The sequence below is a fragment of the Heptranchias perlo genome, chromosome 2 (genome assembly GCF_035084215.1).
Source record: "Heptranchias perlo isolate sHepPer1 chromosome 2, sHepPer1.hap1, whole genome shotgun sequence".
NCBI classification, from domain to species: Eukaryota; Metazoa; Chordata; class Chondrichthyes; order Hexanchiformes; family Hexanchidae; genus Heptranchias; species Heptranchias perlo.
In genome coordinates this window covers 45437078-45581256 of record NC_090326.1, presented here as the reverse complement: position 1 = coordinate 45581256, position 144179 = coordinate 45437078, and the positions used below count along the sequence as shown (strand labels likewise).

The 144179-nt window shown below is 43.8% G+C and overlaps 2 protein-coding genes and 1 long non-coding RNA gene across 3 annotated transcripts in view; 2 read left to right on the top strand and 1 right to left on the bottom strand.

Annotated features, from left to right (window-relative positions):
* Positions 1 to 34773: 34773 nt before the first annotated feature.
* On the top strand, positions 34774 to 115033 carry LOC137333507 (CUB domain-containing protein 1-like). Its single transcript, XM_067997691.1, has 9 exons — positions 34774 to 35055; positions 73966 to 74178; positions 75458 to 75802; positions 77234 to 77566; positions 90658 to 90876; positions 92523 to 92897; positions 106127 to 106486; positions 109115 to 109205; positions 112813 to 115033. The coding sequence occupies exons 1-9, from the start codon at positions 34977 to 34979 to the stop codon at positions 113213 to 113215; spliced, it is 2418 nt and encodes an 805-aa protein (XP_067853792.1). The 5' UTR covers positions 34774 to 34976; the 3' UTR covers positions 113216 to 115033.
* Positions 115034 to 134669: 19636 nt separating this feature from the next.
* LOC137338592 (tetranectin-like) overlaps positions 134670 to 144179 on the bottom strand; it is a 10590-nt gene continuing 1080 nt past the window's right edge. The window contains exons 2-3 of the mRNA XM_068001830.1: positions 139459 to 139557; positions 134670 to 135787 (exon numbers count right to left, since the gene is read on the bottom strand). Coding sequence (XP_067857931.1) covers positions 135387 to 135787; positions 139459 to 139557 — 500 coding nt within the window. The 3' untranslated portion in view covers positions 134670 to 135386. The remainder of the gene's footprint in view (positions 135788 to 139458; positions 139558 to 144179) is intronic.
* LOC137338608 (uncharacterized) overlaps positions 141857 to 144179 on the top strand; it is a 72479-nt gene continuing 70156 nt past the window's right edge. Inside the window, exon 1 of the long non-coding RNA XR_010966617.1 lies at positions 141857 to 142033. This is a non-coding gene — a long non-coding RNA (uncharacterized lncRNA). The remainder of the gene's footprint in view (positions 142034 to 144179) is intronic.

The following is a 144179-nucleotide window of genomic DNA, read 5'->3' as shown; positions in this document are numbered from 1 at the left end:
TTGAGTCGAATGGGCCTATACTCTCTGGAGTTTAGAAGAATGAGAGGTGATCTCATTGAAACATATAAGATTCTGAGGAGGCTTGACAGGGTAGAGGCTGAGAGAGGTTGTTTCCCCTGGCTGGAGAGTCTAGAACTAGGGGGTATAGTTGCAGGATAAGTGTTCGGCCATTTAAGGCTGGGATCAGGAGGAATTTCTTCACTCAGAGGGTTGTGAATCTTTGGAATTCTCTACCCCAGAGGGCTGTGGATGCTGAGTCATTGAGTATATTCAAGGCTGAGATAGATACATCTTTGGACTCTAGGGGAATCAAGGGATATGGGGATCGGGCAGGAAAGGGGAGTTGAGATTGAAGATCAGCCATGATCTGATTGAATGGCGGAGCAGGCTCGCGGGGCCGTATGGCCTACTCCTGCTTCTATTTCTTATGTTATTATGCTCTTGCAGATCCACTACAGCAACGGGTGGCACAGGAGGAGGAAGATGACGATGGTGATGATGATGGTGAAGAGGATGACGACGTCCAAGCCACCCAGGAGTCACAGCTGCTTGATACTGCCGTCTGGCGGGACTGCAGCACATGTCAGGTCTCCAGCTGTCCCCCTTATAACACCAAACCAGTGGAACATGGGAAGCAACACCAAGCTGCTTAAACTCGCACATGAAGAAGTCACTTGCCCAAGATACTGAAGCTTTGTCCCACTTCCCAGCATGAATCAATATCATCATCAGAAGAAGAAGCGGGGTTTGGGGGGGGGGGGGTGGGTACGGAGATGAAAAGGTACAAAAATAAGATGCATGGTAATCCTGGTAGGAGTTTATAATCTAAAAATACACGAGCATATTATTTTCATGACACTATATAAGTTAGTGACAAATATGTACATTAATATCACCTCAGCCCATGATACGGTATTTCCCATGATCCACAGTTACCTATAAAACACAAACATCCTCAAACATGCAGAAATTAAGAAGTGTCAGCGTGCATTGATGTTGTGACAAATAACGTTCTGGACATTTTAGTTATTTCCTGATCTTAAAACCCAAGGGTTCCAAAAACATAAACGGACCTCAGGCTGCACAATCTGTTTCCTTGTGAAAAGGAAAAATGCCATTGTTAAAAAAAAAATTGCTTCCTAGAATCACCTTGCGTTGCGAGTAATACCGCCAAACATCCTCTTACCAGAAAACAAAATGAGTCGTGTGAAATAAAAGGACTGTTTTAGATTGTTTTTTCTTTTTAGGAAACGGTGCCCACTCATGTGACTGGATCACCAAGTGCCTGATGACTGTGGTTCGAATTGATCACAGTTGCAGACTATTTAGACTACATAATGACCAGGCATTTGCTGAAAACTTGCGCCATAACAATGGTGTATCTACACTGCAAACCTGTTTTCCGACGCAAAAGTCAGAGAAAAATATGGCTGAGACATTAAACTGGTGTTAAACTAGTTTTCACGTTACTCCATAATTTCCATGGAATTTTGCAGTGCTTCGGCAAGACTTCAGGCGAAACCATCCAATGCTTATTAACATAGCCCCACCCCATTCAGAACAGCTGCAAGCATGAATTTCCTGGATTTACGCTAGTTTTCTTGTGGCGTCCAGTTAAGTTGAGAAATCTAGGGGCAGGTGGGCCTGAGGTCACCTGCTAGCAGTGCAATTTGTGGCTCTCACTTGATTCTCAGTTCGAGAGGACTATTCAAGCTTTGTAGTTTGGAACTGATTTATTCTGGATAATCTGTTTTTTTATAAGTGACAGTGAGAGATAAATATTGGCCAGGGCACCAGGGAGCACTCCCCTGCTCTTCTTCAAAATAGTACCACAGGGTCTTTTACGTCCACCTGAGAAGGCGGATGGGGCCTCGGTTTAACGTCTCATCCAAAAGACAGTACCTCCAACAGTGCAGCATTCCCTCATTGCTACACTGGAGTGTCAACTTAGACTTTGTACTTAAGTCTGTAGAGTGAGACTTGAACCCACAACCTTCTGACAAGAGTGCAACCAATTGAGCCACAGCTGACACTTGGACACTCACTACAGCGACAGCGAGGGGCAAGGCCATGATGGGATTTAAACTTGAGGATGAGAATTTTTAAATTGGAGGCATTGGGAATGGGAAGAGAAGCCCTTTCTGGAAATGCTCTGGCTACTATTCGATAGTTAAGAGTGGAACCGAGCGAGGGCAATCCCACTAAGCTGGACAACAGAGGAAAGACTTTGGAGGAGGATGGTGTGGTCGACCGTGTCAAAGGCTGCAGAGAGATAAAATACTCCCTGGAACTCAATGGTTTCTGTGTTGCTGGCACCATGAAAATATCTTCTTCAAAAAGGAGCATGTTTGAATAATGGAGGTGTAGGTGTAGATATTGTGGCGTTTTCTTGCCACCTTTGGGCATGGGGAGAAACTTTGTAAAACCTTTTTCACATAAGGTTAAATCAGTGAGGTAGTGTCCTTGCCTGTCAGTTGAAAATTGTCTCAAATTCCAATTTTTTTAAAAGTTATTTTTACTGCCAAACAATGAAATAAATTTAAAGAAGCATTCCAGGTATCAATATTTGGATAAAACTATTATTACAAAATGTAGATACTAAATTAAACCTTTTTAAAATAAAAAAATATATACTTGCATCTGAGTTCAGTCCAGTACACGTTTGAATGCAATCAGTTGCTAAAGCTATCATTACTTAAATAAGCTGGGAAAAATCGTGGTTTCCAGGGAACTCTGCTTTTATTTTATAGTGTTTTATAAAATAATCACAAAGAGCACTAACCAACACAATGATAACATTTCAAACAGTATGTGTAAGGGGTGATTGTGCGACCTGACACTGCAAGTGGGGTGCGGCGCTTGCAGGGAGCGAATCTCGGGAAATTGCTGGGATCGCAGATCGCAGAATAATCCTGACATGTAAGAGCTGATTTCCCCAATGTTGCCCTCAGGGAGTGGTTACTTGCAGGCAGCACAGAGTCAGGCTGGTAGGCCCAAGCAGCGGCAGCGCCACACACCCAATTCAGTGGTACTGCAAGTTATTTGGGTTTCTTTTAGGCTGCAATACTAGTAACGACAGACCGCATTATATCCTCAAAATATATGTACATTGTTGGTAATTGTTCCCATGACTTGGACTTGGGTATACAGGGCATAATTTCAAAGTTTGCAGATGACACAAAACTCGGAAATGTAGTAAACAATGAGGATAGTAACAGACTTCAGGAGGACATAGACTGGTGAAATGGGCAGACACATGGGGCTCGATTTTCGGATGTCCGAGCGGGTGTGTTCGTGGCCCACTTCCGGGTTCCCCAATAACATAGGAACAGGAGTAGGCCATTCAGCCCCTCGTGCCTGCTCCGCCATTTAATAAGATCATGGCTGATCTGTGATCTAACTCCATATACCTGCCTTTGGCCCATATCCCTTAATACCCTTTATTGCCAAAAAGCTATCTATCTCACATTTAAATTCAGCAATTGATCGAGTATCAATTCCCGTTTGCGTAAGAGAGTTCCAAACGTGTACCACCCTTTGTGTGTAGAAATGAGGACGGGGTGTGTGTATTTGCGCTGGTGGATGGCTGGCTCAGATGTGACGATGCATCCTCAGAGGCCGGCAGGTCCCCTGAGGAAGCGCCCTCTGCCATCACAGCACTCGCAGATGGCCCTGTAAGAGAACAGAAAGCAATATTAAGCATGTGGACAGATGTTGAGCTGCTGCAGATACCAAGTGATGCTAAGATCAATCGCTATCAGCTTGTGCACTCCCAGTCTCGGCGTCCGCCACGGATAGGCACTCCAGCATCCGGCTTATTTCCAATGCCTGCTGCTCCGCGTCTGTTAAGACCACCTGGTGTGGCGGGCCCCCTCCGGTCCTTGCCCTCTCCCGGGCATTCTGGCATCTCTTCTATCAAGGCAAAACACAGAGGTGTGATTGAGTGATGGTTGCATGGTGACCCGCTGCATGCATTGGTGTGGCTGGGGATGAGCGTGAGGGAGATGCATGGGAGGGTGTGTGTGAGACATTGCCATGAGATTGTCTGAGGATTGGGTTGCGTGGTAGTGTTCGAATGGGAACTGGGGCGGTTAGTAAGTGCAGGCAAGGTGAGGATGATGGTTGAGTGGATGTGAGGAGTGATGCGAGAGCGTTGTGGTGGCAGTGCAGAAGGAGTTGTGTGGTGGTGGAGGTGATGTGGAAGACGGAGTGTGGGAGAATGCGTAAGTATACTCACTTTGGCTGACCTGGTTAGGTCATTAAATCGCTTCCTGCACTGGACCCAGGTTCTGCACACATTGCCGCTGCTGCTGATCTCCTCGGCCACTTCCAACCAGGCCTTCTTGGTGGCGGAGGGAGGCCACCTCCTCCCATCCAATGGAAAAAAACCTTCCCTCCTCCTCCTCACCCCATCGAGCAGTACCTGGAGTGAGGAGTCAGAGAACCCTGGAGCAGCCTTGCCTCTGGCCTGCTCCATGATCCAAAATTGGTTCTTTGCTGCAGGAGGAGCATTGGAGGACTGCCCCTTTAAATAGGGCTCCTCCTGCTGACAACCTGTGATGCGGTTGCGCAGTGCGCCCACTGCGCAGGTCTGGAACAGGAAACCCGGAAGCACGCGTAAGTACCTTCAATTAGGCTGCGATTGCGTGCAGAGCACCCCGAATTCACTGGAGGCTTAGGTACAGAAATCTTTGAAGGTGGCAGGTCAAGTTGACAAGGCTGTTAAAAAGGCAAATGGGATCCTTGGCATAGCGTAAGGAAGTTATGCTAAACCTTTATAAATCACTGGTTAGGCCTCAGCTGGAATATTGTGTCCAATTCTGGGCATCACACTTTAGGAAGGATGTCAAGGCCTTGGTGAGGTTGCAAAGGAGATTTACTAGAATGGTATCAGGGATGAGGGACCTCAGTTATGTGAAGAGATTGGAGAAGCTGGGGTTGATCTCCTTAGCACAGGGAAGGTGAAGGGGAGATTTAATACAGGCATTCAAAATCATGAAGGGGTTTGGTAGAGTAAATGAGGAGAAACTGTTTCCAGTGGCTCAAGGGTCAGTAACCAGAGGACACAGATTTAAGGTAATTGGCAAAAGAGCCAAAGGTGAGATGAGGAGAACATTTTTTAGGCAGCAAGTTAATATGATCTGGAATGCACTGCCTGAAAGGGCGGTGGAAGCAGACTCAATGATAACTTTCAAAAGGGAATTGGATAAATACTTGAAGGGGAGAAAACTGCAGGGGAGTGGGACTAATTAGACAGCTCTTTCAAAAAGCCAGCACAGGCACGATGGGCCAAATCGCCTCCTTCTGTGCTGAAAGATTCTATGATTCTATAAAGAATTCTCCCTGTTTTCTCACTCCAGATATCCGTGCATGCTGCTCGCCCATTTAAAACAGAAACTTGATGACTTCAATGCTGTTTTTTGGAGAATGTCCATTTTTAAAGGTGGGACTGGCTGGTTCTTTGGAAGTTTTTTTTTGCTTGTCACATTGCTTATTTTGTCTTATTGTCTTTGTAATGGGTTTTTGCTGCTATTTTTTTCCAACAAATTTTTGCAATGCACAGATCTCCAGCCACAACATTGCTGCTAACACCAGCCACAAATCTCAACTTCAATCAAATTGCTCAGCAAGGGCATTCAATTGGGCCTGCCAAAAGCTGACATAGATGTGAAGGTGGAAGAGGAGTTCATGCAGAAGGCAGAAAATCAGGTTCACTTGCACCCCGAGCATCTGGCGCCCACCCATAATCAGCCCAGGGACAAAATTTTCTGAAATAAAAACAGAAAATTCTGGAAAACAGGTCAGGCAGCATCTGTGAAGAGAGAAACAGAATTAACATTTCAGGTTGATGATCTTTCATCAAAACAAAGTTTTCTGACCCTGGTACACCTAATTGGCCAGTCTGAGGAGAGTTGCCTTTGCTAACTCTGTTATCTCTGGGAGGCTGTGACAGGCTTATGCCATCTACTCGATCTACCGTAGGGATAGCTCTGGTGGTTCTGTGAAAGTCCTGTATGCTTGAGAGCAAGGGCTGCAGGGAGGATGGACAAACTGACCACGGCACTGTGGTACAGGAGGCCATTCAAGTGGGGGGGAGTAAAAAGAAATGTGGTAGTGGTAGGGGACAGTATATTCAGGGGGATGGACACTGTTCCCTGCAGCCGTGACCGAGAGTCCCAAAGACTGTGTTGCCTGCCTGGTGCCAGGGTTAAGGACATCTCCTTGCGGAAAAGAACTTGGAGCATGAGGGGAAGGATCCAGTTGTTGTGGTCCACATAGGAACCAACAAAGTAGATAGAATTAAGAATGAGGTTCTGCTGAGGGAGTTTGAGGAGCTAGGGTCTAATTTAATAAGCAGAACCTCAAAGGTAATAATCTCTGGATTAATACCTGAGCCACGCGCAAATCGGCATAGGGACACACAGATCAGAGAGTTAAATGTGTGGCTCAAAGAGTGGTGTGGGAGAGAGGGGTTTCTATTCATGGGGCACTGGCACCAGTACTGGGAAAGAGGGAACTGTTTCGTTGGGACGGGCTCTACTTAAACCGGGCTGGAACCAGTGTATTGGCGAATCGAATAATTAGGGCTGTAGATAGGGCTTTAAACTAAAAAGGTGGGGGAGGAGTCAGATGAGGGTAAATTTAGGAATCTAAAGAGAAAAGTCAAGGCAACAGAGCAGTGAAGCGAATTGGGTGAAGATAAGCAGAGTGGGACAGAGAGTTTAACGGTAATAGTGCATCAGCGAATAAGGTCAAAGCAGGGAAAAATGGTAAAAAGTTAAAATTAAAGGCTCTTTATCTGAATGCACAAAGCATTCATAACAAGATAGATGAATTATTTGCACAAATAGAGATAAATGGGTTTGATCTAATAGTCATTACAGAGACATGGTTGACCAAGGTTGGGAACTAAATATTCCAGGTTATTTGATGTTTCAAAAAGACAGGCAGAATGGAACAAGGCGGGGTGGGGGGGGGGGGGGGTCGGCATTGGTGAGTAGCCCTGATAATAAAGGATGACATAAGGTCAGTAGTGAGAAAGGATCTTGGCTCGGAAGATCAGGAAATAGAATCAGTATAGGTGGATAAGAAATAACAAGGGGCAGAAAACACTTGTGGGAGTAATTTATAGGCCCCCTAACAGTAGCTATACCATTAGACAGAGTATTAATCAAGAAATAATAGGAGCTTGTAACAAAAGTAATGCAATAATTGTGGGGGACTTTAATATTCATATAGAATGGACAAATCAAATTGGCAAAGGTAGTCTGGAGGACAAGTTCATGGAATGCATTTGAGACAGTTTCCTAGAACAATATGTCTTGGATCCAACCAGGGAACAGGTTATTTTCGATCTTGGATTGTGTAATGAGACAGGGTTAATTAGTAATCTCATAGTAAAGGATCCTCTGGGGAAGAGTGATCATAATATGACTGAATTTCACATTGAGTTTGAGAGTGATATACATAAGTCTGAAACTAGAGTCTTACACTTAAATAAAGCCAATTACATAGGTATGAGGGGTGAGTTGGCTAAGGTAGATTGGGAAATTAGATTAAAAGGTATGACGGTAGATAAGTAATGGCAAACATTTAAAGAAATATTTCAAAATTCTCAATGAATATACATTCCATTGAGAATTAAAAACTCCATGGGAAAAGTGATCCATCCGTAGCTAACTAAAGAAGTTAAGGATAGTACTGGATTAAAAGAAGAGGCTTATAATGTGGCGAAGAAGAGTAGTAAGCCTGAGGTGTGGGAGAGTTTTAGAAACCAGCAAAGGATGACCAAAAAATTGATAAAAAGGGAGAAAATAGAATATGAGAGTAAACTAGCAAGAAATATAAAAACAGATTGTAAGAGCTTCTACAAGTATGTAAAAAGGAAGAGATTAGCAAAAGTAAACGTTGGTCACCTAAAGGCTGAGGGAGGAGAAATTATGATCGGAAATAAGGAAACGGCAGAAACGTTAAACAAATATTTTTTATCTGTCTTCACAGTAGAAACCACAAAAACATACCAGAAATAGCACAGCAGAAAGGGTCTAATGAGAGTGAAGAATTTAAAGTAATTAATATCAGTATAGAAAAAGTAATAGAGAAACTAATGGGACTAAAAGTCAACAAATCGCCTGGACCTGATGGCCTACATCCTAGGTTGCAGAGATAGTGGATGCATTGGTTGTGATCTTCCAAAATTCCTTAGATTCTAGAAAGGTCCCAGCGGACTGGAAGGTAGCAAATATAACCCCGCTATTCAAGAAAGGATGGAGAGAGAAAACAGGGAACTACAGGCCAGTTAGCCTGACCTCAGTCATCGGAAAAATGCTGGAATCCATTATTAAGGAAGTGGTAACAAGGCACATAAAAAAATCATATGATTAGGCAGAGTCAACATAATTTTATGAAAGGGAAATCATGTTTGACAAGTTTATTAGAGATTTTTGAGGATGTAACCAGCAGGGTAGATAAAGGGGAACCAGTGGATGTAGTATATTTGGATTTTCAAAAGGCATTCGATAAGGTGCCACATAAAAGGTTGTTACGAAAGATAAGGGCACATGGGGTTGGGGGTAATATATTAGCATGGATAGAGGATTGGTTAAAGGACAGAAAACAGAGAGTAGGGATAAACGGGGCAATTTCAGGTTGGCAGGCTGTAACAAGTGGGGTGCTGCAAGGATCGGTGCTTGGGCCTCAGCTATTTACAATCTATATTAATGACTTAGATGAAGGGACCGATTGTTATGTATCCAAGTTTGCTGACGATACAAAGCTAGGTGGGAAAGTAAGCTGTGAGGAGGACACAAAGAATCTGCAAAGGGATTTAGACAGGTTAAGTGAATGGGCAAGAAGGTGGCAGATGCAATATAATGTGGGGAAATATGAGGTTATTCACTTTGGTAGAAAGAATAGAAAAGCAGTATATTTTTTAAATGGTGAGAAACTATTAAATGTTGGTGTTCAGAGGAATTTGGGTATCTTTGTACAAGAAACACAGAAAGTTAACATGCAGGTACAGCAAGCAATTAGGAAGGCAAATGGCATGTTGGCTTTTATTGCAAGGGGGTTCGAGTACAAGAGTAAGGAAGTCTTGCTGCAATTGTACAGGGCTTTGGTGAGGCCACAGCTGGAGTACTGTGTACAGTTTTAGTCTCCTTATCTAAGGAAGGATATATTTGCCTTAGAGGCAGTGCAACGAAGGTTCACTAGATTGATTCCTGGGATGAGAGGGTTGTCCTATGAGGAGAGATTGAGTAGAATGGGCCGATACTCTCTGGAGTTTAGAAGAATGAGAAGTGATCGCATTGAAACATATAAGATTCTGAGGGGGCTTGACAGGGTAGATGCTGAGAGGTTGTTTCTACTGGCTGGAGAGTCTAGAACTCGGAGGCATAGTCTCAGGATAAGGGGTCGGCCATTTAAAACTGAGATGAGAAGGATTTTCTTCACTCAGAAGGTTGTGAATCTTTGGAATTCTCTACCCCAGAGGGCTGTGGATGCTGAGTCATTGAGTATATTCAAGACTGAGATCGATAGATTTTTGATCTCTAGACGAATCAAGGGATATGGGGATTGGGCGGGAAAGTGGAGTTGAGGTCGAAGATTAGCCATGATCTGATTGAATGGCGGAGCAGGCTCGAGGGGCTGTATGGCCTACTCCTGCTCCTATTTCTTATGTTCTTCTGTTATAGCACTGAACTTTACCATCCACCAGATACTTTCAAGCCACCACCGGTGATATTTGCTACATTAGTCAGACTTTAGTCAATGATACAACAAATAGGTAATTGAAAGCCTTGTTTGCCAGGGACAACACTTCTGCCATGGAAAGGAGGCAACAGCTTGAGAGGTTGCAGTACTTGTGACAGATGGCAGGCTTCCCTAAAATGCAAGGCCTCGTTGATGCCACACATTAATCATCAATAACCCCTTGGCATAGAGGAATAGGAAAGGCTTTCATTCCATCAACATACAGGTGGTGTCAGAACCCAGGAATAGAATGCACGTGACTGCACGATACCCGGGCTTTGCCCCCCCCACCCACAATGCCTGCAGTTTGCACCAAGCCAAGGTGCCAGCACTATTTTAGAGCAGAGTGGATGAATGGTTGATAGAGAACCAGTGCTATAGACTGGAGCCCTGGCAAGTAACATCAGTGAGGAAACACCAAACAGAAGCTGATAGAAAGGAGGAGGAGGTTCATGCCCCCACCTGAATTCAGGTGAAACATACCACTGGCATATTGAAACTGAGGGATCGATATTTAACCCCCCACCCCCCCACGACGGGTGGGAGAGTATTGGGAGTTAAAAATTTATAATCGCGAAATGCAACCCCAACCTGCCACGTACGCGCCAGCTGCAGAAAGTAAGTGCTTTTTACAGCACGGTCTGTGAGCCAGGAGGAGCAGAAGTGCTCTCACCAGCCCCTCAAGTAAACCTTCTGCCAATCGCTGTCTCTTCTCACTGCTGCGATCGGCCGACCGCCCTCTTCCCCCCCCCCCCACAAGTCAAACCCGCGATCCCGAGCCTTCTGCCCTTCGATTGGCTGATCCCCCTCTTCTGTCCCGACTCCCCCCACCTTCCGCCCCGCGATCGGCCGACTCCCCCCACCTTCCGCCCCGCGATCGGCCGACTCCCCCCACCTTCCGCCCCGCGATCGGCCGACTCCCCCCAACTTCCGCCCCGCGATCGGCCGACTCCCCCTACCTTCTGCCCCGCGATCAGCCGACTCCCCCCACCTTCTGTGCCGCGATCGGCCGACTCCCCCCACCTTCCGCCTCGCGATCGGCCGACTCCCCCCACCTTCCGCCCCGCGATCGGCCGACTCCCCCCACCTTCCGCCCCGCGATTGGCCGACTCCCACCACCTTCCGCCCCGCGATCGGCCGACTCCCCCTATCTTCTGCCCCGCGATCGGCCGACTCCCCCCACCTTCTGTCCCGCGATCGGCCGACTCCCCCTATCTTCTGCCCCGCGATCGGCCGACTCCCCCCACCTTCTGTCCCGCGATCGGCCGACTCCCCCTATCTTCTGCCCCGCGATCGGCCGACTCCCCCCACCTTCTGCTCGCAATCGTTCCTTCCCTCCCAATTGCCGGTCTGACCCCTCCCTTCTGCCCTGCGATCTTTCCTAATTGCCGGGGACCGGCGACCTTCTACCGCAGGTTTTCCCATCCGCCTGTCAATCTGGCCGGCTGCCGGGCGGTAAATGGAACAAAAAAATGATAAACGACGTCCTGCTATTAAATTCAGCAAGGTCTCCGCCTTCCTGGGATTTCCAGGTTTCTCCCACAATCACGCTCCCATGCTCCCTCCCTGCCTCCTGTAAATATCAGGGCCACGGATTCTGAAGTCCGGGTAAATCAGGTGGAGCTCTGCTCTACTCTATAGTCTTGAGGAAGTCTCAAAAACTATCTGCATCTGTTGTGTCCTGAATAATTTCTAATTCAGAGAGGGAAACACATTCAGCCAGAGGTCCAGAAAGTGGGGCCTGTAGCCTTGGCAGAGGGTAAAGAGGAGGAAAAGAAAGAGGAAATGGAAGGAGGTGAAATGGTCGAGGCTGACACAGTCTGGAAGACTAGTGCATCAATCGTTGACTTTCACGTTAAAGCTACAATTGTAGCCCTGCATTAACCGTCCTATTGTTCTTTCCATACTACAACAGTCCCATTAAGAACATGGTGGGCTTAATTCCCAATCGCCACTGCTTTTATAACATCCCAACCTGTTTTCCCTCCACTTGCAACATTCATATGTTGCTTCAGACAATGAATCCACACACTACATTCCAAAGGAAGTGCAACAAGCTTATTACCCTAGTCAACTTCCGTCCCTGTTTCAATGTTTGTTACCCCAGTGCTTGCCTTTGATGAGAGTACAGAGTGTGTATCATCCAGTGGTTAGTCTCAAGCTTCTTCTAAGTGTTACTTCAATGAGAGCAGCAGTATGGTGGTATGCTGCAGCTCCTCAATAGAGACCTCATAACTCCCCTTTTTCTGCTGAGTCCAGTAAAACTGACAGCACCTTGGCCCCTGCTCAGTGCTTGGTGCACACATGGTATAAGGACTCCTTTCCTTTGTGTGCGCCCTTTACACCACCCTACCTTGGCACTCTTACTCAGTCCAGAGAACGTCATTCCCATTAGCTCCCACAGCTTGTTGATGTGGGGGACTGCATTCCGATGGCCATTTCTCAGCCCCGAAAGAGCCACCACCTTCTTCTGCTACGCGTCCTCCAGCAGCAGAACTGGACTCACTTCATTGAAGAGGCTTCTTCTATCACATGCTTCAGACATCTTCTTTACAACATTGTGGCAGAGTCGTCAGGCTCCATGACAATTGAACAAGAGCTCCTTAACAGCAGCAGCCCTTTAAGTGAGGCTGTATTCCTCATTTCCCATTAAACTGCTGCCGTACTGCTCCCTGTGCACAAGGAAAATCCACTGGGAGCATATTTAAATTAGGTGACCTCACCAAATCCAGCAAGATCTTCAGGCCACTGTCAGCACAGAGCGCTGTAATTGTGACCACACTTCCCTCACAATCAGAGAATCAGCCATATAATTCGATTATGGAGGGAGGGACGTTTGATTATGTGAAAGGCACTAAATAAATGTAAGTCTTTTTGTAGAGATTAAAAGGAAAGAGGTCAGTTTAGGGAGCCTTGCTTTAGGTAGGATATCAAGGCCATGGAGAAGGTACAGAAAAGATTCACTAAAATGATACTTTGGGATGAGAGGCTTTAGTTACGAGGGGAGATTTTGATTAGATAAATTGGGGAAAAACTATTTCCACTGGTTGGTGAGTGAGTAACCAGAGGGCATAATTTATTATAATCACCAAGATAACAAAAGGAAGCATTAAGAGAATGTTTTTGATGGAGAGGGTTGTTAGGACAAAGGATGCCTCACCAGAGACAGCAGTGGAAGCAGAATGCGCAATCTACACATTATTATGTTAACCTATGTCACATTCTTAACAGCATTTCCCCATTAGTGTGAAAGTCTGTGACAACTTTAAGGGCGGCTTTCAGTCTACACACGTTGCAGGCTCTGGTCCCTGGGTGGTGCTGTGCAAATTTCTAGAAACTGTTTTTACAAATTTTGAGACTCTGCCCGCCATGTTACTTTCTGTTCATGTAAGTCTTACGGTTTAAATGTTATCTTTTTTATATATATATAGTTTTTCACACTTCAGTGTTTTTTTTCCATTTTAGGCTCTTGCTGCCTCTTAGCCTCCTACAATCCCTCTAAAATTTAGAATAAGCTCGGGTTCCTGCCTGGTGCCACTAGCTTTCTTTCCACACACTACTGGGCCTCCAAAGTGGCTGCATTTTAATTTTTTATGTTCTTTTTTGTTTTTAATAAATATCCACTGTTTTTCTTTAATTCTCAATAAAATTTTGGAACATGGCTCAGTTCCTCCAATTTCTCATCAGCAATGCGACAAAAGAGCCAATAATAGCTTTTTCAAAGGAAGTGGATAAATACTTGAAAAAGAAAAATGTTAACGCATATGGGATTAAGTGGATAGCTCTTTCAGAGAATCAGCACAGGTGCGATGGGCTGAATGGCCTCCTATTATGTTGTAAAGTTTCATGATTCTATGTAAATAGTGAAGGCGAGTCAAAAATGGATCATGGGGCATTACAAATACATAACAAATGAGTCAATTCTATGGGAAAAAAACACTAAAAACCAACCCATAAAATAGGTGATTTAATGCAAGCAAGAACTCGCCCATCCCCATATAGACCTGAAGTTTGAGTTTGAAATATCATTTGGGCCTGAGTTCTAGGGTTTTCCAGCTGCTGTAGACAAACTCTGATGTATCAGGGCTCAATGGAAATTGCACCACACAGACCCAGGGAAATCCCAAGTTCAGTTTCTGCTGGTTTCTTCTGACCTCTAATTGCCCTCAGGATCTACTCAAGAGCAATTAGCCTCTAATTGACTTCAGGAAGGCACAGCAATGACACCTTGTAGTCTTAAAGGATACACCAGTTTCACACACACTTTATCAGCAGAATATATTATGGGTGGCATAGTATAAAGCTGATGTCCTTATAAAACGATGTGTCTTCTGACTTATCATAAGCAACACCATGGGACAGCAGTTGAAAAGAATTTCCCCACCCTGAATATGCTGGGCCTCCCTTATTATAAGTACTTTCATGAATATGCTTCCTCGTTTGCATCTAACCATGTTAGCACACGCTCAGCATATAACTGATCCTTTCTGCACTATCTGATGTCAATTTGAAAACAAATGTTTAGTGCATCAATTAACAGATGCAGTGCTCTGTAATCCCTCTGTATGTTTTGTCCTTGCTTGTTGTTTTTTAAAATGTTATGCTTGCTTTGGAAAACTTATAAAGCAAAGCTTATTTAGTTTCCAAGACAGGATTAAATATTGACAAAGAGACACATTCATGAAGACTTGAAGTTGATGACTGAGGTTCTAACAGATGTCTTGTACCTTTTTAAAATCCTCAAGTAAACAATATTCATAACTCATATCTGCCAGTCAGCTATCTATGTGAGATTCAAAGATATACAATTAATATGTGGTGAAACAGTTTTGACACTCTGATTATATTGAGTCTGGATTTTTTTTATATCTTGAAGTGACAGGCCCAACTTCTAAGAAAGTACATTTATTTCTTTTTAATTTTTCTTTATCCATTTCCCTTTGTAGTGTCCCCATACATGTACCATCCCCAGCCAGGTAGGCAGGCCTCCAGCAGCTCAATCCTATCTTTGACAACAAGGAGACACATGAGGACAGCACAAGTTGACTTTTCCATTGGTATTACCCTCTCTCTCTATGGGGAACCACTGCATGCACCATACATTGGCCAAACTCAAATTAGCAATTAAACCAGAGACCAGTGCAGTTCTCCTCTCCCATCCCCAATATTACCATGTTGAAACAGTATCTGCAGTTGCCTGGTTACATACCATGTTGACGATAAGGTCACAAAGTTGCGGCTTTGGTGGTTTCGGACCTCCATCTCACTTTAGTAAATCTTACTGCTGATTGGGCAGGAGTGGTGCAACAATAAAATAATCTCCAGTGGTGCAAATTCTCTAGCAACACAGTGGAATCTTCAGCCATAAACACCAGAAGGTTATGATGAAACAATCAAAAATGCATCCTTATGCTGGTTTCATGAGTTTTTAATGCAAATTCCTACCTGTAATGTACTATACTTTCCAGTTAGTGGCAGTAGTGGTTACATAGTTCAGGCTAAATGCAACACAATACAGGTCTCTGTGCTAACCAGTTACTTGTAGTTCTGACAGACCCCATATTGGTGGAATTTTAATGATGAAAATATATTGGTCTCGAAATTCCATGAGTCACAATCCCGGCAGTTATGCCAATATTGTGCCCAATGGTGCTCTCCAGCACTGGTTCCACTTTGCAAAGTTATTGGGAGGGCACTTTATTAGCATGGCGTGAGCGGGTACAAGTGCAACTGTGGATGCATCGCTGGTGCCTGCCTGCCAGCCACATGCCCATGGAAACTCTGTCTGCTCATTGAAGGAGCGGCTAACCTAGGTACCTGACCCCAGCACTGATACTGGGGCTGATCCAAGAAATTGGTACCTCTTCCAGGACACAGGCTAGCTTGGTCCCCATCAGTACAACCCATATACGTCTTTGTGGAGGTCGGCACACCTCAATTCACTCTGCATACCAGTCGCCACACAAACACTGGGTCTCGACTGTGGAGCAGGAGTGAGAGCTCTTGGTAAGTCCCCACCCATGGCCCTGCTCCCAGCCCATCATTTACCTTATCAGGGGCAGATGGAAGTTCTACCCCTTACAAGACACTGAGGAAACTCCAGAAACAGAGGAGACCCAGTCTAACCAGATCTGCTGGGTTTCCCTGGGGGTTCTGCCAATCTCCAGCTGGAGTTATGACATGAGACCAGCAAAACTCCTGTGGGATTTTAGCCCACTGTACATATCTCACTGATTCCTCTTGTTACAAAAAAATTCATTATTGTTCTCTCCTTTTCCCTCTCTATTGTCTCCCTGTTTCACACATCTGGGGTAATTTTAACTTTAAACGATGGTGTAAAATGGCCGATATTGAATGCACCACTCATTATACGCGGCGACTCACCTGATTTTCCCCACAATTGACTTCAACGGAAGGGAGGATCAGACGTGGTGTATAATCGGGTGGCCAATTCGATATCGCCCAATTTACACCATTGCTCAAAGTTAAAATTACCCCCATCATTCCCAGCTACTACTTTGGCCTCCACCAATGCTGCTTTACCAGCTTGTCAGTGAGTAGGTGTGCAAGAGCGGCCTGGGTGATTGGCCCTTCAATTTTCTGATTGCTCAGTGCTTCGTGATGATAACAGAGCAGAAAGTCAAGAGCTCATTGCTTGGAGAACCGTGGCCGCGGTGCTGTGCTCTGAAGTTCCATTGTGCTCCTGCAGTGTGACAGTCCCATTTTGGCTCATTCGAATTCTGGGGAGGTTCTTCACTACTCTTCATCAGCCAAACACAACACAGTTATTGTGCAGTGATCGGACGTTGGACCCAAAAGAGAGAAACCTTTCTAGTCACTCATTTGAATAATAATAATTAGATATGGTGCCAGAGGACTGGAGAATTGCAAATGTCACACCCTTGTTCAAAAAAGGATGTAATGATAAACCCGGCAGCTACAGGCCAGTCAGTTTAACATCAGTGATGGGGAAGCTTTTAGAAACGATAATCCGGGACAAAAATAAGAGTCACTTGAACAAGTGTGGATTAATAAAGGAAAGCCAGCACGGATTTGTTAAAGGCACATCATGTTTAACTAACTTGATTGAGTTGTTTGATGAGGTAAAGGAAAGGGTTGATGAGGGCAATGCGGTTGATGTGTATATGGACTTGCAAAAGGCGTTTGATAAAGTACTTAATAGGCTTGTCAGCAAAACTGAAGTCCGTGGAATAAAAGGGGCAGTGGCAGCATGAATACAAAATTGGCTAAGTGACAGGAAACAGAGAGTAGTGGTGAATGGTTGTTTATCGGACTGGAGGAAGGTATACAGTGGTGTTCCCCAGAGGTCGGTACGAGGACCACTGCTTTTTTTGACATATATTAATGACTTGGACTTGGGTCTGCAGGGCACAATTTCAAAATTTGCAGATGACACAAAACTTGGAAGTGTAGGAAACAGTGAGGAGGATAGTAATAAACTTCAAGAGGGCATAGACAGGTTGGTGGAATGGGCGGACACATAGCAGATGAAATTTAACGCAGAGAAGTGCAAAGTGATACATTTTGGTAGGAAGAATGAGAAGAGGCATTATAAACTAAAGGGTACAATTCTAAAGGGGGTGCTGGAACAGAGAGATCTGGGGGTACATGTGCACAAATCTTTAATGTGGCAGGACAGGTTGAGAGACCAGATAAAAAAGCATACGGGATCCTGGGCTTTATAAATAGAAGCATAGAGTACAAAAGCAAGGAAGTTATGTTGAACCTTTATAAAACACTGGTTCGGCCACAGCTGGAGTATTGTGTTCAATTCTGGGTACTGCACTTTAGGAAGGATGTGAAGGCCTGGAGAGGGTGCAGAAAAGATTTACTAGAATGGTCCCAGGGATGTGGATATATTGAAGAAGCTGAGGTTGTTCTCCTCAGAGCATGGAAGGGTAAGAGGAAATTTGATAGAAGTGTTCAAAATCATGATGGGTTTAGATAAAGTAAATAAAGAGAAATTGTTCCCATTGGCGGACGGGTCAAGAACCAGAGGACACAGATTTAAGATGATTGGCAAAAGAACCAAAGGCGATGTGAGGAAAAACTTTTTTACGCAACGAGTGGTTATGATCTGGAATGCGCTGCCTGAAGGGGTGGTGGAAGCAGATTCAATTGTGGCTTTCAAAAAGGAACTGGATAAATATTTGAAGGGAAAAATTTGCTGGGCTTCGGGGAAAGAGTGGGGGAATGGGACTAACTGGATTGCTCTTACAAAGAGCTGGCACAGGCCCGATGGGCCGAACGGCCTCCTTCTGTGCTGTAACGATTCTATGATTCTATAATTAGTTCCCTTGAATGTTAAATGTTATCAATTTACTCCCAATGTGGTATCAACATATTCTGTTTACCTGTTAGCTTGGCCCAGTGGTAGTACTCTCATCTCTGAATCAGAAGGAGAGAAAGTCCCATTCCAAGAGTTGAACATGTAATTTGGAATTAAATGAAAGAGGGGGAGGAGAAGCCTTCATGATTAGAGATGAAATCACTTCAAGGATAAAGGGGGATATAACGAGAGGTAAGCAGCCAACAGAGACCTTATGGGTTGAATTGAGAAATAGGAAAGGATCTAAGACTATTGTGGGAGTTGTATATAGGAGCCCTGGCAGCAGCTCTGAAGTGCTAGATTGTATAAATGCAGAGATTAGACAAGCATGTAAGAAAGGCATAGTGGTCTTAATGAGGGACTTTAACCTTCATATAGATTGGGAAAAGCAGACTAGCAACTGTCAGAAAGGTAGTGAATTTCTTGAGCGTGTCCGGGATAGTTTTCCACAGCAGTATGTCCTAGAGGCAACAAGGGGGCAGGCCATACTAGATTTAGTAATGAGTAATGAACCAGATTTAGTTAACGGCTTAACTGCGTGAACATCTATCCAATAGCGATCATAACATGATCGAGTTCAATGTAGTGTTTGAAAGGGAAAAAAGTGAATCAGCTGCTAAGATTCTAGACTTGGGCAAGGCCGACTTCAATGGGATGAGACAGAGACTGTCCACAGTAAACTGGGCAAATCTGTTAATGGGTAAAATGACTGATGATCAGTGGGAAATGTTTAAAGAAACGTTTAACGTGATACAGAATCGGTTTATACCCCTGAGGGGCAAGAACTCTACTTGCCAAAAAAAACAGCCATGGACAACTAAAGAGGTAAGGGACAGTATAAGACATAAGGAAAGGACATACAAAAAGGCAAAAAATAGCACAGATCCTGGCGAATGGGAAAGATACAAAGATCAACAAAGGGTCACAAAACAGATAGTAAGAGCTACAAAAAGAGAGTATGAAAAGAAACTTGCAAGGGATATCAAAACCAATACGAAGAACTTTTATAGTTATATTAGGAAAAAGAGGGTGGTCAGGAGCAGTGTTGGCCCCTTAAAAACTGAAAGTGGGGATATTGTCATTGACAATGGGGAAATGGCGGACATGTTGAACAATTACTTTGCGTCAGTATTTACAGTCGAAAAAGAGAATAGCATGCCAGAAATCCCAAGAAAACTAATATTGAATCGGAGACAGGGACTCGATAAAATTAACATAAGTAAAGCAACAGTAATGAAGAAAATAATAGCACTAAAGAGTGACAAATCCCCAGGACCAGATGGTTTCCATCCCAGGGTTTTAAAGGAAGTAGGTGAGCACATTGCGGATGCCCTAACTATATTCTTTCAAAGTTCTCTAGATTCAGGAACTGTCCCTCCAGATTGGAAAATTGCACATATCACTCCGCTTTTTAAGAAAGGAGAGAGAGGGAAACCGGGGAATTATAGACCAGTTAGTCTAACATCTGTTGTGGGGAAAATGCTGGAGTCTATAATTAAGGATAGGGTGACTGAACACCTTGAGAATTTTCAGTTAATCAGAGAGAGCCAGCATGGATTTGTGAAAGGTAGGTCGTGCCTGACAAACCTGATTGAATTTTTTGAAGAGGTGACTAAAGAAGTGGACAGGGGAATGTCAATGGATGTTATTTATATGGACTTCCAGAAGGCATTTGATAAGGTCCCACATAAGAGACTGTTAGCTAAGATAGAAGCCCATGGAATCGAGGGAAAAGTACGGACTTGGTTAGGAAGTTGGCTGAGCGAAAGGTGACAGAGAGTAGGGATAATGGGAAGGTACTCACATTGGCAGGATGTGACTAGTGGAGTCCTGCAGGGATCTGTCTTGGGGCCTCAATTATGCACAGTATTTATTAATGACTTAGATGAAGGCTTAGAAAGTCTCATATCTAAGTTTGCCGATGACACAAAGATTGGTGGCATTGTAAGCAGTGTAGATGAAAACATAAAATTACAAAGCGATATTGATAGATTAGATGAATGGGCAAAACTGTGGCAAATGGAATAAAATGTAGACAAATGTGAGGTCATCCACTTTGGATCAAAAAAGGATAGAACAGGGTACTTTCTAAATGGTAAAAAGTTAAAAACAGTGGATGTCCAAAGGGATTTAGGGGTTCAGGTACATAGATCATTGAAGTGTCATGAACAGGTGCAGAAAATAATCAAGAAGGCAAATGGAATGTTGGCCTTTATATCTAGAGGACTAGAGTACAAGGGGGCAGAAGTTATGCTACAGCTATACAAAACCCTGGTTGGACCACACCTGGAGTACTGTGAGCAGTTCTGGGCACCGCACCTTCGGAAGGACATATTGGCCTTGGAGGGAGTGCAGCGTAGGTTTACTAGAATGATACCTGGACTTCAAGGGTTAAGTTACGAGGAGAGATTACACAAATTGGGGTTGTATTCTCTAGAGTTTAGAAGGTTAAGGGGTGATCTGATCGAAGTTTATAAGATATTAAGGGGAACAGATAGGGTGGATAGAGAGAAACTATTTCCGCTGGTTGGGAATTCTAGGAGTAGGGGGCACAGTCTAAAAATTAGAGCCAGACCTTTCAGGAGCAAGATTAGAAAACATTTCTATACACAAAGGGTTGTAGAAGTTTGGAACTCTCTTCCGCAAACGGCAATTGATACTAGCTCAATTGCTAAATTTAAATCTGAGATAGATAGCTTTTTGGCAACCAAAGGTATTATGGGATATGGGCCAAAGGCAGGTATATGGAGTTAGATCACAGATCAGCCATGATCTTATCAAATGGCGGAGCAGGCACGAGGGGCTGAATGGCCTACTCCTGTTCCTATGTTCCTATGTTTCCTAATTTAAGCTGACACTTTAGTGCATTATCGGAAGTGCTGTCCTTTGGATGAGATGCAAACCAAGGCCCCCTCTGCCTGTTCAGGTGGATGTAAAACATCTCAAGGCACTATTCGAAGAATAGGAGGGAAGTTCTTCTGGTGTTTTGGCCAACATTTCTCCCGCAACCAACACGACACAAACCAATAAAATTTATATTTCTTTTGTTTACTGTGCACACGTGGCTGCCACATTTTCCTACAAAACAACAGTAACTACACTTCATAGTAATTAATTGGCCGTGAAGCGCTTTGGGATGTCCCGAGGATGTGAAAGATGCTATATAAAAGCAAGCTCTAAATGTCGCATTAAAAAAAATTAAATTCCAACTTAGGTAGGGGCTGACTGTCCTCAATATTTTTACGAGATGTTCATTCTATTTTAAAGATATCAGCATCCAAGCTGCAGGGGGGCATGACAGTGCTCCAAAGTGCTGTGGATATCTTGGCAGAAATGTAGGTTTGCACCATTTGGGTGCCCATACAGTGAGTTAGAGATCTCATTCCCACTAACTAAGGAGGGGAGGGCACCGAATGGAGACCAGGCTCCCCCCCGCCCTCCCCCACAGAAAGAGGAGAAAGAAAATAATCATTGGTCAGATTTTCCCTTTCCCATGCACACCCCACCACCGTTCCCATGGACTTCGTCATTTACTTGCCCATTGTCTGGTCATAGGACAACATTGAAAAGAGGCATGAGAGCATCAGCCTGCCATCGTAACCAAGGAACAGTATAAAGAGACCTAAGGAGACAGGAAATTAAAAAAAAATACACACACATATCAGCATACAGACTCTGCAGAACATGCTATTCTGAAAGTACAATAGAATACAACAGACCCATTTTTCAATAGGAAATTTCCAAGAGAGATATAATGATTCTTATTATTCAAGGTTGATTTCATGGGTGTATTTTGCATTAATTTACTTAACCATACAACAATAGCTGGAAATATTCCCTCTGCTAACGTTTCAAATTATAATGATCGACTTATATATAATTAGTGTTTGACTGGTAGTTTTTTTCTCACCAATTTGCTCCTCTCTTCTCCTCAATGCATTGACTCCTTGCCGCAGGACAGTTTCATAGGCACAGGCAGCCCTCAGATATCTTGAAGGGGGTTCACATAAGCAATGCTTGTAAGTCACCCTGTAGCAGGATGATGCTTGTACAACTTGTAGCAGGTATTATGGTCTTGAAGCTGAACAACTGCTTGACATTGTCAGTGCTCCCTGTACTAGCAATATTATTTTTCTGCCTGCAGAACAAGGTGGCATTTACTCGAGACCAGTACAGGGGGTGACCCCAAGCAATTCAAGCCATTGACCCCATTTGAAGAGACTATCCTTGATATCACTGAGTGGAAGAGCATCCAGAGAGTGGCAGACAGTGAAGCCAATGGCTTTTCCCCAAGCTTATGGCTTCTACTATATTGGTCACATCATGTAACGTTGTCCTACTGAGTGACTGTCACACAGGCATGCATTGAGTATCATCAGCATGCATGTAGGTGGTTATTTGAGATAGCATTTTGTTTGTTCTTCTTTTCTCAGACATTGAAGAACAGAATCAATCCATAGCCAGTGTCTGCGTGCAAGCCCACACCTCACAGCACACTGTGTCACCATCGCCACCTTTGTTAAACACCAGCACAGTTACACATAGCTCAAAGGAAGCAGATAGCAAGACCGAGGAGGAAACATAGGGTGAAGTCACAGTGTGTGCATTAGAGGGGAGGAACAAATGATGCTGGCTGCTCAAGGCCAGGTCGGAGGTCCAGCGCAGTTCCTGTATTTGCTGCAAGGCTGAAGGATTTAGAGCTCTTAGGGTCCATTTGCAAATGAAGAATGCTGTCTGAGCAGGATTGTGTGCATGAGTTCGTCGAGTACGGCAGAGTGCACTAGCTGGATTTGTACAGTCTTGGATGAACGGTTGCCTGCACTTTAGTCTGCCATGCGAGTTTTTTTTTATTCGTTTATGGGATGTGGGTATCGCTGGCGAGGCCAGCATTTATTGTCCATCCCTAATTGCCCTTGAGAAGGTGGTGGTGAGCCGCCTTCTTGAACCGCTGCAGTCCATGTGGTGAAGGTTCTCCCACAGTGCTGTTAGGTAGGAAGCTCCAGGATTTTGACCCAACGACGATGAAGGAACGGCGATATATTTCCAAGTCGGGATGGTGTGTGACTTGGAGGGGAACGTGCAGGTGGTGTTGTTCCCATGTGCCTGCTGCCTTTGTCCTTCTAGGTGGTAGAGGTCGCGGGTTTGGGAGGTGCTGTTGAAGAAGCCTTGGCGAGTTGCTGCAGTGCATCCTGTGGATGGTACACACTGCAGCCACAGTGCGCCGGTGGTGAAGGGAGTGAATGTTTAGGGTGGTGGATGGGGTGCCAATCAAGCGGGCTGCTTTGTCCTGGATCGTGTTGAGCATCTTGAGTGAGGTACTCCTCCAGCAATGTCCTGGAGCTGAGATGATTGGCCTCCAACAAACACTACCATCTTCCTTTGTGCTAGGAATAATTCTAGCCACTGGCGAGTTTTCCTCCTAATTCCCTTTGACTTCAATTTTACTAAGGCTCCTTGGTGCCATACTCGGTCAAATGCTGCCTTGATGTCAAGGGCAGTCACTCTCACCTCACCTCTGAAATTCAGCTCTTTTGTCCATGTTTGGACCAAGGCTGTAATGAGGTCTGAAGCCGAGTGGTCCTGGCAGAACCCAAACTGAGCATCGGTGAGCAGGTTATTGGTGAGTAAGTGCCGCTTGATAGCGCTGTCGAAGACACCTTCCATCACTTTGCTGATGATTGAGAGTAGACTGATGGGGCGTTAATTGGCCGGAATGGATTTGTCCTGCTTTTTGTGGACAGGTCATACCTGGGCAATTTTCCACATTGTCGGGTAGATGCCAGTGTTGTAGCTGTATTGGAACAGTTTGGCTAGAGACGTGGCTAGTTCTGGAGCACAAGTCTTCAGCACTACAGCCGGGATTTTGTCGGGGGCCCATAGCCTTTGCTGTAACCAGTGCACTCAGCCATTTCTTGACATCACGTGGAGTGAATCGAATTGGCTGAAGACTGGCTTCTGTGATGGTGGGAATATCGGGAGGAGGTCGAGATGGATCATCCACTCGGCACTTCTGGCTGAAGATGGTTGCAAACGCTTCAGCCTTGTCTTTTGCACTCACGTGCTGGACTCCGCCATCATTGAGGATGGGGATGTTTACAGAGCCTCCTCCTCCCATTAGTTGTTTAATTGTCCACCACCATTCACGACTGGATGTGGCAGGACTGCACAGCTTTGATCTGATCCGTTGGTTGTGGAATCGCTTAGCTCTGTCTATAGCATGTTGCTTCTGCTGTTTAGCATGCATGTAGTCCTGAGTTGTAACTTCACCAGATTGGCACCTCATTTTTAGGTACGCCTGGTGCTGCTCCTGGCATGCTCTTCTACACTCCTCATTGAACCAGGGTTGATCCCCTGGCTTGTTGGTAATGGTAGAGTGAGGAATATGCCGGGCCATGAGGTTACAGATTGTGCTGGAATACAATTCTGCTGCTGCTGATGGCCCAAAGCGCCTCATGGATGCCCAGTTTTGAGCTGCTAGATCTGTTCTGAATCTATCCCATTTAGCACGGTGGTAGTGCCACACAGCACGTTGGATGGTGTCCTCAGTGTGAAGACGGGACTTCATCTCCACGAGGACTGTGCGGTGGTCGCTCCTACCAATACTGTCATGGACAGATGCATCTGCGACAGGTAGATTGGTGAGGACGAGGTCAAGTAAGTTTTTCCCTCGTGTTGGTTCGCTCACCACCTGCCGCAGGCCCAATCTGGCAGCTATGTCCTTCAGGACTCGGCCAGCTCGGTCAGTAGTGGTGCTACTGAGCCACTCTTGGTGATGGACATTGAAGTCCCCCACCCAGAGTACATTCTGTGCCCTTGCTACCTTCAGTGCTTCCTCCAAGTGGTGCTCAACATGGAGGAGGACTGATTCATCAGCTGAGGGAGGTAGGTGGTAATCAGCAGGAGGTTTCCTTGCCCATGTTTGACCTGATGCCATGAGATTTCATGGGATCCAGAGTCAATGTTGAGGACTCCCACGGCCACTCCCTCCTGATTGTATATCATCGTACTGCAACCTCTGGTGGGTCTGTCCTGCCGGTGGGACAGGACATACCCAAGGATGGTGATGGAAGAGTCTGGGACGTTGGCTGAAAGGTATGATTCTGTGAGTATGGCTATGTCAGGCTGTTGCTTGACTAGTCTGTGGGACAGCTCTCCCAATTTTGGCACAAGTCCCCAGATGTTAGTGAGAAGGACTTTGCAGGGTCGACTGGGCTTGGTTTGCCTTTGTCGTGTCCGATGCCGGGTGGTCTGTCCGGTTTTATTCTTATTATGACTTTTTTAAGCAAGATTGTACAATTGAGTGGCTTGCTAGGCCATTTCAGAGGGCAATTAAGAATCAACCACATTGCTGTCACAAATAGGCCAGACCAGGTAAGGACGGCAGGTTTCCTTCCCTAAAGTGCATTGGTGAACCAGATGGGTTTTTACGACAATCCGGTAGTTTCATGGCCACCATTACTGATACTAGTTTTTTAATTCCAGATTTTATTTAATTAATTGAATTTAAATTCGCCAGCTGCCGTGGCGGGATTTGAACTCATGACTCCGGATTATTAGTTCAGGCCTCTGGATTACTAGTCCAGTAACATAACCAATATGCTACCGTACCTTTAGCAACTCCAGTGGCATCTGCAGCAGTGCCCTCATTGGTGAAGATCATATGTGTAACAGGAGATTCTCTCATGATTGTCCACACTGCTGCTATGGAGGCCTTGGGCTCAAATCTTAAAGATGCTGTTTCGGCCAGCTTCAATCTGCCAGGAGATTGGGTGAAGTCTTTAAAATGATAAAAGGATTTGATATTGTCGATACAGAGAAACTATTTCCTCTGGTGAGGGAATGCAGAACAAGGGGACACAATTTTAAAATTAGAGCTAGGCTATTTAGGAGTAAAATCCGGAAGCACTTTTTCACACAAAGGGTAGTGAAAATCTGGACCTCTCTCCTTTCCTGACTGAACTGTTCTTAGTTTAGGCAAATCTTCTTTCTCATGGCTGTGCTCATTTGCTTCTGTTTGCTGCTGCCTTTCTTTTTCTGCCTGCTCCAAGGCTATAGCCCTTTGTAGGACAAAGTTGTGCAGGACAGAACCAACCCGGGTAATTACAGATAAGTTAGTTTAACATCTGTGGTCGGGGAAATTAATCAAGGATGAAATTACTAAATATCTAGATGAAGAGAAAATAATTAGAAGCAGGTAACACTGATTTCAGAAAGGAAGATCATGCTTCACAAATCTGTCAGAGTTCTTGGAGGAGGTGCCAGATATGGTGGAATGGGGGAAATGCAGTGGATATGGTGTACATGGACTTTCAGAAATCCTTTGACAAGGTGCTTCAGAGGAGACTTTTTTATGTCAAGAGACATGGAATATAAAAATCAAGATGTAATAGTGAATCTATATTTTACTTCCTTTTCTTTACTCCTCATGATTATCTTTACTATTGTTAGCCCTAACTTTTTTATATGCCTCCTTTTTAATTTTCGGGTTAGTTTTAATCTCTTTATTTATCCACAGAACTCTGTACTGTACTTTGATGCACTCCCTTTTCTACTTATAGGACTATATTTATTTTGCACCCTATGCATCTTCTAGTTGAAGATTTCCCAGTGCTGATCTGTCGCTAACTTTTCTGCCCAGTTCATTTCACACAAATCCCATTTCATCTCCTCAAACTTTGCTTTTTTTCCAGTCCAACACCAGGCTCTTCTTCATCTTTTTCTTTTCTTACATTGAATCTAACTATGTGTTGTGATTACAATTTCCCAAATATTCTCTTACCATCACAACAGTTATTTACCCCACTTCATTTACCAGAACTAAATCAAGCAATACTTCACCCCTTGTTGGACTAAAAACATATAATCCACAAAACAGTCCTGGATATATCCTAAAAAGCATTCCCCACTTTGACCACACACATTACCTTTATTCCAAGCTATTTTGGGATAATATTATTGCCCTCTTTTTCTTACGTAACTCTCTGAACTGTCTGCCCATCTCCACCTCTGTCTCATCTCCACTGTTTGATGACCTATAATGCATACTAAGAATTGTACCATTTCCCTTCCTATTTCTTAAATCTATCCATAATGATCCTGTCTTAACGCAACACCTCACACCCCCTTATATTTTGCGGTGTGACAGAATCCTTCCTTTTTTCCTTTCCAACCTCCTTTTTTCTCCTCCCAGTTACAACCAGGAATATTAAGTTCCCAATCCTGTTCAAACTTAAGGCACGTCTCTGCTTTAGCTGCAATGTTATAGCCCTCCACAATTATTAATGCTTCTAAGTCTCTAATTTTGTTTTGAATGCTTTGTGCATTCACATACATACCACTCAACCCTGACTCCAATTTTTTGGAACATTGGCCCTTGTTCTTTTTCCTGGTTTTCTCATTTAATTTTTTGATATCCTTTGGTCCTTCTGCAACAGTGATTCTTCATCTCACTACTTCATAGCTTGTTTCTTTCCTGTACTCCTCTGATAGAATTTTCTCACTATTTATTTCAAATAAGCCTTCCAAAAACAGCAATGTACAGCCTCCCTTGCAGCGCCTTATTTTAATGAGCCTCATGCATAGCTGGTGTGCAGGAACCAAGCACAGGAGGCACTTTTGGGCCGTGTTTATACTCGGGGTGCTCTGTAGGCTACAGTATCTCATAATGTTGGAGGTTTGCTGGCAATAATGCCCTCAACAAGACTAACACTTATCTTAAGTGCTGAAGCTACTTCCTCCAAATAGCAATTTGGCAATGTGCAAAATCCAAGTAGGAACTATGCACTACACTGCACTCCCAATATTACTATTCTGTAATCCTCAAATAGTGCAGATATTCTATTTAACACCAATGGTAATTTCCAATGTCTATTTCTTTAATTATCACCCAGGTGGCCATTCTTAATGTGTGAACCTGGGCAGTGAGTATAAGCGGGCTATCTGACTAGGAAGGACAGCAGAGTAAGCCTCCTCACGAGAGCAGCAAATGAAAGTTCAGAGAACATAGCAGTATGGATAAAAGAGAAAGGCAGTTTCCATAAGCAGGAGAAATATCATGGGGGCATTTCTAACATGCAATGGCTGAACCCCAGTGTTTTTAAATACATTTTATGTGTATTTTTACCTTATAGATGCTCTTTATATGGTTTTATATTAAAAGAATAAATACAGCAACATGAATTGCAGCCCTTCAATGGATAGCTTTTCTGTAAGATTGTTGTTGATCTATATTTCAGTGAATCAGTATGCTTATTTGAGCTAATGAGAAAGGCATTTTCTGTTGTGGACAGATTTAATGTGTCACCCACAGATTTAATGTGTAACACACTATTCACAAGAGTTTTAATTCTCTAGATTTGGTAAATCAGATTTGCACATAGGTAGAACTAGATGTGGCCAACTGCGCAGCTCAAATTTTCAGTCTATTTAATGATTTGAAAATACTCTGAGCATTAACCTGGAGTTTCATATATGTACTGACAACATCGCAGTGTTCTCAGTACTAACACACCTGTATTTCGTATCACAGCGGCTATTTCTAAATATTTAAATATTTATTTAAGAGGTGTGACCTACATAATGAACATCAGTGTATTTCCATGTACTGAAACACTGCAGTTTCATAGGCTGCTCCTGTCACATATTCCTGTCCTGTCATATGATACTCTGATATGATTCTTTCTTCTCAAAGGCTGTTTCAAGATTCTTCCTGTGACACAGACACATAAGAGAAGATATCATGTAAACCCTAAGGGTGTGCTCCAGCTTTCTAACATATATTCATGTATGTAGAAGTTACTCTAGAATTTAGACTGCGGTGAAGATACCTTTTCATTTTTAAATACGCCTCGTGAAGACAGAGGGTGGTTGTAGAGGGTTGTTTTTCAAACTGGATGCCTGTGACCAGCGGTGTGCCTCAGGGATCGGTGCTGGGTCCGCTGTTATTTGTTATTTATATTAATGATTTGGATGAGAATTTAGGAGGCATGGTTAGTAAGTTTGCAGATGACACCAAGATTGGTGGCATTGTGGACAGTGAAGAAGGTTATCTCGGATTGCAACGGGATCTTGATAAATTGGGCCAGTGGGCCGATGAATGGCAGATGGAGTTTAATTTAGATAAATGTGAGGTGATGCATTTTGGTAGATCGAATCGGGCCAGGACCTACTCCCTTAATGGTAGGGCGTTGGGGAGAGTTATAGAACAACGAGATCTAGGAGTACAGGTTCATAGCTCCTTGAAAGTGGAGTCACAGGTGGATAGGGTGGTGAAGAAGGCATTCGGCATGCTTGGTTTCATTGGTCAGAACATTGAATGCAGGAGTTGGGATGTCTTGTTGAAGTTGTACAGGGCATTGGTGAGGCCACACTTGGAGTACTGTGTACAGTTCTGGTCACCCTATTATAGAAAGGATATTATTAAACTAGAAAGAGTGCAAAAAAGATTTACTAGGATGCTACCGGGACTTGATGGTTTGACTTATAGGGAGAGGTTAGACAGACTGGGACTTTTTTCCCTGGAGAGTAGGAGGTTAAGGGGTGATCTTATAGAAGTCTATAAAATAATGAGGGGCATAGATAAGGTAGATAGTCAAAATCTTTTCCCAAATGTAGGGGAGTCTATAACGAGGGGGCATAGATTTAAGGTGAGAGGGGAGAGATACAAAAGGGTCCAGAGGGGCAATTTTTTCACTCAAAAGGTGGTGAGTGTCTGGAACGAGCTGCCAGATGCAGTAGTAGAGGCGGGTACAATTTTGTCTTTTAAAAAGCATTTGGACAGTTACATGGATAAGATGGGTATAGAGGGATATGGGCCAAGTGCAGGCAATTGGGACTAGCTTAGTGGTATAAACTGGGCGACATGGACATGTTGGGCCGAAGGGCCTGTTTCCATGTTGTAACTTCTATTAGACTTCACATCTTTAAATTAATCATTCAAATTAATCTCAATTCCCTAAATGTCTTCTTTTTAACCAAAAAACTATACAATTTTAATATGTAGATAAAAATTTTCAAAGTATTTTTAAAATGCCTTTTTGCTGTGTGCCTCAGAGTGACAGCAATATTTGTCTGAACAGTACTATACAAATGGTATGAAAGGAACCCCAACTATGTATAACAACTTGAGCAATGAGCACCAGTGGTAATCAGACTAAGCCCCTGGAAGGTTCTTGCCTCATCATTCAGGGCAGAAAATATCCTTGACTAAATGTGTACATACTATTATTGTGCTGTAATGTACCATTTTTAAAAGATAAACCAGGTCTAAGATCCAGTAGTAATATTAGCTCTTTACGTCTTTTAACTCAGCCACTACGTACTGATTCCAGATATGCTGATTTTCTACTTACATCTACATACATAGTACAAGCAATGTTAATTTAGCTTTATGATGTGTATCTCCTTCTACTACTTTTGCAATGGAAAAAAAATAATAAAAATGAAAATGAGTTGGGAGTGGGAAGCAAAATATTTTGAGACATTTTATACCGAAGCCCCTCTGATTTGTTCTGGAAGTTTCCTGTCCAAAACTACAAAAAAATGTAGTGTAACAAGTCGGAACTTGCAGGACATTCTGCTGCTTTGAGCAACTGTGCAAGAATTCTGTGGAGCACAATTAAGGATATTGAAACATTTACTGTTTTAAAAACCACCGTGTATGGTTTACCTTTAAAGCTCTACGTGGAGATAAATAGCAAGGAATCATTTGTGCATGCATAAAAAGACATCAGAATCCAATTTTCCGCAGGGTCCAAGATTTTACTTCCTTTAGCACCTGACAGAACTACATTGGTATGTTTTTGCACACATATAGAAATTATCACCCTGTATCACTTGGAAGCTAATGGTGGGGAGAGATGCGAGTCAGATTCTGGGCAAGGAGAGCATCGTGTTCACCTGGGCGTTGGATTTTCCCCTGAAATTCAGATGCAAGGTGGCAAAAATGTTTTGTGCATTTAGACTAAAAAAGACAAGTTTTGTCTGTGCACAATTGTCAAATATGTTCAGGATATATAAAAAAAATGAAAGCATAGACCCACTGAATACTACACAGCTCTCCAGAGTCAGTCCTCAGGGTCACCCACAACCCAAGCCACACTGCAAGGCTCACTCACTATCATATTGTGCATGTACAACTTGTGTACTCGGCACTATAAACATAACAGTCTGATAAAGAACAGCCAAAATTTTAAAAATACAGTTCTCATGAAAATAGGAATCCAGGGACTCCTTTGATTTTAAAATTACTTTTACAAATACCAACATGTGCAAAAATGGCACTTTTCTTTTGGCTGGTCAATATGTCTATGCCTCTGTTTGACAGAAGTTAAGGGACCATTGTCACCCCCATAGGGTGATTGAGATAGGGCCCAATTCACAAGGCACAATGCTCCAAACACATAGCTAAGACTCCATTGGGTGCCTGGGTTCATTTGCAACAAAAGAGTTGCAATGCAAGTGCTGTGACAAAAACTATCAACACAAGTGACATACAGAAAAAATGAGATTCCCTGGCATCTATCTCATACAATCTTTCTCGTCCCAGTATATACCTCCCCTATCCCATCTGCCTCTTACAAAAAGAAAAAAGTCTACCGTAGAATTATAGATGCTAGGTAATCTTTGTCATGCCTCGTTCTAGTACATTTTACACTCTAGAGAATCTAGAAAATCATCAACTACATCTATGGCATTTGTGAAAATTATTCTGAATTTCGAAAATGTCATGGACGTAGCAGAATAGACCATTACTCCCACCCCCACTCCCCCATCCCCCCATGTTTCTGAAATTTCCTCCATCTCTATCCATATCTCTGAGAAATCTTCCACCATCTTCACTGTCCTCCCTAATTTTGGCAAATCATCACCTCAATCCTACGCTGGCACACAAAATATCCCCATCCCACAGCACTCCCTGTCACTTTTTTCCGGAGGGGTACAAACTCAATAACTACTTATCCATAAACAACATCCAGAAGGCCCCCAGCCCCAGGTTTCATTTACATGTTGAGACCCTCCTGCTGTTGCTGCCTGCCTCTCTCAGCTAAAACTTCTTCAGACACCCCTTCAAATGGGCAATCACCCAGTGCACCTGGAGTAAAGTGAGTAAGAAGGCCCTGCTAGGATCTTCTTAACTCATTTCAATGTCTGCCTCAATGGTTGCACCTCCTTTTGGTGAAAGCACTCCGCTCCCCCCTCCTGGGGGGCAGCGGGGGAGAGCAAGAATTCCTGGGAAACATGAAGGAGCAAAGGCCTGGCATGACAGTCCCTCCATCTCTTTTCTTCTCTTTCGTGCCTGGGAACCGAGAAATCCCCATGGGCATAGAACAAGGACAGCAAGGCCTCCAATCTCTTCATACCTGTGATGAGATGTAATTCATCCATTTCAACTGGGACTCCTAGGGGAGAATTTTAACCCGCCACGACGGGCAGGAGAGGGTTGGGGCAGGGGTTAAATTGTTAAAAATGTGAAACCCGACCCAACCCACCACGAATGCGTCTATTTCCGCTGTTACCACGGCGGTTTGGGGGTGTCCAAGTAATCCACTCTGGAGCGACGGGTCAGTGATTTTAATATTTAGATGAGGCTGCGTTCCTCAGATTTTGGAAGCCTTGTGAATTGAACAGTTGCAGGCCTGGTTTCCCAGGACTCAGGAAACTCAGCAGCGGGGTGGTGAGAACTGCCAGATCCAGCAGGTAAGTGCTTTTCCAGCACTGCTTGTGAGCCAGGAGGAGCAGGAGTGCTTCCCCACGGCCCCCCCAAGTACATCTTCTGCCACAATCTCTTCCCCCCGCAATCGGCCAACTGCTCCCCACCCACAATCTTCAGATCCCCCCCTTGCAATCTTCAGAACACCCATCTCTCCTCTCCCCCCAGCGATCTCTCCCTTCCCCGCGATCTCGTCCCTCCCCACGTCTCTCCCTTGTGATCTCTCCCATGTTCTCTCCCTCCCCATGATCTCTCCCCCCGCCATGAACTCTCCCTCCCCACAATCTTCAGATCCCCCCCTTGCGATCTTCAGAACACCCATCTCTCCTCTCCCCCCAGCGATCTCGTCCCTCCCCACACTCTCTCCCTTGTGATCTCTCCCCTGTGTTCTCTCCCTCCCCATGATCTCTCCCCTCCCCGTGATCTCTCCCCCACCATGAACTCTCCCTCCCCACAATTTCTTCCCTCCCCCCACCCCGGCAATCTCTCCGTCCCCCCTCGCTGCCGTGCTCCGAGCCCCCCATGACCCCCGATCTTCTCGATTGTCAGGCTGGACGGCTGCCGTGTGAAAATGGAGTAAAAAATTCTAATGAAGTAATGCCGTTAAATTAGTCAGGAACACTGCCTTTCCAGTATTTTGGGGTTTCCTGGTCGCTGACACGCGCCCCCACTCCCTCCCCACCTCCCCGTAAATATTGGGGCCCTAGTCACAGTAGCCTTTGGAGAGTTTGTTTGACACCACAGCCTTAGAGTGTTTCAGGAATTGGCAATATATCTTTCCAATCAGTGGCTTCTCGTCCCAATCCCACACCATTACCTCTGGAATTCTCCTAGGATCTATTCTTGTCCACCTCCTATTTCTCTTCCACATGCTGTCTTTCTGTGACATCATCCGAAGATATGGTGTCAGGTTCTACATGTGTGCTGATGACACCCAGCTCTACTTCACCACCACCACCGCGCTCAACCCCTCCACTGTTTGTGTTGTCAGACTATTTGTCCGACATCCACTCCCCGGATGAGCCAAAATGTCCTCCAATTCAACTGTGGAAAGACCGAAGCCATTGTCTTCGACTACCTCGTCCCAAACTATGTTCCCTAGCCACCGATTCCGACCCCTGCCTGGCCACTCAACCTGAACCAGACTGCTACTAACCTTGGCATCCTATTTGACCCTGAGCTGAGTTTCTGACCCCTAATCTTCTCCATCACAAAGAATGCCTATTTCCACCTCCATAATATCGTCCGTCTCCATCCCAGCCTCAGCTTATCTGCTGTTGAACCCTCATCCATGTTTTTGTTACCTTCAGACTTGACTATTCCAAGCCTCCCATCTTCAACCCCCATAAACTTGAGCCCATCCAAAGCTCTGTTGCCTGTATCCTAACCCACACCAAGTCCCACGCACCCATCACCCCTGTGCTCGCTAACCTACGTTAGCTCCCAATCCGACAATGGCTTGATTTTAAAATTCTCATCCCTGTGTTCAAATCCACCTATGGCCTCACCCCCTCTGTTACCTCCTTCAGGCCGACATCCCTCCATGAACTCTGCGTTCCTCCAGCTCGGGCTCTTGTACATCCCTCACCATTTGCCCCACCATTGGCAGCCCTTACCTCCAGCCATCGAGGCCCTAAGCTCTGAAATTTCCTCCCTAAATCTCTCTGCCTTCCCGACGCCTTGTTTTACTACATTAAAGGCGCCATATAAATACAAGTTGTTGTAATAAAGGAATGATAATATACTGCTAGTTTGGCTAGATTTATCATACAGTAATATATCGAGGAAAATTAGATTTTCCAACTCAACATTTATGGGTGTGAACCGTGGCCATCTCTAAATGTTTCTGCTCGCCCACAGTATGAGAACACTCAGTCCTCAGAAGACTTGCACAATTTGTGGTTTTATGGGAGGAAGGGAAAGAGCTCCTTTCTACTTTGTTGAAGAAAAATTTCCTGACGTGTGGAACACTTTTTACAGCACTGAGCAAACTCACCGCCTGAGCCGGCACGCCCAGGTTTACCTTTAGGCAAATGAGCAGAGGTGATCCTTTCAGGAAGCAGCGGAGCTCGGTGACAAAAAAAAAACTCTCGCAATTTGCGAGGAGATTTGTTCGCAATTTTGGAAATCGGAGAAGCCCCCACTTCCGTGGGCAGGGTGGGAATGAGTGTTTGGAGAGCGATGGGCAGCAGGGAGATGTGGCTCGTTCTGTTCCTGCTGATGGGCTGGGTCACAGGGACAGGTAAGTGAAATTGACCCCAGCTCACCTGGGCAAAGGAGCAATGGTTCACTCTCACACCCGCCTCGCTCGACTTTTTTTTTGCTGTTTAGAAAATGCAAAGGTTTAGGTCTCAGCTTTTTGCTTTGTGTAGACCCTCCTGCTCGGGTACTGCCTTCACCTTTGCTTCTTTTTTTGGAACTGTTGAAAGTATAAGCGGAGTAATGTGGAGAAAGAGTAAGGACATTGAATTGTCGACCTTGCATTAAAAGGAGGTTGAGGTGAGATAGTCGGTTGGAAAGTTGCAATATGTTTTGGCTTCAGTGAAGGGGATTTACAAAGGCAGAAAAGGAACCAGATGATTGTCAAATGTGCTCTGAAATATCCGTCTCACTTGGGAACGGCCATTGGGGCTCTGGTTATTACGAAGGTGTTCAAGAGCCCCAATGTATTTGCTGTTCCTCATGGTTGATTTCAGCATTTGGCACGCTCACTATCCAGATCCACCCTGTTGTACGTGCAGCGAGCTGCTGCTCCAATCCCTTCTCTACTATGGCCCGATTTACAGGCCTAAGAAGATGGCTCTGTTCCTGTTCCCTCTGCCCACATTGGGAGTTTAAAACAAACAAAGCCCACCACATTTGTGGAGATGAAAAGAAAAAAAACTTCAAATGCTGGAAGTCCAAAAACAATTCAAAATGCTGCAGCTAATGTCGGTATCTGGAAGGGAACGATAGAAACTTGTTCTGAATCTGATTTTATTCCACTTTGTGTTGAACCTTATTATTCTAAATTTTGTAAACCAGAAGAATCTGTGTAGTGAATGACCACAAATGCTGGCACCCCTCCTCCCCATCACACTCCGGACTTACCTCTTTGAACAATGCAAAAAGGATTAATACATAAAGTAGGCCCCACTGAAATTGCTTGAAAGTGGCTGGGATAAAAAATGGGAAGACAGGTGGGCTAATGGAGGACGTATCTTTCCCACTATTGTCCTTTTTCTCCCAACAATATTACCTGGGTGCTTTTACCAACGGAAGAGGGAACTTCAAAGTGTGTATGTATCAATTGTTTTCATGTGCCAAACCATCAGCGGTGTGACAAAACCCGCAATAATGTCATGCTTTCTTTTCAATCATTGCCTAATGTAGGGTTTAACATTAGTGGGTGTTCACATAGTTGGGCACCCAGATAGTGTTTGTGGGAATGTGAAGAACTTGAGGCTGTTGATTGATGGAAAGGGCAGTTTTGTCTCCCTCTCTGGTTTCCCAATGTGTATATAAGCATCTATTTGTCTCTATAATATAGCAGTGCTCCCTCACATTGAGCAACCAATACAGGCAATACTCTCTGAAACTACAAGAACAGGGCATCAGACCCATCCTAAAAGCATACCTGAGTGCGGGAAAGTAATTAATTGAGTTGGCAAAGTGTGGGGGGAAAAATTGTATTCTCGATTATTTTTCCCTATTAATTAAATCTCAGCATTATACCGGGGGATCTTTATACTGTGTTATCTCTTGGGGGTGGGGCGGGGTGGGGTGAGTCCATAAAATGCAGTGCCTGGCCTTGTAACAGGAGGCCATGTTGGAATTCTGGGATTTTGGGACGGGCAATAAATGCTGGCCTCGCCAGCGACGCCCACATCCCATGAATGAATATAAAAAAAATTAAACTACTGTGAAAAATTAAAGTAGATGTGCATGTCTCTCACTGTTCTTACTCAAGGCAGGTAAGAGACTGGAACTGAGACAAGTGAATCCTTGTCCGATGATTGCAGGTAATGTCTAGAAAGTAGCATGTGGGATAAGTTATTTACCTCACCCTTTACAGTGAAATCAATTAACATGATGGCTGTGTTCTCCAGAACAGTGAGATTATTTTAACAGTGAGACTGCCTGAAAATAAAGCAACTCACAGCTTCCAGTGCCGTCAGGTTACTGTCAGTGGCAGGGCTGTAATTTAGTAACAGTATGAGGGTGCTGAATTTACCTCAGTAGATAGTGACCTAAAGGGTCTCAAACTTTGATTGTGTACGTGTTGTATTTGCCTCACGGTGTTGAGTTCAGCAACTGCTGCTGTCAGTGCTAATGGTGATGGTGCAAGCGATCACTGTTTTGCACGTTTGTCTAAATACTCAATAGAAATACAGAAACAAGCAAAGCAATGACTAAGTTAGTGATTTGTTTATAACTATTTGATTTTGATTTTTTTTTAAGAAAGGGGACCTATCGGTGTTCCTTTTTATGTTTTTTCACTCCAATTTCTCTCTTTGCAAGATCATAAAATAATTATCATTGAAAAAGACCTTTCAATACATATTCGTTCACACATCCAGAACCACCATATAGTCTTTACAATACTGCATCTTGTTCTTTCTTAAATGCAGCCAGGATTTTCACTTCCGTGACGCTGGCATTGTTGATGGCAGTTTTGCATTGGTTGAACATGTTTACCATATCCAACCAACGCACGACTCCTAGGCCTCTCTAACCTTTATCCTTAGCTACATCAACACCATTTATGGAGAGTGTGTGTGTGTTTTGCTTATTTTTCTATGCTATGTGCAGTACTTTGCACTTGTCTGCATTAAATTCATCTACCATTTATTTGCCCACATAACTATTTAGTCCTGCTCACTCTGTAGTTTTTTGAGCTGCTTCCTCTGATTCCACTGGCCTTCCCAGTTTGGTATCATCAGTAAATCTGACCACTTTGTATTATGTTTGACTCTCTCATTTATGTAAATGAGAAACAGTAGTGGTTTATGTAAATGAGCTCTGGGGCAACCCATTCAGTACTTACCCCTCCCTCCAACCTTGGCCTAACTCCTCTACAGGTACTTAGTGCTTTCTACTTTCAACCAGTTTTTTTTAACCATTCGCAGGGTTCACCCTCAATCTCCATTAATAGCCTTTCATGTGGGTTTAGATACACTGTTATAGGATCTTCCACAGTCCACTTGGGCTGTTGATCCCTCAAAGAAGTTAAGAAGGTTGATCAGGCATGATCTTCCCCTTCTGACTCCATGTTTGCTACTATTTACTAGGTTACTATTATACAGATACTCCTATAGTTTATTCCTGATGATCAATTCCATTATTTTACATGGAATGAATGTGAGATTGATGGGTCTCTAATTGACTGTGTCTGTTTTATCTCCTTTGTTGAATAAGGGCACCACATTGGCCTGCTTCTAATCTACCAGTATCCCCTAATGTCCAGTAACTTCCTCAAAATTATTGTCAGTGCTTCACAAATCTCCACCCTAGCCTCTTCCAGCACTCTGAGATAAATATTATTTATCCCTGGCCTTTAACATAGTTGACCACACCATCCTCTCCCATCGGCTCTCCTCCGTCATCCAGCTGGGTAGGAATGCATTCCCCCTGGCTCCATTCTTATCTATCCAGTCATAGCCAGAGGATCATCTGCAATGGCTTCTCTTCCAGCTCTCGCGCCATTGTCTCTGGAGTCCCCCAAGGATCTATCCTTGACCCCCTCCTATTTCTCATCTACATGCTGCTCCTCAGCGACATCATCTGAAAACCCAACATCAAGTTCCACATATATGCTGACAACACCCAGCTCTACCCCACCACGACCTTTCTCGACCCCTCCATTGTCTCTGATTTGTCACACTGCATGTCTGACTGGATGAGCAGAAATTTCCTCCAGCTAAATATTGTGAAGATCGAAGCCATTGTCTTCGGTCCCCGCCACAATCTCCGTTCCTTAGCCACCAACTCCATCCCTCTCCCTGGCCACTGTCTGAGGCTGAACCGGACAGTTTGCAACCTTGGCATCCTATTTGACCGTAAGATGGAACGGATATGTGATCGGATGCTCATTACCAAGCCTGCCTACTTCCATCTCCGTAACATCGCCCTTCTCCGGCCCTGCCTCGGCTCATCTGCTGCTGAAACTCTCATCCATGCCTTTATTACCTCTAGACTTGACTCTTCCAATGTTCTCCTGGCTGGCCTCTCATCTTCCACCCTTCCTAAAGTTGAGCTCATCCAAAACTCTGCTGCCCGTATCCTAACTCGCACCAAGTCCAGTTCAACCATCACCTCTGTGCTCGCTGGCCTACGTTGGCTCCCGGCCCAGCGATGCCTCAATTTTAAAATTTTCATCCTTGTTTTCAAATCCCTCTATGGCCTCACCCCTCCCTTTCTCTGTAACCTCCTCCAGCCTTACTACCCTCTGAGATCTCTGCGCTCTTCCAATTACGGCCTCTTGTGTATCCCCGATTTTAATTGCTCCATCTTTGGCGGCCGTGCCTTCAGCTGTCTAGGCCCTAAGTTCTGGAATTGCCTCCCTAAACCTCTCCACCTATCTAACTCACTCTCCTCTTTTAAGATGCTCCTTAAAACCTACCTCTTTGACCAAGCTTTTGGTCACCTGTCCTAATATCTACTTATTTGGTTTGGTGTCAAATTTTGTTTGATAACGCTCCTGTGAAGTGCCTCGGGATGTTTTACCACGTTAAAGATGCTATATAAATGCAAGATGTTGTTGATGACTTGTTATGAGACCTTTTAGCCTTCTAAGGCTTCCACCTCATTTATATCAAAGCTGCTGATTTTACTTTGGTTAACGTTGTTTGGGGAGGACATGTTGCTTATATCTTCCCTTGTGAATCCTTGGGAGAAAGTAAGTTATCATTCAGAATATTAACTATCTTTAAAGGCATTCCACTTGTTTCCCATTGAGATGTTGGCAAACAAGCTCTGCTAATCTAGTTGCTTTAGTTGTGCCATCATTTCATGAAAATTAGACTTTTTTAAAGTTATATATCTGGCTCCAATCTTGGGTACTTCTGACTTCCAAATCACACTAAACTTTATCATACTTTAATCATTGTTTCCCAGGAGTGCTATGACTTCCATTCCATGTACATTATCTGGATCCTTTGCAAATGCCAGCTCTAGATGAGTACTGCCTCATATTGCTCCCTTGACGCACTGGGTGATAAAGCAGATGTGCATTACAGTTACCAACTCTGATTCTAAAACACTTGTGTTTTCCCAGTTTATATTTAGTTTATTCATTCACAACTCATTGCAACATACAAATTTTTGAGGGGGCTTGACAGGCTAGATGCTGAAAGGTTGTTTCCCTTGGCTGGAGAGTCTAGAACTAGGGAGCATAGTCTCAGGATAAGGGGTCAGTCATTTAAGCCTAAGATGAGGAGGAATTTCTTCACTCAGAGGGTTGTGAATCTTTGGAATTCTCTGCCCCAGTGGGCTGTGGATGCAGAGTTGTTGAATATATTCAAGACTGAGATAGATAGATTTTTGGACTCCAGGGGAATCAAGGGATATGGGGATCGGGCAGGAAAATGGAGTTGAGGTTAAAGATCAGCCATGATCTTATTGAATGGTGGAGCAGGCTCAAGGGGCCGTTTGGCCTACCCCTGCCCCAATTTCTTACGTTCTTATTCCTTATGATTGAAGTCTCTCACTACAATATCATTACTGATCTTACATAACCTTCTTAACTCTTCATAAAGCAAATTGTTCTCTTTATTTCCTGCCTGGGGTCTGTAGTATATCCCTATATTAGCTTGGATTTTTTTTTTGTATTACAGATGTCTATCCAGAATAGTTCATTCTGTAATGTTGCCCTTCCCACAGAATTAACTTTGTTTACCCCTTGAGCGTCCTTGATATATAGTGTGACAATACCGCCTCCTTTTTTGTCCTTTTTCTGTCTTTTCTGAATATGTTATACCCCTGAATGTTGTATTTACTTCCATCCTCAATATTTAGCCATGTTTCTGATATTCCCACCACTTTGTAGTTCCCTGCTGCCACAAGAGCTTCCAGTTCTGGCATCTTATTCCTAAAGCTTCTAACTTTTATATAGATACATATTTTGTTCATCACTGTCTACTTGTTCTCCTGGTCTCAAATTCACATATTCACTGGTTCTCCCTCATCTATTCTACCAGTTACATCCTCAAAATACTCCAGTAGCTTTGTCAAACATGATTTCCCTTTCATAAATCCATATTGACTTTGTCTAATCCCGTTGATATTTTCTCAGTGTCCTGTTATCACATCCTTTATAATAGACTCTCGCATTTTCCCTGCTACTGATGTTAGGCTAACCGGTCTGTAGTTCCCTGTTTCTGATCCCTCCTTTTTTAAATAGTGGGGTTACATTTGCCAATCTCTAATCTGCAGGAACTGTTCCATAATCTATAGAATTTTGGAAAATGACAACTAATGCATCCACTATTTCCATGGCTACCTCTTTTAGTACTCTGGGATGCAGATTATCAGGCCCTGGGGAATTATCAGCTTTCAGTCCCATTAATTTCCCCAGCACTTTTTTTTAAACTAATACTAATTTCCTTTAATTCCCCCTCCTCACTAGTCCCTTGATTTCCTAGCATTTCTGGGAAGTTATTTGTGTCCTCTTCCATGAAGACAGAACCAAAGTATTTGTTTAATTGCTCTGCCATTTCCTTGTTCCCCATTATAAATTCTCCCGTTTCTGACTGTAAGGGACCTACATTTGTCTTCACTAATCTTTTTCTTTTTACATACTTGTAGAAGCTTTTGCAATCCACTTTTATGTTCCTTGCAAGTTTACTCTCATACTCTATTTTTCCCCTCTTAATCAATCTCTTGGTCCTTTTTTGCTGAATTCTAAACTGCTCCCAATCCTCAGGCTTGCTACTTTTTCTGGCAACTTTACATGACTCCTCTTTGGATCTCATACTATCCTTAATTTCTTTTGTTAGCCATGGTTGGGCTGCTTTTCCTTTTGTGTTTTTGTGCCAGAAAGGAATGTTTTCTTTTGAATGAGTTCAGTGTCCCATCCTCAACCACTTTTCTTGGAAAGGCTTTGCAATTGTTGATCACCCTCTGTGTAAATAAAAAATAAAAGTACATCACAGCTGAGCCCCATCCTGTCCTTTCCTGATGTCCACACACAATCAGTTTTCAGTAGGGGTAGTTGAATAGTAACTGAGACCAGGAATCCTGACTGCATTTTACTCTTTCTCCCCCCTCTCCCCCTCCCCTCGCCCCAGCTCAGGGCACCAAGGCCAATTACAACACCTCTATCCCCAATAGCTGAGAATGCTTAACTCACCGCAGACCAACATTGTAAGTTTTCCAACATTGTAAGTTTTAGTGCTGTATTCACAAATCAATATTGAAAATGTACATTAATACTCATCACACAGTAAATTAATCCCCAATTACATGCTTACAATATTCTACTTTGTCCCAGAAATATTAAAGGAGCAACATGTCATCATTTCTTTAAATGTATTTCTTTAAAAAAAACTGTTTATTGCAGTTGGATTCCCATAAATCAGGACCAAACTATTACCCTGGTGGTGAATTTCCTTGGAGCATCTCCTGCTCCGCCAATGTAATTTTGGTGGAAGTTTGGTCGATACCCCACTTAGGTACGTAAATAGGGTATCGACCATATTTCTACTGAAGTAACGGTGGCAGAGCTGGAGAAGCTCCAAGGAAATTCAAGTAGTTCAAGGAGTGCTTTGAGATAATTATCCTATACTTCTAAGAATTGGATTCTGACCAGTTCCACCAATACATTATACCATATTTGAGTATTACTGGGGAACCTAGTATTAGACTTTGGCTTGAAGCCAACCTAATAGTGTCTTAACAATGAATTCAATTTGAACTCTACTGGGATCAAACTTCGTTCAGGTAAACCCTTCTTATCCTGGACATGTTTTCCTTCTGGTGTTAAAGGTGCCTTGTGATAACCCATTTATATTGTCAAGTTGGATTTCATGGAATGGAGGAAAAGTAGCAGCATCTGACATGGGGTAACCCTCCTGCTGCTAGACTTTGCAATAGGTTTTGACACTGGATGTGTGCATGGCTGTAAATTCAAGGCATTTGTGCATGTGGTGACCCAACATATTGCCTAGGTCACATCCTAATGTTGCATTTATGGCACTAGGAAACAGATTTAAATTTCAAGAGACTCAGCTACAGAGACAACGTGCATGGGGTTGCATCAACATACAGTATTGCTGGGAATGTAGGCATGGCAACTTGCTACCAAAGCTGGGACTTCTGGGATTGCCTCGATTGTGCATGTAACATTGCTACTAATTCAGTTCTTGGGATATGGGCGTCACTAGCAAGTCCAGGATTTATTGCCCATCCCTAGTTGCCCTTGAGAATATGGTGGTGAGCCACCTTCTTGAACCGCTGCAGTCCGTGTGGTGAAGGTACTCCCACTGTGTGACTTAGAGGAGAACTTGGAGTTCATAGAATGGTTACAGCACAGGAGGAGGCCATTTGGCCTGTCAAGTCTGGGCACTAGCTGATAGTTTTTTTTTCTCCAACCTTTCCCTCTTGCAGCCTGTAGCAATACAGCTTCTGGAATAGGAGCAAAAACAATGACACTTTGTGGTGCTTCCTTCTCCATTGTCACTTGTTGCCAAAATCCATAGTGGCAGCAGTTGCATAGTAAGTTAAATGGAGCATAAGTGAGGAAGCTTTGTCTCTGTGCCGTGCTTGTTTCCCAACCAGATGAGTTTGTCAATATTTGATCTATTTACTCAGTGATGTTCGATTAAGTACAAATCAATGGATAGCGCAGACCTTATATGGCTGGGTAGAACAGATCAATGTCTGTTCTGTGTTGTTTGCTTTGGCAATAAATCCTGCTTTTTAAAATGTTCGATCGTGCCAAAAACAGAATGGGAGCTGCACAGACAGACTGAGAACTCTCTTTTCTGGACAATTAAGAGCTTTGTAGCTGTTATGATCCCATTAAATCTTTTGTTAATGTGTATCTTGTTTGAAGTTTGAAATATAGTCATTTTTTTTAAAAAAAGATACTTGAAGTTGTATTAACTTCTGTGCAGCACTACATAGCTAGATTCTCAAAGTGGCCACGTCATTTTCAACCACAACTGACTCATTGTGCTCCAGAACTAACTGCGCCTCGAGCCAAGCTGTTCCAGTACAGCTACAACACTGGCGTCTACCCGACAATGTGGAAAATTGCCCAGGTATGTCCTGTCCACAAAAAGCAGGACAAATTCAATCTGGCCAACTACCGCCCCATCAGTCTACTCTCAATCATTAGCAAAGTGATGGAAGGTGTCATCGACAGTGCTATCAAGCGGCACTTACTCACCAATAACCTGCTCACTGATGCTCAGTTTGGGTTCCACCAGGACCACTCGGCTCCAGATCTCATTACAGTTTTGGTCCAAAAATGGACAAAAGAGCTGAATTCCAGAGGTGAGGTGAGAGTGACTGCCCTTGACATCAAGGTAGCATTTGACAGAGTGTGGCACCAAGGAGCCCCAGTAAAATTGAAGTCAATGGGAATCAGGGGGAAAACTCTCCAGTGGCTGGAGTCATACCTAGCACAAAGGAAGATAGTAGTGGTTGTTGGAGGCCAATCATCTCAGCCCCAGGACATTGCTGCAGGAGTTCCTCAAGGCAGTGTCCTAGGCCCAACCATCTTCAGCTGCTTCATCAATGACCTTCCCTCCATCATAAGGTCAGAAATGGGGATGTTCGCTGATGATTGCATAGTGTTCAGTTCCATTCGCAACCCCTCACATAATGAAGCAGTCCAAGCCCGCATGCAGCAAGACCTGGACAACATCCAGGCTTGGGCTTATAAGTGGCAAGTAACATTCGCGCCAGACAAGTGCCAGGCAATGACCATCTCCAACAAGAGAAAGTCTAACCACCTCCCCTTGACATTCAGTGGCATTACCATCACCGAATCCCCCACCATCAACATCCTGGGGGTCACCATTGACCAGAAACTTAATGGGACCAGCCATATAAATACTGTGGCTACGAGAGCAGGTCAGAGGCTGGGTATTCTGCGGCGAGTGACTCACTTCTTGACTCCCCAAAGCCTTTCCACCATCTACAAGGCACAAGTCAGGAGTGTGATGGAATACTCTCCGCTTGCCTGGATGAGTGCAGCTCCAACAACACTCAAGAAGCTCGACATCATCCAGGACAAAGCAGCCCGCTTGATTGGCACCCCATCCACCACCCTAAACATTCACTCCCTTCACCACCGGCGCACAGTGGCTGCAGTGTGTACCATCCACAGCATGCACTGCAGCAAGGCTTCTTCGACAGCACCTCCCAAACCCGCGACCTCTAGAAGGACAAGAGCAGCAGGTACGTGGGAACAACACCAGCTGCACGTTCCCCTCCAAGTCACACACCATCCTGACTTGGAAATATATCGCCGTTCCTTCATCGTTGCTGGGTCAAAATCCTGGAACTCCCTTCCTAACAGCACTGTGGGAGAACCTTCACCACACGGACTGCAGCGATTCAAGAAGGCAGCTCACCACCACCTTCTCAAGGTCAATTTGGGATGGGCAATAAATGTCGGCCTTGCCAGCGATGCCCACGTCCCATGAACGAATAAAAAAAAAATTAGCAGCAAAATGATAGTCTCAGAAATCCTATTTTTGTGCCAATATTGCCCCTCTAAAATACTATAGTTATCCATTATTGAAAATTTGAGTGGATGGAGCAGATAGAAGGAAAGATTTACTTCAGAGGGGTTAGAAAATCATTATCATTTAATATATCTGTTGCTAAGTGGGTGACTATTGACTCTTTAATCCTGACTCCTGCCTGGTGTTCAGACAGTTGCAGAGCCGGGTATGGTAGTGTAGTGGTTATATTACTGGACTATTAATCTAGAGAAAGTGATTCAAATTTTGAATTCAGTTTTAAAAAAAACTGTTATCAGTAAAAGTGACCATAAAGCTGTCCGATTGTCATAAAAGCCCAAGGGGATTCAGTAAGCTGCCCTCCTTACCCAGTCCGGTCTATATGTGGCTCCAGTCCCACGCCAACGTGGTTGACTCTTAACTGCCATTTAAAGTGGCCAAGTAAGCCACTCCGTTGTATCAAAAACTGCTGCAATGCAGTGATTCAAGAAGAGGGCAACTAGGGATGGGCAATAAATGCCAGCCTTGCCAGTAACACCCACTTCCTGAGAGTAATTTTTTTAAAAAATCATCTTTCTACCTTTTTTAAAACATTTTTTTTTTAAATCTGGATTTTCTGCTCATTGAAGTGAGGGACGTTAGTGCTGGGAAATGGAACACACTCTTTTGGGTAGCCAATGTCACCATCAAACATTCCCAGGTCAGAAGTAGTAGGATGCTAAGTAAAGCTTCCTCTAATATGCCCCAAAAATATGCCTCAGCTCCAATCTAACAAAAACAACCCCTATTACATCAACGTGACTTTTTTTTTCCATTTCTAATGGCAGCCATCCTGTGGGCTTTCTGAGTAAGAGTGCCAGATAGGGACAGTTTTTGACTAGAGCCACTATTCACTAGGAATTGGATTCACCTCGTGTGGGACCCTTCTAGCCAGCAGATAGAAGAGACTTTCATCCCATTAGTGGAAGATAGATTTGAACCCAGGTGCCAGAGATGAAGGGATAGACTCTACCCCACTGCCTCACCTAGTCGCTTGCTTTCTCTTATCTGTTATGGTGATTGCTTAGACTGTTAGCATTAAGATGCTGTTTTCCTAACATCCTTTGCAATACATTGGAAATTTAAATCACTGTGGGGCAGCAAGACCAAAAGATATGGAAGTAATCTTTCTGAAAGTGCTACAGCTACTGGTGCTGAAGATATCTGTAATCTTTATTTCCCAGTGGCATAAAAAGCCTGTGCTGTTCTGAAATCTGACCTTTCATTTGCCACTTATAAACTACCTAAACGCTCTCTCATTCCCTATCAGAATCAGCAAGGCCCATCTTGGGCAGAGATCAATGCAAATCCCTTGTTCTTTTTCTCCCCAAGCAATATTGGTACCTCTTCACTTTCCAGCAGGCAAAAAAAAATTAAAATTAATATATTGTACATATGTGCACAATGTGTAAGGAGTGTGTTTGGACATGTCTGTACAGATTGTCAATGCAAAATCTAAATCATTCAGCTCCTGCCAGTATAAGAACAGCAGCTCCAGTGAATTCAATCCCATATCCAAATATTGAGGTCACATTACAGTGCCAAGTCTTGGTGTAATTCTGTCTTGTTTGTATTCTTGCAATCATCCTGTAACTGCTTGCTTAAAGAACATATTTACTATTACTATGTGTATAATAGAGAGACAACATACTGAAGCTGATCAATTGGGAAGTGTGTTCTTCCCCTTCCCCTCAAAAAAAAAGACCTGGAAACCTGATTAAATTCTTAGTAAACATACCTGTGAGATGACAGATTGCTTCTTGCCTCGGGAGCGGTTGATGCTTTTAAAAGACAATTGACGTACCAGCTTTTAAGCTGACAGTCAGCTTTTCAATCCATGTGTAATCTTTGTCAATGTTTCACAAGAAAAATCATTTTATCCCCCCTGGGATTGGAAGTTGTCAATATAAACCCATTCGGAACAGTTCGAAGGCATAGCTGGTGGCTGTCAGAACCAATCGGATCGGTTGGCAGGAGCACCGAAGGTGTAACCAACTTTTCTCCTAATGGGGGTTGTACACAAACTTGAGGCAGAAACATTTTAAGATGGGCTGATTTCTATGGAATGAAAATCGGGTGGCTTCTATAATAGGTGGGCGATCCGTTCCCACCAGGTTACCACCCAGGCTCACCCCCTAACACCCTCAAAGCCTCGCCTCCAACTACCAGACGCAAATCAGGAATGTGATGGAATACTCTCCTTTCGCTTGGATGGGTGCAGCTACAATAACACTCAACAAGCTCGATACTATCAAGGACAGAGCGGTTTATTGAATCCGTGTCCCTGCCACTGAATTCAGTATCAGCTCCCTCCATCACCAGCGCACTCTGGCTCTAGGGAGGAAATATCAGAGGCACCGGTGTCCATACATAAAGATTCATTAGAAAAAACAGCAGATGTAATTCCTATCTTCATTTAGCTTAATATCGGTGGTAGGAATGATACTAGAATCTTTGTTAAAAGATGAGATAACAAAATATCTAGAGGTGGAGAATATAATAAAAAAAAGTCAGCATGGATTTCCAAAAGGTTGGTCAGCATGCTTAACCAACCTCAGTGAACTCTTTGAAGAAGTAACAGTTAGAGTAGGCAAGCCTAATGCAATGGATGTGGTATGCATGGACTTTCAGAAGGCCTTTGATAAGATGTCACATAAGAGATATACTCACGACAAAGGTCAGGGTGTGTGGAGTCAGGGACGAGGTAGCAGAATGGATTGAAAGATGGCTGCGAAACAGAAAACGCAGAGTAGGAGTTAAGGGAGGTTTCTTGGACTGGCAGAAAGTGTGAAGTGGTGTCCTGTGGGGATCTGTGCTAGGACCACTATTGTTCACTATATACATAAATGATTTGGACTTTGGAATTGGAGGTATTGTGTCAGAATTTGCAGATGATAATCAATTGGGGTAGACTGAAACATTGAAACATAGAAAATAGGAGCATGAGTAGGCCATTTGGCCCTTCGAGCCTGCTCCGCCATTCAATATGATCATGGCTGATCCTCTATCTCAATCCCATATTCCCGCTCTCTCCCCATACCCCTTGATGCCTTTTGTGTCTAGAAATCTATCTAGCTTCTTCTTAAATATATTCAGTGACTTGGCCTCCACAGCCTTCTGTGGTAGAGAATCCCACAGGTTCACCATCCTCTGAGTGAAGAAATTTCTCCTCCTCTCAGTCCTAAATGTCCTACCCCGTATCCTGAGACTGTGACCCCTCGTTCTGGACCCCCAGCCAGGGGAAACTTCCTCCCTGCATCCAGTCTGTCTAGCCCTGTCAGAATTTTATATGTTTCAATGAGACCCCCTCTCATTCTTCTAAACTCGAGTGAATACAGGCCGAGTCGACCCAATCTCTCCTCATATGACACTCCTGCCATCCCAGGAATCAGTCTGGTGAACCTACGCTGCACTCCCTCCATGGCAAGTATATCCTTTCTTAGGTAAGGAGACCAAAACTGCACACAATACTCCAGGTGTGGTCTCACCAAGGCCCTGAATAACTGCAGTAAGACAGCCTTGCTCCTGTACTCAAATCCTCTTGCAATGAAGGCCAACATACCATTTGCCTTCCCAACTGCTTGCTGCACCTGCATGTTTGCTTTTAGTGACTGGTGTACACGGACACCCAGGTTCCTTTGTACATCAACATTTCCCAATCTATCTCCATTTAAAATTCAGGAAGTCATAAACAGGCTTGCAGAGTGGTTGGATAAATGGCAAATGAAATTCAATATAGCGAAGTGTGGGGAGGTTCTTTTTGGTAGGAGAAATAAGGAGGCCACTTATTCCTTTTTTTGAAGGTAAAAAATTAAATGAGGAGAGAAGCAGAGAGATCTGGGAATACAGATACATAAATATAAAAGTAGCAATGACAACAACATAGACCTGTTTCCGTGCTGCCACATGGAGTGGTTGAAGCAAATAGTATTGGCACATTTAAGGGAGACTTGATGCATACATGAGGTAGAAAGGAAGAGAGGGATATGGGGACAGGATGGGAAGAGGTAATTTAGAGTGAGAAGAAGCTAGTGTGTATAAACACCAACATTGACCAGTTGGACTGAATGGCCTGTTTCTGTGCTGTAGATTCTCGGGCTTGATTTTAGGAGGGAGGCGGGTTGGCAGTGGGGGGTCGACTGGGCGCGTGGATAACACGCCCAGTGAATTCGGGGTGCTCCGCACGCGATCGCAGCCTAATTGAAGCCACTTACCTTGACTTCCGGGTTTCGCGCTGGAAACCTGCGCAGCGGGTGGACTGCGCAGCCGCATCACGGGCTCTCAGCTTTAAAGGGGCAGTCCTCCACTGACTGACGCTGCAGAACGGAGCCAAAATTACAGCATGGAGCAGCCCAGGGGGAAGGCTGCTCCCAGGTTTAATGATGCCTCACTCAAGGTCCTACTGGATGAGGTGAGGAGGAGGGGGAGGACAGAGATCTTCTCCCTGGGGGACGGGAGGAAGTGGCCTGCCTCTGCCACCACAAAGGCCTGGCTTGAGGTGGCAGAGGAGGTCACCAGTACTACCAACATATCACGCACCTGCATACAGTGCAGGAGGCGCTTCAATGACCTAAGTAGGTCAGCCGATGTGAGTACACTTGCTCATTCCCCTACACTCCGTCTGCCACATCACCGCCCCCACCCCACATCTCCTTCTGCACTGCCAACACTACTCTATCACATCACTCCTCACACCCACTCAAAGCTCATCCTCATCTTATCTGCACTTACTCACCTCGCCAGTACTCATCCCGCCACTACCACTCAACCCAATCCTCATACAATCTCATAGGTCCGTCTCATACTCACACTCTGATGCATCTCTTTCACGGTCAGCCTCACCCAACCTGCCACTATCTGTGCTGCAGCCACAGGGCATGCATCACATATGTGAACTAGGAAGCATAAGGCAAATGTGTCATGAGCATGAAGGAGATGCACAAGTGTGTTTGAGGGTTTATCATGGTTTTTACTTATATTTGATTTCTGATCAACTCACATTACATATTATATTGTCACCACGACTGCCACGTCTTGGCCATTCTTGACTGGCTTGTACAATAATGCCCTTTCCTGAGGATCACCATGAAGACCCACACCTGATGCCACCCATTGTGTCACAGCAGAGTGGGTGTAGGTGTATTTGCAGGGCTCTTTTGTGCAGACGACTGAGAGACGTTGGCGATGTCCCCGGTGGCATCCTGGAAGGATGCGGAGCAGAAGTTGTTGAGGGCAGTGGTAACTTTGACAGCGACAGGTAAGAAGATGGTGCTCGGGCCAGCCGGGAGCAGCTCGGCATGAAGGAGGCTGCAGATGTCCACGACTACATGTCGAGTGACTCTGAGCCTCCGTGTGCACTGCTGCTCAGAGAGGCCCAGGAAGCCTCGGTCTGCAGACCAAGTGGCGAGGGTAGTGCCCCCTGCGACCCATCTCTCTCTGCAGTTGCCCTCCCTCCTGCTGTGCAGGTGGATGTGTTACAGCACTGTGTTGTGGAGCTCCACGTGTCAGAGGTGGGCGGCGTGGCCGGCGAGGCTGGTGATGCTGTTCGCCCTCCGAGGAGGTCATGACTGCAGCTTTGGCGGCCCCCATCCGGAAGATGTACGTTTGAGGGGGTCCGCAAGGTAGGTAAATGTGTCTGGACACTGGGGTTGAGGTAGCAAGTTTGTGAATTTTATTGTTCGGAGGAGGGTGGTGGAGGCCAAACTTTGTCCAAAGTGACAGAGTGGCCTCCTGCAGTGAGTGAGGGTCTCCCCCCCCCCCACACCTGTCAAATGGACCTTTGCAGCTACCATAAGCTGGTGGCTGCAACATGTCCATTTCAACTGGGAGTGTTTCCCCCAGTACGGGAAACACGCTCAGTTGAGTTGAAAATCCCACCCCTCGTAAAATATCCTACAAATCAGGTCTGCAAATGACCTGAAGTATCTAATTAATTGGTTTAAGTGGGATCCCGCCAACTTTAATTGCCAGCGGGATTCCTGCATGCGCGGGCTGCGCGCGCATCTAATTGCGTCACTGGGGAACCTGGCAGTGGGTGGGTTGGAGCTGGGCTTCAGACCTGCTCCGGGAATCCCTGATTTTCAGAGCCCCCCCGCCACGAACCCGCCGTCTCAGACGTCCGAAAATCGAGCCCTATGTGACTCTTAATGCCCTATCACTTAGGAGAGGTACTCGAGGGCTCTTCGTGTTTATGAAACCGTACCCACTAATTTTAGGAGAGAAAACTAGAGGAGAAAAGTGGGAATGGAGAAACTCTTTTGAAAAGAACAGAAGTTTACATTGCAGTCGATGTTGTGAACTCATCTCAAAAGCAGTTTTCAGAGCAAACAGCTCTTTGCAGTTCCAAGCACTTGAGCTGTCCCCAAAACTCTGGAGCACAGCGACACCATGAGCTATTTATTGAGGAGTGCTTAGCCAGCCAGGTCTTATCGTTCTAATTAAATTCTTATTCCTTTTAAAGAGCACCATGCTTCAATATTGGGAGTAGGATTATCAAAATTTTAATTTTACTGTCAACATTATAAAACAAGACAGGGTGGCAATTTGTCTTGGGCGGTTGTGCAAAACAGGCGGTGTCACATTGATACTCCGTTTCACTGAAGTCAATGGATGTGAATATTGTCGGGGCATATAACTTATCTTTTAAACTGATGAAACTGCAAGATCTCCTGCAGTGCTCATTTTGAAAGTTGCAGTCATTGGTATTGCCATTAAATAGATCACTCAAGGTGTATGCTATAGCTAATCCTATAAATATGTGTATAAAAATTAGCATTTAGCACATCAGTCACACTTTCTGATATGCTAAATATCACACTTGCACCCGATTGGCTTCAATTTGATTTTTATAAAACAGCGACAATGGAACAGTAAGGGAACTTGCTGATGAATAAGTAGCATCTTTTTAAAAAAATGTCGTAAAGCAAAGGGAATGAAAGCAAGTAATTTCCTATTGTTTATTCTCTTCACTTTGATAACCTGGCTTCTCTCCCCATCCCTCCCCAAGGGGAGGGACAAGAAGTTTACAAGCAGCTACCAATGCATACACAAACTGGAGCAAAGCAATCAATCAGTAGAGAAGAATGTGACATTATGATGGTGGTATGTCTGTACAGTGCTGTGGTGGGATATATTCGTCCAACATGAGCAATCTGACCTTGTACTGAGAAAGCCTGTGATCATTTGACTCTGCATTTCTTTCTATCATAGTCTAATATCTGCATGTCTCCACTCTTCTGCAGTGGTCTAGCAGCTGTGGATCTCTCTCTCTCCCACTATAGTCTCGGGGCAGTGCATCTTGATGTTCCACAATGGTCTAAGGGGTGTGTACCTCTCTGATTTATGGTGGTGTATCAGCTGTGCATTGGTCTCTTCTGCAGTGATCTAGGGGCTGTGCATCTCGCTGTTCTACTGGCTCTGTGTTCCATGGTGGTCAAAGGGCTGTGTATCCCCTTCCTTTGGTGGTCTGTGAGCCATGGTTACGTCTGGTAGAGTTTACTAAAATGGCTGTTTGTTCAGCTTTTGGGTTTGGATCATTGAATGTTCTCGATCCAAAACCTGATTTAATCTGAACACCCTCCTTCTGCATCACAGCATGTCTGGATTGTCAGGGCATTGCAAAATTACAGGAAATGTATGTGCCTGTATCTCAAATCCAGTAGGATATTAATAAATAATACTTGAATTGTTATAGCACTTTATCATATAGAAATGCTTCACACTATGAATTAGTTTTGAAGTGCAGTGGCTGTTATGTAGGAAAACGCAACATTCCACAAACAGCAACAAATGGAAAGACCAGTTAAGATCTTTTCGGTGGTGTTGGTTGAGGGAAGAATGTTGTCCGGGATCTTTTATATTCACCTGAACCACCGTGATAGGCAGGTGGGTTCTCAATTTAATGTCTCCTTTAATAGAATGCTCAACTGCTCTCCTGGCTAACCCCCATCTTCCACCCACCACAAACTTGAGCTCATCCAAAACTCAGCTGCCCATATCCTAACTCGCATCAAGTCCGGTTAACGCATCACCCCTGTGCTCACTGACCTACATTGGCTACCGGTCCGGGAGTGCCTCGAATTTTAGAATTCTCATCCTTGTTTTCAAATTCCTCTGTGGCCTCGCCCCTCCCTATCTCTGTAACCTCCTCCAGCTCTACAACCCTCCGTGATCTTTGCCCTCCTTCAATTCTTGCCTCTTGCGCATCCCCGATTTTAATCGCTCCTCCATTGGCGACTGTGCGTTCAACTGCCTAGGCCCTAAGCTCTGGAATTCCCTCCCTAAACCTATCTAACTCTCTCTTCCCCCTTTAAGATGCTCCTTTAAACCTACCTCTTTGATCAAGTTTTTGGTCACCTGTCCTAATATCTCCTTATGTGGCTCGGTGTCAAATTTTGTTTGAAAATACTCCTGTGAAGCACCTTGGGACATTTTACTATGTTAAAGGCGCTATATAAATGCAATTTGTTGTTGTTAGAAGGCACCCTGACAACACAGCACTCTGTCATTACTGCACTGGAGTGTCAGATTCAATAATGAGTAATATGGGGTTTTAACCCACGACCTTTTGACTCTCAGGTGAGAGTGCGACCAAATGATCCAACTGTAGATTTAAAGCAGGCAATTTTTGTCTTTATGGGCTACATAGGTATATACCATGGAGCTTCGGACGTCACAGATGGAGTTTAAATCTATGTTCCTGTTAATGTACATCGATCCCAAGTTGTTCATTTTAACAGATCTTGGCGATCTGATTTAGCATTTATCCGCCAATGAGTCAATAGCAGTGAAAAGAACCATTTCCAGGTTCATAAAATTCAAAAACCAGTCCCAGGCGATTAGGACTGATTAGACTTGAAGGCCAAATTCTTAGGTCTTAGGAGCTGCACATGGCCCTAGGACGGCAGCAGGGGTGGCATTAGAGCCGTGCAATTGCACAGGGGCCCGAGTCAGGAAAATCACAGGCACTCGACCCCAGCAGCAGAAGTTAGTGGGAGTCTGTCTTGAGCGGGAGCCCACGTCGCCGGGTCCCGGACAAACCTTAGGCGCTGATTCTGGGGAGAGACATTCACATTAGGGCTGCTGATATTGTGTTGCTTGTGAGTGTAAGGGTCTGTCTCTGAGGTCCTATATTAGAAAAGGGAGTGGAATCTAGTCAGTGAGTGAGGTCAGGGCAGAGACAGAAAGAGAAAGAGATGAAAAGGAGTACAATCCCCTTGCACCCTGAGGTTGGGATACAATCGCCTCTCACCTTGGGATGGGTTACAGTTCCCTCTCCCCTCAGCTAAAGGAGTTAAGTTGCTGAGTGAGAGAGTGTGTGTGAGTGAGAGAATGCAAGAGAAGGAGTGATTGCGTGAGCTTGAGTGTGAGTGAGTGAATATGAGAGTCACTGCTGTTTAGATGACCTTGGTTTAAACAACTAAACTAAACGTTTGAACTTTCATGAATTTCAGAGGCCACAGTTCCAGGCTTCAGATGCCTTAAACTAATGAGCCTTTTGAAAAAAGATCCACTGGGTGTGGGCCCTGGCATCGCTCCAGTGCTGATGTTGCTATTAACAGTGCATTCATTTATTGTAATTATATGATTGCTGTGAGCCCGACTGTTTATTCCACCCATTCCAAACTGTCGCAGTGCAGGGTATTTTATTTTTGATTGAGATTTACGCAATGTCAGTAAATGTGAGGTGGTACATTTTGTGGTAAATAAAGTAAAAGTAATAATTATATTTTGGGGGGAAAGCTGGGTGATGTGGAACAGCAGAGGGATTTGGGAGTTTAAGTTCACAAGATATTAAAAGCAGCACGTCAAGTGGATAAGGTCATTTAAAAGATATTGGAATACTGTGTTTTATGCTAAGAGGTATAAAATATAAAGTCAAGATGTATTGGTACATCTATATAAAACCTTAGTAGGACCACAAGTGCAATACTGTGTGCAGATTTGAGTTCCTTGCTGTAGTATGAATGTTGAGGCAATAGAGGGTACAGCGTAGATTCACTAGGATGTTGCCTGGTATAAGGAAATACAAAGACAAAGGAAGACTTGGAAAAATTGGGACTGTTTTCATTAGAACAGAGGAGAGTACAGAGTGATTTGATAGAGGCATTTAAAATTATGAAGGGATAGGACAGAGTAGATTTAAATAGACTGTTTCCACTGGTTAGGGGGGGGGTCGAGAACGAGGGGACGTAGGTATAAGGTTAAATGCAAGAGATTTAGGACAGGGAGCAGGAGAAACTTTTTTTTTTGCATAGAGTTAGTGAATGAAGTAGAGGCCACGTCAACATTTCGGAGTAGTCAGATAGGCGGTTGGAGAAAAGAGAAATGAAGGGATGTGGGAACAGGGTGGCCACGTGGCATTAGGACTACTGCTCATGTGGAGGAGAAACAGAAACATGGACCAGGTTAAACCAAATGGCCTGTTTCCATGTTGTATTTTTATGTGTGGCTAATCTTCACAAGTGAACCTAACCTTGACAGTGAGTCACCAGGCGATTAAACCTTGGAGGTTGTCACAGCTGAGCCAAAACTCCTCACCTGATGCCCACATGTGGGTACAGTCTACCCCTGTACATTCAAAGCTGCTTAATTCAAATTACTAGATAGTTTGACATCAAATAGTGATTAAAAGGGCTATTTTGCCATTTTAATGCAAATACTTCATGTTAAATGTAGAACTGTATGACCAAAACATTAGAAACGGAGCAGTGGCAGTAATGATCAGATTACAGTGCTCTGGTCAAACCAATCCTTGCTAACCTTCATTGGCTCCCAATCTTCTAAAGCCTCAAATTTAAAATTCCTATCCTTGCGTTTAAGTTCCTCCCTGGTCTTGGTCCTCCCTATCTCTGCAACCTCCTCAAGTCCGACAGTCCCTCTTCCACAAACTCTCCTTTCTTCTCATTCCAGCCTCTTGGCATCCTCCTCACCTTACTTGCCCCACCATTGATGGCCGTGCCTTTAGCTGCCTATGTCCCACTCTATGAAATTCCCTCCCTAAAGCTCTCTGCCTCCCTCTCTTCCTTTAAGGTGTTTCTTAAAACCTGCCCTTTTAACAAAGCTTTTGGTCTCTCCTCCCAATCTCTGCTCCTTTGACTTGGTGTCTGTTCCTTTCCCCCCCCCCCTCATGTCTGTGAAGCCCCTTGGGACATTATTCTGCAATAAAGGTGCTATATAAACTCAGTTCTGGTTACCAAGATACTAGGGAGACATGCATGTCTTGGAGGCTGTGCAAAGAAGAACCACAAAGATGATCCCCAGTCTCGAAGGTTTCAGTTATGAGGAAAGACTGAAGAAACTTGGGCTCATCAGCTTTAAAGGAAACATCTGAGAGGTGGTGACATAAGAAATAGAAGCAGGAGTAGGCCATTCGGCCCTTCGAGCCTGCTCCGCCATTCAATAAGATCATGGCTGATCTTCAACCTCAACTCCACTTTCCTGCCCGTTCCCGAAATCCCTTGATTTCCCTAGAGTCCAAAAATCTATCGATATCAGCCTTGAATATACTCAATGACTGAGCATCCACAGCCCCCTGGAGTAGAGAATTCCAAAGATTCACAACCCTCTGAGTGAAGAAATTCCTCCTCATCTCAGTCATAAATGGCCGACCCCTTATCCTGCGACTATGCCCTCTAGTTCTAGACTCTCAAGCCAGGGAAAACAATCTCTCAGCATCTACCCTGTCAAGCCCCCTCAGAATCTTATGTTTCAATAAGATCACCTCTCATTCTTCTAAATTCCAGAGAGTACAGGTCCATTCTACTCAACCTCCATGACAGTATTGGTAGGAGTGACCACCGCACAGTTCTCCTGGAGATGAAGTCCGTCTTCACACTGAGGACACCATCCAACGTGTTGTGTGGCACTACCATCATGCTAAATGGGATAGATTCAGAACAGATCTAGCAGCTCAAAACTGGACATCCATGAGGCGCTGAGGGCCATCAGCAGCAGCAGAATTGTATTTCAGCACAATCTATAACCTCATGGCCCGGCATATCCCTCACTCTACAATTACCAACAAGCCAGGGGATCAACCCTGGTTCAATGAGGAGTGTAGAAGAGCATGCCAGGAGCAGCACCAGGCATACCTAAAAATGAGGTGCCAACCTGGTGAAGTTACATCTCAGGACTACATGCATGCTAAACAGCGGAAGCAACATCCTACAGACAGAGATAAGCAATTCCACAACCAACGGATCAGATCAAAGCTCTGCAGTCCTGCCACATCCAGTCGTGAATGGTGGTGGACAGTTAAACAACTAAAGGGAGGAGGAGGCTCTGTAAACATTCCCATCCTCAATGATGGCAGAGTCCAGCACGTGAGTGCAAAAGACAAGGCTGAAGCGTTTGCAACCATCTTCAGCCAGAAGTGCCGAGTGGATGATCCATCTCTGCCTCTTCCCGATATCCCCACCATCACAGAAGCCAGTCTTCAGCCAATTCAATTCACTCCATGTGATATCCAGAAACGGCTGAGTGCACTGGATACAGCAAAGGCTACGGGCCCCAACAACATCCCGGCTGTGGTGCTGAAGGCTTGCGCTCCAGAACTAGCGACACCTCTAACCAAGCTGTTCCAGTACAGCTACAACACTGGCATCTATCCGACAATGTGGAAAATTGCCCAGGTATGTCCTGTCCACAAAAAGCAGGACAAATCCAATCTGGCCAATTAACGCCCCATCAGTCCACTGTCAATCATCAGCAAAGTGATGGAAGGTGTCGTCGACAGTGCTATCAAGCGGCACTTACTCACCCATAACCTGCTCACCAATGCTCAGTTTGGGTTCTGCCAGGACCACTCGGCTTCAGACCTCATTACAGCCTTGGTCCAAACATAGAAAAAAGAGCTGAATTCCAGAGGTGAGGTGAGAGCGACTGCCCTTGACATCAAGGCAGCAATTGACTGAGTTTTCTCTCTGCTTAATCATATTATGGCGTTCTAAGTGCCCTGTTACCACTTCCTTAATAATGGAATCTAGTAAAATTGAAGTCAATGGGAATCAGGGGGAAAACTCTCCAGTGGCTGGAGTTATACCAAGCACAAAGGAAGATGATAGTGGTTGTTGGAGGCCAATCGTCTCAGCCCCAGAACATTGCTGCAGGAGTTCCTCAGGGCAGTGTCCTAGCCACAACCATCTTCAGCTGCTTCATCAATGACCTTCCTTCCATCATAAGGTCAGAAATGGGGATGTTCACTGATGATTGCACAGTATTCAGTTCCATTTGCAACCCTTCAGATAATGAAGCAGTCCGTGCCCGCATGCAGCAAGACCTGGACAACATCCAGGCTTGGGCTGATAAGTGGCAAGTAACATTCGCACCAGACAAGTGCCAGGCAATGACCATCTCCAACAAGAGAGAGTCTAACCACCTCCCCTTGACATTCAACGGCATTACCATTTCCGAATCACCCACAATCAACATCCTGGGGGTCACCATTGACCAGAAACTTAACTAGACCAGCCACATAAATGCTGTGGTTACAAGAGTAGGTCAGAGGCTGGGTATTCTGCGGCGAGTGACTCACCTCCTGACTCCCCAAAGCCTTTCCACCATCTACAAGGCACAAGTCAGGAGTGTGATGGAATACTCTCCACTTGCCTGGATGAGTGCAGCTCCAACAACACTCAAGAAGCTTGACACCATCCAGGACAAAGCAGCCCGCTTGATTTGTACCCCATCCACCACCCTAAACATTCACTCCCTTCACCACCGGCGCACTGTGGCTGCAGCGTGTACCATCTACAGGATGCACTGCAGCAACTCGCCAAAGCTTCTTCGACAGCACCTCCCAAACCCGTGACCTCTACCACTTAGAAGGACAAGGGCAGCAGGCATGTGGGAACAACACCGACACGTTCCCCTCCAAGTCACACACCATCCCGACTTGGAAATATATCGCCGTTCCTTCATCGTCGCTGGGTCAAAATCCTAAACTCCCTTCCTAACAGCACTGTGGGAGAACCCTCACCACACGGACTGCAGAGGTTCAAGAATGCGGCTCACCACCACCTTCTCAAGGGCAATTAGGGATGGGCAATAAATGCTGGCGTTGCCAGCGACACCCACATCCCATGAATGAATTTTTAAAAAACACTCTCCTCATAGGACAACCCTCTCAGTCCAGGAATTAATCTAGTGAACCTTCATTGCACCTCCTCTAAGGCAAGTATATCCTTCCTTAGATAAGGAGACCAAATCTGTACGCAGTACTCCAGGTGAGGTCTCACCAAAGCCCTGTACAATTGTACAGTAATTGTACAATAAGTTCCGCACCCATGAGGACGGCCTCAACCGGGATCTTGGGTTCATGTCACGCTACACGTAACCCCACCAGCAAACAAATGTTATCTGTTTTTAATATAACGGGTCATTTGCTGTCTTTTCTATGTTTCTGCCTCTCTTTTTTTGGTGGTTTGTATATTCAGTGGACTTGTCGGTAACACCTCTCTGTCTGCACACTGTGATTGCCTTGGCAACGGGCAATTGGAAAGACTATCTGTAATCACCAGGTATTGTTCTGTGATTTATAAATGCGAAGGGTTCGAGGATTTCATTTCCACAACATTCACCTGAGGAAGGAGGAAGCCTCCGAAAGCTTGTGAATTTCAAATAAAATTGCTGGACTATAACTTGGTGTTGTAAAATTGTTTACAATTGTCAACCCCAGTCCATCACCGGCATCTCCACATCATGTACAATTGTAGTAAGACTTCCTTACTCTTGTACTCCACCCCCCTTGCAATAAAGGCTCACAAGCCATTTGCTTTCCTAATTGCCTGCTGTACCTGCATGCTCACTTTTGTTTTCTTGTACCAGGACACCCAAGTCTGTCTGGATACCAACATTTAATAGTTTCTCACCATTTAAAAAATATTCTGTTTTTCTATTCTTCCTACCAAAGTGAATAACCTCACATTTCCCCACATTATACTCCATCTGCCACCTTCTTGCCCACTCACTTAACCTGTCTATATGCCTTTGGAGACTCTTTGTGTCCTCCTCACAGCTTGCTTTGCCACCTAGCTTTGTATCATCAGCAAACTTGGATACATTACACTCTGTCCCTTCATTCAAGTCATTAATATAGATTGTAAATAGCTGAGGCCCAAGCACTGATCCTTGCGTAACCCCACTAGTTACAGCCTGACAACCTGAAAATCACTTGTTTATCCATACTCTCTGTTTTCTGTCTGTTAACCAATCCTCTACCCATGCTAATATGTTACCCCCAACCCCATAAGCCCTTATCTTGCGTAACTACCTTTTATGTGGCACCTTATCGAATGCCTTTTGAAAATCCAAATATACTACATTTATCTACCCTGCTAGTTACATCCTCAAAAAACTCGATTAAATTTGTCAAACATGATTTCCCTTTCATAAAACCATTTTGTCTCTGCTTATTCAGATCATGATGTTCGAAGTGCCTTGTTACCACTTCCTTAATAATGGAGTCCAGCATTTTCCCGACGACTGATGTCAGGCTAACTCACTGTAGTTCCTTGTTTTCTCTTGCCCTCCTTTCTTGAATAGCAAGGTTACATTTGCTACCTTCGAATCTATTGGGACTGTTCTAGAATCTAGGGAATTTTGGAAGATCATAACTAATGCATCCACTATCTCTGCAGCCACCTCTTTTAGAATCCTTGGATGTAGGCCATCAGGTCCAGGGGATTTATTGGCTTTTAGTCCCATTAGTTTCTCAAGTACTTTTTCTCTACTGATATTAATTGCTTTAAGTTCCTCACTCTCATTAGCCCCTTGGTTCTGCACTATTTCTGGTATGCTTTTTGTGTCTTCTATAGTGTAGACAGATAGAAAATATGTTTTTTTATTCGTTCATGTGATGTGGGCATCACTGGCAAGGCCAGCATTTATTGCCCATCCCTAATTGCCCTTGAGAAGGTGGTGCTGAGCCGCCTTCTTGAACCGCTGCAGTCCGTGTGGTGAACGTTCTCCCACATTGCTGTTCGGTAGGGAGTTCCAGGATTTTGACCTAGCAACGATGAAGGAACGACGATATATTTCCAAGTCGGGTTGGTGTGTGACTTGGAGGGGAACGTGCAGGTGGTATTGTTCCCATGTGCCTGCTGCCCTTGTCCTTCTAGGTGGTAGAAGTCGCGGGTTTGGGAGGTGCTGTCGAAGAAGCCTTGGCGAGTTGCTGCAGTGCATCCTGTGGATGGTACACACTGCAGCCACAGTGCGCCGGTGGTGAAGGGAGTGAATGTTTAGGGTGGTGGATGGGGTGCCAATCAAGCGGGCTGCTTTGTCCTGGATGGTATCGAGCTTCTTGAGTGTTGTTGAAGCTGCACTCATCCAGGCAAGTGGAGAGTATTCCATCACACTCCTGATTTGTGCCTTGTAGATGGTGGAAAGGCTTTGTGGAGTCAGGAGGTGAGTCACTCACCACAGAATACCCAGCCTCTGACCTGCTCTTGTAGCCACAGTATTTATATGGCTGGTCCAGTTAAGTTTCTGGTCAATGGTGATCCCCAGGATGTTGATGGTGGGGGATTCGGCAATGGTAATGCCATTGAATGTCAAGGGGAGGTGGTTAGACTCTCTGTTGTTGGAAATGGTCATTGCCTGGCACTTGTCTGGCGCGAATGTTACCTGCCACTTATCAGCCCAAGCCTGGATGCTGTCCAGGTCTTGCTGCATGCGGGCTCGGACTGCTTCATTATCTGAGGGGTTGCGAGTGGAACTGAACACTGTTCAATCATCAACAAACATCCCCACTTCTGACCTTATGATGGAGGGAAGGTCATTGATGAAGCAGCTGAAGATGGTTGGGCCTAGGACACTGCCCTGAGGAACTCCTGCAGCAATGTCCTTGGGCTGAGATGATTGGCCTCCAACAACCACTTAATGCATCTGCCATTTCCTGATTATAATTTCTCCTGTCTCAACCTCCAGGGGACCAACATTTACTTTTGCTACTCTCTTCCTTTTTACATATTTGTCGAAGCTCTTACAATCCGTTTTTATATTTCTTGCTAGTTTACTTTCATATTCTATTTTCTCCCTTTTTATTTTTTGGTCGTCCTTTGCTGGTTTCTAAACCTCTCCCAATCCCTCAGGCTTACTATTCTTCTTGGCAACATTATAAGCCTCTTCTTTTGATCTAATACTATCCTTAATTTCTTTAGTTCGCCACTGGTGTTTCACTTTTCCCGTGGAGTTTTTATTTCTCAATGGAATGTATATTTGTTGAGAATATTGAAATATTTCTTTAAATGTTTGTCATTGCTTTTCAACCGTCAGACCTTTTTAATTTAATTTCTCAATCTACTTTAGCCAACTCCTCCCTCATTCCTATGTAATTGGCTTTATTTAAGTTTAAGACTCTAGATTCGGACTTAAGTGCGTCACTCTCAAACTTAATGTGAAATTCTACCATGTTATGATCACTATTCCCCAGAAGATGCTTTACTGTGAGATTACTAATTAACCCTGTTTTATTACACAATGTAAGATCTAAAATAGCCTATTCCCTGGTTGGTTCCATGACGTATTGCTCTCTGAAATCATCTTAAATGCATGGCATCAACTCGTCCTCCCATGAAGTTCCACAAATTTGTAAATGGTGTGAAAAGGTAAATCTGGAAAATTAAATTTAATTGCAAGGGTAGCACAAGTGAGCACGTGTTTAGATTATTATAAGGCAAATTTAGGACTGATATATTAGGAAGTTCTTCCCAAAGAATAATCAACACATAGAGTATTGGTTGCTGCAATGGGGAAACTTCATAGTGCAGATCCATTCAGAATGACCATCACCTCTGGATTCCCCGAAGGATCCATCCTTGGCCCCCTACTCTTCCTCATCTACGTGCTCCCCCTTGACAACATCGTCCTCAGACACTGGGCTAGCTTCTACATGTATCCCAATGACACCCAGCTCTACCTCCACCACCACTCTCGACCCCTCCACTGCCTCTGTGCTGTCAGACTGCTTGTCTGACATTGAATCTCTGATTAGCTGAAGGAGGTCACAGCTCAACATTGGGCAGACCAAAACTATTGCTTTTGGTCTCCGCCATAAACTCCAGACCCTTGCCATCACCGCCTTCCCCAGTCACTGTCTAGGGCTAAACCAGATCGTTTGCAAACTTGGCATCCTGTTTGACCTGGAGCTGAGCTTCCAACCACACATCGTCTCCATCAGAGAGATCGTCAACTTCCACCTTCATAACATTGCCTATCTCTGCTCTTACTTAGGCTATCTGCCACCGAAAACCTCATTCATGTCTTTGCCAGACTTGAAAACCGCAAAGCTCTCCTGGCCAACCTCCCATCTTCTACATTCCAAAAACTTCAATTTATCCAAAGCTCTGCTGCCCAAATCCTATCCTCACCCATCACATCAATCCTTGCTAACCTTCATTGGCTCCCAATCCTCCAAAGCCTCAAATTTAAAATTTCTATCTTTGTGTTTAAGTTCCTCCCGGGTCTTGCTCTTCCCTATCTCTGCAATCACCTCAACCTTTTGGTCACTCCTCTTAATTGCTCCTCCTTCGGCTTGGCATCTGTTGTTTTATTTCCCCCTTACTCCTGTGAAACTCCTTGGGACACAATTTACCAACTCGTGAAAGATGGCACTGCTAACAATGCACCAGTCTCTGAGTACAGCACTGAAGTGTCAACCCAGATTATAGGGTCAAATCCTGAATTAAGGCTTGAAACCACAACCTCTTTTTGAGGTGAGAGTGTGGCCAACTGAGCCAAGCTGGCACTTAGGCTCAAAAGGCAGGATTTGGGATCTAAGACTAAGAGGGTTCCTTATCGTAATTTTACTCCATTTTGGATTCAGAACACATTGAAGCGCTTTGTTGGTGCAGGATCCATTAGAAACTAAAATTGTACAATAATTTGCATTGGCAGTATTAAAAATGAAAAACACTGTTAATTGGAGTTTTCATCAGTGTCAGAGCCCAGGTTGTTCAACCACATCAAATCATAAGCTAAAAATAAATTGCATTGAAGTGCTGAATGACAAGCCATAGAGTTGCTGCATTGCAGTGGAAGTGATGGATAAGAAACTGCAAGAATTTTCAATTAAATGACTATTAAAACTTCAATCGTGCACAACTGCTGTAGTTAATGGTCAATGAATTATAGATTAGCTGTGTCTGTCAGTTTGAAATACCATTTTCCAAGTGTAGTTAATTGGTTGAAAAGTGACAGTAAATCATCATAGAAAATTACTTCACAGAAGGAGGCCATTTGGCCCATCGTGTCCGTGCCGACCGAAAAAGAGCTATCCAGCTTAATCCCGCTTTCCAGCACTGTAGGTTACGGCACTTCAAGTGCATGTCCAAGTACTTTTTAAATGAGTTGAGGGTTTCTGCCTCTACCACCCTTTCAGGCAGTGAGTTCCAGACCCCCACCACCCTCTGGATGAAAAGATTTCTCCTCAGCTCCCCTCTAATCCTTCTACCAATTACTTTAAATCTATGCCCCCTGGTCACTGACCCCTCTGCTAAGGGAAATAGGTCCTCCCTATCCACTCTATCTAATCCCGTCATAATTTTATATACCTCAATTAAATCTCCCCTCAGCCTCCTTTGTTCCAAAGAAAATAACCCCAACCTATCTAATGTTTTCTGATAGCTAAAATTCTCCAGCCCTGGCAACACCCTCTGCACCCTCTCTAGTGCAATCATATCTTTCCTGTAATGTGGTGACCAAAACTGTACACAGTACTCAAGCTGTGGCCTAACCAATGTTTTATACAGTTCTAGTATAACCTCCCTGCTCTTATATTCTATGGCTCGACTAGTAAAGAAAAGCAGCCTGTATGCCTTTTGAACCACCTTATCTACCTGTCCTTCTACCTTCAGGGATATGTGGACATGCACTCCAAGGTCCCTTTGTTCCTCTACACTTCAGTATCCTTCCATTTACTGTTTACTCCCTTGCCTTGTTTGCCTTTCCCAAATGCATTACCTTACACTTCTCAGGATTGAATTCCATTTGCCACTTATCTGCCCATCTGACTTAGTCCATTGATATCTTCCTGCAGTCCACAGCTTTCCTCCTCACTATCAACCACACGGCCAGTTTTTGTATCATCTGCAAACTACATGATTAAGCCCCCCACATTCAAGTCGAAATCATTAATATGTACCACAAAAAGCAAGGGACCTAGTACTGAGCCTTGTGGGACCCCACTGGAAACAGCCTTCCAGTCGCTGAACGTAATTTTTGGTGTAACGTTTGGTGAGTATTTGTGGAACTGCAGTGAGGATGATGCGTTGCATGAAGACTTGAAATCTAATCTTGATGATCTTAACTATTGGTAAAAAAATATTACCAGAAAACATGAATTTAGTTAGCTAATTACAAAACATCTCAGGAGATTGCAAAATGCTGTGACTTAATCTATAAATTTAAAGGAACAGTTCTGATTTCTGAGAGATTGGCTCTCAGTTTTGTTGATAGCCATACATTTTGTAATCCTGGTATGCAGCTTTATCCCAGAGCTATCAAATGTTTGTATCCCTCTGAACTTAAAGAATTTATTTTATGTGCCAAATAAATATTAATGGAGCAAGGATGCAAAGTGGTGGGAGATCACAAGGTGCAAGGGCAGTGAGAAGAGGATGAACAATGAACAATGTGGAGATGGAAAAGAGTGAATGTCAGTGGCAAGTATTAGGGAAAGTTGACCGAGAGGAAGACCAGGAAAAGAAAATTAGAAGGGCACAGCAAAAGTGGAACTAAAATGGAAGCAGGATATAACACCAACACAACAAATACAAAGGCCTGTGCCATGTGGGAACTCCAAGATGCTTCCCGTGTCCTGGACAACCACAAGTGCAGGAAGTGTCTTCAGCTGGAGGAGCTCGAGCTCCAGATTTCGGAGCTTGAGCAGCAGCTGGCTTCACTGTGAGGCTGAGAGCTACGTGGATAGCACGTTTCAGGAGGTGGTCACCCCACAGCTTAAGACAGTGCAGGCAAAGAGGGACTGAGTGATCGCCAGACAGACAAGGAGGACCAGGCAGGTAGTGCAGGAGTCCCCTGAGTGCATCTCACTCTCTAACCAGTATTCAGTTCTGAATACGCTTGAAGGAGAGGGTTCCTCTGCGGAGTGCAGCCAGAGCCAAGTCCACAGCACCTGGATGGCTCAGCTGTATGGTGGGGGGGAGGAGAAAGGTCAGGAGAGCAATAGTGATAGAGGATTCTATAGTTAGGGGAGCGGACAGGTGTTTCTGCGGCCACAGACGTGATTCCAGGATGATATGTTGCCTCCCTGGTGCCAGGGTCAAGGATGTCACTGAGTGGCGGCAGAACATTCTGGAGGGGGCGGGTGAACAGCCAGAGGTCATGGTCCATATCAGTACCAACAACATAGGTAGAAAGAGGGATGGGGTCCTGCAGGCAGATTTTAAGGAGTTAGGAAAAAGATTAGGAAGCAGGACCTCAAAGGTAGTAATCTCCAGATTACTCCCGGTGCCACGCGCTAGTGAGTATAGAAATAGGAGGATAGAGCAGATGAATGTGTGGCTGAAGAGATGACGCAGGAGGGAGGGCTTTAGATTCCTGGGGCATTGGGACCAGTTCTGGGGAAGGTGAGACCTGTACAGGCCGGACGGGTCGCATCTCAACGGAGCTGGGACCAATGTCCTCGCAGGGAGGTTTGCTGGTGCTGTGTTGGGTGGGAGGAGGGGAGATTTAAACTAATTTGGCAGGGGGATGGGCACCAGGATGTAGCATTGGAAAGGAGAAACAAGGGGCACAAAGGACCGAGAGAGAAAGATAGCACTAGAGTAAGAAATAGTACGGTATTAGGTGGGATCAGACTGAGAGTGTGTACAAGAAAGTCTAAGATAGGTTTAGAGTGCATGTGTGTAAATGCACGAAGCGCGGTAAACAAGGTTGTTGAGCTGCAGGCACGAATAGCCATATGGGAATATGATGTTGTGGTGATAACGGAGACCTGGCTCAAAAAGGGCAGGGTTGGGTACTAAAAATTCTTGGATACAAGGTGTTCAGGAAAGATAGGGAAGGAAAGAATGGAGGTGGGGGGGGGGTGCGGGTGGCAGTATTGGTTCAGGAGAATATTGCAGTACTGGGGAGAGAGAGGATGTCCTGGTGGGGTCAAGGACAGAATCTATTTGGTTACAGTTAAGAAATAAAAGAGGTGCCATTGCACTACTGGGTGTATTCTATAGGCCACCAACTGGTGGGAAGGATATAGAGGAGCAAATTTGCAGGAAAATTACAGACTTGCAAAAGCTATAGAGTCGTGATAACTGGGGACTTTATCCTAATATAGACTGGGATAACAATAATAACATAAGGGGCACAGAGTGGGAGGAATTTTTGAAATGTGTTCAGGATAATTTTCTTAACCAGTACATTACCGGCCCAATGAGGAAGGAGGCATTGCTGGAATTGGTTCTAGGGAATGAGGTGGGCCCAGTGGAGCAAGTGTCAGTGGGAGAGCATTTAGGGAGCAACAATCATAGTATCACAAGGTTTAGAATAGCTATGGAAAAGGACACGGACCACTCTAAAGTAAAAATACTCAATTGGTGGAGGGCCAATTTCAATGGGATGAGAACAGATCTGGCCCGGGTAAACTGGAATCAAAGATTGGGAGGAAAAACTGTAAATGAACAGTGGATGGCCTTTAAAGAGGAGATGGTTCGGTTACAGTCTAGGTACATTCCCACGAGGGAGAAAGGTAGGCCAATTAAAGCCAGAGCTCCCTGGATGACAAAAGAGATAGCGAGTAAGATGAAACGGGAAAGAAGGGGCATATGACATGTCAGGTTGATAACACAAGTGAGAATCAGGCAGAGTACAGAAAGTTCAGAGGGGAAGTGTAAAAGGAAATAAGAGGAGCAAAGACAGCGTATGAGAATAGACTGGCGGCCAAAGTAAAAGGGAATCCAAAAGTCTTCTACAGGCATGTAAACTGTAAACGAGTAGTAAGAGGAGGGGTGGGGCCAATTAGGGACCACAAAGATCTACTCATGGAGACAGAGGAGATGGCTTAGGTACTAAATGAGTACTTTGCATCTTTCTTGACCAAGGAAGAAGATGCTGCCAGAGTCTCAGTAAAGGAAGATATAGTTGAGATACTGGATGGGCTAAAAATTGATAAAGAAGATTTACTAGAAAGGTTAGCTGTACTTAAAGTAGATAAGTCACCCGGTCCGGATGGGATGCATCCTAGGTTGCTGAGGGAAGTAAGGGTGGAAATTGCAGAGGTACTGGCCATAATCTTCCAAACATCCGTAGATTCGGGGTGGTGCCAGAGGACTGGAGAATTGCAAATGTTTCACCCTTGTTCAGAAAAGGGTGTAAGGATAAACCCGGCAACTATAGGCCAGTCAGTTTAACCTCAGTGGTGGGGAAACTTTTAGAAACGATAATCCGGGACAGAATTAACAGTCACTTGGACGAGTGTGGATTGATTAGGGAAAGCCGGCATGGATTTATTAAAGGCAAATCGTGTTTAACTAACTTGTTTGAGTTTTTTGATGCGGTAACAGAGAGGATAGATGAGGGCAATGCAATTGATGTGTGTATCAGCTTTCAAAAGGCGTTTGATAAAGTGCCACATGGTAGGCTTATCAAGATTACGGCCCATGGAACAAAGGGGGCACTTGCAACATGGATACAGAACTGGCTAAGTGACAGGAAACAGAGAGTAGTGGTGAATGGTTGTTTTTCGACCTAGAGGGGAGGTGTACAGTGGTGTTCCCCAGGGTCAGTGCTGGGATCACTGCTTTTCTTGATAAATATTAATGACTTGGACTTGGGTGTACAGGGCTCAATTTCAAAGTTTGCAGATGACACAAAACTTGGAAGGGTAGTGAACAGTGAGGAGGATTGTGATAGACTTCAAGAGGATATAGACAGGCTGGTGAAATGGGTCGACACGTGACAGATGAAATTTAATACAGAAAAATGCAAAGTGATTCATTTTGGTAGGAAGAGTGAAGAGAGGCAATATAAACTAGAGGGCACAATTCTAAAAGGGGTACAGGAAAGGTGGCAGGGCACATTGAGAAAGCAGTTAAAAAAGCATGTGGGATCCAGGGCTTTATAAAAAGAGGCATAGAGTACAAAAGTATGGAAGTCATGATGAACCTTTATGAAACACTGGTTCGGCCACAACTGGAGTATCATGTCCAGTTCTGGGCACTGCAATTTAGGGAAGATGTGAAGGCCTTAGAGATGGTGCAGAAGAGATTTACTAGAATGATTCCAGGGATGAGGGGCTTTAGTTATGTGGATAGATTGGAGAGGCTGGGATTGTTCTCCTTGGAACAGAGAAGGTTGAGAGGAGATTTGATAGAGGTATTCAAAATCATGAAAGGTCTAGGCAGAGTAGATAGAGAGGAACTGTTCCCATTGGCAGAAGGGTCAAGAACCAGAGGACATAGATTTAAGATGATTGGCAAAAGAACCAAAGGTGACATGAGGAAAAACTTTTTTACACAGTGAGTAGTTAGGATCTGGAATGCACTGCCTGAAGGGGTGGTGGAGGCAGATTCAATCACAGCCTTCAAAAGGGAACTGGATAAGTACTCGAAAGGAAAAAAATTGCAGGGCTACGGGGATAGGGTGGGGGAATGGGAGTAACTGGATTGCTCTTGCATGGAGCTGGCACGGACTTGATGGGCCCAATGGCCTCCTTCCGTGCTGTAACCTTTCTATGATTCTAAGGGGAAATGGAACAGATATGAGTGAAGTGCAGAAAGTGGAGGCAGGCGAAACGCCAACAGTAAGACGCACATTGGCCAACAAGATAGAAAAGTGCCAAACACGTGCGGCAGATGAGACAACAAAGTCTTAGACAAAATTCAAAGGAAGAAAAGACAAATAAAAAAACACGACAAAAATGGAAGCAGAAAAGAAGACAAACGCACAGGAGCTAAACACCAAATTTGGAGAACCAAGAAATATTGAGAATGAGAACATGAGAGAGAGAGAGAGAGAGAGAGAGAGAAAGAAAGAAAATAAGAATATTTCCTGTAGCTTAGAAAGTCATCGACAGACCAGGGTTTTTCTTCTCATTGTCCCAGATGCGTTGCCGAATATTTTACCTACATAATAAGAGTGGTGAAGATGCTGTCAAAGGCATAGAGATTTGGGCCTCATCGAGGAGAGTGATACAAGAAAAATGTGGACTAAAGAAGGGTAGAAAGGATCTAAAAATGTAACCATGCCCCTGTAGGTCACTCTGCAAAAACTGTAGCCTGAGTTTTGGAAATTAATCCTGCTAATTGTGAAATATTCCATGGTGCGTTCAGTCTTTGTTAGTCTGGACTATAAATCTTTGAAACTAAGGATGTTCAGAATTTTGCACCTAAAATTGGTGCATGCTCCATGACTAAGAGGTTGGGTGACAATATGGACCACTGTTTCCTCCTCCCCCCAAAATTAATTTCTTTTTTCCTTTTTTTTTATTCGTTCATGGGATGTGGGCGTCGCTGGCAAGGCTAGCATTTATTGCCGATCCGTAATTGCCCTTGAGAAGATGGTGGTGAGCTGCCTTCTTGAACCGCTGCAGTCCGTGTGCTAAAGGTTCTCCCACAGTGCTGTTAGGAAGGGAGTTCCAGGATTTTGACCCAATGACGATGAAGGAACGGTGATATATTTCCAAGTCGGGATGGTGTGTGACTTGGAGGGGAAGGTGCAGATGGTGGTGTTCTCATGTGCCTGCTGCACTTGTCCTTCTGGGTGATAGAGGTCGCAGGTTTGGTAGGTGCTGTCGAAGAAGCCTTGGCGAGTTGCTGCAGTGCATCCTGTAGGTGGGACACACTGCAGTCACGGTGCGCCGGTGGTGAAGGGAGTGAATGTTTAGGGTAGTGGATGGGGTGCCAATCAAGTGGGTTATTTTGTCCTGGATGGTGTCGAACTTCTTGAGTGTTGTTGGAGCTGCACTCATCCAGCCAAGTGGAGAGTATTCCATCACACTCCTGACTTGTGCCTTGTAGATGGTGGAAATGCTTTGGGGAGTCAGGAGGTGAGTCACTCGCCGCAGAATACCCAGCCTCTGACCTGCTTTCGTAATCACAGTATTTTTGTGGCTGGTCCAGTTAAGTTTCTGGTCAATGGTGATCCCCAGGATGTTGATGGTGGGGGATTTGGCGATGGTAATGCCATTGAATGTCAAGGGGAGGTGGTTAGACACTCTCTTGTTGGAGATGGTCACTGCCTGGCACTTGTCTGGCGCGAATGTTACCTGCCACTTATCAGCCCAAGCCTGGATGTTGTCTGGGTCTTGCTGCATGCGGGCATGGACTGCTTCATTATCTGAGGGGTTGCCTGAATACTATGGAACTGAATACTATGCAATCATCAGCAAACATCCCCATTATCCTCTTATTCGGGTTTCTCCAGTGCATACCTAATTTGCAGCAGCAGACCCTGCTCCTAGCCTCTAGTAGGTGCACAAAAGTGGCAATATGACGACCTAGTCTGATTTTTCTCCTCGTGTTACCCTGACCCACTCCCCATATACGCGCACACGCACACACACACACACACACCTCTTGAATAGTGTCCAGACTCTTCCCACTGGCAAATCCAAGTGGTGGACTGCAAGTGTGAAACCAAATCTCAGCACTTGGGCACTGCATATTGTCGATCTAGTAAATGATCACAACACTGCCCTTTGGGAGCACTTTAATAATTCACCATATAGTCATAAGAAGAGAATGCTTAACCTTATTAAATTTCAATGTATAATAATCATATCTGCACTTATTAAAGGTTGGAATGGGCATTCTGCAGCTTTTCATGGCCATATACTTTCATTTTTGTTTCCTTGCCCTGGGCTGCAGACGTCCTCTATATTATAAGTATTAATGTCACTCTGTGACTCACTGACAAAATTTAGATTTCTACTTCCTTCCTTTCCCTTCTCATAAATCTGGAGATGAGCGGTCTGAACCCAGGCGGACTGGTTCACCTGAGGTCAGTGAAAGGCAGGTTGGGTCAGAGTGCGCAATTTAAATTGGCCACTATCAGGCAGGTTCCTTTTACTGGTGTGCTCTCTGACCCGCCTGACTTTCCGATATTTGCTGCGTTCTGGTGATCAAGTGTGCCTGGGGGCAGACTCAGGAAAATCTCCCCTGCTGTTCTTTCCTTCCACACAACATTCCCATGGTAAAAAGTTAAAAACAGTGGATGTCCAAAGGGACCTAGGGGTTCAGGCACATAGATCATTGAAGTGTCATGAACAGGTGCAGAAGGCTAATGGAATGCTGGCCTTTATATCTAGAGGACTAGAGTACAAGGGGGCAGAAGATATGCTGCAGCTATACAAAACCCTGGTTAGACCGCACCTGGAGTACTTTGAGCAGTTCTGGGCACTGCACCTTCGGAAGGACATATTGGCCTTGGAGGGAGTGCAGCGTAGGTTTACTAGAATGATACCTGGACTTCAAGGGTTAAGTTACGAGGAGAGATTATACAAATTGGGGTCGTATTCTCTAGAGTTTAGAAGGTTAAGGGGTGATCTGATCGAAGTTTATAAGATATTAAGGGGAACAGATAGGGTGGATAGAGAGAAACTATTTCCGCTGGTTGGGGATTCTAGGAGTAGGAACATAGGAACATTGGAACATAGGAACAAGAGTAGGCCATTCAGCCCCTCGTGCCTCTCTGCCATTTGATAAGATCATGGCTGATCTGTGATCTAGTAGGGGGCACAGTCTAAAAATTAGAGCCAGACCTTTCAGGAGCGAGATTAGAAAACATTTCTACACTCAAAGGGTGGCAGAAGTTTGGAACTCTCTTCCGCAAACGGCAATTGATACTAGCTCAATTGCTAAATTTAAATCTGAGATAGATAGCTTTTTGGCAATCAAAGGTATTAAGGGATATGGGCCAAAGGCGGGTATATGGAGTTAGATCACAGATCAGCAATGATCTTTTCAAATGGCGGAGCAGGCACAAGGGGCTGAATGGCCTACTCCTGTTCCTATGTTCCTAAACAGCCCAGCTGAACTAAATGAAGTTGCGGGATTCAGGCAACGGGCGGCCATGGTGCTTGAACATCCGAGCCTCTGGATTCCACCATTTGTGTTACTGAGTCAGATGGGAGACGAATGGTTTCATCGAAATTACATAAATTTTCCTCCATAACCAAAACTGTTTGTTGAAATCTCATTTTTACTGACATTTTCACACCTTTTATAAATTAAGAATTAATCGCAAAACTGCTTTGGAACTGTAGGAGGGGTATTTCATCTATGCGTTATGTTTAGTGAAATTGGAAACATTCTTTCTAAATGATTTTACAATTTTGTTACACAATGTGCATAGAAAATCTTCCCCTTTTAATGGCTAGACGTTGAATGTAAACTTTACCAATACATTGAAACATTTGTGAAGTAATCTTATACATGTTTATGGAAAATATTGGTTTAAATATTTTTGTGTTTGATTTGCTTCATGAACAGACTCTGAGATGATTTCAGTCACTGCTGACAAAGGTGTTACTATAAGTATCAAGCAAGCATCCGAGAGCTTGGACTTCTCCGGCTGCAGCATATGCATCACTGAGGAGCTGTGTTACCAGAAGTATCTGCTCAATCCAGAAGAGACCCTAGTCTTCAACTTCACCTGCACCGATCCTGAACATAACTTCATTATGGAAGTTGTAAAAGAAATTGGTGAGAAGAAGCTCAGCTTTATCATTCACTTCATTGACTATTGATTGGTTCTGTCCAGACATCACAATATTGCGGGGGGGGGAAAATTCCTTCGTCCTTTTTCCCCTCTTCTCTGGGGTACGGTCCATTGGAACTTGCAACCCTCCATTACCTTTGCTGTCCTTTGTGCATGAACCTGAACAGTGAATGTCAGTCTATTCAATAATAGTGGGACATCGCACCTGAGCATGGTGCAGCCCTCAGCCAATGTCCATGTGCCTGCAGTTTCCAGCAGGGGCCACTAGATAGTGATCAGAAGCAGGAACTGGTGCTGATTTTTTTCCCCCCCCCCCCGCTTCCCTATCCTGGTCCCAATCAGGCCAACCGTGTTTCCCCTTCCTGCCACGGTGGCAGTGATCAGTACAGCCTAAGAATTGAAAGTGTATCCTTCCTGCTCTGTGTGTCTCAGTATCACTACACAGTACGTCTATCCACTGAGCCATCAGCTTGCAGATTCCCCTTGTTAAACTCTTCAAAATAACACATGGGGGATGTCCAGTGGCCTAGTGGATTGAAAGTATTGATCTGTCGTGTCATGATCAGTGCCTTTAGTTCTTCCCTGGCATAATCTGAGCTGGTTCATCTAGTGAATACATCAAACACAGGCTTGCAGTTTTCCCATAGGGAGTGGGTGAGTCATCCCATCAACATCATCGGTCTGTTGCTCAGTTTACTGGTCTTGATTTGTGGACTGTTAAGGTTATTTATCCCTTAATTTAACTTGTTTACACACATTACCTAATTGTGGGTAACTCGGCATTTTCATATCATTGCAATATGGGACAGGAGAGAGATTCCGAACTGAGCAAATCAGAGTCTAAACCGTCAGCTGAGTTGGACGCAGAGAATGGCCATTTCTTGCACGTTTGTGATTCATCAAGGGTCTTGAGATCTTTTATCTCTTTTTATATTAATGTGAACTAGGTCCACTCATCTGCACAGCACATTTTCTACATGATGTTTCTGGAATGAATTTCTAAATTCCAGTGCAGTGAGGGAAATAGCAATGTCTTGCTGGACTGGTAGAGGATATTGTTCCAAGGGTTGGTTTGAATCATGTGTAAATTAGGATGCAGGAGCTCTGTACCTAACCTCATCTTGGTGCTTCATACTATAAAGTGATACAAACTGGAGAAATCTTCCAATTTCCCAGCAATGACACCTCTCACATAAATTAGGACACAATTCAGCAAAAATTGAACCAATAAATTCCAGGCTGAATCTTTTTTTTCTTTTGTAGACGAAGATACTGACCTTGAAGATGATAGTCCTTTTACTTCGAAGTTGCCGAACCTCAACAGTACCTACATCTGGAACATTAACGTGCCCTACAATGTTGGTGTGCAGTTAAGATTTTTCAGAAATGGCTTGCAGCAGATAGATTCTGACAACTGTCCGGATTCTGTTACCTACACGATTAAAGGCACTGTGCGTTCCAAGGACGTCCATGTTGGTACCTTTTGTAGGAATGGAACCATCTCTAACCTGAAGATTCAAGGCAAAACACAGATAGCCCTTCAGGCACCCTGGACTGAGACGATTGATGATGCAGGATTTGAACTGTCCTTTATGCCCCCCATTAAAAGTATGTGCTGAATTTGTTTAATCTTGAAGAATGATTCAACACTTACAAAAATTCATTTTTAAAAAAAAAGAAATTCACCTTTAACATCCTTCTAATTTGTTTTTTGTCTCTCTGTTGACTCTGGAGTGCGTTGATAGTGTCTGAGAGAACTGGGGGGTAATTTTGGCTTAGGGCGATAGTGTAAAACAGGCGATATTGGATCAGCCGCCTGTTATTCATCTCTCCTGATTTTCATTTCCATTGAAGTTAATGTTGACTTGCCATGTAGGCCTCCTGTAAGCTATGAAAGCAAATACAACCATGACTTGAAGTGTCACGGTAGAGGAATCTTGTTGGAATAAAGTTGGGGGGGGAGGTACGGGGGCTCGTGCAGATGATAAATAATGTTAGTATCACAGTGCTGGGACTTTGCCCAAATATGAGTGTCAGCCGAGGGAAGAATTCATCCACACATGGGACTATTATGCTTAAGGGCCTTCTCTGAATATGGGCATGTCATGCTTTATGAGGTTGCTTCCTGTAAGGGCATGTAATTCAGGATTTTAAAAAATTTGTTGGTGGGATGTGGATGATACTGACAAGACAGTATTTATTGCCCATCACTGATTGCCCCGAGGGCGTTGAGTCAACCACATAGTGTGGGACTGGAGTCACATGTAGGTAGGGATGCTAGGATATTAGTGAACCAGTTGGGTCTTTACAATAATCTATCAGCTTCCGTGATCATTTTCTGATGCTAGCCCACAAATTACCAGATTTCTTGAATTCAGTTTGATATGACCGCTGGGTTACCGGTCCGATACCATAACCATTCGTCTACTGTAGCCATGTGTACTGCTTCAGTTGGATTATAGGCAGGTTTTGATTTTACAAGGTAGTATAATATAATGTGGCTCTAATTCTTCTAACTTGTATGGGGTTTCCACATTTAACATAACATTCATGAAGGATATTATTCATTCGAGAACATAGGAACAGGAGTAGGCCATTCAGCCCCTCGTGCCTGCTCCGCCATTTGATAAGATCATGGCTGATCTGTGATCTAACTCCATATACCTGCCTTTGGCCCATATCCCTTAATACCTTTGGTTGCCAAAAAGCTATCTATCTCAGATTTAAATTTAGCAATTGAGCTAGTACAGAGGTCAGCAGCAAAGATGATTGCAGGCATCAAGGAGTTAAATTATGAGAAATATTAAGATAATTAAGCTTGTTTTCTTTGGAAAAGGTGAAACTTGAGTTAATTTATTTGAATTTTCAAGATTATGAAAGGGTTTGAGGAAATTTCCCCAGTTGAGAAGGAGGATAGGCAGGAATGATCTCCAGGAAAAGGGGCTGGTCTTGTTCAATTTACTAGCTTTTTTCCTGTCCTTAAGAATTCTTGAGTTCTTGGTGCTGATAATTACCTTCTGTTTTCTTATCTAATTCTAGAGTTCAGTGTTGTTGATGTGGTGCTACAGCCAGAATCTCCTGTGTACTTCATGTCAGCAAACTGGCCCCTGGGCTTTCCAAATGATGAGTTGATGACATGGCAATTTTTTATTCCTTCGAAGTACCATGCCAATGTCACCATAGAGAATTTCACCCTCCCTAAATGTGTGAAGAGGGAGGCTGGCATGTACTATGGCCCGTCACTGCTTGGAAAGAAGGCAAACAAATTTCACACACGTTTTATGCTGACTTTGCAGAACTGTGACATGGACAGATCGAATCCCACGAGGTTAACCTTGCGGTTTAAAGTTGAGCTCTTTACCAATTATGGAGGTAAGCATTGTTTCTTTTACTATGACGCTTCTCCTTTATACACAATACCTTGGTTGGGTCCTTAATAGTACAGCAGTCATTTTGCTCACTTTTTATCATTGTCTCTGTCATTGTCAGCTGTGGCTCAGTAGTAGCACTCTCACCTCTTGAGTCAGAAGTTTGTGGGTTCAAGTCCCACTCCAGAGACTTAAGCATGTAATCTAGACTGACACTCCAGTGCAGTACTGAGGGAGTGCTGCACTGTCGGAGGTGCCGTCTTTCGGATGAGATATTAAACGGAGGCCCCGTCTGCCCCCTCAGATGAGTGTAAAAGGTCCCGTAGCACTATTTCAAAGAAGACCAAGGGAGTTCTCCCCGGTGACCTGGCCAATATTCATCCCTCAACCAACATCACTAAGAAACAAATTATTTGGTCATTATCACGGTGCTGTTTGTGGGATTTCGCTGTGCGCAAATTGGCTGCTACGTTTCCTACATTACAACAGTGACTACACTTCAAAAGTACTTAATTGGCTGTAAAGCTCTTTGGGATGTCCTAAGGTCATGAAAGACACTTTATAAATACAAGACTTCCTTTCTTTCTATAATGTTTTTTATTTTTCTCCCACACTCTCTTTCTCTTTCTCTTCCCCCACCCTGTTCTAGCCCCCCAACATATTGCTTCCTGACCAAGATATGATCCATTCCTAAGTCTCTCATAATGTTCTTCAGCTGGGTGAGAGGTGAGAGTGACTGCCCTTGACATCAAGGCAGCATTTGACCAAGTGTGGCACCGAGGAGCCCTAGTAAAATTGAAGTCAATGGGAATCAGGGGGAAAACTCTCCAGTGGCTGGAGTCATACCTAGCACAAAGGAAGATGGTAGTGGTTGTTGGAGGCCAATCATCTCAGCCCCAGGACATTGCTGCAGGAGTTCCTCAGGGCAGAGTCCTAAGCCCAACCGTCTTCAGCTGCTTCATCAATGACCTTCCCTCCATCATAAGGTCAGAAATGGGGATGTTCGCTGATGATTGCACAGTGTTCAGTTCCATTCGCAACCCCTCAGATAATGAAGCAGTCCGAGCCTGCACGCAGCAAGACCTGGACGACATCCAGGCTTGGGCTGATAAGTGGCAAGTAACATTCGTGCCAGACAAGTGCCAGGCAATGACCATCTCCAAAAACAGAGAGTCTAACCACCTCCCCTTGACATTCAACGGCATTACAATCGCCACAACCCCCATCAACATCCTGGGGGTCACCATTGACCAGAAACTTAACTGGACCAGCCATATAAATACTGTGGCTACAACAGCAGGTTAGAGGCTGGGTATTCTGCGGCGAGTGACTCACCTCCTGACTCCACAAAGCCTTTCCACCATCTACAAGGCACAAGTCAGGAGTGTGATGGAATACTCTCCACTTGCCTGGATGAGTGCAGCTCCAACAACACTCAAGACGCTCTCCACCATCCAGGACAAAGCAGCCCGCTTGATTGGCACCCCATCCACCACCCTAAACATTCACTCCCTTCACCACTGGCGCACAGTGGCTGCAGTGTGTACCATCCGCAGGATGCACTGCAGCAACTCGCCAAGGCTTCTTCGACAGCACCTCCCAAACCCGTGACCTCTACCACCTAGAAGGACAAGAGCAGCAGGCACATGGGAACAACACCACCTGCACATTCCCCTCCAAGTCACACACCATCCTGACTTGGAAATATATCGCCGTTTCTTCATTGTCGCTGGGTTAAAATCCTGGAACTCCCTTCCTAACAGCACTGTGGGAGAACCTTCACCACACGGACTGCAGCGGTTCAAGAATGCGGCTCACCACCACCTTCTCAAGGGCAATTAGGGATGGGCAATAAATGCCGGCCTCGCCAGCGACGCCCACATCCCATGAACGAACAAAATAAAAGCTGGCCATGGGGATGCGGGAGCAGTTTGAGGTGTTGATTTTTCTTGGTGAGGAAGCACTTTGGCTCTACTTGCTTTTCCACATTCATTTTTTCCAGGAAATTGCTGAACTAATTAATTTAAGATATATCTACATAACAAATGAGTCTGAGGTGCTGTCAAATATAATTAATTCTGCCCATTCTGACTGGAAGTGCAACCTTTCCAATTGTGCGTTTTATTAGAATTTAACCCGTTTCCACAGCAACATGAATTAATTCTTATGTAATGTTTATGTACTTGCTTGCCTTCTGGCTGAATTGTCTTCTTTCAATCAGTGTCTGTAATTGCATGGAGCTTGTTGTATGAGTGATATCGACTTGGAATCTGCTTCATTGCACAGATTAGTGTTTGTAAATGACTAGACTGGGAGAGGGTTCAAGATGGGGCATGTGATCTGCTTGGAACTGTGGACAGCACACAAGGTATTGGGAAAGTAAAACTCGATAGCTGCATGGAGAGTTTCTTGCCATTAAACATCAGACATAAAAAATTCTGATTTGCATTTCATATCATTCGTTTGTTTTTCCAGTTTAATTGACAAGTGCTGATAATGATACTGGTGTGGGGGGAGGGAGAGAAAAGAATTACTAAACCTGAGGAAGTGAGAGGACTGAATTAATGTACGTGGTTCAAAGAACAGCACCACTAATCTCTCTTCATCCTCCCAGCCGGAGACCCAGCTGAAATCAATAGCACTCATTCTTCAAAATCAACAGACAGCAGAGAGAAGGCTTTCTGGGCTGGATTTGATTGAGTGGTGCAAAGACATTGTGCTAACCCACTGTGCCACCCAGTCCCCACTAAGCATTACTGATTGAGAGACTCCCTCTCTAACCCTAAAGAGGTATGATTAATTACCAGTGATAAATAGCTCTTTTATGCCTGGCATCTGCATTTGACAGATGGTCAGCATTTTGGGAGCCCTGGCATTTCAAATCAATGCAAACCAGCTCCTCTCCCTCTCTTATCCCCTCCTCTTCAAGTGTCACTTGGGAGCTCCTACCTACTGTTGTCACTGCTGCTACAAGATCAGGAACTGCATAATATTCTTATTGCAGCAGTAGGAAATAGGAAACCTAGAGTTGTGCTTTGACGTAGGGAGGAGAGAGAAGTTAGATGAGGTGCTTTAGTGGGGAGGGGTGTAAGGTGAGTGCCACTATTACCTGGTTAATTGGGGTTGTGGGGAAAGGTGAATAGAAGGATTAATCGAAGGGGCAGAAGGAAGAGTGCCAGTGTGACCAGTTAAATTTCACTTTTGACATTTTTTATTGCTTATTTAATTTGAAATAATTCTGCGCAGTTGGACTGGTTAAATCTTTTATTTATGTGTGTCTAAGACAGAACACAGACAAAAACAGCAGAGAAATGGTTAACTTAAAGGAGGACAATCCTGGAGAACTGGACAATTACTCTGTACTAGGTCCTTTGCTTTGTGTGGTATACATTAACGATTTGGACTTAAACGTAGGGGGCATGATTAAGAAATTTGCGGATGACACAAAGATAGGCCGTGCGGTTGATAGTGAGGAGGAAAGCTGTAGACTGCAGGAAGATATCAATGGACTGGTCAGATGGGCAGAAAAGTGGCAAATGGAGTTTAATCCAAAGAAGTGTACGGTAATGCATTTGGGGAGGGCAAACAAGGCAAGGGAATACACAGTAAATGGGAGGATACTGAGAGGTATAGAGGAAGTGAGGGACCTTGGAGTGCATGTCCACAGATCCCTGAAGGTAGCAGGACAAGTAAATAAGGTGGTTAAGAAGGCATATGGAATGGTTTCCTTTATTAGCTGAGGCATAGAATATAAAAGCAGGAATGTTAAGCAGAAACTATATAAAACACTAATTAGGCCACAGCTTGATTACTGTGCACAGTTCTGGTCACCACATTACAGGAAGGATGTAATTGCACTAGAGAGGGTACAGAGGAGATTTACGAGGATGTTGCCAGGACTGGAGAATTTTAGCTATGATGATAGATTGGATAGGCTGGGGTTGTTTTCCTTGGAACAGAGGAGGTTGAGGGGTGATTTGATTGAGATGTAAAAATTATGTGGGACCTAGGTAGAGTGGATAGGAAGGAGGGGTTACGGGGAGTGGGCAGGAAATTGGACATGAATTTAGATTTGAGGTTAGGATCAGATAAGCCATGATCTTATTAAATGGCGGAGCAGGCTCGAAGGGCCGATTGGCCTACTCCTGCTCCGATTTCTTATGTTCTTATGACCTATTTCCCTTAGCGGAGGGGTCAATAACCAGGGGGCATAGATTTAAAGTGATTAGTAGAAGGATTAGAGTGGAAATTAGGAAAAATATTTTCACCCAGAGGGTGGTGGGGGTCTGGAACTCACTGCCTGAGGAGGGTGGTAGAGGCAGAAACCCTCAACTCATTTAAAAAATACCTGTGTGTGCACCTGAAGAGCCATGACCTGCAGGGCTACGGACCAAACGCGGGAAAGTGGGATTAGGCTGGGTGGCTCATTTTCGGCCAGCACGGACACGATGGGCCGAATGGCCTCCTTTTGTGCCGTAAATTTTCTACGATTCTAATTATTTTAGTGAGGAGAGAAGTTCCAAATAATTAAGTCCTGAATTTAGACGTGATATATAAACAGGAGTTCTTTAGTAATGAAGGCCCTGAAAATCCTTAGACCACAATTCCGGGGGTTATGCTGGGATTAGGCCCACTGGTGACTTCCAGCCCTAACCCCATAGGAGTTTGCAGGGTCTCTGGGAGGACACCTCACTTGCATGGGTCCAACAGGTGCTTCCCCCACTACAGGCATTCCTCGGGAACCCGCCTCCCCCATGCTGTAGGAAACTCCATAACCTAGCCACCATGAGGACGGATGGGGACACTGAGACCCCCCTCCCATGGAGACCACATGCTTTGTCCTCTTCCCCACCCCTCCCCCCATGTGTACAAAGGCTGATCTGTCAACATTTGAAAATCATCCTGAAAGTTTTTTTTAAGGTTCTAGACTCTCTTCTCTCCTCTCCCCCCACCCTCCTGTGGGGTCCACGTGCCTTTTGAGGGCCGGTGAGCCTCTTCTCACTGGGTATGCCTGCCTCCAGTGTTACACCAGGTCCCATCGGGGCTGAGTAAGAGGGGAACTCTCCAGCCACCTGCATAAGTGCCCTGGTAAGGGGTGGATGGAGTACCAAACTAAGATGTGCCGGGTCCCAACCTTTTTCCGAGCTGTTCAGCTAGACTCCTGCTGGAGTTCTGGCAAATGCTTGGTGCTGTGGCCAAGGGATTTGCCTCAATCAATTTTATTGTGGAGATGTTTGGTGAAAAAATAAAAATGCAAATTAGTTCAATATTTTTTTTTGGCTTTCGGTATAAAACTCTTCCTTTAGCTCAATGAAACAGTCTGTGTAGGATTGCTAGCTTAATTTCTCTTTGTGAAAGGTATTATAGATTGTATTAATTTTGCTCAGAACATTGTATTTTGTGCATCTAAACATACAGGAAACATGGAAGGAATTGTAAGGCAGATTATTAAATATCTATAACTTTTTGATTTACTAGTCCACTGATTTAATTGCATTGTGACCAACTTGATGCAATGATTTTGGTACTGAATGAAAGTAATTGTTTTAACCATGCTCAGCTGACTCTTATGCCTAATTGAGAGAGGGATCATAAAGAAAAAAATGTAACTAATGCAAAAGCACAATAAAGAGTATGCATTACAGCTGGCCAAAAATTGTAGCGGGAAGTCAAATGCTTAAATTCTCTCCATGATACCAGCATGAACTGAGGGGTTGGGGGAAAAGGAGAGGCCAGCACTAGGGAGGGGAATGAATGAAGGAAGAAGCCAGCCAGCAAGCCAGCCAGCCAGCCAGCCAGCCAGCCAGCATCAACTGGAGTGGGTTTGGAAGGAGAGTGCCAGCATTAACTGAGGGGGGAAGAGGGAGAAAAGTGCCAACTTGAACTGAGGGAGAAGAGTCCCAGCTTGAACTAGTAGGAGAGGAGAGGTGTGCTATATAGAATTGAGAAAGGAGCTCGGTACCAGCATGAACTAGGAGATCATCAGTGAACTGGATCTGAAGGGGTAGGGTACCTCTATGAACTTTGGGGATGCGAGGGGATAGTAACTGCTCTGATAGCTTTTGGAGAAGCTGGGTTTAGTTGGTCTGTTGAAAATGCAAATGTTATTTAGATCTTTCATCTTAAAGAAAACAATTGTTCAGTATAAGTGTTGAAAACTAACCAGAATGCACAATATTTTAATGTGAAGATTTTCTGAGGGATGTATCAGTTGGTACAGGGAATGGCGGCGGGGCGGTGCAGAATTCGGAAGGTCTGTGTAAAATTCTAAATTTGCTACATACAGGCCTGACTGCAATGATCCCGTGGTTAGTAACACCCAGTTCTGTTTGCTACTAGGAAATTGTTTGAAAAAATAGATTAATTAAGACTTTTTTTCTCCAAATAATAGATCATCTGCTATTAGGAGAAAGAAAATATGAAGGAAAATAATTAATTTTGAAATTGCAAATAGATAGTAGTTTTCAATAAAATTGAACAAATGCCCTTTTTACATTAAAAAAAAATGCAATATCCATGTTCATTTCGATTGCAAAATGTACCCAATAAAGTGCTAAAACCAACATGCCCCCAACTTTCTCCTCCCTAGAAAAACAGCCTTGTGTTTTCAACTCTTGAATTTCCCTTCAGGATTATTTTTTTCTGTATTACAAATGAAGGAATGTTGAGGATACCTAAAGCATAAGATACAAGTCCTGGTTCCATTGCACTTTAAGTGTAGTTACTTGTTTTCCCATGTCATTCAGCTTTTATTCTGGGCTGTTTTAGAGTTAACAGTTTTTTTTATTCGTTCATGGGATGTGGGCGTCGCTGGCAAGGCCGGCATTTATTGCCCATCCCTAATTGCCCTTGATTTTGTGCCAACTCTTAGAAGCTATTTGCCAGATTTGCTTAGTTTTCTAGTTTGGCATACACAGTGAGTGTAAGATATTCTGTTGCTATAATTGAGAAGAGATAAGGTCAGGCTTGTTTAATAACTAGTGTCATGTCTTGAGATTTTTACCTATTTGTCCTAGAAAGGATTTTCAGGTTAATTTATATCATGATTTTGATATGAAGTTCAGTTTGGCCCACAGAGGATTAACTTTCAGGAAAGTATAAGCTATCTGGGATGTTCATTAGCTGGGTTACTGGTCAAAGTAATTAACTGAATTGTGTATATTAACAATACCATATTGGTTGAGACAATGGAGAGGCTCATTAGCACATCTCATAAGAGGTTCATCATCTGCAATGTTGGATTGGCTTCATTCATTGAGCACAGCAGGACACCTAATTATGTATGAAATGGTGTTGCCATGGCTCCCACCACAAAGGGGGAGGTTCCTTATTGAAGGTGATCATTTTGATTGGCAGTTCAACAAACCAATTCTCAGAAGTTAGAGAATGGGCACTTTGGCTTCTCCTCTCTATGTGGAGAAAGTCAGCCTGTAGAAATTGAGCTGGGAACAGTGAAGCAAAAGGGTCTCGTTTTCTCTTCAGCCAAAGGAGGGCTGTGAGAGACTCTGTGTTGAGGCATAAGGGTGTACTTCCTGTAGTCAGAAAGGTTAATGCCAGTCGGTCAGTGTACTGGGGGTAATTTTCATTTGCCGCCCAGGTGTAAAACTGCCATTGCAGATCAGCTGCCGATTAGAGAAACGGCCTCATTTTTATTTCAATTGATGACTGACCAACTCTCAGATACTGAGTGTTGGGAGAGGGTGAGAGGTTAAGCTGTTGGCTAGGAAACAGAAGGACAGGGAAACATGTGGTTTGGGCAATGTTTAAGAAGATCTGTTGCAGGAGACAGGGAGTGAACATAACCTCCTTAAGATAGAACCTGTAAGAATCAGCAGAATTACTGACCAGAAAAGTGGTATTTAACCCACTAACATGGACAGTGTGGCACATTTATTATTTTCTATGTTACAAGGATGATACTGAATTAAGTCAAAGTATGGTGAGATTTATTATAAATGTTACTCAGCTTGTTCACTTAATTATAAAATGAACCAGTTTGTAGATTTACATTCAGCCTTGTCTCACTTAAATATTAATCAGTCCGCCTTTTGGAAGATTGGAGAAGTATAGATGGTGGCATGTATAAGATTATAGTATCCAGTTAATATGACAAGGGGGTTTTATTATTGCGACTCCCTGGGCCAAACTACCATATGGCTAAATATTGGACAATAAAGGTAAACTTCTGATTCCAAGGCATGTGGGAGTCCCTTATGGGAAAAAATATTGCGCAGACTCCTTGTAGCGAACACCTATTCATTTATGTTCTCTTCCTTAGCTTAAGGCAGAAAGTAATGATCCCTCACTTCAGTACACATGGTGTTGGGTAGGAACATTCCTGCTTGGCCTCGTAATTTGGCACTATCACTTTCATCCACAGTTACACATTATTATGGCCCAGAATTTCCTTGATGTGATTTACACTGCTGTTGCACCTTTTTTTTAAAAAAAGGCGTTGCTGGCCTCGAGGAAAATATGCAGAATTTCCAGGGTATGCTAATTTGCATATCCATAGGGGTAAAACTGATGCAAGCTGCTGGAAACTTCAATGCATCATGAGAGGCAAGACCAGAGTGCCCAGACACACTGTCAAGAGATGCAGCCAGCCACAGCTCCATGCCAGGAGGCCACCTCAGCCCCATGACCCATACAGCATGAGGAGACAACCATCTCCCGTGATTCTGGCTGTCAGGTGGCATCTAGTAGAAGCACGAGAATAGGTGTCCATTGGGAAAACCACACCTCCTCCATCGTAACCCTAACATTGGTTGGCATAAGGTGCGGCAGGTTTGAAAATCTGCCATGCTCCAATGTTCTGAGAAACAGTCGGAAGCAAGTGTAGGTATTTGTAGACAAAATTATTTTTAAAGTATTTTTAAAATGTTCCCTACCTTCAGAAATCTTTGATACAAGAGCTGTAGGCTTTTGTCTCTCAGGAAAATCTCACTTCCAACTTTGATAACTGATCCTGACAATTGCTGCATTTCATACAGACAGGTGTAACTTGCCCCGAGTGCAGTAGTTGGGTAAGTCCAGGAAACTCCCATCCACACTACCGCTGAGGCGAGTGGTGATTCAGCAAGCATATTATGGAACAGCACAAGAAGAGCAAGCAACCTTAGGGAAGCCATTTAAAGGCACACAAGTGCCAGAAACGGTTTCTCTGCGAGTTTCCTGGCTGAAGAAAATTTCTTGCGCTATTTCAGCAACACTAATGGACCAGAAACAGCAAGGAAAATCACCCCTTATGTTTAATGTAACATTATATTGCAAACAGGAACAGTCATACATAGCCACAATGTGCAACACAACTATCTTTTCTGCACATGTTTACTCATGATTGTATCTGACACAACACCTGCATTCTGCATGAACAAATCACTACCTAGCTATATGCTCATAACTTTAGTATCACATTCCTGTATATTCAGTTTATACAAGCCTGCAATTTTTATTCCAGGCTTAGATGCAAGAACGAAGCCAAGGAATGCCGGAGCCGCCAATGACTCAACTTTATCCCACTGCTTAAGTTTGATCTAAAAAGAGTTTAAATATGCATGCCCAATTATGCTGTGGTTCTTTGGGAGTCTGGACAGAGGGTTGCTGCTTCTGACAATCAAACAAATTGGAACAGCCATATCAAATAGATTGTTTTTGTCTCACTGCTGGGTTTTCCAAAGTCTATCACCATGGTTACCCAACAGAGGCAAGGGTAGGGAAGATAACAGTCAAGGTCAATTTAAAATATTTTAATGTCCCACCACCCATTGTTGGCTGCAAACCTCTTCTCTTTTTATACCACTGGACAATTTAGCAGGCAGTTATGTAAAGGATCACATTTACACTTGATTCATTTAAGTTCCTTTTTCAAGTGACTGTACGTCACAAAAGTCTTACTTGGAAATAGAAACAGGCAAAAACATTATTCCTGAAGAGAACATACTTGAAACCAAAAGGTTGAGTGAGATTAATTACCCGACTGTACTGCTCCTAATAAGATACGGTTATAATTTTTGCCTATTGACCAAGAATGACCAGAGGGGTAAATAAATCTTTAATGTGCTACAGAATTTGCCAACTGCGATTTGAATCAAGATATTAATAGGCTTTCCCCATACTAATGAATTTTGTGGTCATGTTTAAACTTGTCCCTTAGGCGTGGAAAATTATTGATAATTGTACCGTAAAAAAAGTACATGAGCCACCCAGAACAATTTTTGTTTTGTATAGAATTGTCTTCTCTTTCAGTGGCTCATGTAAATGGGCCTCTGCCCTTACAAGCGAAACCTATACCTTTTCCATACACTGCCCTCAGAGTGATGATATTTGAGATACATTATCCCACTTTCAGTAATTTGCTTATTGGATTTAATGTAGTCTAATGTTTCACTATCAAACTCTCTTCAAAATGTAAGATATTAAAATTGGGGGTTGGGGATGCGCATTTTCCTGATATGTGCTCCCGGTGTGCACCTGGGCGCAGAAGTGGAGATTTGACTCTGAGTTTCATTGAAGGGTTCTGCTGAATTCCCACTGTAACTCCAGTGGGAGTCCAGTGGAATCCACCAGAAAACAGCAAGGGGACCTGGTTGCCCCAGATCCCTGCTATTTCCAGGATTTTTCAGGCGGCTTTATGTGGGGTGGAACTTCTGCCCACCACTTACAAGGAAAATGACATCGGGGGGCAGAGCACAGGGGTGGGAACTCGCTATGCTGGGAATTCCCGCTTGCCTGGCTCAGTTAGAGCAGACGGCCAGTATGCTGAGAGAGATGAGGTGTACTGGCTGTCGGATCAATGGAAATTGGTCCCACCGTAGGAGATGGGGGGCTTCCACGGCAGGGAAGCAGCCTGAATTCCCAAGGATAGAATTTTTTGAGGGGCGTGGGGGATCCACCCCATTACGCAGGGTGTAGAAGGGTTCCATGGGGTCTGGGAGGGGCGGAGGGTGAACAACACCCATCCTGCAAAGATGGCCAGGAGACGGATTTTCTGGCTGCATGGGGCAGGAGAGGAGAGGAGGCAGTAGTGGTTCTTGTGCCCACTGGCCCCATGCAAATTAGGTGCTTTCCCATTGACCCCCCCCCCTCCCCCATACTGCAGCAAGGTCAGTACAGGAGGGCACTGGCAGGAATGATCCTGGCATAAGCACTGGGATCATAGCCTGCGGATTTTCGGGGCTTTGGAAAGGAAAGTCGGGAGCCTGATCCACTACTGCCCATTTTTCAACCCTGCCGAAGTTGAATTTCACCCCCATAGTCTTTTAATAAATATAAATTTCTGTAAACAAATGACCTCAAAATGCTCAAGTTTGTTGATTATGCAATTTCCAAGTTTTTGTGTCAAAAATTTCCTTCTGCCTCAAAAATTATTCGGCAGAGATAGATGTTTTCAAACTGAATTTTTGGTCGAAAAAAGTGAGCCCATAAAAAAAAATACATTCTCAATAAACAATCTTTTTGTTTTCTTTACGAACTGTCAACAAAAAAAAAACAAATCTGCTCTAATCACAACTGTAGTCAGTTCACAGTTGACAAAGCAGCCATGGCCAATAAACAACAACTTGCATTTATATAGCACCTTTAACATAGTAAAACATCCCAAGGCGCTTAATTTAAGTGGATGTCAGACATACCTGAAATAAAACTTTGAGGATTCAATCGCCAGTTTGTTTCAAAATCTTTTTTTTTTATAAAAGCAAATAAATTTTCAAATCCTCAGAATGAGGGACCATCTTTCTGCAGTAACTCATGCTGATTCGCAGAGTGCATGCTGGGAAATTCTGCAAACTGCACATGCTCAGAGTGCACAGATGTGGTTGGATGTACAGTCCAGCTGCTGAGGTAAAAATATCTCGTTGGAGCCCTAGCTTTTGAGACCGATTTGAAGCTTGAAGTAAAAGCGTTATGGAAGTTATTAAAAGGCACAAAAGACAATTCAATAAGTAAATCTAATCATGTTATTGTGGAAAATGTATTTTTTGAATTTTAAAATTTTTATTTAAAACCTTTTTTGGAGATTAGAAATTTTAGTTACTGAGAGAAAAAAAAGTCATTGTTTTTCTCAATAAATATTTGGGGTGATTCGATTGGTTTATCAAGAAAGTCTGACAAAATGCTGACATACGCTTTTTCAATTATAAAATGTTGACATAAAAGGGTGACAGAAAATTATGATAACAGGAAGTAAGGTTTGTGTGCAGGAAGTTTCTTCTATGCACAAGACTTTTAATTATTTATACGTTTACTTCCCATTATGAATCAATTGCCTTTCATAAGAATGGCTTCAGATTGAGTGCAAAAAAATTCTAATAATGCTGAACAAAGATCTTTTACATCTTCGAGCAAATCTTCTGTTCCAGCTTACTACATCCATCAAGCAAAGGGTTGAACTGAGCTGTTCATTCTGATCAAGCAGCAGAATTTTGAACCAACCTTTGTCCCGCCTTTAAACCCTTACATGTCAAAACAAACACTTTTAGCTCCTTTAATGTAGGCATAAATGATGCATAGCCAGATCATTGCAGCAGATTCCTGCCGAAACTCTGGAGAGAGTACACCGGACGGAATGGCCCTGGATTCCCGGGGCCTGGGTCTTTCAGACTAAAAGTACATTGATACTAATATAATCAAGGAAGTCAGCTAATTTGATCCTTTTAAGTAAAGTAAACCAGCAATTCAAACGTTGCTATACAACCCTCAAGCAAGTTGACGTTATAAATGTCTTTTAAGTTAAGACCAATGCTGTATATAGATCATATTCCATAGCTCCTCAGAATATGCTATTTTTAGTCCTCCTATTTAAGCAGTAAAATGGTAAAAGTTAGATAAACTTTAAATGGGTATTAAGTGTGAAATTATGTTACAAATCCAATGGACTTTTCTAGGACTTTTTAAAGATTAATTTGCATTGGTTGCAACTAACCCAAAACAAACGTGGGATCAAATCTAGGAGCTTCCTGATCTGTATGGATCAATATTACATCTGGCAATGTGTTTACCCAACAGGTCACCTGGGAAACTCTAAAACCAAGTTTAATTTTAGAAAACTAATAAATTTTGGGTCTCATTTGAATCTTTTTTTTAAACATCCTGCAGAGAGGCTTGAAATTGAAATTAAAAAAGAAGACGGTGTTTCTGTGAAATTTAAACAGAAATTAAAGAAGCCCTCGACTCCGTTCTGCATCTGCAAGTTTCCAGTCTTGTCCGACTGTACCTCTGAATTGCAGCTGGAGCCTGGAGATCGCCTGAATGTCTCTTTCCACATTGACTGTAACAGAACACAGGACATCGTCGCAGAAGCCACCAAGAATGTCTGTAAGTACTTCTTACTTTCCTAGACAGCAACATTTGTTTAAAGATGTGCTATCTAGATTTTTGAGTACTTTTGTATTTTCACCTCCTTTCGGTTTTCTTCGATTTATCTCCGAAATGACTAGAATAAGCATGTACTTTACAAGCTTTGGGCAAGATTTGTTTTGGGCACAGTTCCCTAGGAGCAAGTTGTGGTTTGAGGATTATGCAATCCCTCTATTTTGTCACTAGGCCATGAACTTGCTGCCACAGGATGCAGGTGACCTGGTCAGAGCCTTCTACTAATGCCATTCTTTAGTCTAGCACTAGTACCTGTGCCGGCTCTTTGAAAGAGCTGTCCAATTAGTCCCACATCCCCGCTCTTTCCCCATAGCTCTGCAAATTTTTCCTTTTCAAGTATATTTCCAATTCCCTTTGAAAGTTACTATTGAATCTGTTTCCATCACCTTTTGAGAGAGTGCATTCCAGATCATAACAACTCGCTACATAAAAAAAATTCTCCTCATCTCCCCTCTGGTTCTTTTGCTATGGTGATTAGTTTTTCCATCTGCCATTCCCTCCCCTTGTGAGGAAGTGCTTGGTCTTTGCTCAGCACCTTCACAAAACAGCACAGCAGGGAACATAAATTATCAGAGGATAGGGGTTGGGGGCTTGCACAAACCAACTTATGCCCATACACCCTGCGGTACCCTAATGGTGCTTTTTTTTCATTAGGGTGTGAGGTGCTGTTTTGCATCATTGAATACATATTCCTGGATAGATCTGAATAAATTTCCAGCACACCGCTGGCATCACTATCAGACAGGGAATGGCAGAGCATGGGTCACTACCGATAACATTCCCATTCTTCCCCAGGTCAGTGGAGCACCCATAACGGTAAAACCTAGTGCTATGACCTTTGTAAACCCCTGGCCTAGTAAGGTCAAGAGACCAAGTAAAACATATTTTGAGAGCTGTACAATGTCTTTCACCACTGGGAGTTGAGTTTGAATCCTCTCTGGATTGATGGGTTGAAACTCTCCTCTCTCTGCTGGTTATAAGGGCCCCACATGAGATAAGTTTGGCAGAGTGCACAGCCCAAAACACTTCATAATTCGGCAATAATGAGCAGTCCATTTGGATAGGCCACAAAGATGGCTAGGGTGGGGAATGGAAACACCATCCTGGTGCAGTAGAGTTGCTGTTTAAAATGTTGAAGTTGAGGAACATTTTTCTGACAGTTTTTCCTAGTTTAAAATTGGATGGGAACAGGAAACTTTAAAACTGCTGAATGCATACAACATGTGGGTTCAATCAGATATGTGTTAGCACTGGAACTGCCTGATCACACATCTGTGCAATGAATCTTTTATGCAGGAATTTTTTAAAAATGTATCTGACTTTTTTTTTAAAGAAAACTAGACCAATTAGAAACTAGATAAGTGGTTATCTTAACTTTACTTAGTGAGCTATTGGGGAGCTTTATATTAATTCTCCTTATTTTGCCCCTGGATTTAGAAATCACATGGAAAATGTTCCATGAACCGGAAAATAAATCCCAATTCATCCCAGAATTTTAGGGTCAACTGTGGCTAAAGATTAAAGATTATCCTGCCTATTCCAGTCAAAAATTACTTGTTTTTTCTTCTTTCTTTTCCTTTCTCGCAAAGCCTGTGAAGATTTGGAAATGTGTTCTGTGAGAAATATGGGCTTGACCTTGCCAGCTGTACTTTCCACGTTACCAGTGCCTCAACAAACCTTCAAATGGGTACTTGACTCACCGCCTGAGATGACGATAGAGTTGGTCTCCAAAAGATTGAAGCTCCAGCAACTTCTGCCGGGCCAGAGCTGCAGTGGCAACTTGATGTACAACATGAGTACTTTCTGCAAGGATGGGGCCAGATCTGTCGTCGGCTTGTTCTGCCCCAATGGAGCAATGGAAAAGATCCAGACAGCTGACAATGTGTTACTGGAGCTGAAGACATCTGATGCATGGAACTCCAGTGACCTGGATATCAGCCTATCTTTCATTCCACGTGTCACAGGTAACTGTTAGAACAAGATCTTCCAGTAGTCGCAGTAGGTTCGTAGCCTATTTTGAACTACAACTTTCAGGAATCTGCATATCTCTAGCTTTATTATTCAAAATATCTGCTTCCTTCTCTGAGCACCTGGAAACCAAAAAACCTTACCACTGTTCTGACAGCAGAAGTGCAGTGGAATGGACATTGATGTCCATTGCTCCTGGCCCCACCGGCATATCCATAATCAGCATCAGGTCACCTCATTTAAATGGAAATGGTGGGCACCCACACCAATGTAGTTGCATCTTGGGTGTCTCTGCGAGGAGTGTGGTTGGGGGGGTGGGGGTGTAAAATGTGGCACATGTAAGCTGCTCTTCAGCATGCCTCTCCAAAATTTTAGCCTGCTGTCTGGAGCAGCCAGCTTTATAAAGGGGTGGCTTTAACATAGGCTGCTAGTGTTCTAATGGGAAGTCCAGGCCTTAATCCCCACGTCGGCCCAACCTCTGCTGCTAAAAGGACCTGTGCGCTGAGATCATCCCAATGAATAGGTTGCTGGGCCCTGGAGAGACTGGAGTGGAGGAAATTGACAGCGTGAGAATTCCCTCCCCTCACCCCACCCCACCCCTTCTGATGTCAGGGGTCATATCTGGAGTGGACATAAGTTGCGCTTTACCCAGGCCCCCATGCAATTAGAAGGCCGTTGTCTTCAGGGTGGAGACCTGGATTTTCCAGATCCTGCCCCAATGTTGGGCTTCCCCGGGCCTCTTACACCCACTTCTGCTGGGAATATGTACTTTGGGCCAAGGATGTTTATATATCCATTTCATTTCTCACCTCTAAACAAAATTAACATATCATTACATTTCCCTTCCTTCAGGAAATAAGAACTTAAGAACATAAGAAATAGGAGCAGGAGTAGGCCATACGGCCCACGAGCCTGCTCCGCCATTCAATCAGATCATGGCTGATCTTCGACCTCAACTCCACTTTCCCGCCCGATCCCCATATCCCTTGATTCCCCTAGAGTCCAAAAATCTATCCATCTCAGCCTTGAATATAATCAACGACTGAGCATCCACAGCCCTCTGAGAATTCCAAAGATTTACAACTCTGAGTGTAGAAATTGTTCCTCATCTCAATCCTAAATGGCCGGCCCCTTATCTTGAGACTATGTCCCCTAGTTCTAGACTCTCCAGCCAGGGAAAACAGCCTCTCAGCACCTACCCTGTCAAGCCTTCCTAAGAATATTATACATTTCAATGAGATCACCTCTCATTCTTCTAAGCTCCTGAAAATACAGGCCCATTCTACTCAATCTCTCCTCAATAGGACAAACCTCTCATCCTAGGAATCAATCTAGTGAACCTTCGTTGCACCGCCTCTAAGGCAAGTATATCCTTCCTTGGGTAAGGAGGCCAAAACTGTACACAGTACTCCAGGTGTGGTCTCACCAGAGCCCTATATAATTGCAGCAAGACCTCCTTACTCTTATACTCCAACCCTCTTGCAATAAAGGCTAACATACCACTTGCTTTCCTAATTTTTTTTTCTATTCATTCATGGGATGTGGGCGTCGCTGGCAAGGCCAGAACTTATTGCCCATCCCTAATTGCCCTTGAGAAGGTGGTGATGAGCCGCCATCTTGAACCGCTGCAGTCCGTGTGGTGAAGGTTCTCCCACAGTGCTGTTAGGAAGGGAGTTCCAAGATTTTGACCCAGCGACGATGAAGGAATGGCGATATATTTCCAAGTCGGGTTGGTGTGTGACTTGGAGGGGAACGTGCAGGTAGTGTTGTTCCCATGTGCCTGCTGCCCATGTCCTTCTAGGTGGTAGAGGACGCGGGTTTGGGAGGTGCTGCCGAAGAAGGCTTGGTGAGTTGCTGCAGTGCATCCTGTGGATGATACACACTGCAACCACGGTGCACTGGTGATGAAGGGAGTGAATGTTTAGGGTGGTGGATGGGGTGCCAATCAAGTGGGCTGCTTTGCCTTGGATGGTGTTGAGCTTCTTGAGTGTTGTTTGAGCTGCACTCATCCAGGCAAGTAGAGAGTATTCCATCACACTCCCGATTTGTGCCTTGTAGATGGTGGAAAGGCTTTGGGGAGTCAGGAGGTGAGTCACTCGCTGCAGAATACCCAGCCTCTGACCTGCTCTTGTAGCCACAGTATTTATATGGCTGGTCCAGTTAAGTTTCTGGTCAATGGTGACCCCCAGGATGTTGATGGTGGGGGATTCGGTGATGGTAATGCCGTTGAATGTCAAGGGGAGGTGGTTAGACTCTCTCTTGTTGGAGATGGCTATTGCCTGGCACTTGTCTGGCACCAGTGTTACTTGCTGTGCCTGCATGTCAACTTTCTGTGATTCGTGTGCAAGTCTCTCGTCTTTTAAAAAATATTGTGCTTTTCTATTCTTCCTACCAAAGAGGATAATTTCACATTTCCCCACATTATACTCCATCTGCCACCTTCTTGCCCACTCACTTAACCCGTCCATATCCCTTTGCAGACTCTTTGCGTCCTCCTCACAGTTTACTTTCCCACCTAGCTTTGTATCGTCAGCAAACTTGGATACATTACACTCGGTCCCTTCATCTAAGTCATTAATATAGGTTGTAAACAGCTGAGGCACAAGCACTGATCCTTGCAGCACCCCATTAGTTACTTAACAAACCAACGTGACACCACAAGTTTTGACTCAATGCATTGCCTACGTACAACTCTGTACCTTTCTTGTGTTATACTGTTAAATTGTACTGTGGCAATTTAAATAATTCTATACCACAAATTTCTTCCATACACATTTTGGTGTGAGAAGGCTAAGCTGAGATTTAAGAAAGATTTTTCAAATTATGAAGGCTCTTAGTAGAGTTAATAGGAAAAGACTATTTTAAATAGTCATAAGAGGTTACAAGAAATTTCTTTGCGCAGAGAGTGGTTGGTACATGGAATGTTTTGCCACAGGGAGTGGTTGAGGCAGAGACCACCAAATCTTTTAAGAGAAAAGTACAAAATTGGATGCTGGGCCAACAAAAGAGATATTAGGAAGGGTAACCAAAAGCTCGGTCAAAGAAATGGGTTTCAAGGAGGATCTTAAAGGAGAGGAAGGAAGTTGAGAGGTTTAGAGAGGGATTTTAAGAGCGTAGGTCCTAGATGGCTGAAGGCACAGTCACCAATAAAGCATTGAAGGGTGTGGGGGATGCACAAGATATCAGACTCGGAGGAGTGGAGAGTTCTGGAGAGAGCCAATGTAGTCATCGAGGACAGGGGTGATGGGCAAGTGGGACTTGATGCAGGATAGGATATGGCAGCAGAGCTTTGGATGAGCTGAAGTTTATAGAGCGTGGAGGGTGGGAGGCCGGCTGGGAAGGCATTGGAATAGTCAAGTCCAGAGATGAAACCAGATGAGCTGAGGCATGGGTAGAAGTGGACGATGTTAGAGGTGGAAGTAGGTGGTCTTCGTGATGCAGAGGATATGGGGTGGGAAGCTCAGCTTGGGGTCAAATAGAACACCAAGGTTGCGAACAGTCTGGTTCAATCTGAGACATTGGCCTGGGTGGGAGTGAAGTTTGTGACGGGGGCTGAAGACGATGGCTTGAGTTTTCCCAATGTTTAATTGGAGGAAATTTTGGCTCATCCAAGACTGGATGTCAGACAAGTAGTCTGACAACACAAAGGCAGTGGAGGAGTTGAGAGCAGTGGTGAAGTAGAAGAGCTGGGTGTCGTCAGCTGACGCCATGCCTTCAGAAGATGTTGCCCAGCAGCAGCATGTAGATGATGAAGAGGAGAGATCCTTTGGAAACTCCAGAGGTAATGATGTAGGGGTGGGAAGAGCAGCCATTGCTGGAGATGCTCTGGCAATGATTGAATAAGTAAGAGTGGAACTAAGTGAGAGAAGTCCCACTAAGCTGGATAATTGAGGAGAGACATTGGAGAAGGATGGTGTATTCGACTGTGTCAAAGGTCGAGGAGGATAAGGCGGGATAGTGTACCAGGGTCATTTGATTGGGGCTGTTTCAGTGCTGTGGCAGGAGTGGAAGCATAATTGGAGAGATTCAAACTTTAAGTTGCGGGAAAGATCGGCACGGATCTGGGAAATTACAGCATGTTCAAGTAATTTGAGAGGGAGGTTGGAGATGGGGCAGTAGTTTGCAAGGACAGAGGATGGGTTTTTTGAGGAGAGGGTGATGACGGCAGTTTGAAAGGGAGGTGGATAGTACCAGAGGAAAGGGAACCATTTACAATATCGGCTAGTATGGGGGCTAGGAAGAGAACTTGGAGTCAGTAGTTTAGTGGGAATGGAGTCAAGGGAGCAGAAGGTGAATCTCATGGAAAAGATGAGCTCAAAGAGGGTATGAGGGGAGACAAGAGTGGGACTGGAGAAAGATGAGGATTCAGGTCTAGGGAGAAGGAAGCCTGGGGGAAGGTTTGGTTTGGTGGGGAAGGGGGGAAAGCAGCAGAGGTAGCTGAATGGATAGTCTCAATCTAGTTGACAAAGAAATCCATGAATTCTCGCACATTGTTGGAAGGGGAAGGAGAAAGGGGTTTGAAGAGATTGTTGGTAGTGGCGAAAAGAAAGCCGGTTGTTATCTTTGCTCTCCGGATGATCCTGGAGAAGTGAAAGGTTTTGGCAGAGGAGAGTGGGGCCCGATTGAATTGGTCCAGCCTGATCTGGCGATGGATTGCTAAACCAGCTGTGCATCAGATACGCTCAAGTCTGCGCCCCTTGGGCCTGAGGGAACAATGATGGGGCCATAACACGGGCAATGACTAGGATGGGAGAGAGTTAAAGATTTACTGGGGACGAGGGCATCAAAGCAGATAGTCAGCTGCTGAAGTTTCATGGCGAATAGAGGGCCAAAAGCTAGGCAGTTGGCAGCTTGAAAGTTCAGTTATTAGTAATTTGGGGAAGAGTTTATTTCAGAGCAGATACAGAAGGAAGGGGGATAGGGAGATGTAGGTGGTGAGGGATACAACAGAGTGATTGGAGATGGTCTTGTCTGTGATCACGATGATTTGAGTGAAGAGGCCACCTGAGATGGCAAGGTCGAGGGGGTGCCCATGAATGTGGGTAAAAGAGTTTATATGGAGGGAGAAGTTTAAGGAGGACAGAAGGGCAGTGAAATCAGAGGAGTGAGAACAAGGTGAGTTGCGATGGAGATTGAAATCATTGAGAACGAGGAGTTGCTCGGTGCAGAGGGTGAGGAAGGATATCTCAATGAGAAGCTCGGGTAAGGCTTGAGGGTCAAAAGGGAATGAGGATTTGAAAGGAGGGTCAAGGGGGCAGAATAAAAAGTGAGGTGCTCGAGGGAGTAGAATGTACCAGAGGAGTAGGGGGAGAGATCAAGGTTTGATTTGGTGACGAGGGCCACCCTGTCACTGCGGCGGTTTGGGTAGGGCAGGTGGTGGAAAATATAGCCAGCCAGTGGAAAGTATAGTCAGGTGGGGAGGCTTCAGTAAGGGGAAACATGTTGCCACCCATAAGCCCAGCTTCCATTAAAGCCATGGTGTGAAGCCAATGTCCAAAATAAAGTTGTGGATAGCATGGGCCTTGTAGCATCAACACTAATTCTCGGTGGCCTAGTCACGTTGTAATATTTTAGCCTTTGGGTTTCCAGCACCAAGTGTTGCAGCTCTTTAAAGCTCCTGTCGTGCCTATCAATCCATTGCCTTGCCATACTATGTCTTTTCCAAGTGACCTTCTGGGCAGCTTTGTGGCATCTGAAAAATTGGGCAGTACCTTGCTTAGCTCAGCATGCCAATATTCTATTGCTTCTTTGCTTGTTTATTTATGTTTGGTTGCCTCCATCTGAGTCCCCCTGCTTTGTCGGTACTTTGAGCTTGCACTTGTTCTTATCTCATCGGCCCAGAAATTGCTCTAAGCGGTGAACCAACGGTGCCGCTACTCCTTAAATTTGAACTCACCCACTAAGTTGCTGCGGTCTTTTTGGCGACCACTTACTTCAAATGTGAGTTCAAAAAACTGCAGCGTTCTTTCCTGGGCTGTGTGAGCGAGGAAAAGAATCTCTGTGTCCCCTCCACCAATCAGTTTGAAGCAAACCAGGAAGTGAAGCTCATTGGCAAATTGCACAGAGTAAGAACCAGGAAGTGTCAGATAAAATTAGTAAATGTACTATAAAATCAGGTAGAGAAGGCGAAATAAAGGGTAAGATTAAAAGACTGAGCTAAAAGAGACAGAAAGAAAAAGTTAACCTGGTATAACTCAGCGTACTTTTTTTCTGGTGAGATTGGTTAGTTTCCAGCTGGGCAGGAGAGCAAGTTGGCGCTGCTCCATTGATTCCTGTCTGCGAGGTCCCTTTAACGTGAAGCTGTTAGATCAGCAGGGAATCGGGAAGAGCAAGTTCCAGATTTTGCCGTTTAACTGCGCATGTGCAGTCGCTAGAACTTGCTTTTCAATTTGCCCATTAATAACGGAGAGCACTGTCAGGCTCACCGTTATTTTACAAGCAATTTCCGGCTCATTGTGTTCTCTTATCAGTTGCAGGACTTGTTCCCACCTTTGTTCATACCTCTGTTCGTTCTCTCCCCAACTCAGGGTCTATCTATAATAAGCTCCACTCCTTCAGTGTCATCTATCAACTATGACATTATGCACTGGAAATTTGTGAGCTGAGGTGATCTCAAAAGGCATCCTTCCCAAAGGACCAGTAAATGTGCAAAACTTTGACTAGTTTTTATCAAAATGTACTTGCCTAAAGCCACAATTTGTACCAAGTGTGCTAAAGATTTCAGCATTCGGTAACTGTGACGCTACTTCCTCTATAATCTGCATTGCAAAATATTCTCTTTTTATAGCATTATTTAAATCTTTAAGGTGGTCGAATTTTCACAGTCATTCATTGTTTGGCTTGACAAGTGTAAGCATATAGCTGACTCACTGGCTTGGTTCTTTGACTTTATTTGTTATACCAAGTTTCTCCATTCTATGTAGCTCAAAGTGTGGTTGGCATTTTCCTTGGTGGATGTATCACTGGTTGAGCATCTGGCTTTAATCATACGCTCTGCTTTCCCGCAGTGCATCCTAAGCCTTTAAATATAACACCATACTTCTGTCACTTTTATTTATTGTTACTGACTGCATCAATTATTTTCATCAGTCATAACTGTTGGTATGCCTGAAGTCCAAAGGCTGCCTGTACTCACTGTTCCAGAATCTGAAATTCTAGACTTTGGTATTTTCTTTCTATTCACGCACCATGTTACATTTTCCTACTGGCTTTATGTTATGGCCAGAGCACATCACCATCTTTTCATTAAACTTGCTCAATCCTATACTTCACTGACTGTAGCATGGCATTAAATTAAGCTCTGTGTGGCTTAAAGTGAACTACTCTGTCATTCATCTTGAAGCCAACATTCAGCATCATCATTTGCCCAAATCATGTCCATAAAAAAATTCATTCTTGCTCTCACTGGCTGACTTTTTCATTCCTTGCCTGCCTAACAAGGATGGTTTTGTTTTCGCTTTACATAGTTTAGCAGTGGTTTTGTTAGTTACACCACATACATGTTTGCTAGACATTTTTTCCTCTCACGAGATTTACCACAATACTTAAAATCTATTAACCAGCTGGTGATGATGCTTTCCATTGTCTGTCGTGACATCTCTGCTCCACCCATGTTACTTATAGCACTACTAATATTGCTCCCGTTGTTCTAGTTGCATTTTGCTGGGCTGTTGCTCTGGAAATATCAATTGCTTTCTGTAGATCTAGATTCTTTTCTCTTAATAATCTGGCTACTATAGAGATTACAATTCTTTAATGAATTCTTTTCTGAGGGATCTGTACTCAAGACTTGGCCTCTTTTGGTGATTCTATTAATCGATCAATGCTTTCTCCTTGAGCTTGAAACCTGATATTAAAAAATTTCTAAGATGGAAAATTTTCCTCAAACTTGTCCATTAGTAATTTTGTGTTCCATTTGTCCTTTCCCTCAGCATTTGTAAATGTATTATACCTCCTCCAGTTCCTCATCTATTGCATAGAACCAAGTATTGGTCTGACCTTCTGTTTTGTTTCTAACTGTTGCTGATGCATAGACATGATGCCCTTTCGATTTCTTGCCATGCTTCTGCAACATTTCCTTCTAGCTTCACATGACCTGAGAGTTTTAACCCATCCATTTGCATCTCAGTGCTAACACCACGTAAAGGCTTGTAACTGTTTGCCCACCTCCTCATGGGAGAATGTCCAGCATCTGTCAAACTGCTTTTGAAAATGTTTGCTTTCTTCTCTGAGTACATGGGGCTAAAAATGCGTTTAGACCCATTTTTGGGCTTGAAATGGGCCGCACGTTCCCAGCACGAACCAGAAACCAAAGGCATGAGGCTCACCTGAAAATGGGCGTCAAGCCTCATCAGCATTTTGCTGGCAAGCTGCGGGTTGCTGAACTGGCACCAAGAGGCAGCTTGCAGGTTTCACTGGGACAAATTTGGGCCAGCTGCCTAGCTATGTGTGGCTGTCGGGTGGGTCCTGAGAGTGGGGGGGAGGAGGAAAGAATGGGAGGGGCGGGGCAAATAGGAGGCCAGCATCGTCCTTCAGGAGTCCTGTGGAACCGGGAGGAGCCGTCCTGCTATCCCCATATCCTGGTTCCACATAAAAAAATGTTCTTACCTGTTTGGTGGCGACCTTCAGTGATCCCTTTATGAACCACAGGTTAGGCCGCATTAGGTGCCAAAAAATTGAGCGAAGCAGGCCCGTGCTCTGCTCCGCTCAGTGCCAACATATTTCAGGGAAAGTTCCTTAAACAGGTGTTAGGCCCCTCATTAGCATGTTCAAGGTGCCTTACGCCTATTAAAGACGGCTACTGGGGACGCCTGCAAAGCCACTTTTACCAATATGGCAATGCCCGTAACGGCCGTTCCTGCCCGGAATACAGGCACAACGAGGAACAATTTTACCTCATGGTGTTTATATAGCATTCCCATTTCTGAACACTAGATGGCTCTATAGAGCTCCAATACATCATTACATTCACTTGATTAAAGTTTGTGGACATTGTGATATTCCATTTGGAAGTGAATAATTCTGGCGGATTTTACGTTGATTTTATAATCACTGCAGAAAAACAACCAAGAGTTCAGTTTGGCATTATAGTAGCCTTCCTTGCTGGTCATGGTGCAAAAAGAGTAAAATTGGTTACTGCTAGCTGTTTCTGACAAAAGCTTCAGGCTGGTATGTCAAATACATTAATATGCATCAGTGGTCTGTTCCTGTAGGAATATGTTAATATCTGTTGAATATGGAGTCATTGGTATCAATCTTTTATAGTGCCCTTGATAGGGGAGGCAAACTGCCTCATTTTTATTACACCACTAGTTCCAGAGATAAAAGACAGATTCCTAAGTTATTCCTGTGTCCCAGGATTACACACTAATGCAGCAATTTCATCCAAGTAATTCTGACATCTGTAATGATTCAGTAGCTTTACAATATAGTCCACAGTAAATGGCAGGTAAATGGCTGTGTATTGAATGGTGACCCAGGATTAATCAACCTATAAATAAAATAATTCTTATTCTACTACAGCACTGCTAACGTTTTTGCTTATATCTGTGGGGAGATTGTACACGTAGTGCAGTGTCAAATTGCTTAGTGTGGTGTATGTATATGTGTATGTATATATATGTGTGTGTGTATGTATATATATATGTGTGTATGTATATGTATATATATATATATATATATATATATACACATACACATCTGTAACAATCCTCAAGTGACTGTGTACTTCTTACAGACTGCACAATCCCTGAAAGACTTCTTAGCTCTTCATTTTTCTACACTTTTCGTTCAGGAGCTTACCAATTTGACAATAGATTTTTAGTAAAACATTATTTCAGAAAGTAAGTCTTGCATTTATGTAACACCTCAGGACGTCCCAACGCTTTTTACAGCCAGTTAAATAATTTTGAAGTGTAGCCACTGTTGTAATGCGGCAGCCAATTTTGCACATAGCAAAGTCCCACAAACAGCAATGAGATAATGACCAAGTAGTCTGTTTTTTGGTGTTGGTTGACAGATAAATATTAGCCAGGACAATGGGGAGAACTCCCCTGATCTTGTTTGAAATGGTGCTATGGGATCTTTTGCGTCCACCTGAGAGGGCAAATGGTGCCTCGGTTTAAAGACTCATCTGAAAGATGGCACCTCCAACAGTGTAGAATTCCCTCAGTACTGCACTGGAGTGTCAGCCTAGATTTTGTGCTTAAGTGTCTGGAGTGGGACTTGTACCCACAGGGTTCTGACTCAGAGGTGAAAATGCTACCATTGAGCCACGGTTGAAATTCACATTGAAGTTTTACATTAAACAGTTCAAAAGTAAAGCTAGTCCCAACTTGACGTGAGGCCAGCCAATCCCATCTTGGCCAACGTAAATAAGTTTTAAACATTTTTTTGGCTGATTTGTGAATATGTTTAGCTGTGCTTTGCATGTTAAATTCAGGTTGATAGTAAATTAACTCGGGTACTTTACTTAAAAAAAAAAAGTGTTAAACGGATTCAGTTGTGCACAGCATTCATAGAACGGTTACAGCACAGAAGGAGGCCATTCGGCCTATCGAGCACGTGTCGGCTCTTTGTAAGAGCAATCCAGTTAGTCCCATTTCCCCACCCCCCCCCCCCGTTTCCCCGTAGCCCTGCAAATGTTTTCTCTTGAATTATTTATCCAATTCCTTTTTGAAAGCCGCAATTGAATCTGCTTCCACCATGCTTTCAGGCAGCGCATTCCAGATCATAACTACTCGCTGCATAAAAAAGTTTTTCCTCATGTCGCCTTTGGTTTTTTTACCAATCACCTGGTTCTTGATCCTTCCGCCAATGGGAACAGTTTCTCTTTATTTACTTTATCTAAACCCTTCATGACTTTGAACACTTCTAGCAAATCTCCTCTCAACCTTCTCTACTCTAAGGAGAACAACCCCAGCTTCTGCAGTCTCTCCACATAACTGAAGTCCTTCATCCCTGGAACCATTCTAGTAAATCTTTTCTGCACCCTCTGTAAGGCCTTCTCATCCTTCCTAAAGTTTGGTGCCCAGAATTGGACACAATTGTCCAGTTGTGGCCCAACCAGTGTTCTATAAAGGTTCAACATAACTTCCTTGCTTTTGTACTCTATGCCTTTATTTATAAAGCCCAGGATCCCGTATGCTTTTTTAACCCCTTTCTCAACTGTCCTGCCACCTTCAAAGACTTGTGCACATATACCCCCAGGTCTCTCTGTTCCTGCACTCCTTTTAGAATTGTACCATTTAGTTTATATTGCCTCTCCTCGTTCTTCCTGCCAAAATGTATCACTTCGCACTTCTCTGGGTAAAATTTCATTTGCCATGTGTCTACCCATTCCACCAGCCGGGCTCTTGAAGTCTATCACTATCCTCCTCACGGTTTACTAAACTTCCAAGTTTTGTGTCATCTGCAAATTTTGAATTTGTGCCCTGTACACCCAAGGCCAAGTCATTAATATATATTTTTAAAAAGCAGTGGTCCTAGTACTGACCCCTGGGGAACACCACTGTATACCTTCCTCCAGTCCGAAAAACAACCGTTCACCACTACTCTGTTTCCTGTCACTTAGCCAATTTCGTATCCATGCTGTCACTGCGCCTTCCATTGGCTTCAGTTTTGCTGTCAAGTCTATTCTGTGGCACTTTATCAAAAGCCTTTTGAAAGTCCATATACACATCAACCTCATTGCCCTCATCTACCCTCTCTGTTACCTCATCAAAAAACTCAATCAAGTTAGTTAAACACGATTTGCCTTTAACAAATCTGTGCTGGTTTTCCTTTATTAATTCACACTTGTCCAAGTGACTATTAATTTTGTCCCAGATTATAGTTTCTAAAAGTTTCCCCACCACTGAGGTTAAACTGACTGGCCTGTAGTTACCGGGTTTATCCTTACACTCTTTTTTGAACAAGGGTATAACATTTGCAATTCTCCAGTCCTCTGGCACCACCCCCATATTTAAGGATGATTGGAATACTATGGCCAACACCTCTGCAATTTCTGTCCTTACTTCCCTCAGCAACCGAGGATGCATCCCATCCGGACCGGGTGACTTATCTACTTTAAGTGTAGCCAGCCTTTCTAGCACCTCCTCTTTATCAATTTTTAGCCCATCCAGTATCTCAACTACCTCCTCTTTTACTGTGACTTTGGCAACATCTTCCTTGACAGATGCAAAATACTCATTTAGTACCTCAGCATGCCCTCTGCCTCCATGTGTAGATCTCCTTTTTAGTCCCTAATCGGCCCTCCTCTTACTACCCATTTACAATTTATATGCCTATAGAAGACTTTTGTATTCCCTTTTATGTTGGCCACCAGTCTATTCTCATACTCTCTCTTTGCCCCTCTTATTTTCGTTTTCACTTCTCTGTACTTTCTATATTGAGCCTGGATCTCACTTGTATTATCAACCTGACATCTGTCATATGTCCCCCTTTTCTGCTTCATCTTACTTTCCATCTCTTTCGTCATCCAGGGAGCTCTGGCTTTGGTTGCTCTATCTTTCCCCTTGTGGGAATGTACCTAGGCTATTCCCGAACCATCTCCTCTTTAAAGGCCGCCCATTGTTCGATTACAGTTTTGCCTGCCAATCTTTGATTCCAATTCATCCAGGCCAGATCCCACTGAAATTGGCCCTCCTCCAATTAAGTATTTTTACTCTAGTTTGCTCCTTGTCTTTTTCCATAACTAATCTAAACCTTATGATGCTATGATCACTGTTTCCTAAATGTTCCCCCACTGACACTTGCTCCACTTGATTCACCTCATTCCCCAGAACCAAATCCAGCAATGCCTCCTTCCTTGTTGGGCCTGAAACATACTGATTAGGAAAGTTCTCCTGAACATACTTCAGAAATTATTAGTTATAAAGATAAATTATGAATATAGGTGAATTGTTTCTCTTTGTCTGTGCCTTCAGCCCCAGCCCTCTCCATTTTCAAGGAGATAAAGTGCAATGTTAATGGAGGATAAAAGACAGTTTCATAAGTTATTCTTGTGTCCTAGCTATTACGCCCTAATGAAGCAATTTCATGCGAAGGATATTGATATCTGTGATTCTGTAGCTTTAGTACATTGTCTACAGTAAATGGCAGGTAATTGGCTAATGGAAGTTTGTTGTTTGTTTCAAATGGAACGTTAATGAGCAGATTTATCTGTACTATCAATCCTCTTCTTTCCACTTGAATTCATTTGTTTGTCTTTGACTTCTTCCATCAGAGGACTATATTATGAACGTTATCCCAAATATTGACTCCCCATTGTATCTCCTAACTCCTAATTGGGGACCGGGAATGCCAAATAAGTTAACGGCATCGTGGGATATCTCCGTTCCTCCTGACCACGTGGCTGAACTTACTTTTATGAATCAGTCGATGCCCCACTGTGAACATGGGCATGTGGTCATCGGCGTCGTAGAGCAACAGGAGGACTCCGATCTGATGAGCTTCAGGGAAACGGACAGTCTGCCGCAAACGCCCATCACTCTGGCCCACAACTTCTGGGTGAATGTGTCTAACTGTGAGCCTTCAAGTGGACATCTGAACCTCATGTTTCACGTGCTAGTGAAGGAATATGAAGGTAGGAAGCAGTAATCCTGAGTTCAGTCCAAACATGACTTCATTGCATCAAAATAAAGATCAGATTTTATTTGTTCCAAAGTAATTATTCTGCAAACAATAAGTGGTGGGGCTCAGAGGGTGGCTGTATGTGTGTAGGTAGACCAATGGTGAGTATGGTTATACCTTTACAACATTCAGAAAACGAGAGAGAAGTGAATTGACTCTAAGGTAATCTGATTAAAGTGATACTTCTATTAAATCTAGTGTATTTCATACATTTTGAATTTTTCATAGTCAACGAGTTCGTTATCCTTGATGACTGCACCTAATCTGCAAGCACGGGTAGTACTATTTCTCCTACAGTATTATTTATTTTCTACGTGAATTCATTTTATTAAATATGAGGTTGCACAAAAAGTAAAATGAATTTGGAGAGATTCAGCACTGAAATAAAAGTGACAGGTCACATTCACTAAGCCTGCATCTTTAAAATAAAACTATCACCTCATTAAAATATGTATAACACTGTATGTAAACTCTCTCAGGTTATTTGATTCCAAACTTAATGAAACCAAAGATAAACTTAATGGTTATAGAATATAGTTTTTTTTTCAATGGCAACTTCAGCCCATATTTGAATATTCCTTGTGCATTGGCCTATCTCATAGGACTGACTGACGGAATGTTCGACTGATGTTGACATTGAATCCTTCCTCTCTTCGGCCTTCAAAGTTCTCAATTTAATATTTGCTACTGCCACCAAGGCCTGCATTTGTGCTGCTCTATTAATATTTAGGTTTCAGTCTGTAGGGTGAACTATTGTTGAACAGGTTGAGTCTATACTCATTGGAGTTTAGAAGAATGAGAGGCAATCTTATTGAAACATACAAGATTCTGAGGGGACTCGATAGGGTAGATGCTGAGAAGATGTTACCCCGCATGGGGCAATCTAAAACTAGGGGGCATAGTCTCAGAATAAGGGGTCGCCCGTTTAAGACGGAAATGAGGAGGAATTTCTTCTCCCAGAGGGTCGTGAATCTTTGGCATTCTTTACCCCAGAAAGCTGTGGAGGCTGAGTCATTGAATACATTCAAGGCTGACTTAGACAAATTTTTGATCAGCAAGGGAGTCAAAGGATATGGGGAAAAGGCGGGAAAGTGGAGTTGAGGTAAAAATCAGATCAGCCATGATCTCATTGAATGGCAGAGCAGGCTCGAGGGGCCGAATGGCCTACTCCTGCTCCTATCTCTTATGGTCTTATGTGTCTCTTAAAACGGCACAGCCAGTTCTGAGAAAAGATCATCAACCTTAACATTAACTCTGTTTCTTTCTCCATAGATGCTGCTTGACTTGCTGAGTATTTCCAGCATTTTCTGTTTTTATTTCAGATTTCCAGCATCTGCGGTATTTTGCTTTTGACACTTTTTATTTTGCATATTTATTTGTTTTACCTCAGACACACCCATTTTAGATTACATTGCATTTTCTAATCCAACTAGTTCAAGCCCAGTGTGCAATGCTTATGGGTCAAAGTAACCTGATTATACAAGTACATACGACTGTGCTAGTATTACCATGATGGTGGAGGCACTTACGCATGGAAGAGGGTAAAGATTCATGATTGGAATTAATTTCAATCGCAGAACAAAAAATTAGAAATTTATATCAAAAAGAAAAAACAGAGCAAGGGAGCAGGAAAAAAAGGCAAAGAAAAGAATCACATAACACTGCAATATGCTGGAAAGTGCACTAAAAAAAAAGTATCAGAAATCAAAATTAATTCAGGGACATGTCCACAGACCACCCAGGAAATAAATTTTGCAGCACTTCAGAAATTTTTTAATTCACTAATGCAAAAATGACCCTTGTTTACTTTATTTTCCTTAGAAAATACAACTTCTTTAATATTGGGTATAGTATGACAAGTTCATGTCCCACACCACTCCCATTGTATCGCATGTTTTTTGTATGTCACGTGAGGTCATGGGGCTCCCGTTTTCACAGAAAACCAACTGAATTGCAGAATGTGATCCCAAAACAACAATAAAAATCCATATAATAAAAAGGAATTCAACTTATTCAGTGGCCTTGGTCACTGGCCTTTCTTGTTTTTCAGTTGTACAGTGTTTTTTTGGGTTGTCAGCTTCCTTGAAGCTGTCAGTTTTTTCATGTTAGCTACTGCCCCTGAGATTTTCAGAATTGTTTGTGGTAACAACTGGTCCAAACAATGTCTCCCATTCTGATCAACTTCAGCCCATATTTGAATATTCCGTATGCATTGGCCTATCTCATAGGACTGACTGACGGAATGTTCTACTGATGTTGACATTGAATCCTTCCTCTCTTCGGCCTTCAACGTTCTCATTTGAATATTTGCTACTGCCACCAAGGCCTGCATATGTGCTGCTCTATTAATATTTAGGTTTCAGTCTGTAGGGTGAACTGTTGTTCTTAAGGCTGTGGCCTTCAGTAATGGCCAGTATAACATGCTCCCAGTCAATTCCTAAAGCTGCTGGGCAATAGTTTACTGCCTTAAGCCCAAACTTGTCAGTTTGTAAGACTTATAACATGGAAATGGTAGTGGTAAACAATGCACTCCTCCAATGTAAGAGTTGAAGAGTAACACAATATCTTCTTTTTTAAACAGATATCACAGGCACTATTATAATTGCTGCTGCTGCTGGAGGCCTGGCTCTGCTCATCGTTCTTGCTGTGGTTGTTTGCTGTGTTAAAAAACGGTACGTCCCTTCCCCTTTCCCCATCTCCTCTGCATGAAGACTCTTCATCTCGGTGGTATCTTCTCCAACTGGGTTGATTGAGACAGTCAGTACAGGGTTTCTTCACAGCCACTTGAAGACTACACTGTGATAGGCTGACAAGAGAGCTAAGCTGAACAAGATCATTTCTTCTCCATGGCGATCAGTCCAGCAGAAGGTTATTGAATCTCATCTACTAAACAGAATGAGTTGAAGTGATGGGCAGTCTGGGACTTGAGCTTGTGACTTTCTGTTTAGGGTGTCATTGGCTTCAGATACCCAGAAGTCCGAAATATGTCCAAGGTTTCATGTGCCGTTCCAATTTCTGCATTTGAGAAACTTGGAATATGCCTGGGATTAGAACTATCTCAAAACCAGTCAAATATTTCCTGTGCTCGTAGAGTTGGTGACCTTATAATTAACTCTGTTTGGGGACTTAGAATCTTTCTAAGTATTGTACGGACATCCCTTTTAATATTCCAAACCAAATACTGCATTTTGAAATGCTCATATTTGTATAGTTGACTCGAGGTGTATTTTACAACTAATAGTATGTGTGTATATGTCATGGCTTTAAAAAAATGGGCCCATAATAAAGTGGAGATTATTTTTTGATGAGCCACCTTATCTAATATTCAATCACTGGAGTCTTGTAGTGCACTGAATGTACTCAGATTTGGCCTCACCGGCAGTTGCTGGGAAAAAGACAGACAAAAACTAGCTTCTATAATTTGTAATATATAAAGTTTTAAAAACACCACAAACATTGACATATGTTGAAGTGAACTCAAGGCCATAATCTCATTTTGGGCTTCAAATGATAGCTGTAAATTGGTCAAGCAAATGCTATCTTCTGATCCCTTGATTAGTTCACTGTCTTATATTTGCTCCCAAGTATTTTTTATTGTCTACATAATCACTCCCAGTTGCCCATTATGACTACATAATTGCTCTTCAGTGCCTATTACTCTGTATGTAATCTCTCCTGGATATCTGTTACTCTATATATAATCTTGGGTGCCTGTTAGTATGTAATTGCCCAGGCTTCTGTTACTTTGTGTGAACGCTTCTGTTTCCCAAATTATGTATTTTGCCTTCTCATACAGAGTGGTGTGACATCACTCCAGCTGGTAACGGTTTATTTTATTTTAAAATTTCAAAGCAATCAAAGTATAAATTTAATCTTTTATAAACCACATTCTTAAAGAAAAAACAAGCTTGTGGATGAATGAATGAAAGTTGATCCAAGTGAGTAGACCAAATTACCATAATCAAGCTTTAGATTTTTAATAAGAAACCTTTATAAAATATTGTACTTCAACTTCTAGCCCTTAACCCTGTTCTGAAACACTCTCATGCCCAACATAACTGATGTCATTGTCATCAGGCAACACTGTGCCTTGTACACAAGTGACAATCTGGGGCACTACCAAGCTCGACGTGTTCAAAAAAACAGTTCAGTCTGCCTGAGCATCCCAGTTAGCTGGAGTTAATGACGTTGAGTGTGGTGGATGGTGAAATCTCTGTACTTTTGGCTTGCTTTCAGAATCAACTGCGGGAATTTTGCCAGGAATTCTAAAGAGCTGGGGGACATTGCATGGGGAGGGTCCAGCTGAACATTGTAAAAAATCTCCCAGTAGCCAAAACAACATGAGGCAACATCAGGATTTCCATTACCTCTTTCCAAACTAGCCTCGTATTTTTTGTCCAGCTGCTATAAAGCTGGTCAAGAAATCTAATATTTAGTGTGTACATACAGTTTGCATTTCCTGTCCATCATATTTCTGCCATTTTTTTAAAAGTCACCCAACAATTGAAAATGCCTTAACTGACACCAACTTGACTGACTTTACCAATCAGACTTTTATGTAAAGAAAACGAGCCACAGTTCAGACGTGCAGCCTGAGAGCAATTAAATCTGACTTCATCTAAAACAACTACTTTCATTTATATAGCGCCTTTAAAGTAGTAAAATGTCCCAAGACGCTTCGCAGAAGCTATTATCGAACAAAATTTGACACCAAGCCACGTAAGGAGATATTAGGACAGGTGACCAAAAGCGTGGTCAAAGAGGTAGGTTTTAAGGAGTGACTTAAAGGAGGAGAGAGAAGCGGAGAGGTTTAGATTTAGGTCTAGTGTTTTATTTAACAACGTTTTTACTTTGTGGCCTTAGACACAGCTTCAACTCAGCAGCAGAATAACACACTGTGCTTTCCAAGGTGTAATGTCCTTATCAAACAGAATATCATCCACCTCACTGTTTGCAGCACCACAGGAGATCCACCATTAATATATTAAAACATTGTCGGCAAGCTGTAGATGTCACACTTTGATACAGATACATGATAATATTGTGCATCACATGATATGACTTTCCTGTCCTTGTAAAGTAGCATTATCATCTGACTTAATGTCGGCAACTTTGCAGCAGATCCACTAGTATGTTATTAATAATTGTATTATATCTATGTGCAGTGGTTTTCTCTGCTTAATTTATTCACCAAAGCTTAATTAGCCTTGATTTAACTTTCCCATTTGCTTGATTGTTGGGATAATCCCTTCAATTTGACATCTGTAGATAGCAACTTACCTTGTTCTCCTATTCTTCCAATGTAATTGCTCTAAATTAATGTTTGAACACGTGCACTATTAATAGTGTCACTAATCCTGTAAAACAGGATCACCCAACACTTAAAAGGTCAGGTGTTGCAACATTGTGTGACTTGCTTGTTTTTGGTCACATGGTTGTCATGACTGATGCATTTATCTCTCTACCAACTCCACAAACTGTTCCCATTTGAGTACTTTAATTCTTCTACCCATTACCCTATTCTATATTCTCATGCTCAGCGTTGATTTATAATTTCAATGACTTTTCCAAATTTTTTGCACATGTAAGATCTTTCTATTGTGCTCTGCCCACTTTCTATTTTCATTATTGTTTTGTGCCAAGGGCCATTAATAGAAAAAAGTCTGTACAGAGCTGAGTAGGATATGGAACAGCGGCTAAAACATTACATCATTCAAATTACCAGTACGTTTAAAATAAATATTTGAATAACTTATTTGGAGATCTTTTCAAAGTTGCTGTGAGATGTGGAAAATATTTGGTTAGTAGCCATTGTCGGATCTTAAGTAGGATTATATATTTCATATTTCACACTGATCCAACGGACATTATCTTATTCTGTGTGTATCTTTTTTTTCACCTTCAGCTGCCTAGGGAACTGTGTGCTTAAATTTTTTTTAAGTGTTTTTTTTTCTAGAACTTAATACTATATCTAATTGCCACTAAAGCAGCATTAAGCAGCATTCATGAAATCTCTTGATCTGAGAGATTGAAAAAAAATCTGTTCTCTGGGGTTTGACACGACACAAAACAGTTATTACACTTCTGAAAAATCTCTGCTATATTGGTAGTCCATTCAATTGAAAGAAGGAATGCAGGCTGCCTTGTAGAGACTTGCTTTTCTGTATGTTTCAGATTGACTACATGTTGTATTTGTCAATATTTTGTGTATGGAAAGGTGTATCGGATGCTTCCCAATATAAAGTCACCACATTGACTTTTTATTCTAAACCCATACAGGAAAAGGCAGCGACGTCAGCCTGCCCTTGGGATCTACAACCCTGGTGTGAACACTCATATCCCTGGACGCCGGCGGAAGTTTGGGAAGGGGAGGCAAGATAATGAGTCGCATATTTACGCTGTGATTGATGAGGACCGTGTTTATGCAGATCACTTCAATAAATCACAAATGTTGTCCATCCCGGAGGTGGACGTGTACCGGCCTTTCAACGGTCCCATGGGAACTCTACCGCCTACTCTCCCACCTCCCCGCAGCGCCACACCCAAAGATGTCAGTCCGGAGGCTGTGCCCATGGTGTCCAATGACCTGTATACATTTTCGGTAAATAAGCAGGATGTGGAAAAGAGCAATGGGGAAATGGTCACTTTTCTAGGGAACAGCGAAAAAGATTCCACTTCATAGCAAACAGTATCTGTCTGATTTTATAAACTGTGTGTGTGTGTGTGTGTGTGTGTGTGTGTGTATAGCAGCTGCACTGTATAAACAAAACAATTCTATTTTTGATGGACTGTTCCTCCCTAGTTTTAACCCTTTGAATATTGCAACATTTAGGGGCATTTTTATTTCTCCATAATATTTTGCCTTCTGCAACTTTGCCTCTTCTTGTGTTGGGGTACAGTTTCACTAGCACTGTCAATTGTCCAGAACCTCGCCCCTTAATTTATCATTGTTAACATGGTGTACTGTTCTACATTCATGAATGATTTTTTTTTAAATTTGGAAATAGAGATAACCATTTTAACCTTTTTGTTAAAGTCTATCTCCTTTAATACCTCCCCTCCAAAGTATCCTTAGTCACAACCAATGTCACTCTGGTCAGTTGAAAGTAAAAGTACATTCAGAGGCTGGCATTGACAATCTTTTTCCTCATTTTCCATTCTCCTTACAATCCAAGATGGAAAATCCGGCTAAAACATGATGTTGCATCAAGTAGCCCAGTGATGACACATTTCCGAGCAGTGGCAGGTGAGCCGAAGGACCAGGCACTGTGCTTGTGCTTTTCATTTGATGAAGTTCACAGCTGACTCCGGCAATTAAGTATAGTGAGGATGTGGTTCTTCTCTTTTGAAAGCTGAATGGTTTTTCACAGTTAGTGAGTTGTGCAGGAGGCAGATTAATGTAAAACTGGCTACATTTTAAATTGGTATTTAAGAAAAAAACATTGCTGGTTTTGTCCCAAAAATGATCTATACTTGTCTGAAAACTTTTGCAAAATTAAATGGACTTCTTTCACCTAAGTGACTTGTGGTTTGTGGCTCATATAATTCATTAGTTGAATGTATTTGAATTTGTTGTTGTTTGTTCCTAGTTATCGTGTGTCTATGCTTTTTACATGTTGGCACTGCCAGTAGAAAAATGGAAAGTTCCTTTTGCGTTGTTTTCCACATTTTGGAAGTTTCTCCCTGGGAGCCCTGCACCACATTCCGTTCCTTCAATACTAGGTTGGGTCGACTTCTGTTAATGGCATTTTGCAGCCAGCCCACCGGGAGCTTATGGGCAATTACGTGGAGGCCCACCAGTCCCTGGCACAGAATGTCTGCATACAAGTGCAATATGCTGCAAGCCTGTCCAGCCACAAATATCTCTATTGGAAACCAAAACAAGGCAGGCACTTCTGGCCCTGAACGCAACACAGTGAGATACCAGGGCACAAACACTTGACGTGTTCAACTGAAATGCCCCTCTCTGCTATTTTAGCAAAGCATGTTTATTTTAAATTAGATAATGCCTCTGGTAAAATCTTCAGAGGGAGAATTTCAGACAAGTGCGTTAAGTATTGATGTACTTTAAACCCAAATTCAGGGCATTTGACTTTTACTGTGCTCTCCAAATGCGGTACCTATGGATGACATTACACAGCCCTTTTACACTGATAGTTTGAACGTTATAATAGTGCTGCCTCCCACCTCCCCAAGCAATTACTCTGTACAATTAGCTACAGTCATATCCCCACTTTAATTGAACACGTGTAAATAGAATATGTAAAGTAAGTGGATGGGATGTAGATTTAAGTGAATTGTGGGAATATATAATTTATTTGTGGTACAAAGCACTTGTTTTGCAGCTAGATATGTAAATATACTTTAATTTGTGAGTCAGCGAATCAGCAGGTAGAGCTTGCTACAGTCAAGTTTTTGTTAAAGTCTGAAAATGCAAACATTGAAATTACAATTGCAGTTGTTATTTGAAACATTTTAATAAAGTTTTGTATTCATTATATACTTGTTGTTTTATCACAATTTTTTTTTCTTGAGGGAAAGATATCTTTTACCTTTTCCCCATCCCCTTGGTTTCAGTATCCCATGTGCCATGAGGAAAGACTGAAGAAGCTGAGCTGTTGTCTAAAGTTGCATTATTATAGCATTTTTTATGTCCTCAACACATCCCAAAGTGCTTCACAACCATTGAATCACTTTGTTGAACTGTAGTCAATGTTTTGGGGGCAAATGCAGCAGGCAGTTTGAGGACTTCCTCAGTATTGCACTGGAGTGGGGCTTGATTCCACAACCTTCAGATTCGGAGGCAAGAGTACTATCACTGAGCCACTTAATTTTTTTAAAAGTCGGTAAACAAAGGTCGATAACATTTTAGGTTTTATAAACTGGATCATAACGTGCACAAGTAAAGAGATAATAAATTTGTTAAGTCATAGTAAAAGTACTGTTTGCAGTTTTGAGTGTGATATTTTCGAAAGAACATTAAAACCATAGAAAACATACAGTGTAGATTCACCAGGATGATACCAGGGATGAGAAACTGTAGCTATGAGGAGAGACTTAAGATTAAGTAAAATGGACCTATACTTTCTGGAGTTTAGAAGATTGAGAGGTGATCTCGTTGAAACATATAAGATTCTGAGGGGACTTGACAGGGTAGAGGCTGAGGGGTTGTTTTCCTGGCTGGAGAATCTAGAACTAGGAGGCACAGTCTCAGGATAAGGAGTTGGTCATTTGAGACTGAGAGGAGGAGGAATTTCTTCACTGAAGGTTGTGAATCTTTGGAATTCTCTACTCCAGAGGACTGTGGATGCCGAGTCATTGAATATATTCAAGGCTGAGATAGATAGATTTTTGGACTCTAGGGGAATCAAGGGATATGGGGATCGGGCAGTTGGAGTTGAGGTCGAAGATCAGCCATAATCTTATTGAATGGCGAAGCAGGCTCGAGGGGCCGTGTGGCCAACTCCTGCTCCTATTTCTTCTGTTCTTGGATTCTTATACTGGGACTATTTTCCCTGGAGCAGAAAGGCTTAGGAGAGATTTAATAAAGGTTTTTAAAATTATGAAGGCTTTGATGGGACAAACGGGGAAAGACTTTTGTTTGGTTGGGGAGTCAATGAAGAGGTGTCATCAATTTCAAATTATAACGCGAGTAAGAAGAGAGGTTAGGAGAAATGCACAGAAAGAAAGACTTGCATTTATATAATGCCTTTCACGATCTCAGGACATCCCAAAGCGCTTTACAGCCAGTTAAGTACTTTTGAAGTGTAGTCACTGTTGTAATGTAGAAAGTGCAGCAGCTAATTTGTGCACAGCAAACTCCCACAAGCAGCAATGAGATAGTGACCAGATTATCTGCTTTAGGTGTTGGTTGAAGGATAAATGTTGGCCAGGAGAACTCCCCTGTTCTTTAAATAGTGCCATGGGATCTTTTACATCCATCTGAGAGGGCAGATGGGGCCTTGGTTTAACGTCTCATCCAAAAGATGGCATCTCTGTGCAGCACTCCCTCAGTATGGCACTGGAGTGTCAGCCTAGATTATCTGGTCAAGTCTCTGGAGTGGGTCTTGAACCCACAGCATTCTGACTTAGCCAAGGCTCAGGTGGATTGTTGGATTGTGGGGTGCTTTGCCACAGGGAATGATTGAGGCTGTGATCATTGCACCTTTATGGTAAAAGTGGACAGATATTTGAAGCAGAGGAAGATACAAAGCTATGGAGAGTAGAGCAGCAGTATTAGTTTTAGATTGAACATAAGAACATAAGAGATAGGAACAGAAGTAGGCCATTTGGGCCTGTTCCGCCATTCAATGAGATCATGGCTGATCTGATTCTGGCCTCAGCTCCGCTTTCCCGCCTGTTCCCCGTATCCTTTGACTCCCTTGCTCATCAAAAATTTGTCTAACTCAGCCTTGAATGTATTCAATGACTCAGCCTCGACCGCTCTTTGGGGCAAAGAATTCCAAAGGTTCACAACCCTCCGAGAGAAGAAATTTCTCCTCATCTCCGTCTTAAATGGGCGACCCCTTATTCTGAGACTATGCCCCCAATAAGGGGAAACATCCTCTGAGCATCTACCCTGTCAAGCCTCCTCAGAATCTTATATGTTTCAATAAGATCTCCTCTCATTCTTCTAAACTCCAGTGAGTATAGGCCCAACCTGTTCAACCTTTCCTCATAAGACAACCCTTCCATACCTGGAATCAAACTAATGAACCTTCTCTGAACTGCCTCCAATGCAAGTATATCCTTCCTTAAATAAGGGCACCAGAACTGTACGCAGTACTCCAGGTGTGGTGTCACCAGCACCTTGTACAGTTGTAGCATGACTTCCCTGCTTTTTTACTCCATCCCCCTTGAAATAAAGGCCAATGTTCTATTTGCCTTCGGATTACCTGCTGCACCTGTATGTTGACTTTTTGTGTTTCATGTACGAGGACACCCAGATCCCTCTGTACCACAGCATTTTGTAGTCTTTCTCCATTTATATAATACTTTGCTTTTTTATTCTTCCTACCAAAGTGGATGACTTCACATTTTCCCATATTATATTCCATCTGCCAAATTTTTGCCCACTCGCTAAACCTATCTATATCCCTTTGCACACACTTTGTGTCCTCCTCACAACTTACTTTTCCACCTATCTTTGTATCATCAGCAAATTTAGCCAGAGTACACTCGCTTTCTTCATCCAAGTCATTGATATAGATTGTAAATAGTTGAGGCCCCAGCACTGATCCCTGCAGCACCCCACTAGTTACAGATTGCTATCCTGAAAATGACCCCTTTATCCCGACTCTCTGTTTTCTGTTTGTTAGCCAATCCTCTATTCAGGCTAATATATTACCCCCAACACCATGAGCTCTTATCTTGTGCAGCAATCTTTTATGTGACACCTTATCGAATGCCTTTTAGAAATCCAAATACACTACATCTACTGGTTCCCCTTTATCCACCCTGCTCGTTGCTTCCTCAAAGAACTCTAATAAATTTGTCAAACACAAACTCTTACAAAGCCACAAAGGGCCAAATGGCCTTTTCCTTTGCTGTAAACATCTACAGTTCACTTTCTCTTCCTTTTTCTCTCTTCTCTCTCTCACTCTCTCTCAATCTCTCTCTGTACATCTGTCATTCTTGCTTTTCACTCTCTGCTTTCTTTGTTGCTCCAGCAATCTTTTCCAACACTACTCCTCCAAACAGCTGATTTAGGTGCATATTGTATAAAACACTCCTTTGTTCCCAGGCCTCTGAGCAGTTGCACAGTGCCAACAGGCCAGAGAGCTGCAGGCACCCCAGGAGGCTAACAATCCTGAGATCCACAGATATTTATGAAAAAAAAAAGTGCATGTGCTCGTGGTGTTATTCACTCTCAATATTTAGAACCTAATTGAAATGAACTCCTGCTGTCTTTTAGTTTTTCTGACCATTTTAAAGAAAATATATCTTTGGATTTTTTAAAAATTAATGAGGTGTCTTGTTAATAATTCTCTGCCATATTAATAATACTCATCTACATTATTACTGTGCTACAAGACAGTAGTGCACCCTAAAGGTATGCAGGGCAGGATGCAGACTAACACTAATTATTTGCATAACAAAATTGCATTCTGTGTCATTGATGATGAAAGCAAGGGGAGAGCTGCTTTCACTGCAAAATATGAAACGACTGCATTAAAAAAAACTAAATCAGATAAAGAAACTCGACTAGTGACAGCAATGGCTGGGAGATCTGAGAGAAATGAATTTGGGGAATTTGCTGTAACAGAGATAAAGGTAACATTTAGGTCCCAGTATGAACACTGATGTAATTTACAGCTTCTCTGTTCAGTTAGTCTTCCATTACAGCTGAATCTTACTTCCATAAAATGACAGTTTGTGTTCAAAAGGCAAATTCAGATTCACCAGAATGTTACCAGGGCTCCGAGGCTTGAATTATGAGGAGAGATTACATAAACTAGGCTCGTATTCCCTGGAATATAGGAGGTTATGGGGTGCTTTGATTGAGGATTGGGGATTTTAAAGGAATTGACAGGGTAGATAGAGAGAAACGTTTTTTTTCCTGGTCGGGCAATCTAGGACAAGGGGACATAACCTTAAAATCAGGACAAGGGGACGTAACCTTAAAATCAGGACAAGGGGACGTAACCTTAAAATCAGGACAAGGGGACGTAACCTTAAAATTAGGACAAGGGGACGTAACCTTAAAATCAGGACAAGGGGACGTAACCTTAAAATTAGGACAAGGGGACGGAACCTTAAAATCAGGACAAGGGGACGTAACCTTAAAATCAGGACAAGGGGACGTAACCTTAAAATCACTGCAAGGGGACGTAACCTTAAAATCACTGCAAGGGGACGTAACCTTAAAATCAGGACAAGGGGACGTAACCTTAAAATCAGAGCCAGGCCATTCAGAAGAGAAGTTAGTAAACAGTTCTTCACTCAAAGGGTGATAGAAGTATGGAACTCTCTCCCACAAAAAGCAGTAGATGTTAGCTCAATTAATAATTTTAAATCTGAAATCAATAGATTTTTGCTAGCCAGGTGGATGGAGTTAGGATACAGATCAGCCATGATCTCATTGAATGGTGGAACAGGCTCGAGGGGCTGAATGGCCTGCTCCTATTCCTATGTTCCTTCCTATGTTTCTATATTCCAATTCCACTTTGAAGTAAGCCAAAAATCATCCAGCAAAATATTTGGTTGTAATCTGTTTTATTCATGGTGGCTGTGCAGTGTTGTTTCTGGGGGTGGATTGAAACCTTGGCTCAAGGAGAAGGCTGGTAACAAGTCCAAACTTTGATCCACAAATGAAAACTCAAAATGGAGCTAGACCAAGTTGTTACTTTGAGCTTGTGGCTGTTTGGATTTTAATAACGAATCAAGGTCCCTTTCCTCCACAAACCTCCAGATGCTGGCAGAGAATAAAAAATCCCTCTGAGTTAATCCAAACATTCATGCTTATTGAACATGCCACATATTGCATTGACCGCACGTTGTCAGGGAAACTGACACCAGGCGTGGGAGTGGGGAAATTGATGATTGTGCAACCCTTTCATGGTTAGAGCCAAAACTGCAGCTTCTCTTTTCTATTTTATCTCTCTTTATCTTTCTTTTTAATGGAGTCTTTGTTATTTACACTTTCTGCAACTAATGAGAATCACTGCCTTTGTTAAAAAAATAAGCAGCATTAGTAACCAGTTCAACAACGAGTGGCACATAGGTTTCTGTAATGTGAATAGAACTGCTGAAATCTGCCTCCACACGACATACCTTTAAGGCATCCAGAAGTGTGCACAAAGTAATTGCTAAAAGGCTCATATCACTGACATTGCCAGTCACAAATCAGCTCAGACTAGTTCATGCTGAGAGCTGCACCGAGAGAGAGAAAGAAAAAAATCCAGCCAAAGAACAAAAGTTCTTCTGTTTTGTTTATTCGTTCATGGGACGTGGGCGTCGCTGACAAGGCCAGCATTTATTGCCCATCCCTAATTGCCCTTGAGAAGGTGGTGATGAGCCGCCTTCCTGAACCGCTGCACTCCGTGTGGTGAAGGTTCTCCCACAGTGCTGTTAGAAAGGGAGTTCCAGGATTTTGACCCAGCGACGATGAAGGAATGGCGATATATTTCCAAGTCGGGATTGTGTGTGACTTGGAGGGGAACATGCAGATGGTGTTGTTCCCATGTGCCTGCTGCCCTTGTCCTTCTAGGTGGTAGAGGTCGCGGGTTTGGGAGGTGCTGTCGAAGAATCCTTGGCGAGTTGCTGCAGTGCATCCTATGGATGGTACACACTGCAGCCACAGTGCGCCGGTGGTGAAGGGAGTGAAGGTTGGTGGATGGGGTGCCAATCAAGCGGGCTGCTTTGTCCTGGATGGTGTCGAGCTTCTTGTGTGTTGTTGGAGCTGCACTCATCCAGGCAAGTGGAGAATATTCCATCACACTCCTGACTTGTGCCTTGTAGATGGTGGAAAGGCTTTGGGGAGTCAGGAGGTGAGTCACTCGCCGCAGAATACCCATCCTCTGACCTGCTCTTGTAGCCACAGTATTTATGTGGCTGGTCCAGTTAAGTTTCTGGTTAATGGTGACCCCCCAGGATGTTGATGGTGGGGGATTCGGCGATGGTAATGCCGTTGAATGTCAAGGGGAGGTGGTTAGACTCTCTCTTGTTGGAGATGGTCATTGCCTGGCACTTGTCTGGCGCGAATGTTACTTGCCACTTATCAGCCCAAGCCTGGATGTCATCCAGGTCTTGCTGCATGCGGACACGGACTGCTTCATTATCTGAGGGGTTGTGAATGGAACTGAACACTGTGCAATCATCAGCGAACATCCCCATTTCTGACCTTATGATGGAGGGAAGGTCATTGATGAAGCAGCTGAAGATGGTTGGGCCTAGGACACTGCCCTGTGGAACTTCTGCAGCAATGTCCTGGGGCTGAGACGATTGGTCTCTGACAACGACTACCATCTTCCTTTGTGCTCGGTATGACTCCAGCCACTGGAGAGTTTTCCCTCTGGTTCCCATTGACTTCAATTTTACTAGGGCTCCTTGGTGCCACACTCGGACAAATGATGCCTTGATGTCAAGGGCAGTCAGTCTCACCTCACCTCTGGAATTCAGCTCTTTTGTCCATGTTTGGACCAAGGCTGTAATGAGGTCTGGAGCCGAGTGGTCCTGGCGGAACCCAAACTGAGCATCGGTGAGCAGGTTATTGGTGAGTAAGTGCCGCTTGATAGCACTGTCGACGACACCTTCCATCACTTTGCTGATGATTGACAATGGACTGATGGGATGGTAATTGGCCGGATTGGATTTGTCCTGCTTTTTGTGGACAGGACATACCTGGGCAATTTTCCACATTGTCGGGTAGATGCCAGTGTTGTAGCTGTACTGGAACAGCTTGGCTAGAGGCGCAGCCAGTTCTGGAGCACAAGTCTTCAGCACTGCAGCCGGGATTTTGTCGGGGGCCCATAGCCTCTGCTGTAACCAGTACACTCCATCGTTCCTTGACATCACGTGGAGTGAATCGAATTGGCTGAAGACTGGCTTCTGTGATGGTGGGGATATCGGGAGGAGGCTGAGATGGATCATCCACTCGGCGCTTCTTGCTGAAGATGGTTGCAAACGCTTCAGCCTTGTCTTTTGCACTCACGTGCTGGACTCTGCCATCATTGAGGATGGGGATGTTTACAGAACCTCCTCCTCCCGTTAGTTGTTTAATTGTCCACCACCATTCACAACCGGATGTGGCAGGACTGCAGAGCTTTGATCTGATCCGTTGGTTGTGGAATCGCTTAGCTCTGTCTATAACATGTTGCTTCCGCTGTTTAGTGTGCATGTAGTCCTGAGTTGTAGCTTCACCAGGTTGGCACCTCATTTTTAGTTATGCCTGGTGCTGCTCCTGGCATGCTCTTCTACACTCCTCATTGAACCAGGGTTGATCCCCTGGCTTGTTGGTAATGGTAGAGTGAGGAATATGTCGGGCCATGAGGTTACAGATTGTGCTTGTTCAAATTAACCAAACTGGTTGGTTGTCACTGAAGCATTTGATCTAAAATACTTTTGTTTAATTAATTAATTCAATAAACGACTGCACTACTGAGGGAGACAACGAATGCAATAATTATCACTGGTTGTGTCCCAGAAGAAACTATTGATTTGGTTAACCAGCATTTTGCATACTTAAACTTAGCTGCTTTACAGAGATCATTGGAGTGTCTACAATTCTTTTCTTTAATTTTCTCTCTCCTCACCTGAAGTTTTGACACATTAAACATAACATCCTCCGCCATTTCCATCACCTCCACCTCCAGCGCGATCCCATCACCAAACACATTTTCCCCTCCCCTTCCTTTTCAGCATTCCAAAGGGACTGCTCCCTCCGCGAAACCCTGGTCCACTTTTCCATCCCCCCCCCCGCAACACCTACTCTCCTCCCCATGGCACCTTCCTGTGCGAGCGCAGGAGATGCCCTTTCACCTCCTCCGTTCCTACCGTCCAGGGCCCCAAACGCTCCTTCCAAGTGAAACAGCGGTTTATTTGTACTTGTTTCAATTTAGTATACTGTATTCGCTGCTCATGACGCAGTCTCCTCGACACTGGGGAGACCAAACGCAGATTGGGTGATCGCTTTGCTGAACACTTCTGCTCTGTCCTCAAATGTGACCCTGACCTGCCGGTTACTTGCCATTTTAATTCCCCGTCACACTCCCACTCTGACCTCTCTGTCCTCGGCCTCTTACACTGTTCCAATTAAGCTCAACGGAAGCTCGAGGAGCCGCACCTCATCTTTTGATTAGGCACTTTACAACCTTCCGGACTCAACAATGATTTCAATAACTTCAGATCATAACCACTGTTTCCATTTTTTTGATGTGGAGATGCCGGTGATGGACTGGGGTGGACAAATGTAAGGAATCTTACAACACCAGGTTATAGTCCAACAAATTTATTTTAAAATCACAAGCTTTCGGAGATTATCCCCTTCATCAGGTGAATGACGAAGGGGATAATCTCCGAAAGCTTGTGATTTTAAAATAAATTTGTTGGACTATAACCTGGTGTTGTAAGATTCCTTACATTTGTCCATATTTTTGGACAGTAGATGCTGGTAATGGTTCTGCTGCTGCCATTTATAGCTCCTCAAGACCGATCTTTTGTTTCTTAACTTGTCCCATTACCACCCTCCTTGCCTTACACCATCATCCTTTTTGACATTTAATCACTCTTGCTCTCCACCTTCCCTTTTGTTCTTTCCCCCCTCCCCTTTCCCTGGCTCTGTATTTGCTTAAAAACTTTAACTCTTTAACATCTTCCAGTTCTGATGAAAGATCTTTGACCTGAAACGATAACTCTGTTTCTTTCTCCACAGATGCTGCCTCACTTGCTGAGCTTTTCCAGCATTTTCTGTTTTTATTTCAGATTTCCAGCATCTGCAGTATTTTGCTTTTGTTTTTATTTCTTGACACATGCTGGGTGATTTCACACGTTCCAATGCTATCTTGTCCAATGGCCGTTCTTTGAGTTTAAGCATTGAAATTATTATTAACAGATTATTCAGTGGCAGGGGACATGAGAACTCAGCCTTGATCCGGTCCTCACATGATGTCCACACATGCAGACTCCCAGCAGGGGCCTCTGGATAGTGAACAGGGGCCGATCCCCCTGCTAGTTTTCCCGTCCCTAACTCAGGTGCACCAAGACCAATTGTACGGCCTCAACTGCCACCCTGATTCAGATTCGCATGAACCAGAAATTGAGCCTGGGTCCTTCCCGTGCTCGGCTACCGGTCGCCGTGTTTCCTACATGACAATGGTGACAACACTTCAAAAGTGGTTATTCACTTTGCTTCATTGGCTGTAAAGCGCTTTAGGACATCCCAAGGTCATAAACGGTGCTATATAAATGCAAGTTCTTTCTTTCTTTCTTTATAAACCCATTAAGGCTTTGGGGAAGCCCAGCTGACATCTTTAATAGGGAATGAGTTTTAATTCATTGAAAGAAAGAAATAAGAAAGAACTTGCATTTTATATAGTGCCATGTGATCTTTTACGTCCACCTAAGAGGGCAAACAGGGCCTCAATTTAATGTTTCATCCAAAAGTCGGCACCTCCGACCACACAGCATTCCCTTAGCACTGCACTGAAGTGTCAGCCTGGATTATGTGCTTGAGTCTCTGGAGTTCTAACTCAGAGGCAAACGTAAAACATTGGTAATGTAAAATTTACAGGACATTCATTACTTAAACTGTTAAGAAAGAAACTTGAAACAGAAATATGTCTCAACGTATCAGCTATTTACAATCTATATTAATGACTTAGATGAAGGGACCGAGTGTAACGTATGCAAGTTTGATGATGATACAAAGTTAGGTGGCAAAGCAAGCTGTGAGGAGGACACAAAGAGTCTGCAAAGGAATATAGACAGGTTAAGTGAGTGGGCAAGAAGGTGGCAGATGGAGTATAATGTGGGGAAATGTGAGGTAGGAAGAATAGAAAACAGAATATTTTTTAAATGGTAAGAAACTATTAAATTTTGGTGTTCAGGGAGACTTGGGTGTCCTTGTACAAGAAACACAAAAAGTTAGTATGCAGGTACAGCAGGCAATTAGGAAAGCAAATGGCACGTTGGCCTTTATTGCAAGGAGGTTGGAGTACAAGAGTAAGGAAGTACAACTGTACAGGTCCTTAGTGAGACCTCACCTGGAGTACTGTGTACAGTTTTGGTCTCCTTATCTAAGGAAGGATATATTTACCTTGGAGGCGGTGCAATGAAGGTTCACTAGATTAATTCCTGGGATGAGAGTGTTGTCCAAGAAGAGAGGTTGAGTAGAATGGGCCTATACTCTCTGGAGTTTAGAAGAAGGAGAGGTGACCTCATTGAAACATACAAGATTATGAGGGGGTTTGACTTTGGAATTCTCTACCCCAGAGGGCTGTGGATGCTGAGTCATTGAATATATTCAAGGCTGAGATAGATAGATTTTTGGACTCTAGGGGAATCAAGGGATATGGGGATCAGGCAGGAAAGTGGAGATGAGGTCGAAGATCAGCCATGATTTGATTAAATGGTGGAGAAGGCTCGAGGGACCGTGTGACCTACTCCTGCTCCTATTTCGTATGTTCTTATATTCCGAACATGAAGAAATTCATCACGTTCAGCGCTCAGGATTTCAGGAGTATCTCTCATGGGCGGGGAGAGCCGGTGACTTGTTTTTTCTCCAATAATGAGAATACAATCAGCATTCAGAACTCAAAAAGATGAACTAAATCCACATTACTGATCTGTCGAGTGACTCAGGTCCCCCTGCCGTCTCTCCTTTTGTGTTTCTTAACCATATACCAGAAGTGATGACTTACTGCTGAGTCAGCATTACAGTGTCAGTGGAGGGAGAATTTTGAGAACTCAATGAGTCACTTGGCCTTTCCAGTTACTTTGGGGAAGGATCAGTTTTTTTTTGTGATAGGTCCATTTTTTTAAACAACTTTTCTCATACTAGTGAATCTCCCATGGCACTGCTCAATGTAAGTCAGAGGATAAGCTGATTGTAAGTACATGACTATTATACCATGCAATGCACAGTGTATTATTCTGCTGCCATGGTAGAGTTATGTTTAATGTGACCTGTCCCTTTAAGACCACAAAGTCTAACTGTAGTAAATGGTTACATTCTGAGGTTGCTAATTGCTAAATGCTCCCCTTTCTAAGATACTTCTTTAAAAGATTGTTTTGCATCGGTTACAATGCATGATGGATGTGCACTAGATGCAAGATTTTAATGTGTGTAGATCAGTGTATTTAAACTTGATGTGGGATAAGTTAGACGAAGCAGGGTTTTGGGTGAGCTGAAGTTTATGGAGGGTGAAGTGTATGTTCATTTGATTTGGCACTGTACCTTCCCACCAATTGTTTTTGATAGGTGTGCAGTAACTGAATCAATCTGATTCATCTTAAACTGTCTTCAGGTAGTAGAGATTTCAAAATGGCAATACCTGCAGCAAGCCACACTGCACGGAATTTAATGAGATGCCACAGGTCGTGACTCTGAGATGTTGATTTTTCTTGCAGGTAAATAAATGCTCAACATGGGATCTTGAACTTTGAACGAGAAGTGACCTTATTTTCTGATGTTAATGTTAAAACACTTAAGTGGGGCAGAGTAGAGGAAGCTTTACTCCCATTCTGACCCATTTAGCTGACCTAATTGTATTCAATGCTGATATGGGAAATTGCTCCATTCCCTAGCACTAATATGAAATATTCAACATGAATAAACTGTACTGCAGATAGGCTTTCTGCAATCATTATTGATATTACTTTATATGAACTCCAGAGCATTATTGATGATTGATCAGCCAGTCTAACTCATTGATGGGACCTGAATGGGTAGGCATTTAACTGGGACTTTTGCTTCTCACCTTCAGATAACAGGTAGGGCAACTCTAGCTGGACAAGTAACAGGAAGCTTAACAGTGCTTTGTGCTTGTCGGTTACTTGGTTTTAATTACTTAATTTCCCGAGAAGGCTCTACATACACACGGGCTCCCCCAGCCTTGGTTCTTGCCAATCTATGTTGAGGTTCTCTGGGCATGGGTAACTGGGGTGTACCCTTCCATAAGTGGCATGTGTGTCTACAGGGAGAGAGTGTAGACTCCACATCAGGCAAATTGAAACTGAAATGCTTTATCATTGTTGCTATTATTATTAATAATAAGCATGGCATTGGGTGTATGCATATGTCAGGCACCCAACTGACCAAAAAGGTTTAATTATACATTATGGTTATTGGGCTATACTTAATTCAATGAAAAAATACACGGTGAAAAAGCTAAAGAAATTCAACCCCTGACTCCCTTAGAGCTTTCCATCAGTTCGCCTCACAGATGATGGAAACAAGAATTGGTCATTTAGTCCATTTAGCTTGCCTTGTTGTTTAGAGGGCATCACTCTACTGCTGATTGATTCAGGAATCTGTCTACTTCTTCTCTAACTGCTTCAGCCAAGTACACTGTATTAGATGCCAATCAAAGTTAACAATTTTTAAGTGCAGTCACTCCTTGGGTTACATTTAGCTCAAGCTTTCCATAGTTTATACCATGCCCTATAGTTCTTAAGAACATGAGAACATAAGAAATATTAGCAGGAGTAGGCCATACAGCCCCTCGAGCCTGCTCCACCATTCAATCAGATCATGGCTGATCTTCGACTTCAACTCTACTTTCCTGCCCGATCCCCATACCACTTGATTCCCTTAGTGTCCAAAAATCTATCCATCTCAGTCTTGAACATACTCCACAACTGAGCATCCACAGCCCTCTGGGGTAGAGAATTCCAAAGATTCACAACCCTCTGAGTGAAGAAATTTTTCCTCAGCTCAGTCCTAAATGTCCGACCCCTTATCCTGAGACTATAGAAACATAGAAAATAGGAGCAAGAGTAGGCCATTCGGCTCTTCGGGCCTGCTCCGCCATTCAAAATGATCATGGCTAATCGTCCAACTCAGTACCCTGTTCCCGCTTTTTCCCCACATCCCTTGATCCTTTGAGTGAAGAAATTTCTCCTCATCTCGGTTCTAAATGGCATACCCGGTATCCTGAGACTGTGACCCCTGGTTCTGGACTCCCCAGCCATCGGGAATATCCTCCCTGCATCTAGTCTGTCTAGTCCTGTTAGAATTTTATATGTTTTGATGAGTTCACCTCTCATTCTTCTAAACTCTAGTGAATAAAGGCCTAGTCGACCCAATCTCTCCTCATACGTCAGTCCTGCCATCCCAGGAATCAATCTGGTAAACCTTCGTTGCACTCCCTCCATGGCGAGGACATCCTTCCTCAGATAAGGAGACCAAAACTGCACACAATACTCTAGATGTGGTCTCACCAAGGCCCTGTATAACTGCAGTAAGACATCCCTGCTCCTGTACTCAAATCCTCTTGCAATGAACGCCAACATACTATTCGCCTTCCTAACTGCTTGCTGCACCTGAATGCTTGCTTTCAGCGACTGGTGTACAAGGACACCCAGGTCTCGTTGCACCTCCCCTTTTCTCAATCTATCACCATTCAGATAATAATCTGCCTTTCTGTTTTTACAACCAAAGTGGATAACCTCACATTTATCCATGTTATAGTGCATCTGCCATGTTCTTGCCCACTCACCCAACTTGTCTAAATCGCATCCTCCTCACAGCCCACATTCCACCCCAGCCTTGTGTCGTCTGCAAACTTGGAAATGTTACATTCAGTTCCCTCATCCAAATCATTGATATATATTGTGAATAGCTGGGGCCCAAGCACTGATCCCTGCAGTACCCCACTAGTCACTGCCTGCCACCCAGAAAAAGACCCGTTTATTCCTACTCTCTGTTTCCTGTCTGTCAGTCAATTCTCAATCCATGCCAGTATATTCCCCCCAGTCCCATGTGCTTTAATTTTGCACATTAACCTTATCAAAAGCCTTCTGAAAATCCAAGTACACTACATCCATTGGTTCTCCCCTATCTATTCTACTAGTTACATCCTCAAAAAGCTCCAGGAGATTTGTTAAGCATGATTTCCCTTTCATAAACCCATGCTGACTTTGTCCAATCCCGTTAATGCCTTCCAAGTGTGTTCTGTTATCACATCTTTTATAATAGACTCTGGCATTTTCCCCACTACTGATGTTAGGCTAACTGGTCTGTAATTCCCTGTGTTTTCTCTCCCTCCTTTTTTAAATAGCGGGGTTACATTTGCCACCCTCCAATCTGTAGGAACTGTTCCAGAGTCTATAGAATTTTGGAAGGTGACCACCAATGCATCCACTATTTCCGGGGCCACTTCCTTAAGTGCTTTGGGATGTAGATTATCAGGCCCTGGGGATTTGTTAGCCTTTAGACCCATTAATTTCCCTAGCACTATTTTTTTACTAATACTGGTTTCCTTCAGTTCCTCCCTCTCACTAGACCCTTGGTTCCCTAACATTTCTGGCAGGTTATTTGTGTCCTCCTTTGTGAAGGCAGAACCAAAATATGTGTTTAATTGTTCTGCCATTTCTTTATTCCCCATTATAATTTCCCCCATTTCTGACTGTAAGGGACCTACCTTTGTCTTCACTAATCTTTTTCTCTTGACATATTTATAGAAGCTTTTACAGTCAGTTTTTATGTTCCCTGCTAGTTTACCCTCATACTCTATTTTTCCCCTCTTAATCAATCTCTTTGTCCTCCTTTGCTGAATTCTGAGCTGCTCCCAATCCTCAGGCTTGCCGCTTTTTCTGGCAATTTTATATGTCTCCTCTTTGGTTCCAATACTAATCCCTAATTTCTTTTGTAAGCCACGGTTGAGCCACCTTTCCTGTTTTATTTTTGCGCCAGACAGGAATTAATAATTGTTGTAATTCCTACACACTATGTCCCCTAGTTCTAGATGTCCAGCCAGGGGAAACATTATCTCAGCATCTACCCTGTCAAGCCCTCTTAGAATCTTATATGTTTCAATGAGATCCCCTCTCATTCTTCTAAACTCCAGCGAGTAGAGGCCCATTCTACTCAATCTTTCCTCATAGGTCAACCCTCTCATCCCAGGAATTAATCTAGTGAACATTGGTTGCATCCCCTCTAAGGCAAGTATATCCTTCATTAGATAAAGAGACCAAAACTGTACACAGTACTCTAAGTGAGGTCTCACCAAAATCCTGTACCGTTATAGAATCATAGAATCATAGAAGTTTACAACATGGAAACAGGCCCTTCGGCCCAACATGTCCATGTCACCCAGTTTATACCACTAAGCTAGTCCCAATTGCCTGCACTTGGCCCATATCCCTCTATACCCATCTTACCCATGTAACTGTCCAAATGCTTTTAAAAAGACAAAATTGTACCCGCCTCTACTACTGCCTCTGGCAGCTCGTTCCAGACACTCACCACCCTTTGAGTGAAAAAATTGCCCCTCTGGACCCTTTTATATCTCTCCCCTCTCACCTTAAATCTATGCCCCCTCGTTATGGACTCCCCTACCTTTGGGAAAAGATTTTGACTATCTACCTTATCTATGCCCCTCATTATTTTATAGACTTCTATAAGATCACTCCTAAACCTCCTACTCTCCAGGGAAAAAGTCTCAGTCTATCCAACCTCTCCCTATAAGTCAAACCATCAAGTCCCGGTAGCATCCTAGTAAATCTTTTCTGCACTCTTTCTAGTTTAATAATATCCTTTCTATAATAGGGTGACCAGAACTGTACACAGTATTTCAAGTGTGGCCTTACTAATGTCTTGTACAACTTCAACAAGACATCCCAACTCCTGTATTCATTGTTCTGACCAATGAAACCAAGCATGCTGAATGCCTTCTTCACCACCCCATCCACCTGTGACTCCACTTTCAAGGAGCTATGAACCTGTACTCCTAGATCTCTTTGTTCTATAACTCTCCCCAACGCCCTACCATTAACGGAATAGGTCCTGGCCTGATTCGATCTACCAAAATGCATCACCTCACATTTATCTAAATTAAACTCCATCTGCCATTCATCGGCCCACTGGCCCAATTTATCAAGATCCCGTTGCAATCCTAGATAACCTTCTTCACTGTCCACAATGCCACCAATCTTGGTGTCATCTGCAAACTTACTAACCATGCCTCCTAAATTCTCATCCAAATCATTAATATAAATAACAAATAACAGCGGACCCAGCACCGATCCCTGAGGCACACCGCTGGTCACAGGCCTCCAATTTGAAAAACAACCCTCTACAACCACCCTCTGTCTTCTGTCGTCAATCCAGCAAGACTTGTAGCAAGACTTCCTTACTCTTGTACTCCAACCTCTTTGCAATAAAGGCCAACATACCATTTGCCTTCGTAATTGCTTGCTGTACCTGCATGTTAATTTCCTGTGTTTTGTGTACAAGGACACCCAAATCCCTCTGGACACCAAAATTTAATAGTTTCTCACCATTTAAAAAAAATTCTGTTTTTCTATTCTTCCTACCAAAGTGAATAACCTCACATTTCCCCACATTATACTCCATCTGCCACCTTCTTGCCCACTCACTTAACCTGTCTATATCCCTTTGGGCTCAATTTGAATTTGGAAGTGCGGGTGTGTTGGGGGCGGGGGGGATACGAAAATCGGGGAAATGAGACACGGGAATACGAACCCGGCACCAACACGTCGACTTCCGCGTCTCAAAAGACGCATCTGGGTGCGTGCGCCATTCTCGAACCTGGAAGTTAAAGCTGACGGGTCAATATTTAAAGAAGCAAATGTACCTCATTGGGGTACTTAAGGTACTTTATTTCTTCCATATTAGTTAGTTAAAACGATTTTCAACCTACCTGGACGGCTTTCCCCCGGCTTCCGATTCACGCCTGGTGTGAAGGGCGGGTCAGTCAAAAATAAAGTAAATATATGAAATAAAATAACATTCCACAATGTAAAAAAATAAATAAACCTACCTTTGAAATGATGTCACCTGCACCCCCTGCTCTGATGTCTGATGTCTCTCCGATGTCTCCCCCCACTGTCTCCCTCTCCAATGTCTCCCCCGCGATGTCTCCCTTTCCGATGTCTCCCCCACCGATGTCTCCCTCCCTGATGTCTCTTCCCCCCAATGTCTCCCTCTCCGATGTCTCCCTCTCCGATGCCTCTCCCCCCACCGATGACTCCCCCACCCCCCGATGTCTCCCTCTCCGATGTCTCCCTCCCAGATGTCTCTCCCCCCACCGATGTCTCTCTCTCCGATATCTCCCCCTCTGATGTCTCCCTCTTCGATGTCTCCTCCCCGATGTCTCTCCCCCCACCGATGTCTCTCTCTCCGATATCTCCCCCTCCTGATGTCTCCCTCTCCGATGTCTCCCTCCCCGATGTCTCTCCCCCCATCAATGTCTCTCTCTCCGATATCTCCCCCCCCCACCCTGATGTCTCCTCCCCGATGTCTCCCTCCCAGATGTCTCTCCCCCCACCGATGTCTCTCTCTCCGATATCTCCCCCTCTGATGTCTCCCTCTTCGATGTCTCCTCCCCGATGTCTCTCCCCCCACCGATGTCTCTCTCTCCGATATCTCCCCCTCCTGATGTCTCCCTCTCCGATGTCTCCCTCCCCGATGTCTCTCCCCCCACCGATGTCTCTCTCTCCGATATCTCCCCCACCCCGTGATGTCTCCCCCCTTATGTCTCCCTCCCCGATGTCTCTCTGAGGTCTGCCCCCCCACTCCGATGTCTGATGTCCCCCCCCACCGATCTTTACCCCCCCGATCTTTGTCCACCCTCCCCCCATCTTTGTTCCCCCCCCACCCCCACTCTCTTGCAGTGCCAGATGACGTCCCTCTCTCTCTTTTTCCGCCAACCCCCACAGCGTTGCAGCTCCTGTCGGCAGCCAAACCCGGAAACAAGATTAAGGAGCATCAATTACATCGCGATCGCGTGGGGAAAGGTAAGTTTTTATTTTTCGGGTTTGCCGCGCATCCATTGACCCTCCCCCCACTGCCATCCCGCCACCCTTTTAAAATTGGGCCCATTGTGTCCTCCTCACAGCATACTTTCCCACCCAGCTTTGTATCGTCAGCGAATCTGGATATATTACACTCGGTCCCTTCTTCGAAGTCATTAATGGAGACCCAAGCACTGATCCTTGCAGCACCCCATTAGTTACAGCCTGCCAATCTGAAAATGATCCGTTTATTCCTATTCTCTGTTTTCTCTCCGTTAACCAATCCTCAATCCATGCTAATATATTATCCCTAATTCCACGAGCACTAATCTTGTGCAACAATCTCTTGTGTGGCACCTTATCGAATGCCTTTTGAAAATCCAAATGTACTATACTGGTTCCCCTTTATCCACCCTGCTTGTTACACCCTCAAAAAACTCTAATAGATTTGCCAAACACTATTTCCCTTTCATAAAACCTTGTTGACTCTGCCTAATCATATTATGATTTTCTAAGTGCCCTGTTACCACTTCCTTAATAATGGATTCCAGCATTTTCCCGATGACTGATGTCAGGCTAACTGGCCTGTAGTTCCTTGTTTTCTCTCTTCCTCCTTTCTTGAATAGCGGGGTTATATTTGCTACCTTCCAATCCACGGGACCGTTCTAGAATCTAGGGAATTCTAGAATTCTTTTCTAATGGCTTGATGTAAAGAATGGCCCCACATTTAAGAGACATTTTTGGCCATTTGTGGCTTAAAAGCAGTGTACTGGTAATATTGGGAGTGGATTCTGGGCCAGGACCCATTTTCACTGGCATTCCATCCCATTAAGGCAGCGCTGAAGTTCCATCACGATGTGGGGCCTCCTGTGTGTGCTTGCCAATGCTGCTGGGAGCTTATTATAATAAATTAAAATCTATTAAAATGAGGATAACTAGCATTGGAGTGCCCAAAACCGATGACTTATGCTCACTTTGTACTAAGGGTAATTAAAAGAGGTGTACCAATTGCCAGGATCAGCTGAGACTGGCAGAGTGCTTTACTTTGGAGCCTGCAGCTTGAAGAAACTTTGAGAATCATAGAATCATACAGCACAGAAGGAGGCCGTTCAGCCCATCGTGCCTCTACCGGCTCTTTGGTAGAGCTATCTGATTAGTCCCACTCCCCTGCTCTTTCCCCATAGCCCTGCAAATTTTTCCGCTTCAAGTATTTATCCAATTCCCTTTTGAAAGTTATTATTGAATCTGCTTCCATCACCCTTTCAGACAGTGCATTCCAGATCTCAACAATTTGCTGCACAACAAAAATTCTCCTCATCTTGCCTCTCGTTCTTTCGCCAATTATCCTAAAGAGACATATTAGCTAGAGTTACAAAAGAGCTTTTGAAGCATTTTTTTTCTGTTGATTAGAACCTGTACAAATGGGTTCCTCCTTAAATAGAGAGACTAAAGTCATCTTGAGTTAGGTGATGTATTTAGTTCCTTAAGCAAACATCCATTGCGGAAGGGGGAGAGAGGAAGAATTGAGAAACAGCTTCAGCTCCACCTTCATGAATTATACTTTTTTGTGACCGTTAGCAGAACATGAACGGGCATTGCCGGTAGTGACTGAGATGTTCACTCGTTCCCACCACTCTCCTAGTTAAAGGAAGATGTTTGAAAGGATTCCCTGAAATGGAAGAAAATTGGGGGAGGGGGTAGAGAGAGAAAAATAAGGCCACTTTCTTTTGAATGAATCAGTTTTATTTCTGGCGAGCACTGGAGAGAACAATTACATGGATGGTTTGTTTATAACTGTGCACTGCAAGAAAACTGGAAAAAGCCACGAAGCTAAGCAAGCTATGAATTCCTGCACAGCTGAGATAACAAATATTTCATACAGAGGGCGGGCCTGAGTGCTGTGTGTTGGAGCATCAAAGTACACTGACAGAGAGCACAGGGTTCAAGCCCCACCACCACCACCTGCTCTGCTCAGATCCTCATCTCCGACTCCAGGTGGATCCCCTCCCCTGCGAAAAGGCAAGACTGGGCAAGGTGGGTGGGGGGTGGGGTAACATCAGGCTGCTTTCATGCAGTCTGTGGTAGCTCTGTGTGTGTGTCATGATGTGGAGATGCCGGTGATGGACTGGGGTTGACAATTGTAAACAATTTTACAACACCAAGTTATAGTCCTGTGTGTGTGTGGCATCGGTGGCACCACGGGTTCCAGATGCCTGCCCTGCTCTATCATCTGCAAAAAAAAAAGTAGGTAACCTGACGGAGGATCCAGAACGGGAGAAGGTGACAGAAGGAAAGTACATTCCTTTCAGCGTGGTCAATGATATTCTCTGGTATCGCAAGAAGATATATTCTCTGAAGGAATAGCCCATAAAGCGTCAGTAGCATAACTAAACCAGTTAGGTTATACTTGAGGGGAAATATTTATTAGTCTGGAACACTTAAGAAATAATAAATTCACAAAAGTAATTCTTTTTAAAGCGGCAGGGTTGGTCAAACCACTTGCCGTTGGCTGGACCTGAGAGCACCACACAGTTCTCCTTGGTGCCGCCGTCAGGCTGCAGGGTGATTTCAGTCTCCCAGTTGGTGTAATTGACGGCCGCACCAGTCACGTCCACCCAGGATCCCTCGGCCACTATGTCGCTCACACCAATCCAGATGTCGCGATCGTGCCCCACGGCCGTCCTTGCATAGTCGTACAGAGCATCGTTCTCCTCGTCGTTGCTCGCCGTGCCGAGGATGCCTCCGTGCATGATGCAGTCATCCGCCGCCTCATGAAACTTCTTTTCTCCACTCATCGATAGGAAGCACTTGCTGCGCACTTTCATCCCTCTGAGGCACACTGGACAACAACAAAAAAAAAATAGGAGGGTTGGGGATGAGTTAACCATACAGCAGGACTGCAGAGACGGGACTGTTAATACTTTGCTGCACTCGACGCGGCAGGAGGGGCTTGGGTTGTTTTGGATTGAATATTTGTTTTATTTGTTCTTGAGATATATACACACACCCATTGGCAAGCCAGTGTTTATTGCACCATCCCTAGAGGGCATTAAAGGTCAACCACGTAGTGCGTGACTGGGGTCACATCTAACCAAGTAAAGGTGTCAGGTTCCCTTCCCTGAAGTCAATCAGTTGGGTTTTTACAACAATTTGGTACATTTCATGATTATTTTTCTGCTGCCAGCCTACGAATTACTAGATTTATTGAATTCAATTTCACAACTTGCTATGGTGAGATTTGAACACATGACCTCTAAGTTGCTACTATACCATAATCACTAGTCTTCTGTACCCAATATATCAAACTAAAGAGTCAGAATCAAAAATCTGATTGGATATTTTGAATGTAAAGCATGGGGTCTCCATTGAGTTGAAGCCCTGGGCAGGTCTCAGTCAGATTGAACTTCTGGGGCAGCCAGGAAAAGCCTGGCTGAAATGTAAGCATTATGGGGTGAGCAGAGGAACATCTTTATTCATCTTTCTCTAAATGATCTCTCCTCTCCTCATCCTCTACTGGAGGTGTTAACTCCTTCTGGGGCACAGTTCTATGGGTGCCAATCACCCTCTAATCTCACCCAAGAGACCATTTTCCACGTGTGATCCCAGGCATTGAGGCTATGATTTTAAAGGGAGGAGTGGGGGCCAAACCCGGGCATGTGGAGGCTCGGCCGTTAATATCAGCCGGGCCTCATTTCCTTAAATGTACCCGGAATCCCGCCCGAGTTTGGCCACATCGTGGAGGTAATTTGGCGGGAGTTGTTCGAGAGAAGGCCGCAGCCAGGGACCTGTGGGAACAGTCACCGACAGTCAGTTGAGTGTGGGGGGGAGCGCTCCTGCTCCTCCTGGCCCACATGGAAACGTAAAATTAAATTTTAAAACTTACCTGCTGAGCCTCTTCTGGCCCACAATTGGGCTCTTGGAGGTCTGGCCTGTCAGGGAAACTGTCACTGCTCCCTCACTCAGGCCTCTGACTAATCTGTATATTTACCCACTTCCTTTCTATGGGTGTCCCGTTCGCCTGCTCAAAAGAACAGGTTAATATCAGGACACGGCAGGAAGGCAGCGGGATCAGAGGGGGTAAGTGACTGGCCTAATTTTAACTGCCTCTCCACCACCCCCCCCCCCCCCCCCCCACCCCGCCTGCTTTCTGCCAGGCGGGAGGAGTTAAAATTGGGACCTGAGTGTCAGCAGGTTACTTGCTGGTGGGGAGGTATCAGAGCTGAACCCAATTTTGTCCTTACTCAACGTTGACACGAATGAACTTCCGGCAGGGGTCAGTGGATCGTGACCAGCACTGGGAGTCCTGGTCGCTTTTCTGCTGCCTAACTCAGGGGTACTGAAGCCAGTTGCAGCTCCCCTACCATCATCCCAGCTGAGATCAGAAAACTCAGCACAGACTGAGCATCGAACCTAAGGCCATCCTGATCCATATGGCTCTGGTATGCACTGCCTTAAGCAATTAAGACATCATGGAGAGTATTGGGGCAGTGTAGGGGAAATCTGAACAGTATTAGGGCAGTAGATGGGATTGCAAACAGCTACAGTAACACTTCACCAACGACTACTTGATGGTGTTACTTGAAAGGGACAAAAGCATCTAATTCCTCAGTATTGTTATGTTATTCCTCACATTGATCAACTACAAATTAAGTAATGTTTGTAGTGGGTAAAACTGTGATATTTCCAAATGACTCATTATAAAACTTTTCACCGTCTTGCGCAGATATTTTACAATTTAAAAAAAATGCCCTTCATGATGACAGCGTTGATTTTTTTTTGTGAAAGGGGATTGTTGTGCTTCAATTCACCTACTTCAATAACCTCACTGTACTGTCATCGGTTCCAGTACCTGCCAACTGTCTGAATTCTAGGCATTTTTGTGCCATTGGCCTCTAGCTGCTCAGCCCTGGAATTGGATCACAAGGTATCAATTTCACCTCACTCCCCTTAAAAGAGAGTGAGCAATATTTAAATGATGCTTTACTTTGTTCTATTTTTCTCCACTCCTCAAGGCTTTTGTCAAGTTACAGTTGCACAGGCACCGTCAGTTCTCTGATATCTCACCCGTGTGACAATTCTTCACGTGTGAGAGCAGACTGTGAGTGCCAGCACTCTATTGGACTTTTAAGGATATCACAGCTAAATCCAATCTTGCCCTCATCCAACACCGGCACATTCCCATTTTCCAGCACCTCCTTTACATCGATGGCCTTGTAGGGCCGGGTGGAGGACCCTCAACCCTTCAAGTCCACCCAGGAAACATTGGCGTAGTCTAGTCCCAGCCAGGTTTGTGGCCTATCCAGTAGACTCCCGCCAGACTTGCAGCAGGAGTAAAGACAGAAAATGTTGAAAACACTCAGCAGGTCAGGCAGCATCTGTGGGGAGAGAAATAGAGTTTACAGGTTCGATATTAACCCCTCCCCCATGATGGGTGGGAGAGGGCCGGGGGGGGGGGGAGGGGTAAAAATGAAAAATCGCAAAGCGCGACTCCCCCATCGGCCATTTTTACAGGGGTGGGTTGCGAGGCGTGCGCGTGTCCCGTCTTGGAGAGGCGGGACACCTCATTATAATATTTAAATCAGGCTTCCACTGTGCATTTGGGAGCTTGATTTAAATTTAACACTGTCCGACCGGGTTTCCCAGGGCTCGGGAAACCCGGCAGCAAAATGGAGACGGGAGCAGCCGGATCAAGTAGGATAGTGCTTTTTATAGCACTGCTTGTGAGCCAGGAGGTGCAGGAGTGCTCCCCACCCCGGCCCCTGAAGCAAACCTTCTGCCAACTGCGGCCTCTCCTCGCTGCTGCGATCGGCCGACAAACCCTCCCCGCACCCCCCCAAGCCCAAATCTTTCCCTCCCTCCCAATTGCCAGACTCCAACCACCCACCAAGTGCTGATCTTTCATTGATTGCCGGGGACCACCCCCAATCCCTGGCTGCAGCCTTCTGGTTTTCCCGCCCGGCAGCCGGCCAGCCTGACAATCTGGGCTGCTGCCGGGCAGGAGACGGAATAAAAAAATGATAATGAGGTCCCCAGGATTTCCGGGTTTCTCCCCCATAATTTCACTCCCTCCCTGCCTCCCTGTAAATATCGGGGCCAACGTTTCAGGTCGATGACCTTTCATCAGACTTACAGCAGGAGACTGGTTTTGATCCCGAGGGCGTCGGAGAGGAATTTTCCAGAGTATTTTTTTCCCTTATTGGCCCTGGGTTTTTCTCTGGTTTTGTTGCCTCTCCCAAGAGATCACATGGCTGCGGGGGTTGGGGAAGTGTCTAGTCGTGATGCTTCAGCCATCATAAGTGTGGGGCAGGCTTGATGGACCCACTGGTCTTTTCCTGCCCGTCAATTTTGTATGTTCGTAGGAGTCCACCAGAACGGCTGCAGATTGTATTCATCAGTGACCCCGACAGTATTACATGAGCTTCGGACTCCAGTGAGAACCCAAGTTGTGGGTTTGCTGAGGCCGAAGAGGAAAAGTAGGAGAGCCCCAAATGCTAACCCCCACCTCATTACCTGACTGCAGCGCCTGTTTCTCCTTCAGCAAGTTCACCTCCTCCAAGATGTGATCAATCTGCTTCTTGATATCTTCAATCATACTTGCTGTCACCACCACTGAACAAATGTGAAGCAAATAAAGTGAGCTATCAGGCCACAAAATACTGGGCAGAACAAAAATAAATCAAAACCAATGATATAATCTGCCATGGAATCAAGGCCACTTTCTGTCATACAGCCATTAGTTTTGGTGTTAAATTCCCATCCACAAAACACCACCAATACTCTCAATATTCTTTGGAGAAAAACATAATGTTCCTCTCCCAGGTCTCTTTCATCATTAAGCACATTTAGTCCGCACTCCTGAGCAACATCTAATGACCCATGCTGTGTCATCTCCATGCTCCAAAGGCGTCCGTTTTTCGGTAATGTATAGCAATTGAAAATAAACTGAAAATTTAAAAAGAAAGACATGATGTTAAGAAATTATGTGGGAGAATCGACACCTTAAGCAATTGTTACATAGGGAGAAGCTGAAGGGGCACAAGGGAAGTCTTCGGACCTCTGACACCAGTAGCTCATTCAGGCGGGGATCAGGACTAGAGGGAGCTGCATTGGGCTTGGAGGCCCAATCTTGGGGGGAAAGAACAATGAAAAGGGGTTAAAAAGTTATCTACAACATATTAAAATCAAAATTCAAAATGTAATGCTCAATTAAAACAAATCAACCTACCCCATATCCAGGCAGGAAAGCTGTTAGGTTGCCGAGTTTTCCCCGCACTCCCCAAACCCTGCCCCCGTCCCCGTTAATATTGGGGTCAATATAGGTTGGCTATGTCATGAGCTGTGTAAGCTCTGAATCTGTGTATGGTGAGTTAGCTATGGGGAACTGGAGCTTTTGAAGCTCCATCTAGGTGTAGAAGTACAGCTACAGGTGTGACTGGAGGCCCATGATAGCTGGCATCCATTTAGTAATGGGAAATTCTATCGAGGTGCCATCTAGCGGTGTAACAGCGAATAGCGATGCCTAAAAAATGTGCCTGATGTACATATTGAACTCAATGATTTTAACCGCCCCCGGACTGGCGGTTATGTGGAGTGGGGGTGGGGGGGTTAAGATATCGGGATTGATCAACCCGATCCCATTCCCGGCCGATTAAATTTTAACAAACGGAAATCAGGCCTTCGACGAGGCTCCTGCAAAAGGCAGGCGGGGGCCTCATTAACATTCCAAAGTCACGCCATGATGACATCATCGGCGCCACAACTTAAATTTAACTGTGAGGGGGAGGCGCCGACTGGCCAAAGTCAGTGCTAAAGGTCAGTTCCTTTCAGCACTCCTTCTGGGCCGGGAGAAGCAGGAGTGCTCCCACCCCCCCCCCCCCAGGCCCTCGCAAGGAAACCTTCGGCCTCCCCCAGTCCCCATCACGGCCCAGAGCCTTCTGCTTCCCCCCACCCCCCACCCAACCCTTCCCAATGGTGGCCTGGTGCTGCTGGTAGATTCTGACTGCTGGGGCCCACCCCCATGGGACCCCGGTTGAGGCCTCCTGCCACTTGTTTGTTTGTTTGCGCCCGTTGGCCAGGCTGTCAATTTGGCCGGCTGTCGGGTGGGAGTCTGCAGCAGATTATTTAAATGAGGCCCTGCCGTTAAGATCTTGTCAGGTTTTTCCCACACTCCCCCACACCCTGCCCACCTCCCTGTTAATATTGGGGCTAACATATAGATAGATATAAATATGAGATTATTAATAGAACTGCAAGAACACTCATTACGGTATTGTCGTGGTGTAATTATGATTATGGGAAGAAGATAGAATGTTGTCATTAAATGGATGTTGTGTGTATATTGGAGATATGTTTCTGTACAAGAGATTTTGTAGGAAAAATAAATATTACTATCTTTAAAAATATATAATAATTTTATTAGGAGTGTGTCCTTAGAATTCTGTTAATAATTTTATTGGATTTTTTTGTGTGCAGCAGTTAGGGGGGGTGGGGGGAATGAGGGGATGCTAGTGATGCGGGATAGGTCTGTCAGCGTCTGAGGGGAGGGGAGGTGAGTTTACATTTAGGTTAGTGTTGGCAGGGACTCTGAGCCCTAGATGCTGGCTTGCTTTTTTTGTTCCTTTAGAAGACCCCATCATGTTTTACCAGAAATTTCTGCTTTAATTTCAGACCTGATTTGCAGGCTGTATTTTCAATGTCTGCCCTCTCTCATCTCTTCCCTGGGTTGTCTTGCACTGTCTTATCTATTCACCAGTTAGTTCTTTTCTCTAATACCTTTAATTCCTTTAATGCTTTTCTCTATTGTCTGATGTGAAGATCATCTCGGTCATCTAGCAAGCTCCTGTTTTTCTTTTAAGCAGGTTTCAGGTATTCCACCGATACTGCCTCTCTGTGTTTTTTTCCTTCCCTCCTTTGTTCTGATTCTACTAAAATGTTTGTTCATTTTTCAGCATTGAGTTGTGAAGAAGGATTGGAACCTTAAGAAATAATTTTATACATTCTCTCCACAGTTGCTGACTGACCTGCTGTATGTTTCTAGCAACACTGGACAGAACAAGTCCAACTTCCAGACTACAAAGAGTTTAAGGTATCTGTTTCAGTGGAATGCGTTCAGGTGCCTGAAAATGGCACCAGTAATTTTGCTGCTAATGTCACTGTTTTTACGTGCTTATCACGAAGTTCGCAATGACTGGCTGCCTTCAGATGGACGGTCTACACACACATGCCTCTGCGGCAATGCTCTATCTACGTTCCAAACGCTTATCTTTTGCCCCGTGGCTTCATCCCAGATCCAAACACAGTGGATTTAGCAGATCACGGATGATTGCAAGCATTGGAGAATGAGCACCATAGCCGATCTGTGTTGTTTGTACTGTCAGTTGTAAACTACAGTGTGCTGGAAATTGGAACTGCTCTGGTTTGGAAATGACAGTAGAGTGGGGCAGAAATCTGTTACAGAGTGCCAACTCTGAGGCTGTTTTCTTAGACGTTTTCTGACTTTATCAAATACCAACCGTAAGTTATTCATCCACAGTCCACACTGCTCAGTCCCATGAGGTAATATCAGAATGGGCTTTACCTGTACGATGCCATGCCACCAGTCTTCCAGTAAATCTGCTACTTTTATTTTGATAGCTCTCTGGTTTCTTTTTAATTCAATATTTTAAAATTCTGCTTGGTGCTAATGACCTTGTGCAAAATTAAAGTATCTTTAGCACTTGTTGGGTACAATATTTTCTCCAGTGGACAGATCTAATGCGGTAATGCACTTGCAACTGCAATAAACTGTGGTATTTGGTGAGATCTATTCATTGGATAAATATAGCACCCAGCAGGTGCACATATTCTCAATTTTTAGATTTCACACAGATCTTACGAATGGAATTATTAGCACCCGTATATCAATAACTATTTATTGTTATAGAACCTTTGTCTCTCTTCTCTCTCTATAGGAGAGATTTTCTGTTTCGATGCTGCCAACACATGCCAGGGGCACATTTCAGAAAATTGCACAGCCCAGCCTGTGATTTTCCTTCATTAATTTTAATGGACAGAAAGTCGTGGGGCTGGGACATGCGCCAGGAGCCTGGAGGCAGATTGACTTGTGCTCCTGCAATCAATCTGTCACTCCATCACTCGTCATGATTTCAAGGTGTTTCGCTGTTAGGAAATCTCCAAGCTGGAACATTTGTCTTTCTTCAGTGCCATTCTGGAATGAGTGGCTGTTAAAGGGACTTTATCCTTCGGAAAAGTGCTTCGCAAATCTTTTTTATCTGTTAACAAACAATGCAGCGATATATAAATAATATCAAAATGCGTCATCTAGTCACTTGTGTACAGCATTACTGTGACAAAACGGTACCTGGTTTTTCCCTTTCTCTGAAACAAATGATTTAAAGAAAGATCCCTTTTAAGATTTGGTGATCCGCTAGACTGAACCAGATTGAAAACAGGCATATTACAGGTGCTCAGGTGAGGGATATCTGCACCTAAAGTATCCTGGCCAATATTTATTCCTCGACCAACATCACTAAAACAGGTTATCTGATCATTATCTGTTTGTGTGCCCTTGCTGTGCGCAAATTGGCTGCCACATTTCCTATATTACACTTCAAAATGACCTAATTGGCTGTAAAACGCTTTGGGACGTCTTGATGTCATGAAAGGCACTATATAAATGCAAGTCTTTCTTTTTTTAAAGGGCTGCAAATGTCCTTGAATGTCCTTCCACTGAGTGTAAATAGAAGCCATCCAACATTGTCATTATATCCCCTGGAATTTTTGCATCGAGTTTCAACATTGAAACAAACACTTTCAAAGAAACAACCATTTGAAAATAATTTGAAAATTATATCAATCAGTGACTGCTGCTATACTGAGTCCTCCTTGATTTTACCCCGTGCCGTTTATTTTAATAATACCACTAAAAAATCATGACATCACTGCATCTGATATATTGGGTATTATTAATACATCATTGTTGTCAATCATTAATTTTGGGCATGCAAGGTAAAAATTCTTGACAGCTGGCCGACTGGATGGGCATTACCAATATCTTCAATAAGATTTTAAAGAGGGAGATCATCAGACAGAAGCTTCCACGTGGAGACCAGACTGTTTAAAATTCTTTAAAAACATTATAGCACCGTACTCTCCAGTAGACAGCAGGGTCACTATTGGCACATTCTAAGTAGCTGCCATCACTGCTCACCTCCTCAGCCTGGGGATCCAGA

Bases quoted from the DNA above. Each gene is read 5' to 3' on its own strand.
- LOC137333507 (XM_067997691.1), top strand. From the start codon at position 34,977: ATGAGTGTTTGGAGAGCGATGGGCAGCAGGGAGATGTGGCTCGTTCTG. The intron at 74,179-75,457 runs GTGAGAAGAAGC...TTTCTTTTGTAG, and splicing joins GGAAGTTGTAAAAGAAATTG to ACGAAGATACTGACCTTGAA. The intron at 75,803-77,233 runs GTATGTGCTGAA...ATCTAATTCTAG, and splicing joins CTTTATGCCCCCCATTAAAA to AGTTCAGTGTTGTTGATGTG.